This window comes from Carassius gibelio, chromosome A16, assembly GCF_023724105.1.
Source record: "Carassius gibelio isolate Cgi1373 ecotype wild population from Czech Republic chromosome A16, carGib1.2-hapl.c, whole genome shotgun sequence".
Classification (NCBI taxonomy): Eukaryota; Metazoa; Chordata; class Actinopteri; order Cypriniformes; family Cyprinidae; genus Carassius; species Carassius gibelio.
This window is the reverse complement of record NC_068386.1, coordinates 29426666-29570844: the sequence shown is the minus strand read 5'-3', so window position 1 is coordinate 29570844 and position 144179 is coordinate 29426666. Positions and strand designations below refer to the sequence as shown.

General features: G+C 39.0%; 2 protein-coding genes and 1 pseudogene across 2 annotated transcripts; all 3 read right to left on the bottom strand.

The window, feature by feature from the left end:
- Positions 1–14827: 14827 nt before the first annotated feature.
- On the bottom strand, positions 14828–21300 carry LOC128030109 (uncharacterized). Its single transcript, XM_052617604.1, has 2 exons — positions 20610–21300; positions 14828–20305 (listed from the first exon to the last, which is right to left on the bottom strand). The coding sequence occupies exon 2, from the start codon at positions 20017–20019 to the stop codon at positions 15253–15255; it is 4767 nt and encodes a 1588-aa protein (XP_052473564.1). The 5' UTR covers positions 20020–20305; positions 20610–21300; the 3' UTR covers positions 14828–15252.
- Positions 21301–36279: 14979 nt separating this feature from the next.
- On the bottom strand, positions 36280–37421 carry LOC128030129 (tumor necrosis factor receptor superfamily member 11B-like; annotated as a pseudogene).
- A 2962-nt stretch (positions 37422–40383) lies between these two features.
- Positions 40384–114247, bottom strand: LOC128030119 (tumor necrosis factor receptor superfamily member 11B-like). The gene is made up of 5 exons (XM_052617618.1): positions 114150–114247; positions 91240–91603; positions 87476–87691; positions 42469–42693; positions 40384–41644 (listed from the first exon to the last, which is right to left on the bottom strand). The coding sequence occupies exons 1-5, from the start codon at positions 114180–114182 to the stop codon at positions 41259–41261; spliced, it is 1224 nt and encodes a 407-aa protein (XP_052473578.1). The 5' UTR covers positions 114183–114247; the 3' UTR covers positions 40384–41258.
- Between the last annotated feature and the right edge of the window lie 29932 nt (positions 114248–144179).

Genomic DNA, 144179 nt, shown 5'->3' with positions numbered 1-144179 from the left:
CGACCTGACAGATTTCGATGTTTCGCCATGAAAAAGGAAGTTGCTGTAACTCATACATACAATGTCCAATCTGCCCCAAACTCCACATGTTAGATAAGACTTCTGTCCTTAACAGATCTACATGCCCATATTCAGTTATAGTCATAGCGCCACCTGCTGGCAACAGGAAGTGACATGTTTTACGCTGCGACAAACTACTCCTAGAAATCTTTTGACATTAATGTATTTTTTGTGGTCAGTCTAATCTTAAGGCCTGAGCAATGTTAAATTGTGGAGATCTTGAGTTTTTGTTAAAGGGCGTGTCCATGGCGCCATGACAAAATTTGATGTCTCGCCACAACAAGAGAAGTTGTTGTAACTGAGGCATAAAATGTTCAGTCTTCCCCAAACTTCACATGTTCGATAAGAGTCCTGCCCTGAACACATCTGAAGGCCAATATTCCATTATAATGATAGCGCCACCTGCTGGCAACAGGAAGATTGGCACATATATGGAATAAACATTGATATATTCTACTTACATTTATGAGTTTAAAAGCATATTTTTCACCGTTCACCTATTTACTAAAGCCACTTGCTGCCGGTGAGCCCGGATGCGAGGGCCCGTTCATCGCTGCTTGCAGCTTTAATTCTTCTTCTTCTTCTTCTTCTTCTCCTCCCGAATGAATCACATTTTTGAGGGCTTTAACATGCTCAAAAAGTCATGAAACTTTGCACACGCGTCAAACCTGGTGAAAATTTTCGTCTGATATAGGATTCAGAAGAGGGTGTGGCAAAATGGCTTGACAGCGCCACCTATACTAAGAAAATCAACAGCCTTCCAGCTATGTTTCACGTACATGCACGAAAATTGGCACACATATGTAACACACCAATACCTACAAAAAAGACTCTTGGACCAAAATTCTAAACCCAACAGGAAGTTGGTTATTTTTAATATTATGAGCAAATTTTGTGTAATTTTGGTCATTTCCATGTGTTGTATTTTAACGAAATCCTCCTAGAGATTTCTTCAAATCAACACCAAATTTGGTATGCCTAATCTAAAGTCCTTTGCGATGTTAAATTGCGAAGATCTTGAGTTTTCGTTGAAGGGCGTGTCCGTGGCGGCCTGGCGAATTTCAATGATTCGCCATGAAAAATGAAGTTGCTATAACTCACACATACAATGTCCAATCTGCCCCAAACTACATATGTTGGATAAGACTCTTGACCTGAACAAGACTACATGTCCATATTCAGTTATAGTCATAGCGCCACCTATTGGCAACAGGAAGTGACATATTTTAGACTGCGACAAACTATTTCTAGAAATGTTATGACATCAATGTCTCTTTTGTGGTCAGTCTAATCTAAAGACCTGTGTGATGTTTAGTTGTGAAGATCTTGAGTTTTTGTTAAAAGGCGTGTCCATGGCGCCGTGACGAAGTTCGATGTCTCGCCATGGGAATAAAAGATGTTATAACTCAGGCATAAAATGTCCGATCTTCCCCAAACTTCACATGTGTGATAAGAGTCCTGGCCTGAACAGATCTGCAGGCCAATATTTTACCGGGTGTGGCAGAACAGCTCTATAGCGCCACCTGTACACTTTCAACGGAGTGCGCCTCGAGCTATGTTTCACGTACATGTACCAAAATTGGTACACACATGTAACACTCCAATACCTACAAAAAAGTCTCTTGGTACAAAATCCGGATCCCAACAGGAAGTCGGTTATTTAGAATTTTCCCTTCAAAATTGGTGTTGTTTTTGCCATTTTCAGGGGTTGTACTTTAACAAACTCCTCCTAGAGATTTATTCAGATCAACACAAAACTTGGTCAGTGTAATCTAAAGCCCTTTGCGATAATAAATTGCGAAGGACTTGAGGTTTCGTTAAAGGGCGGGTCCATGGCGGCCTGACAAATTTCGATGTTTCGCCATGAAAAAGGAAGTTGCTGTAACTCAGACATACAATGTCCAATCTGCCCCAAACTTCACATGTTGGATAAGACTCTTGACCTGAACAGATCTACATGCCAATATTCAGTTATAGTCATAGCGCCACCTATTGGCAACAGGAAGTTACATATTTTACACTGCAACAAACTACTCCTAGAAATTTTATGACATCAATGTCTTTTTTTGTGGTCAGTCTAATCTAAAGACCTGTGTGATGTTTAGTTGTGAAGATCTTGAGTTTTTGTTAAAAGGTGTGTCCATGGCGCCGTGATGAAGTTCGATGTCTCGCCATGTGAATAAAGGATGTTATAACTCAGGCATAAAGTGTCCGATCTTGCCCAAACTTCACATGTGTGATGTGGGTCCTGGCCTGAACAGATCTGCAGGCCAATATTCCATTGGGTGTGGCAAAATGGCTCGATAGCGCCACCTAAACACATTCAACGGAGTGCGCCTCGAGCTATTTTTCACGTACATGTACAAAAATCGTTACACACATGTAACACACCAATACCTACAAAAAAGTCTCTTGGTACGAAATCCGAATCCCATCAGGAAGTCAGTTATTTAGAATTTTCTCTGCAAAATTGGCGTTGTTTTTGCCATTTTCAGGGGTTGTACTTTAACGAACTCCTCCTAGATATTTATTCAGATCAACACCAAACTTGGTCAGTGTAATCTAAAGCCTTTTGCGATCTTAAATTGCGAAGATCTTGAGGTTTCGTTAAAGGGCGTGTCCATGGCGGCCTGACAAATTTCGATGTTTCGCCATGAAATAGGATGTTGTTGTAACTCAGGCATAAAATGTCCAATCCTCCCCAAACCTCACATGTTCGATAAAAGTCCTGCCCTGAACACATCTGAAGGCCAATATTCCATTATAATGATAGCGCCACCTGCTGGCAACAGGAAGATTGGCACATATATGGAATAAACATTGATATATTCTACTTATATTTATGAGTTTAAACGCATATTTCTAACCGTTCACCTATTAACTAAAGCCACTCGCTGCCGGTGAGCCCGGGTGCGAGGGCCCGTTCATCGCTGCTTGCAGCTTTAATTAGGGCCCGAGCACCGATGGTGTGAGGACCCTCTTGGAATTGCTCCGTTTATTATTAGGGCCCGAGCACCGATGGTGTGAGGACCCTCTTGGAATTGCTCCGTTTATTAGGGCCCGAGCACCGATGGTGTGAGGACCCTCTTGGAATTGCTCCGTTTATTATTATTATTATTATTATTATTATTATTATTATTATTATTATTCTTCTTCTCCAAAATGAATCGCATTTTTGAGGGCCTAAACATGCTCGAAAAGTCATGAAACTTTGCACACACCTCAGAACTGGCGAAAATTTACGTCTGATATGGGTTTCAGAAGTGGGTGTGGCAAAATGGCTCAACAGCGCCACCTATACACGTTCAACGGTGTGCGCCTCGAGCTACGTTTCATGTACATGTATGAAAATTGGTATACACATGTAACTCTCCAATACCTACAAAAAAGTCTCTTGGAGCAAAATCCGAAACCCAACAGGAAGTCGGTTATTACTAATATTATGAGCAAATTTTGTGTCATTTTTGTCATTTCCATGCGTTGTATTTTAACGAACTCCTCCTAGAGATTCATTCAGATCAACACCAAATTTGGTATGCCTAATCTGAAGGCCTTTGCGATGTTAAATTGCGAAGCTTTTGAGTTTTCGTTAATGGGCGTGTCCGTGGCGGCCTGGCGAATTTCGATGATTCGCCATGAAACAGGAAGTTGCTATAACTCAGACATACAATGACCAATCTGCCCCAAACTTCACATGTTTGATGAGACTCCTGACCTGAACAGATTGACATGCCCATATTCAGTTATAGTCATAGCGCCACCTATTGGCAACAGGAAGTGACATATTTTACACTGCGATGAACTACTCCTAGAAATTTTATGACATCAATGTATTTTTGTGGTCAGTCTAATCTAAAGGCCTGTGCGATGTTAAGTTGTGAAGATCTTGAGTTTTCGTTAAAAGGCGTGTCCATGGCGCCGTCACGAAGTTCGATGTCTCGCCATGGGAATAAAATATGTTATAACTCAGGCATAAAATGTCCGATCTTCCCCAAACTGCACATGTGTGATAAGAGTCCTGGCCTGAACACATCTGAAGGCCAAAATTCCATCAGGTGTGGCAAAATGGCTCGATAGCGCCACCTATACACTTTCAACAGAGTGCGCCTCGAGCTATGTTTCACGTACATGTACAAAAATCGGTATACACATGTAACACAGCAATACCTACAAAAAAGTCTCTTGGTACGAAATCCGAATCCCAACAGGAAGTCGGTTATTTAGAATTTTCTCTGCAAAATTGGCGTTTTTTTTTGCCATTTTCAGGGGTTGTACTTTAACGAACTCCTCCTAGAGATTTATTCAGATCAACACCAAACCTGGTCAGTGTAATCTTAAACCCTTTGCGATGTTAAATTGCGAAGATCTTTAGATTTCGTTAAAGGGTGTGTCCATGGCGGCCTGACAAATTTCGATGTTTCGCCATGAAAAAGGAAGTTGCTGTAACTCAGACATACAATGTCCAATCTGCCCCAAACTTCACATGTTAGATAAAACTTCTGCCCTTAACAGATCTCCATGCCCACATTCAGTTATAGTCATAGCGCCACCTATTGGCAACAGGAAGTGACATGTTTTACGCTGCGACAAACTACTCATATAATTTTTTTGAGATTAACATATATTTTGTGGTCAGTCTAATCTAAAGGCCTGTGCAATGTTAACTTTTGGAGATGTTGAGTTTTTGTTAAAGGGCGTTTCCATGGCGCCATGACAAAATTTGATGTCTTGCCACAGCAAGAGAAGTTGTTGTAACTCAAGCATAAAATGTTCAATCTTCCCCAAACTTCACATGTTTGATAAGAGTCCTGGCCTGAATACATCTGAAGGCCAATATTCCATTATAATGATAGCGCCACCTGCTGGCAACGGTAAGATTGGCACATATATGGGATATACTTTGATATATTCCACTTATATTTAGGACATTAAATGCATATTTCTCAACGTTCACCTTTTTACTAAAGCCACACGATGGCGGTGAGCCCGGGTGCGAGGGCCCGTTCATCGCTGCTTGCAGCTTTAATTATTATTATTATTATTATTATTATTCTTCTTCTCTAAGATGAATCGCATTTTTGAGGGCCTAAACATGCTCGAAAAGTCATGAAACTTTGCACACACCTCAGAACTGGCGAAAATTTACGTCTGATATGGGTTTCAGAAGTGGGTGTGGCAAAATGGCTCAACAGCGCCACCTATACACGTTCAACGGTGTGCGCCTCGAGCTACGTTTCATGTACATGTATGAAAATCGGTATACACATGTAACTCTCCAATACCTACAAAAAAGTCTCTTGGAGCAAAATCCGAAACCCAACAGGAAGTCGGTTATTTCTAATATTATGAGCAAATTTTGTGTCATTTTTGTCATTTCCATGCGTTGTATTTTAACGAACTCCTCCTAGAGATTAATTCAGATCAACACCAAATTTGGTATGCCTAATCTAAAGGCCTTTGCGATGTTAAATTGCGAAGCTTTTGAGTTTTCGTTGAAGGGCCTGTGTGTGGCGGCCTGGCGAATTTCGATGATTCGCCATGAAACAGGAAGTTGCTATAACTCAGACATACAATGACCAATCTGCCCCAAACTTCACATGTTTGATGAGACTCCTGTCCTGAACAGTTTGACATGACCATATTCAGTTATAGTCATAGCGCCACCTATTGGCAACAGGAAGTGACATATTTTACGCTGCGACAAACTACTTCTAGAAATTTTTGACATCAATGTATTTTTTGTCGTCAGTCTAATCTAAAGGCCTGTACGATGTTAAATTGAGAAGATCTTGAGTTTTCGTTAAAGGGCGTGTCCATGGCGCCATGTCAAAGTTCGATGTCTCGCCATGGGAGTAGAAGTTGTTGTAACTCAGTCATAAAATATCAGATCTTGCCCAAACTTCAAATGTTTGATAAGAGTACTGACCTGAACACATCTGTAGGCTAATATTCCATTGGGTGTGGCAAAATGGCTCGATAGCGCCACCTATAAATTTTGAATGGAGTGCGCCTCGAGCTACATGTCATATACATGTACGAAAATCGGTAAACATATGTAACACACCAATAGCTACAAAAAAGTCTCTTGGTACGAAACCCGAATCCCAACAGGAAGTCGGTTATTTTTAATTTTCCCTGCAAAATTGGTGTTGTTTTTGTCATTTTCAGGGGTTGTATTTTAACGAACTCCTCCTAGAGATTTATTCAGATCAACACCAAACTTGGTCAGTGTAATCTAAAGCCCTTTGCCATGTTAAATTGCGAAGGAATTGAGGTTTCGTTAAAGGGCGTGTCCATGGCGGCCTGACAAATTTCGATGATTCGCCATTAAAAATGATGGTGCTATAACTCACACATACAATGTCCAATCCGCCCCAAACTTCACATTTTTGATAAGACTCTACACCTGAACAGATCTACATGCCAATATTCAGTTATAGTCATAGCGCCACCTATTGGAAACTGGAAGTGACATATTTTACACTGTGACAAACTACTCCTAGAAATTTTATGACATCAATGTCTTTTTTGTGGTCAGTCTAATCTAAAGACCTGTGTGATGTTCAGTTGTGAAGATCTTGAGTTTTTGTTAAAAGGCATGTCCATGTCGCCATGACGAAGTTCGATGTCTCGCCATGGGAATAAAAGATGTTATTACTCAGGCATAAAATGTCCGATCTTGCCCAAACTTCACATGTGTGATAAGGGTCCTGGCTTGAACACATCTGAAGGCCAATATTCCATTATAACGATAGCGCCACCTGCTGGCAACAGGAAGATTGGCACACATATGGAATAAACTTTGATATATTGCACTTATATTTATGAGTTTAAATGCATATTTCTCAATGTTCACCTTTTTACTAAAGCCACACGATGGCGGTGAGCCCGGGTGCGAGGGCCCGTTCATCGCTGCTTGCAGCTTTAATTATTATTATTATTATTCTTCTTCTCTAAGATGAATCGCATTTTTGAGGGCCTAAACATGCTCGAAAAGTCATGAAACTTTGCACACACCTCAGAACTGGCGAAAATTTACGTCTGATATGGGTTTCAGAAGTGGGTGTGGCAAAATGGCTCAACAGCGCCACCTATACACGATCAACGGTGTGCGCCTCGAGCTACGTTTCATGTACATGTATGAAAATCGGTATACACATGTAACTCTCCAATACCTACAAAAAAGTCTCTTGGAGCAAAATCCGAAACCCAACAGGAAGTCGGTTATTTCTAATATTATGAGCAAATTTTTTGTCATTTTTGTCAATTCCATGCGTTGTATTTTAACGAACTCCTCCTAGAGATTAATTCAGATCAACACCAAATTTGGTATGCCTAATCTAAAGGCCTTTGCGATGTTAAATTGCGAAGCTTTTGAGTTTTCGTTGAAGGGCCTGTGTGTGGCGGCCTGGCGAATTTCGATGATTCGCCATGAAACAGGAAGTTGCTATAACTCAGACATACAATGACCAATCTGCCCCAAACTTCAAATGTTTGATGAGACTCCTGTCCTGAACGGTTTGACATGACCATATTCAGTTATAGTCATAGCGCCACCTATTGGCAACAGGAAGTGACATATTTTACGCTGCGACAAACTACTCCTAGAAATTTTTGACATCAATGTCTTTTTTGTCGTCAGTCTAATCTAAAGGCCTGTACGATGTTAAATTGAGAAGATCTTGAGTTTTCGTTAAAGGGCGTGTCCATGGCGCCATGTCAAAGTTCGATGTCTCGCCATGGGAGTAGAAGTTGTTGTAACTCAGTCATAAAATATCAGATCTTGCCCAAACTTCAAATGTTTGATAAGAGTACTGACCTGAACACATCTGGAGGCTAATATTCCATTGGGTGTGGCAAAATGGCTCGATAGCGCCACCTATACATTTTCAATGGAGTGCGCCTCGAGCTACATGTCATATACATGTACGAAAATCGGTAAACATATGTAACACACCAATAGCTACAAAAAAGTCTCTTGGTACGAAACCCGAATCCCAACAGGAAGTCGGTTATTTTTAATTTTCCCTGCAAAATTGGTGTTGTTTTTGTCATTTTCAGGGGTTGTATTTTAACGATCTCCTCCTAGAGATTTATTCAGATCAACACCAAACTTGGTCAGTGTAATCTAAAGCCCTTTGCCATGTTAAATTGCGAAGGAATTGAGGTTTCGTTAAAGGGCGTGTCCATGGCGGCCTGACAAATTTCGATGATTCGCCATGAAAAATGATGGTGCTATAACTCACACATACAATGTCCAATCCGCCCCAAACTTCACATTTTTGATAAGACTCTACACCTGAACAGATCTACATGCCAATATTCAGTTATAGTCATAGCGCCACCTATTGGCAACTGGAAGTGACATATTTTACACTGTGACAAACTACTCCTAGAAATTTTATGACATCAATGTCTTTTTTGTGGTCAGTCTAATCTAAAGACCTGTGTGATGTTTAGTTGTGAAGATCTTGAGTTTTTGTTAAAAGGCATGTCCATGTCGCCATGACGAAGTTCGATGTCTCGCCATGGGAATAAAAGATGTTATAACTCAGGCATAAAATGTCCGATCTTGCCCAAATTTCACATGTGTGATAAGGGTCCTGGCTTGAACACATCTGAAGGCCAATATTCCATTATAAAGATAGCGCCACCTGCTGGCAAAAGGAAGATTGGCACACATATGGAATAAACTGTGATATATTGCACTTATATTTATGAGTTTAAATGCATATTTCTCAACGTTCACCTTTTTACTAAAGCCACACGATGGCGGTGAGCCCGGGTGCGAGGGCCCGTTCATCGCTGCTTGCAGCTTTAATTAGGGCTCAAGCCTGGAGGGCGAGAGCCCTATTGTTTTCCTTAGGATTATTTGTTATTATTATTATTTTTCTTCAAGGTTTCGGGGGCTTTTGGGGCCCTTAACATGCTTAAAAAGTCTTGAAAATTGGCACACACATTGGAACCTGCGGCCATTAGGGCCGGGCAGAGACTGATACACGGGCGTGGCACAGGGGCTCTACAGCGCCCCCTGGAATACTGAGGGCCATATATCATACATACTTGCACGTAGACACACGAAACTCGGTACACATGTAGATCTCATCAAACCAAACAACTTTTGTACTGCATGTCATAGGCTCCGCCCAACAGGAAGTTGGATATTTAGGGTTTAGTATTCATATTTTTCGTCAAAGTTGTGGGGGCTTTTGGGGTCCTTAACATACTCAAAAACTCTTGAACATTTGCGCACACTTTGGAATCTGTGGCCTTTAGGAGCCTGCAGAGGCTGGGACCCGGGCGTGGCACAGGGGCTCTATGGCGCCCCCTGGAACACAGTCATAAATGTTGATGTATAGCTCACACATACTTGCTCGTATTAATATGAAACTCAGTACACATATAGAGCTCATCGTGCTGAACAACTTTCGTACTACATGTCATTCGGCTCCGCCCAACAGGAAGTCAGCTATTTAGAGTTATGTAAAAAGCGCATGCTCTGGAATTTGAAATACTTGTCATAGGTTTTTTTGCCGATTGCCACCAAATTCGGTCAACATGATCTCAAGACATTGGGGATGAAAAATTGCCAGGGGATTTTTGATATCTCGAACGGTTTGCTCGTGGCGAGGTGTTGAAATTATGGCGAGAAATGAGAAACAGGAAGTGTCTAATACCATCCACATACATTTCCTGATTTTAATCAAACTGCATCAGATTATTCGTTGTATGATGTCGATCGCATATATGTGACTATTAGGAGTCAAAGTTATAGCGCCACCAACTGGCAGCAGGAAGTGTGTCATTTTCAAAATGATTTGAATTCAGCATCTTATTTTTACTCTATTTGCTTCAAACTTCATCAGAATAATGTTAAAACACAGCCGATATAAATCTGCTGGGGGGATATTGATATCTAAAAATATTGTTGCCGTGGCAACATGTTAAACTGGAATACTTCTCAGGTGATTTTGAGGCATATAACATGCTTAGAATTTCATCAAACTCAGAACACATATCAGTATTTATGATAACTAGACACTGGCAAAAGTTCATAAGAGGGCGTGGAAGAGGCACTCTATAGCGCCACCTTTTGTCAAAAGTGGCGGGGTTAGTTTTAGCTACAGACACCAAACTCGGTACAAAAATTGTTCTTATCAAGACGGACAACTTTCTAATTCACAGTCATCAGCTACGATCAACAGGAAGTCAGCTATTTTGATTTGAATGTGGATTTTTTTTTACATTTAGCTGTGAATTAATGCATACTGCTCAGAGGAGAGTAACACTATACACACCAAACTTTGTCTACATGATGCCAAAACATTTTAAACAACTTAAATTGCCAATGGATTTTGGATAGCTTAAACGGTTTTGTCGTGGTGATTTTTTTAAATGACAGTAAAAATGGAATTATTAATTTTCCTGCATTTTTAAATTCCAAACACTTCAAAACCTTTTTTCGTACAGAAAAAAAGTCATTCTGAGTAAATATGGATAGTTTCATGACTTTACAACACTGTATGGATAACAGAAAATTAAAAAACTGTCAGACATCTCATCTCACTCTGTCCCTCTGTTTGAGTATATGTGCTTCAGACTTCCATTGTCTGAGAGAAATAGCGCCCCTACAGGTTCAATTCCCGGACTTTTACTTTCACTTTTAAATCGGTTAAAAATACAAATAGATACTTAGATTTAATTCACACTGACAAGCTAAACCAACATATCTGATTATTACCGGTTCAGGGCTCATGGATAAATTATTTCTGGCCAGAGATACGTGAGAAATAGGAGAGATGAATCACCGCTGTGATCACGAGCGTCTGGAGTAAAGAGCTCAGAAAAAACGAATTTATTCCTGTTTTAAAGCTTTTAAAAATAAATTATTACAGCGATATCACACAATCAACCAATTAGAACACACCAAGAGCTAAATTCAGATGTTTTTGAACTGTTTGTGTGAAAATGAATTATTTGCGGCTGCCTATCTGAAATCACCGCCTCCGATCAGCGCGTACAGTGTCCAGCTCAAAACAAACGAATTTATTCTTGTTTAAGAGCTTTTTTAAATAAAATATTACCACAAATGCACACAATAAACCCATTGTAACACGACAAGAGCTAAATGCAGGTGTTTGTGACCCGTTTAAGTGTGCAAGACTATTTGAAAGCGCGACTGGCAGAATAACACATCTCTCGAGCTGCAGGATTCTGCCTTTCGTCGTACGAACGAACACATCACGGACAAGATTATTTCAAAATACATAATAGCTTGGCGACCATAAACAACAACAGCCACGTGAACATAAACTGTTGAGAAATATATCTGAAACGGATCTACTGGATTTTAATATTAAGTGACCGCATATACCAGCTGCTTCTGTCTTCAATTTTAATCTATATAAAAAATGAAATTCATTCATCTTGGGTGCTTTTTTAATGTGTGTACGTATTTATTTATTTATTATTTTGCTCTAACAATAATTAATCTATATTTAATTAAATCAATTACATTTTATTTTACATTTGATTTGTCAATTTCTGCATCTAAACGCCTAAAAACATAAAACATGCTCTATTATACTATTGTTAGCAATTTCTTTATCGTCCAATTTATCTGGTGTACACACTTTTATTTTCATAATAAACTTGTTTGTTAGATTATACACAGTTACAGTGGTCTATAATAAATATTAACAGGTTTTAGTCAAGCTGTTTAGAATGATTGCAGTAGGCTATTTTTTTTTAAATGTAAATCCCAAAAAAATAAATAAATAAAAAACATTGGAAAACAATAACTGTTGTACTTTTTTATACATTTTGTATAATTTCATAGTTTATGCATTATAGTTATAAAAACAAATAAATTTAGCCACTCACATAGAAATCTTAGGCCTTATCCTTTTCTGACAGTTTTAGGGATTTTTAAAAATCCCAAAAAACCTTATTTGTGCTGCAAATAATAATTTCAAACTCAAAAAGTAAATAGTCAGTTCATGCTTTATAAAGCCTTGTCCCAATATTAATAGTCAGTAGTAAGCAGTTTATAAATACAGCTATAAATAGCTTGTTTTTGGTTTATAAGCACATTTATTAAAAAGGAGAGTAAAGGGTCAGTTATCTTCCTATGAAAAATAAAAAAATAAAAATAAACAAACAACAACACAGATTGATACAGAGCTCAGAAATTCTATTGTGGATTTATGATAAAATCAGCCTGTAATTTAATTCATACTCCTCCAAGAAGACACAAGTAGTTCACACCAAACTTTTTTTTAACATGAAGCCAATATACTGAAAAAGTTAAATTGCGAATGGGTTTAGGATACCTTAAATGGTGTGGCCATAGCGATTTATTAAAGTAACATAAAAAAAATACAATAGTTATTTTACTATATCTTTAAATTTTTTCATTCCAAACTCTTCATAATTTTTTATATAGGTAGAAGTCATCATTTGAAGGAAGCACAGTAAGCTTCATAGCTTTATCATTTTCAAGAGCCAGCATAAAATTAAAACTATCATAACTTATAAATCAAGCTTGCAATTCTTAGTACCAATAATGGCCACCAGATGGAGCTATAGGATTACTTTTAAATAATTATTGTAGAAACAAGTATGATTTAAATCATTTATAGAAATCTTTCAAAGAAAAATAATATGAATTTTATGTATTTTACTGATAAAATGACCCTGACTTAATTAGAATAACAAGCTGAAGTATTGTGAACTGTATATTAAGAATAATTCTTTATAGGCTTTATGGATAGACATGTTTTGAGTGACTCTTGAAGGATCAGCACCACATCCTCTTTTACCACTGTTTAAAGAATTTATCTTACAGAACAGATGCAAATGAATTTTGGATAGCTTGAATGGTTTTGTCGTGGTGATTTTTTGAAATAACAGTAAAAAAGTAACCAGTAAATGTCTTATATTTTTTTAAAGTGCAGCTTCTAAACACTTCAAAAAAATGTACACATAAAAGACAAGTCATTCTGAGGAAATATGCATAGTTTCATGACTATACAACACTATATGGATGATAGAAAATTAAAAAACTATCATACATCTGATGTCACTCTGTCCCTCTGTCACTGTGGGTAGTGTGTGTAACAACAATGAGTTTTACATAGTAATTAACTCAAATGATATATAGGGAATTTGAATAATTAATCAAGAATTTGATTAATATATATCTCAGATGACAGTTACATTTAATTTTATTGATTATGAAAAATAGCTCAATTGCCAATACCAATACTAATCACAGGGCACTGTAATTTACTCATTAATATGTCAATATTACATTCTTCATATCAATTATTGTGATATCTCTTACTATAAATTACTGCAGATCAAACCGTGGTATGTCCTGCACACCACTGTAGACTTATCAATTTTCAATAAAGTTATCACGCCTTATAATTCAAGGAAAAGTATTCTCTGGCCATGAAAATATTATCCTATCCTTATGATAAATTTAGTTTCTAAATTTAGAGCTTGTAGCTAAAGACCAAAACATTTCAGTGACTCGTAATGTGAGTGGGGTGGAGTCCAGGCCAATCGTCAGTATATGGTTTTTTAATAATTAAACTAGTAATACATCAAACTACAAATCACACAGAGTAAATATGCGTACGACAATACAAACAGTAAGCTTTATACAATACATAACGAATCCAAATAAAAGAGAGAGAGAGAGAGAGAGAGAGAGAGAGAGAGAAAATAGAATGGGATCACATAAGGAGCTCAGGTATGAAAATCATAGTCAGTAACTTTTAGAAGCCAACAACAAATCAGATCATAACAACACTTTAAAGCAGCATTTAAATCTCCATAGAGAAAGTGATACTTGCAAAAGGTGTCCCATGTGAGTGGCGTGAGATCGGCGTCGAGCTTGTGAGCTTTACGCACTGTTCCCGTTGAAACAGCCATGTGCCATGAAACGGAGGCCATGTGACGCGCGTGCACACTGCGCTTGGCGTGAGCGTGGAGCACGTGGTCCTTTGTTCTGTCCTCGCGCGGTATTTGAAAGGTTCAACAAACATTGTTCCAGAATTCGTCTTCCTTGCGTGGAGAGGCGAATAGTTTAATAAACTTAGTAAAGAAAAGAAAAGAAAACGAACGAAACGAAAGCTTCCAAAGGAGCCATTAAAATGGCTTTTTCTCTCAGCCCCTGTGCTGAGGGGGTTCGCGCTGTGAGCGCGGCCTATGGCCGCGCGGAAACAACGTTGGAGAGCAGCGTATCCGAGAACGGGGAAGAGGAAGAAGCAAAAAGAGGAGGGGTGGACCTTGTTTGGTCAATTCTTATAGCTTGAAATAGTTCACGCCCATTTTCGAGGGAGCATCCAATGAATGTCCGCGATCTGAAGCGGAGGGAAAGTTCCTTTGTCTCGGTTGAGACAAACCCCTGATGATTTAGGGCCTGTCCGATTTCATCAGGAATATTAAAGCAAGTTCATTATTCCAGATTAAATACATTTTTCATTACTTTGCTCTAGATAAATGGGTCTGTCAAAGCATGACGATTAGAACAAGACTAGACATAATATATATATGACCAAAGACCTAATTTTTAGATCGAATTACACATTTAAAGATTTGTTTAACACATGATAACACTGCAGATGTTGGGAAACATCTAAATGTACCAAAAGGGAATACGTAATACATTTATAAAACATGAAAACAGAAAGTTAATGAATACATTCCATAGAATGCATTGTTCAAAAGAAGCCAGTGACTTGGCTTCTCTCCTGTCCTGTGTGGTCGTAAACTTTACGACCTGCAAAAGTGGGGGTTGCAGAAGCATGGCTCTCTTTGAGGAAGTTAAAGTGAGGAAAGACATTTCCTAAAGTATAAGCTTGCAACTTATACTCTTCACATAACAAGGATTAACCATTTTATGCAATCCATAAACATAATTAAAATACATATTAATAATAAAATGAAAGTAAGGAACTTATACGAAAAGTTCCTTTGTCTCCAGTGTTGGAAGAATTTGGGTTGGGGGTTTTCGTTTCTTCTTTGAAGCTCGCATGGGCATCGTAAATAGTTTAAGTCCAGCCAGGCTGGCATTTAGTACCAACAGTCTGAATTTATAAAACAGAATTTAACCCATGAATCGCTGACCTGCATATCTGTTACATCTCCCCCTTTACGTCAGATGAAGTCCCTGTGTGGACATCATCGGACGGCAATCATCCCGGATGGGCAGATGACAGGTGAATCGTGATGGTCATGCAGCAGGTGGGTCATGATGACAGGTGGTTCCTGAAGCTGAGGATTCAGCTTGGTGAGGTTCGGTATTGTCTTTGACTTTGCGTCCCTTTTCCGGGGATTCCATCGGAGACCTCCAGCCACAGTTGTCGTGAGTTTGGCTGTAGAGGTTTGCATCTCGTTGAGTATCCTGTATAGGATGAAGGTCACGCCAAGAGTCAGGGCGGGACCAATGACGGTGGAGATGCACCGTGCAGTGTCGGCAGCAGTCCAGGCTAGGACCGCAGATGACTGGTTCAGAATGGGCTGTCGAGACAGTGCTTGGAGGGCTGTATCGACAGGAGTAATGTCAATGTGTTGGGTGGTACCTTTCAGTACTTGGTCCAGCAGGTTGGCACGGGTGGCGGTGTCATGCTGGTCGTAGGTCAGCATAGCTGAGCGCACAGGAGTGTTGACGAGCCATCTGTTACCCACAATCTCTGCTTGCGTTTCTGTGACTTGTGTACGAGGCTTGGCTTCGGCAGGGCAGCGCGTATCGCTGACCCAGGGTTGCAGCTCGCAGATTCCTTCAGAGTTGTGTCTGAGGAAGGGTTTGCTAAGGCAGAGATAATGAATGTCTTTGGTTAAAGTACACATGTGCATGTTTGGGGCCAGGTACAGCTGTGTGTTGCTGTCGTGGTAGGCCACCACATTTGGAATGTGTGTTTTGGTGTGGGTGTTGCTCTTCCACATCCTGACACTGACAATGTCTTTAGGTCTGTAGACTTGGTTTGACTCGCTGATGAGTTGGTTCAGGAGCACGTTCACTTCTCCCTGTTTGGGGTTTGCGTGCCGTAGGAAGGCGCTATCCAGAGAGTTGGCCAGGTGCATTTGTAGCAGGTCAGCTGGCATGGTGATGGTGTAAGACAGCACAGTTAACACAAGGCTTAAGGGTATCATGTATGGTGGGGTTTTACTCGTGGTTAGGCTGTCTTTGGAGGAGCTAACCTCCCACAGCATGGCTGTTGTTAATGCTGTTAACAGCTGAGTCTGGGTAAAGTCCTTCTGGAAGGCAGTAAACAGTGGTTTCAAGGAGTTTACAGTCTGGTTCGCTGCATTGACACTGGACATAACAATGTTAAACATTCTGGCGGCAGCAGCGGCTCTAAGCAAAGCTCCCGGGAACTGTTTGGAGCGGTGGTGGTGTCCACCTAACTCCATTTGTGTAACCGTCACTTTCTCAGGTTGGCTGAACAGGTGTTTGACATCGGCCTCAGTGTGAGTGAGGGAGTCCTCTCTCCATCGGAACCTTGTACAGCTGTATTCGGTTACAGTGCTGGGGTAGTGTGCCCTGTCATCGGTAGTCAGGAGTCTCAGCGGTTTTCTCGGTGGCAGCTGTCCTCTCTTTGGCTGACAGCACAGCACGGCAAACCACAGCAGCATCCTGGTACAGATAATAGGGAGAGAGAGAGAGAAAGGGGAGAAAGAAACAAACAAGGCCTGTCTTTGGTTGGACAGGACAGTCTCTTTGCTTCGTGGGCGGCGACTGGGTTTAGCTCGCCCTCGCCCATGTTTTGCCACATCTTGCTGCTGGCATGACGCTTGCCTCAGTGTTGTGTCAGTGGCTCTGGTGCTGCGTGGTGCAGCACATGCTGCGTCATGGAAATATATTGGCAGTATCCCCCTTTTGCTCCGTGGCATGACACGCCCTGGCATTGTGATGTCAGACGGTGCACAACCCACAATATTGTTCTGTGCACGCAGCATGGTTTGTGTATCATGCAGTGGTCTGGGGCTTTTGTTGTCAGTGACTGTAGACTGGTTGCCAGGGTGGATGGAGGGGTCTGAGAGGTGGTAAAACAAAGTCATTATCAAGGTTTCAGAAGCCCGCATGTCCGCTATGTTGGTCTGTGTAGACAACGGAGCCTGCGTAAGCGATTCTGAGGTAGGCAGTTTAGCTAGTAAAGTTCTTGTGCTGTGTGTAATCACTTCAACCTTGAATGTGGGTGGGTGGGTTGGGAGTGACCACAGAATGTTGTTTAGTGTGCCAGTTTTGGCAAGGGTGTCAGTGTGATCTTTAAAGTCCTCGTCTAGACTTGGTAACTTCGAGTGTTCTTTTACCTTCTTCCAGTACACGATCACATTGTGTGTTTTTGTGATGTTATCACATTGCTGGAACAGGTGTTGGTGTTTGACATGCTTGTTTGCAAGTGTGAGTCCGAGTTCCACACATTCAGGTGAGGATTGGAAGAAACCCAGCGTGTGGTGTAAGGTTTGACCACCTTGCAGGTTGAGCCGAACAGCGACCCCTTTGGTGTAAGCTGGTACCACCGTACCCTGTTTGTTGACTAAGGTACAGAGGCTTGAACTTGGGCCTGTTGTTAGGGCGTTGTACTCATGGCTGGCTGCTGGGGTTCCCGTGACCTCTGTGACCTGACCGTCTGGCTCTGTGGGAGTTCCCATGACCTCTGCGACCTGACAGTCTGGCTCTAGCAACCTGTGTGGCTGGAGAGAAAGAGGTTCTCGCACTTGAGCAAAGTCTTTTAGCTGTTTGAAGTTCAGAAAAGGGTCAAAGTGTTCTAGCAGGTCTTTGTCGATGAGCAATGTATGAGTGTTCATTGGTGGGACATACATGGGATGTATTAGACTCATCGGAACGAATGTCAGGTGAATGGAAACAACCTGTTCAAACTGGATGTCATCCTGTCTGTACACCTGTACATTCAGTTCATAAGTTTGAGGTGTAAGAGTTCGATCTTGTCTCTTAGCTTCAAATTGGAGTCTTTTGAAAAGGTAAGATGAGATCACCGTCAGGTTTAATCCTGTGTCGATCAGGTCTTCCCTGTTGACTCCTTTTTGACCCACCCCCTTTTTGACAGGGCTGCCCAGGAATGTTGGCATTAGGGCAGGTGGGACGATCGGTGGGTGATGAGTCTTGTGTAGCTCGCTGCGAAGGCAGGTAGTCGAAACAGCATTTTCTGGTACCTTGTGTTTGTGGTACCTGGCGTGAGGACCTGTGCTGTCTCGTTCAGGGTGTGCAGGTGTTGACTGTGGAGCTTGGGTGTTGCTGTCACCTTGTGCTGTGACAGTTAGCTCTGTGGTCTGTAGATGACGGGCAGTGTTCTGGGTGCTTGGCTCATCTTCCTTGTGAGTTTTCATGTGAAGAAGATCTTTCAGCACCCTCAGGATCTCTGCTGTCTCAGACGTGGCTGCACTGTGTTGCCCTCTGCTGGCTTGGAACGGTATTGACTCTCTGTAAAGATGTCTGTGACTGTGGTGTTGTAGAGCGCCATCTAGGGTTAACTCCAAGCAGTGCTCAGAGACAGAGACGTTGGGGTTTTTCACAGTCTTTTCACAAATAGTCTTTTGCTTGGTGCAAGCTTTGTGGGCTAAGTTCTGTAACTCTTGTGTAGTTCTGTTACGGGGACACGCTGGGACTCTGAGATGAAAACTCCAACTGGCATGTAGGTTTGGGAGGAACAGAGTTTTTAAGTTGAGATCCTGTTCCATACCTGGTTCGTTGCATGCTCCGAAGTAGGTGTTTCGTAGCTGACTACAGAAAGTCTGTGGGTTTTCAAATCGGCCCTGTTTGAGGTCCATAGCAATAAGGAGCCCATGATCTGAGTTTGGATCAGAGAATTCAAGAATCAAAGTCTGTAGCAGTTGCTGGTAGTACGCTTTGACAGTCTCTGGTTGACGATCCAGAAAGCAATGCACATCACGGCTGGCCGTGATTTTTAACAGGTACAATGTGTTCACACCTGTCACGTTGGCGACAGTTTGCAAATGAAAGTCAATGGCTTGTAAAGAAGCATGAACATCATGTCCTCCTGCAGGATCTGGAATGAATGTAGAGATGCTTCTGGCTAGCTTGTGAAGTTCTCTGTGAGCAGTGCAGGGTTTGGTGACATGCGTTCTCTGGAAGGGTTCTCTTCCCTCCGTTATTGACAGATGTTCTTGTAAGCTGGCTGGTGATTTCCTTAGACGGGAGACTACACCCCCTTTTCCAGCTCTGGGTTCTTGGCTGAAAGGGTTGGAGTGGCGGCCCGGGAGAAATTTTGTGGTGTGCGTTTCTCCGATCCAGCCACTCTGTAATCTGTGAAATTGTCTCAGTTCTGTGTGAACAGTGTAAAGTTCATCTTGGAGCTTGTCTCTCTGCAGAGTAAGCTTGTTGAATTTAGCTTGGGCCGCTTGCAAGTGTGTTTTGCAGGCCCAGGTTTTATAGTCTTTTTTTTTTTTTTTTTTAAGTTCAGTCTCTGCTCTTTTTAGGAGAGCGTCGCCTTGCTGGAGTTTTTTTTTGTTGAGTTCTTTTCTGGCTTCTCTCTCCAGATGTTCTCTTTGATCTGTGTCGAGGCGAGGATCTTGCAGGGCATGGTGAAGTCTTTCAACTCCTTTCTGTAGCTCTGGATCTGTGTCGTCCTCTTTCTCGCGCTGGTTCTGGGTCTCGAGGAGAAGCTGATCAAGATGACTCTGGGTTGGGGCCTGGTCCTTCCAGGCCTCCTCCGCGATGTTGCTCCGTTCACTGAGCCGTGCCTGGGCGACGAGAATGTGAACTAGGCTTCCGAAGATCCTGGCGAGTTCTCTGTAGTAGTCGCTTTGGTTTGGATCGCGTGCCATCAGTTCATCTAGCTCGGTGTCTAGTTGCTCTGGGTGCTGCAGGTTAATGGCATCCTTGGGCAGGAAGGGGGTCGTCACTGCTTTCAACCATGTCGAGAGGTGGCCCCCGTGGACTGCTGGACTGGATGCCTGGAACATCCTGATTCTCTGTCGGTGAGAGAAGCACAGCACACACACACAAAAAGACCAATGCAAGTTCGTTCTACGTTTAACGAGCTATATTCATACGGGCTGTGCCGTTTATGAGAATTTTGGGGCTGACTGATGCAAACAGTCAGACAGTTAAGTAGCCAATTAACTTGGGTCAACGAAGGACCTGAAATGGAGATTTGACAGGCAGTAGCCTAGCGGGTCGTGTGATGACACCGGCTGCTGGTGGTCGCTCTACTATTTAACTTCGTTGGTGGCTCCCAGGTTACTGTCTCTATGTGAAATGAAAGAAACAAATCACAACAGAACAGGTGGTAGAAAAAGATCAAAGTGAAACAACACTTGAAATGAGATGAAAACAATAGAAACACAACGTGTTAGTGAGAATAAGGAGGCCTAAGCCTACTGCTAGGTTTTAAGATAGGGCCAACAGGTGAGTGGGCTATCTGGGTAGGAAACCTAGAAATATGGTGTGGCTTAAAGAAGCAAAAGGGTCAAACACTTAAAATATATCCGGGGGAATATCTAATATTCTGTGGCTTATAATAAGTGGATGGGTTTTATCACATTGGGTTCACCTGGGTGAATTGAAGTCATTCAGGTGGGAACCAGTGGCTTGGTCAACCTCCCCGGTGCTCCCCAAACACTGAACCGCAGTGTCCCCGGTCCTCCGTTACTCTGGCGTGTCGCAGGACAGCACGGCTTGTGACTTTTAGCACAACCTTTGGAGTGCCAAAATTGCTGATGTCTCTTGAGACAAGAGGGACCGAGTTTCACTCGCAGCCAGTATCGGTAACACCGATCGGGCAGCCTTGCTCACTGGAAACCTGAGATGACTGTCCAATCACCAAGGGAGTTCTACAATCAAATACACAAAGGATGAACAAAGGAAACTTAAAGTTAATTAAGGTTTGGTTTGTTTAACATCAATTGAGTAACTATATGTAGAGAGGAAAGGTAACAGCTTTACCTAATCATGATAAAACAAAACAAAGGAATTTATGATAATAATGGTAATTATCAAAATAACCTAAGTCAAAAGAGAGAAGCAAAATAATAAACATCAAATAAAAAAAACAGTAATGAAACAAGGGAGAAGGAGTAGCTGGTTTTCACCACAAGGGGGGGGGGGAAGTACTGCTTCTCTGTCTTTAACCTGCTGAGCAGAAAACTTAATTCAAATTAAAAATTCAAAACTGGTTTAAATCAAAATTTAAAATAAGCATGTAAGAATTAAAAGGAAAATCGGAATAATATCCTATAATAACTATTGATAGCTTGTAAGTTATCATTAATGATCATGAAATTAATCAAACAGTGTGAGATTAATCAAAGAGGATAAAAAGTGGACATGCAATTTCAAAACAGAATGGAAAAGACAGAGGTCTGTTAGTCGATTTAACAGGAGACTGCCACTAGATGGCTTACCTTCTAAGTGGGTCAATCAGTGGTTGACCTGAAACATCTAGATTTCAACTATTAAACAATTACATTTTAATTCAAATCATGTTTGAACTAAACTCAAAGTAAATGTAAACAGTCAAAGGCAGGGAACATTCTTTTGTTTCCCTGTAATAATATTCGCACGAGCAAAGCTGTAAATGCTAATAATTATCGAGAATTTAGACATCCAATTCAAATATACATCACAGGGGATTATAAATTAGCAATCAGAGCGCATTATCTGAAATGGCCACAGGTTGGCAGCTTTGCACTCATGCAAGCTGGAATCAGAAAGCAGGGTGTACCCTGAAATTTCTAACCCACACGTTCCCTCTAGTGTTTAGATAGAGGAATTACAATTTCAATAGGACTTAGAATTTATCTGATCGTTTGTCAGGCTGATTTTCTGCATCAAAAATCACAAGTAACAAACAGAAAGTTTTAATCTCTGAGGTGCTATATTAACATAGGTTGAAGGAAGGATCCGTTCACTTCCGAAACACAAATGTAATAAAAACAGGAATTTTCCAACTGTTGACTCCAATAGACATTTATCAAAATAGCACTTATGATCTAAATGTTTTAGGTTTAAAAATCGGGTAGCTAAGCCAATTTTAGACCAGGAGTTTTTATCGTTTTATTTTTGAATATTATTGTGGTTTACCACGAATTCAATAACGATATCTAATAAGCAAGGCCTTTTTAACTGAATCAGAGGAACATCGCTCAGGTTCAGATTTACATGTTGCAACTATTAAAAGATTTCTTTATCTTTTAATTATTCATATTAAAATGTTTTCACTGTAAAAAGATTTTGGTCTTTCTTAACAGGATACTTTTAACATTATACTGCAGATTACTTTCATTAAAAATAACAGTGACTATACTGTTAAGTTTCTATGAATACCTAGGTGCTACTGACCAGCTTTTTGCCTCAGTCAGTTAGGAGTGAGTTCGCGTCTTGCGACTTATCTCACAAGTAACGTTACATAATTTCATAGTGCACGTGCAGAAATTATTAAAAACCATATACACAGATTGATTGCTCACAAAACGAAGTTTGAAATGCCTGCATTCTCCACCAAAATGTAACAACAATGAGTTTTACATAGTAATTAACTCAAATGATATATAGGGAATTTGAATAATTAATCAAGAATTTGATTAATATATATCTCAGATGACAGTTACATTTAATTTTATTGATTATGAAAAATAGCTCAATTGCCAATACCAATACTAATCACAGGGCACTGTAATTTACTCATTAATATGTCAATATTACATTCTTCATATCAATTATTGTGATATCTCTTACTATAAATTACTGCAGATCAAACCGTGGTATGTCCTGCACACCACTGTAGACTTATCAATTTTCAATAAAGTTATCACGCCTTATAATTCAAGGAAAAGTATTCTCTGGCCATGAAAATATTATCCTATCCTTATGATAAATTTAGTTTCTAAATTTAGAGCTTGTAGCTAAAGACCAAAACATTTCAGTGACTCGTAATGTGAGTGGGGTGGAGTCCAGGCCAATCGTCAGTATATGGTTTTTTAATAATTAAACTAGTAATACATCAAACTACAAATCACACAGAGTAAATATGCGTACGACAATACAAACAGTAAGCTTTATACAATACATAACGAATCCAAATAAAAGAGAGAGAGAGAGAGAGAGAGAGAGAGAGAGAGAGAGAAAATAGAATGGGATCACATAAGGAGCTCAGGTATGAAAATCATAGTCAGTAACTTTTAGAAGCCAACAACAAATCAGATCATAACAACACTTTAAAGCAGCATTTAAATCTCCATAGAGAAAGTGATACTTGCAAAAGGTGTCCCATGTGAGTGGCGTGAGATCGGCGTCGAGCTTGTGAGCTTTACGCACTGTTCCCGTTGAAACAGCCATGTGCCATGAAACGGAGGCCATGTGACGCGCGTGCACACTGCGCTTGGCGTGAGCGTGGAGCACGTGGTCCTTTGTTCTGTCCTCGCGCGGTATTTGAAAGGTTCAACAAACATTGTTCCAGAATTCGTCTTCCTTGCGTGGAGAGGCGAATAGTTTAATAAACTTAGTAAAGAAAAGAAAAGAAAACGAACGAAACGAAAGCTTCCAAAGGAGCCATTAAAATGGCTTTTTCTCTCAGCCCCTGTGCTGAGGGGGTTCGCGCTGTGAGCGCGGCCTATGGCCGCGCGGAAACAACGTTGGAGAGCAGCGTATCCGAGAACGGGGAAGAGGAAGAAGCAAAAAGAGGAGGGGTGGACCTTGTTTGGTCAATTCTTATAGCTTGAAATAGTTCACGCCCATTTTCGAGGGAGCATCCAATGAATGTCCGCGATCTGAAGCGGAGGGAAAGTTCCTTTGTCTCGGTTGAGACAAACCCCTGATGATTTAGGGCCTGTCCGATTTCATCAGGAATATTAAAGCAAGTTCATTATTCCAGATTAAATACATTTTTCATTACTTTGCTCTAGATAAATGGGTCTGTCAAAGCATGACGATTAGAACAAGACTAGACATAATATATATATGACCAAAGACCTAATTTTTAGATCGAATTACACATTTAAAGATTTGTTTAACACATGATAACACTGCAGATGTTGGGAAACATCTAAATGTACCAAAAGGGAATACGTAATACATTTATAAAACATGAAAACAGAAAGTTAATGAATACATTCCATAGAATGCATTGTTCAAAAGAAGCCAGTGACTTGGCTTCTCTCCTGTCCTGTGTGGTCGTAAACTTTACGACCTGCAAAAGTGGGGGTTGCAGAAGCATGGCTCTCTTTGAGGAAGTTAAAGTGAGGAAAGACATTTCCTAAAGTATAAGCTTGCAACTTATACTCTTCACATAACAAGGATTAACCATTTTATGCAATCCATAAACATAATTAAAATACATATTAATAATAAAATGAAAGTAAGGAACTTATACGAAAAGTTCCTTTGTCTCCAGTGTTGGAAGAATTTGGGTTGGGGGTTTTCGTTTCTTCTTTGAAGCTCGCATGGGCATCGTAAATAGTTTAAGTCCAGCCAGGCTGGCATTTAGTACCAACAGTCTGAATTTATAAAACAGAATTTAACCCATGAATCGCTGACCTGCATATCTGTTACATGTGTCTGTGTGTGTGTGTGTGTGTTTGTGTGTGTGTTAAGTGAATTAGGTGTGAAACTATCAGGGTGCATTTAGTCTCCAGCGCCAACATTTTACAGAACTGCCACTTTCCTGGAGTCTCCAGAATTACTCTGTGTCAGGCTCTGAGAGACTTAAGATTCCAAAAAATTATTTAATTAGAATACCATGAAGTATTGTGAAATACTATATATTAAGGCTTTATATATAGGCTTTATGAACAGATTAGAGTGACTCGTGAAGGACCAGCACCACCTCCTCTTGTCCGATGGTTTGAGGAATATATCTTCCAGAATCCAGGATTAAGATTTAGGAGCTCATTTTTATTCCACCTCCTTTCCTGAAAGTCTGTCTTGCAGAATTGACTAAAAATTTATCTTCACATTAATTCCTTATTATTTTGCAATTCTTTTTGTCAGTTCTTCTTGACCTGTTTTTTTCTTCTTCTTTTCTGACCTCATGACCCAGTCAGCATTTTTTGTATAATGGTCAAGTCTTAACTTATCCATTTCTGTATTGCCTTTGTGTTTGATATTTCTAATGGGTATTTCATAATTTTCGACCTTACAGTTTGAGTTAAAACTCTTTTTTAGCACATTTCATCTGTAAAAGAAAACATGCCTAATAATTCTGCACATATGAATATAAGGAGTTTTTCTCTTCCAGCTTTCCTGGACTATTGTATAGCACTCATAAATGATTAAATAAAAAATAATGGTAGTTATTAAGATTGATATGGTTTGGAATTGGTAAAATGTGCTTGGAAAAAAATCACAATAAAACAATGTTTTAATATTTAAGTTTGGAATATTAACTGACATGAATGAATGCTATATGAATATTGTTCATGATAACATAATGTTCATAAATGGAATCTTATTGTAAAGTGTTACTAAAGTTATATATATATATATATATATATATATATATATATATATATATATATATATATATATATATATATATATATATATTGTTCTGTGAATGTGATTTTAAAGTCTAGATGATTCGGATTAACCCTTTAACTGCCATATCCTTTAAAACCTCACTGCCAGAGGGATATTGTGAATGCATGTGCCCGCTGGGCACAGTTTACCTGATGCCACCGGGGTGGCGATGGCATTGGTGGCTTGAGCCCGCCATCGCTGCTTGCAGCTATATTTATTATTCTTCTTCTTCTTCTCCCGAATGAATCGCATTTTTGAGGGCTTTAACATGCTCAAAAAGTCATGAAACTTTGCACACGCGTCAAACCTGGTGAAAATTTTCGTCTGATATAGGATTTAGAAGAGGGTGTGGCAAAATGGCTCGACAGCGCCACCTATACTAAGAAAATCAACAGCCTTCCATCTATGTTTCACGTACATGCACGAAAATTGGCACACATATGTAACACACCAATACCTACAAAAAAGACTCTTGGACCAAAATTCTAATCCCAACAGGAAGTCGGTTATTTTTAATATTATGAGCAAATTTTGTGTAATTTTGGTCATTTCCATGTGTTGTATTTTAACGAACTCCTCCTAGAGATTTCCTCAAATCAACACCAAATTTGGTATGACTAATCTAAAGGCCTTTGCGATGTTAAATTGCGAAGCTCTTGAGTTTTCGTTGAAGGGCGTGTCCGTGGCGGCCTGGCAAATTTCGATGATTCGCCACGAAAAATGAAGTTGCTATAACTCACACATACAATGTCCAATCTGCCCCAAACTACATATGTTGGATAAGACTCTTGACCTGAACAAGACTACATGTCCATATTCAGTTATAGTCATAGCGCCACCTATTGGCAACAGGAAGTGACATATTTTAGACTGCGACAAACTATTTCTAGAAATGTTATGACATCAATGTCTCTTTTGTGGTCAGTCTAATCTAAAGACCTGTGTGATGTTTAGTTGTGAAGATCTTGAGTTTTTTTTAAAAGGCGTGTCCATGGCGCCGTGACGAAGTTCGATGTCTCGCCATGGGAATAAAAGATATTATAACTCAGGCATAAAATGTCCGATCTTCCCCACACTTCACATGTGTGATAAGGGTCCAGGCCTGAACAGATATGAAGGCAAATATTCCATTGGGTGTGGCAAAATGGCTCAATAGCGCCACCTATACACTTTCAACAGAGTGCATATGCACATTCAACAGAGTGCGCCTCGAGCTATGTTTCACGTACATGTACAAAAATCGGTACACACATGTAACACACCAATACCTACAAAAAAGTCTCTTGGTACGAAATCCGAATCCCAACAGGAAGTCGGTTATTTAGAGTTTTCTCTGCAAAATTGGCATCGTTTTTGCCATTTTCAGGGGTTGTACTTTAACGAACTCCTCCTAGAGATTTATTCAGATAAACACCAAACTTGGTCAGTGTAATCTTAAGCCCTTTGCGATGTTTAATTGCGAAGATCTTGAGGTTTCGTTAAAGGGCGTGTCCATGGCGGCCTGACAAATTGCGATGTTTCGACATGAAAAAGGAAGCAGCTGTAACTCAGACATACAATGTCCAATCTGCCTCAAACTTCACATGTTAGATAAGACTTCTGCCCTTAACAGATCTACATGCCCATATTCAGTCATAGTCATAGCGCCACCTGCTGGCAACAGGCAGTGTCAATGTTTTACACTGAAAATAATTACTCCAAGAAATTTTATGACATCAACATTTTATTTTGGTCAGTCTAATCTAAAGTTCTTTGCAATGTTAAATTGTGGAGATCTTGAGATTTTGTTAAAGGGTGTGTCCATGGCGCCATGACAAAATTTGATGTTTCGCCATAGGAAGAGAAGTTGTTGTAACTCAGGCATTAAATGTTCAGTCTTCCCCAAACTTCACATGTTCGATAAGAGTCCTTGCCTGAACACATCTGAAGGCCAATATTCCATTATAATGATAGCGCCACCTGCTTACAACAGGAAAATTGGCAGATATATGGAATAAACTTTGACATATTCCACTTATGTTTCTGAGTTTAAATGAATATTTCTCACCGTTCACATATCTACTAAAGCCACTTACTGCCGGTGAGCCCGGGTGCGAGGGCCCATTCATCGCTGCTTGCAGCTTCAATTTATTTTGTATTTGCCTACATTATGTATTTTAACAGTGTTATTATTAACCAATCATTATTGTCTAGTTTTTTTTATATATAATTTAATTCAGTTCAATTCAGGTTTATTTGTATACCGCTTTTTACAAAACGTTACAAGGCAACTTTACAGAAATTATGTTTCTACAATATTTAGTAGTAGCTTATAAGTGGTGGCTGTCAGTTTCTGCATGTATGATTTTTCAGAAAGATTAATACAAGCATGGCGTTTTGTGACCTTAGGGAGCGTAATGGATTGTAACGTGGTATAAGGCTAGTTAGGTATGCAGGAGCTAAACCATTAAGGGCCTTATAGGTAAGTAATGATAATTTATAACTGATACGGAACTTAATAGTTAGCCAGTGCAGAGACAGTAAAATTGGGGTAAAATGATCATATTTTCTTGACCTGGTAAGAACTCTAGCCGCTGCATTTTGGACTACCTGTAGTTTGTTTATTGAAGATGCAGGACAACCACCTAGAAGAGCATTGCAATAGTCCAGACTAGAGGTCATGAATGCATGAACTAGCTTTTCTGCATCAGAAACAGATAACATGTTTCGTAGCTTGGCAATGTTTCTAAGATGGAAGAATGCAGTTTTTGTAACATGGGAAATATGATTTTCAAAAGACAAGTTGCTGTCTAATATAACACCCAGATTTTTGACTGTAGAGAAAGAAACAGTCCATCCGTCCTTTCCTGTCTCAAACTATCTTGAGTAACAAAAACCTGATTTGGCATTCCTGATGGCATTGAAGTGATTATAACAATCAAGGCCTGTAGGCCAGCATGTGTTTACATCGGGGGTCTGCTAATTGTCACACCTTTTGCACAGTGGGTGAAGCTGTAGTCTGCTGATTGGTCAGGTTGAATGTCTCGCATTTGTTTCATGGAAATGGTCAAGGAAGGGATAAAAGAAGACTGTGAATGTTACTCTAGGATTTTCTCTCTTCTGGCTTTTCCTTTGCTGGAGCTCTCTTCTCTGGGCCTTGCCCTCTCTCCCTCTATTTCTCCCTCTCTCTCTCTATCTCCCCCTCTCTCTTTCCTTCTCAGGTAATATTTTACATACATATTGGGTACAATTAACTATATGTTTTACCATCCGTCATTTTTTTTGTAACCAATTCAAGTGTAAGCGTAACAAAATATTGTTATTAAACAATTTCAATTATTAATTATGTGCTAACTAGTCTTTACTCAATATTAACTTTGAAGTGCAACTTATTGCAATACAATATAGTCACTTAATAGCAATGCTCTCCCACATATTTAGCTATTGTAACTGCGCTTATTTCCATCGTTGGTATAAGTGGCAGTGGGTGGTAATAGACTAGAAATTTACAGTTTTATAACGTTTCTTTAGTCCTTCTGCAATCCTACAGCCTGAACCTCTGTAGGCAAACCACCCTTACAGATTTTGTAAGGTCCAGGCACTCGGCCCAAGGAAGGTATCCGGTAGAGTTATTCAATTTAGGTTAAACTCAAATCTGACTCCATTTTATTATTTAATCTGACTCCAATTTAGTATGACCTTGAATTTAGGTTGAAATGCAGATTGGTTGTATGCCTTTTTAATTAGTATTCTTCTGACATTTGATTATTCTAGTTAACTCCTACTCTTATTTTAATTCGTTCATTCGGGTGCTCATGTTACTAACAGGGATACAGGAACGTAATCTACTATAGTCAATAATCACAGAGTAAAACAGAATAAAATCAAATGTAACAATTTATTATCAGTCAGGTAAATATGTGTTCTGCCAATTACATATCCAATTGGAACATATCAAATCATAGCATTATAAAACATCAAACTCTCAAAGATTCATCTAAAAGTAAAATATGCATACCTGACCTTAGAAAATACATAGTATGAAGTGAAGAGACACACCACACTACGGGCTTTCTGGCTACAGAATCGCCCCGATCCTTTTGCTGCAATCCTTTAAATACCTGTCACGGTTGGAAAAACGTGATCTCGGGGTGTTTGCACTTTGTGGTGAAATCTGTGTGTTTCGCGTCTGCACTGATTAGCTTGTGGGCATCTCCATTAATTGTCATCAGCAAAAGCTGCCACTCATTACTCATCCACTATATATTGGCTTGTCTCACGTCTTGTGTTTGTGAGATTGTTGTTACTTGTTTGATGTGGTTACCCTGTTCGTCTAGCTTTAGTGTTGTATGCGTTGGATGTCTGTGTTTTCCCTTGAACCTCATCCACTCTCCGCACGTTCACTCAGCCACGGACACTTACCTATGGCTCTATTCACCGCAGTTCCTGTGCCATCCTCTCCTGCTGCCTACACGCCGTCATCATCCGGCCTATTTGTATTCATCTCATCCCATTAAAACTGTTAACTCGCATCTGCTTCCAGACTTTCCTTAATCCACCGTCACAATACCTCAGACCAAGACAAACATCCCCGAGATGAAGACAGAAACAAACAATTGGAATTTGATTAGGCCAGGTCCCAGACCAGGGTAGTTTACACATCAGTGGGAACAGAAGGTAATTTACATGGAAGACCCTGGAAAAGGGCACTCCCATTACAGTAATCAAAATATCTCTTAACTCTTAGGATCTGTATTATCTTTTAATCTACTTTTCTAAGGTTGAGACCATTGTACCTGTCGCCCTGAGACAATTCAAATGACACCAAACATGACTGTAAATATCACTTGCATTAATGCAGAATATTATACTATTGGCAATTCTGAGTGAAACTAAGTGGAGGGAGTGTGATGGTGAGGTGTGAACTACTAGGTGTGGTGTCTCTTTGATGGCACCGTTACTTATGATGGAGGGTGTTCAAGAGAGTGTTCAAATGTTTATTATCAGGAAAGTCCTTTGTTTTCTCAGGGAGAAGTCGTCCCTCAGTCCAGACGGTCCGGCTTCAGTCTTACACTAATAATATTACCAAGGGGCAACATGTATATTGAAAATAGAAGGGGGACCTAGGGCGGATCCTTGTGGCACTCCATATTTTACTGGTGATAAATGAGATGACTCCCCATAGTTTTGTAATCTTTCTATGAGTATGCTCCGGGTGTGTGTTCACAGTGTGTGTGTGTGTGTGTGTTCACTGCTCTGTGTGTGTGCACTTCGGATGGGTTAAATGCAGAGCACAAATTCTGAGTATGGGTCACCATACTTGGCTGAATGTCACATCACACTTGTCACTTGTCACTTGTATGTCATGATCTATGGTGTCAAACGCAGCACTAAGATCAAGTAAAACTAGAAATGAGATGTAGCCTTGATCTGACGCAAGAAGCAAGTCCAGTTCCTGCAGGCCTGAAACCTGACTGAAATTCTTCATACAGATAATTTTTTTGCAGGAAGGAGCTCAATTAAGCAGACACAACTTTTTCTAAAATTTTAAACATAGATAAAATAATGCATTTTATGTCATTTTAAAGGTTATTGATGGCTTAGGTCCGTTTTTATAGAAACAACAAAAACATTACAGTATATTAATGCTTCTTTGTAAATTATTATTTGAAGTAACAAAACCATGATTAATTTGCAGTTACCATGGCTACAAGAATGATGATTTGTGGTGTTATTGTTAAAAACCATAGGTAATTTTTGTAAGGGAACCTGAAAAAAAAGCAAAAAATAAAACCTTCACAGGAATGTGCCTGAAAAGTGATAAATAGGCCTCGTTTTTACCTAAATGATTTATAATTTATTTTAATATTTATTAAAAATGTATAAGGTGTGCATTGTAGCTGAGACCTAAATGAAGACATGAACAGAAAAGACGTGCCCCCCCCCCCCCCCATGTAATCTACACCCCTGCTCCGTCCATGACACTGATTCACTGCAGAGCTGCCAGTTTTAATCTGAACAGCTCTTAACACCGATTGGATGGTTAGATGTTTGATGGGCTAATTTTTACAATATAAAAAAACAAAAACAAAATAAAGGTCTTTCCAGCACTAATGTAATCATTTTACTGCTTTTTTTCACGTTATCTCGACATAACAAAAGTCGTTTTCTCGTCATAACGACTTAATTTTCTCATTATCTCGACATAACGTACAATTCAATTGACTGTACAATTCAATAAAAAAATTTTAATATTTACTTAAAAAAAACTAATATACACTTGATTTTTCATAATACATATTATTTTAAAGACTTAAAAAAACTTTTTAAAGAATAATTTGGTATTGAATTTAGGTTTTTCATGATTGCAGAAACATTTATCCTTATAAAATAAAATAAAATAAAATAAAATCAGAGGATGATCAATTTAAATAAATATGATAATAAAACTAAAGAAACACTTCACAATACTTAAACTTTTATTCTCAGGGGGACATAAAGCAAAACTGGCAGTTGTTTGCACCTTTGGTCTTCTTCTGGCTAAAGAAATTATTACTTCCTATGTAGCAACACATTAACAAGACACTATAACAACAAACTATATCCTGAGAATTTTTCATGGACCACTGGATGGCAGTATTAATCTAAAAATGAATATGAATTCACCAATGCACTGACTAGGTTCAGAATAACAATAATAATAATAATAATAATAATAATAATAATAATAATAATAATAATACTCAAGTCAAGTCAAGTCACGTCACCTTTATTTGTATAGTGCTTTATACAATACTGATTGTGTCACTGTTAAACAGGAAAAGAGTTTGTCAATAATGCAAGAAGACAATATCAAATAGTATTTTTTTTTTCCAGAAAAAAATCAGTTCATTGATGATTCAGTGACGTCATCATCAGTTCAGCTCTCTTCCAATTGTGTCTGTGCAATTAGTTAAGTATGGCTGCTTGGACTCATTATTTTTCAGTTCATTATTATTAATAATTTTGCTAGGCATTATAATGAATGCATAATGCATTATTTAAATATATATATATATATATATATATATATATATATATATATATATATATATATATATATATATATATATATATATATATATATATATACAGTATTGTTCAAAATAATAGCAGTACAATGTGACTAACCAGAATAATCAAGGTTTTTAGTATATTTTTTATTGCTACGTTGCAAACAAGTTACCAGTAGGTTCAGTAGATTGTCAGAAAACAAACAAGACCCAGCATTCATGATATGCACGCTCTTAAGGCTGTGCAATTGGGCAATTAGTTGAAAGGGGTGTGTTAAAAAAAATAGCAGTGTCTACCTTTGACTGTACAAACTCAAAACTATTTTGTACAAACATTTTTTTTCTGGGATTTAGCAATCCTGTGAATCACTAAACTAATATTTAGTTGTATGACCACAGTTTTTTAAAACTGCTTGACATCTGTGTGGCATGGAGTCAACCGACTTGTGGCACCTCTCAGCTGTTATTCCACTCCATGATTCTTTAACAACATTCCACAATTCATTCACATTTCTTGGTTTTGCTTCAGAAACAGCATTTTTGATATCACCCCACAAGTTCTCAATTGGATTAAGGTCTGGAGATTGGGCTGGCCACTCCATAACATTAATTTTGTTGGTTTGGAACCAAGACTTTGCCCGTTTACTAGTGTGTTTTGGGTCATTGTCTTGTTGAAACAACCATTTCAAGGGCATGTCCTCTTCAGCATAGGGCAACATGACCTCTTCAAGTATTTTAACATATGCAAACTGATCCATGATCCCTGGTATGCGATAAATAGGCCCAACACCATAGTAGGAGAAACATGCCCATATCATGATGCTTGCACCTCCATGCTTCACTGTCTTCACTGTGTACTGTGGCTTGAATTCAGAGTTTGGGGGTCGTCTCACAAACTGCCTGTGGCCCTTGGACCCAAAAAGAACAATTTTACTCTCATCAGTCCACACAATGTTCCTCCATTTCTCTTTAGGCCAGTTGATGTGTTCTTTGGCAAATTGTAACCTCTTCTGCACATGCCTTTTTTTTAACAGAGGGACTTTGCGGGGGATTCTTGAAAATAGATTAGCTACACACAGACGTCTTCTAACTGTCACAGTACTTACAGGTAACTCCAGACTGTCTTTGATCATCCTGGAGGTGATCATTGGCTGAGCCTTTGCCATTCTGGTTATTCTTCTATCCATTTTGATGGTTGTCTTCCGTTTTCTTCCACGTCTCTCTGGTTTTGCTCTCCATTTTAAGGCATTGGAGATCATTTTAGCTGAACAGCCTATCATTTTTTGCACCTCTTTATAGGTTTTCCCCTCTCTAATCAACTTTTTAATCAAAGTACGCTGTTCTTCTGAACAATGTCTTAAACGACCCATTTTCCTCAGCTTTCAAATGCATGTTCAACAAGTGTTGGCTTCATCCTTAAATAGGGGCCACCTGATTCACACCTGTTTCTTCACAAAATTGATGACCTCAGTGATATAATGCCACACTGCTATTTTTTTGAACACACCCCTTTCAACTAATTCAACTAATTGCCCAATTGCACAGCCTTAAGAGCGTGCATATCATGAATGCTGGGTCTCATTTGTTTTCTGAGAATCTACTGAACCTACTGGTAACTTGTTTGCCACGTAGCAATAAAAAAATATACGAAAAACCTTGATTATTCTGGTTAGTCACATTGTACTGCTATTATTTTGAACAATACTGTATATATATATATATATATATATATATATATATATATATATATATATATATATATTAAAATGTTGTATCATCTCATGAATATTCATAAGAACAGCTTTAATATATTATAATATTTAAGTATTTGTTGTTATAGCTTTTAAGAGTATGATGATGATTTATAACACAATAAAAACATTGCATCCACTTTTACAATGTATTTTACCTCTCATAGTTATAATGTTGTCTCATATCTTGCATTTTTCTGATTTTCTGACACATTTTCTTTGTGAATATCAGTTTATATCAGATTATTTTGATGGTACCCTTTAGACAATTAAGTTACTCTGCAACTACTGTACATATCAACTAGTTGTCATTAGAGTATTATTATGTCTGCTACTGTAAATACAGGAGCTTCTCAATGAATTAGAATGTCATGAAAAAGTTCCTTTTGTTTCCGTAATTCAACTCAAATTGTGAAACTCGGGTATGAAATAAATTCAATGCACACAGACTGTCTTCTTTTTAATTTAAGTCTTCTTTTAATTATGATGATTTGGCTCACATTTAACATAGACCAACCAATTCTCAACAAATTAGAATATGGTGACATGCCAATCAACTAACCAAAATTGCATTTTTTTACTCAGTTTTTTCAGAAAATTAAGCTGACATCAATAAATTAACATTAGCTCCACAGGAAACACTCAAATAACACTCAACATCTAGCCACTCACAAGCTGTAGTAAGATACTATGCAGATAAACAATGTCAAGATATGACACAGCCCATTACACTGTAAATGAAAGAGATTCAATATGGTGCTCATTGTGTGTTATAAATAATCATACTCTTAAACTTAGTGCATGAACAGCTCTCTCTCCACCTTCAATACCACGACTTAGGTGCCCTTGAGCAAGGCGTTGAACCCCCAACTGCTCCCCGGGCGCCGCAGCATAAATGGCTGCCCACTGCTCCGGGTGTGTGCTCACAGTGTGTGTGTGTGTTCACTGCTCTGTGTGTGTGCATTTCAGATGGGTTAAATGCAGAGCACAAATTCTGAGTATGGGTCACCATACTTGGCTGAATGTCACTTCACTTTCACTTTTTCACTTTCACACTTTTACTTATTATTAGTCAAAAGTGTCTGTCTGCAATCGGAAAGTCTAAAGAACCAAGAACCAAGACTATCCCTGAAAGAACCTTGGCAGAAAGCTGGTCCACATGTAACTGCAACTGAGGTCTGTTTCATGGGGAAAGTCCTGCTGTAAAAATATCGCTTTCACTTTTTTTACATTTTAATTTTAGAAAAGGCCTGAGGCCAAAAAAGAGCACACAAATGAACAGTGTAAACTAAACATGGAGTTCCCCTGCTGGTTTAAAAAATAAGTTAGCTCAATAACACTAGAGAAGAGGACAAAGAGACACACATACAAAAAAGGGAAGAGGAACAAGTCTAATGTGTGACCAAAGGGCAATTTTTAATGGCTTAGTGACCAAAGCCTCATATTACCTACCAGTTGTCATGTGACTTCCAGTTAAAATACTCAGAAACATTCTTGCTTCCAGTTGTGGTAAGCTAGCTGCTTGAACTCCCTGTAATGGTTTCTGCACTTGTTTAGCATGGCGGAAGATAAGTGAAATGTGGTACTCTGAACCACTAGAAGATAATTCAAGCTACACTCTGGAGGAACTCCCAAAATGAACCATGGCATTTATAGTGACTCTTTCATTCTGTCACAACTCCTACTGAACTGGATTTATTAATGCTGCATTTTCAGACAGTGTGGACATATGAGGAGATGAAGCCTTGTATTCTGTATTGGATAAACTTATTCAGTTTTTTGCCTACACCACCTACTTACTGTTTCCATTATAAAAAATAAAAAATAAAAAAAATGCACCAGTGTTTCATTTTGCCAGCTAGTACTGGTTATATATGAAAGCACAACTTTTTTTAAACATTCAAAAAAGTTGTTTATTTGTTGTTCAATGCTTCTCACATCAAGAGAAAAGGGCACAACGTACACTCACAAGCAACACAATCCACATCAACAAAATTTCTGTTTAGTGGCCTTTAGGAAGGAAGCCTGTAATTGACCAAGGTGGGTGCACCAGAGAATCTTAGCAGAATGTATGCTTTTGTAAATGTCTTTTATAAACTCTGCTGTTCTCTGCAGGTCAGAATACCACAAAGTTGTACCAAATACAAAATTTGATTAAACAAAAAATTGATGAGGTAATTTTTTTTAAATGAAATGTGCTTGATGTGTTAAAGATGTATTCAAGTAAGTAGCCTAAGGTTTAATAGCCTTGAATGAACCAGACCCAATTAGTTTAAATCATTAAATCAACCCAATTATCTTAAACCAACAAAAGTAAAATCTCCAGTAACAATTGACTGTTACCACTTTTTACTATATGAATTATGTATGACTTGACAACAATCAATGACAAATTAGAAAATTTACCAGCATTCTGGAGATTTTTGCATGTTGAGCATATGTTATCATGCCAGCTGGTTCCCCTCGGTACCACATCAAGATCGATCGATTTGCAGTCGGTGTGCTTTATGCAAGGCGATGTCGAGGATGTGACAGCAGAAAAGGTGCCTCACACACACCTCTCACATTTTGTATCATGTAAGGTACCTATAGACAAATTAAAAAGCATTTCACGCAACTTAGAAAAAACACACACACACACAAAAAAAATCATAACCCCAGAAACGTCTATAATACCATCATGCTTGACGCCGTATCCATATGGACACTCTGCATGCTTGATGCAGAAGTCAGCTTGCCAAAAATAACCTTCTTTACACTGGCAAATCCTGTTGTTAGTAGTAGATCATTCTATCTCAATGTACTGATTTTCTACACAGAAAGTGCTGCAATACAGTCATTTTGGTAAGTAGTTCCAGAACTGTGTGAAATGGTCCTCTGGACATGGCAAGCAGATGGTGTCCTCAGTTGCAGTGCAGTATTTACTCATGTGGGTTCCAGGGGGGCAGAGTGTGCATGTGAGTATCTGCCTTGTGAGCGGGTCCTCGTGCTGGTAAGTGAGTATTTCTACTGTCGATGTGTCAGTGGGTAATAGTAGCATCAGTAATAGAGCCGGGTGATGTTCAACACTGTAACATTTCTAGAACATTAAATAAATACATTTCAGTATCCAGTAACACTGTACTTTTTCATAACAAATGTGGAAAACCACAAAATGATTTAAAGTTTATCCAAATCAGTCTTTGCAGCATATTGACACATCCTAAAGATTCAAAGCACAGTATTACCCAGACAAAGCACACAAAATCAAGATACTTACATTCAGTAAACTTTAACTATATTACAATATGTTACATAAACAGTGACTTTTTAAATAAAAATATTGTAAAACAAAGAATTACGGAAAGTAATTTTCTTCATAAAGAATAAAATAAAATCTAAATTACATTCAAAATAAAAACATTATTTTACATTTTACAAATATTACCTTGTTAAATACTTTATTACATTTGAAAATTATGAGGCAGTTCATGAACCATTATTTTTAAAGAATTTCACAAACTTACCTTAATCCATTTTAAGTCCAAGTAGTTACCTAATATTACTCAGTACCTTCTTAAAATATACAGTGTAAGTACATTGTATGCAAAGAGAAATTGAGTGTTCACTAGTATAATTAATTACCATAGGGATGTTCAGTTACATTTACAAAAGAAAATAATTACAAATTAATTTGATATTCATTAGTATTACTCTAATGTACTTACATAAATATGACCCATTTTACTTTCTTGTCCTGACAAGATACGAAGAACTAAGGGCGTTCATCCCTTTAAATGTATCCTTACCCACCCACAAAAAGGCTGGACTGCTGTTTCAGTTCATTACACACCCACCACTCAAGTAATACATTATGAGGATATAGAGAACCATACAACCCTTTTACATTATCCAGTGAAACACAAATTAGATTACCATATTGCTTCCAGTAATACATTAGCTTATCAATTAATGAATATTATCTTTATTAATCTGTGATCTATGATTAGGCCTATGATTATTTCACTTTAAACTGTCTATTCTATTTTCCGATATACCGTAGATGAAAAGCTTTTTGATAAAGTTAAATGTCATTTGAATTCTCAGTGGTGAATATCAGTGAAACTGGAATGAATTACAGGCATAACGTGGGTACCATGTGAAAGAAAAGAGAAATCCATTGTAACAATTCTAACTTTAATTAACTTTAAGTCTTATTATTAAATAACGGTTTAAAATGAATTCTTAAAAGGAGAGGAACAGCAGTTAACAGTTAACCTAAAAAACCCAATCATTATGAACACTACCATAATGTACAACAGACCACCAAACTTCCATTTGAAGTTGGAATCAGTATATTGTTGGTATATAAGCATGTTATGTTTATATTATATATATATATATATATATATATATATATATATATATATATATATATATATATATAGTGCCATTTGTAAGTAATGTATCTGACATGAACTTTTTTCATTCATAACTCGTCAGTTATCTTAAAGGAGAACTCCTGGAATCCCCCCACCAACACACTTCTATATTTGATTTCCATTTGGAAAGATGACGTAAGATCTAAAGTAAACAAAACAAAACATTTTAAACAGAAACAAGCCCTTTTATAATATTGTACACCATGCTCATACACTCATGTATGCCAAACTATTCTAAGTTGTTTTATTCAGTAATTTCCTCCACTAATAATTTGGATGTTTAAATATTTATGTTTGTTGGATTCCTCTTTTTCCAGTTGTCACAACTGCTTCCTAATATATTAGAATTCCCCCCGTAGGATACCTCCATATTATCAATATAATACAATACAAGCAGAATAGTGAAGTCAGAAAATGTATGAATGCAAAAAGTTATTTTTTAAAGAAAAATCAAGCAAATTTACACTGACAGTAAAAAAAAAAAAAAAAAAAAAAAAAAAAACACCTGTCATATATTAGAATGAGAAATAGACATCAAACAATAAGCTCATTTTAGAGTGTTTGAAAGTTGAAATTATAATTAAGATTACATTATTAGCTTCCTTGATTACTATGTCCAGCGGAAACAGTTTTAAAGACTTTACAAGCTTGTCATGGTTACAGGGTCAGAATATGGTTCTGCAAAGTCCCTGGGCACTTGTCAGTGGAGGCCCTCACTATCCTTAGTGACAGATGCCTTATCCTATATTAAGTGTCATGGGAAACATACATGTTTTGGTAGGCTAACAAAAGATTACTAAATGATAACTGGGGACCTCATGCCCTAGTGGTCCCTGTATGGACAAAGGATCTTCAGCATACTTTCATTTTGAGAATATGTGGTGGTAAACCTCAATATCTACCCAAAACTGTCACAACCATACTTAAATCCTTAAAACAAATTATATTATATTGATAATATATATATATATATATATATATATATATATATATATATATATATATATATATATATATGCATTTAATATTTTTTAAACAAAACAAAATATGACAACATATAATGACACTTAAATATAACAACTGTTCCCTATTGTATAATAGATTCATGACCAACTTCCATTATTTACAACTTCTTTAAAGGAAAACACCACCGTTTTTCCATATTTCACTGTTCTTCCCACAACTTAGATGAGTTGATACATACTTCACATTCAATCGCTTAGCGCGCAGCGCCACTATGCTAGCATTTAGCTTAGCACCATTCATTCCTTAGGATCCAAACAGGGTTGAATTTAGAAGCCACCAAACACTTCCATGTTTTCCCTATTTAAAGACAGTTACACGACTAAGTGTGGTGGCACAAAATAAAATGTGGCAATTTTCTAAGCGGATAAAAAATTATAACTATAATGTATGACGGAAGAGCACTAACCCTTTAACACTTCATAATTTTTTATCTGCTTAGGAAATTGCCACTGTTTACTTTGTGTCACCATACTTACTTGTTTAACTACTTATGTAGTTTGTGTTTGGTATCTTCTAAATTCATCCCTGTTTGGATCCTAAGGAATGAATGGTGTTAAGCTAAATGCTAGCATAGTGGTACCGCGTGCAACAGAAATTGATTGCATGCACTGAGACGGAATAGGTACATACCAACTCATCTATGTTGAGGCAAGAACATAGTGGAATATGGAAAAATGGTGGCATTTTCCTTTACAGCATATAGGTTCATTTTCCAAGTAATAACAGGTCAAGCAATATCTTGAATTAATGTTGATTTTCCTCTAGAACTTGGCTTATATTTCCATTTTGGAGTCAAACCTTTAGTTTCAGTCCAATATAAAACAGCACCCCAAAAAAAGATATACATCTCCACACAAAAAAAAGTTACTTAACCCATCCCCCTTTTAACCCACAATTTTTAAAAACTATATACTTAAAGCTGCAGTAGGTAACTTTTGTAATTTTTTTTTTTACATATTTGTTAAACCTGTCATTATGTCCTGACAGTAGAATATGAGACAGATAATCTGTGAATAAATCAAGCTCCTCTGGCTCCTCCCAGTGGTCCTTTTGCCATTTGCAGTTACAGAGCGCTCCCAGTAAGAAAACAACCAATCAGAGCTGCGGTCCGTAACTTTGTTTGTGTTCAAAATGTAGAAAAATTTATATAATAAGCAAGTATAACATGAATCCATTTTCCAAACCGTGTTTTTAGCTTGTCCTGAATCACTAGGGTGCACCTATAATAAGTGTTTATATTCAGACTATTTTAGATTGCTTCGGGGGTACCCCAGCGGAGTAACCCAGTACCGTTGTGGTTCTTCATAGACATAAACAGAGAGAAGTAGTTCCGGCTAAGATGTTCTTCCGCGAGACGCAAGCAGTTCTGTTTATTAACCACTAGAGCGTCAAAAGTTACCAACTGCAGCTTTAAACTTAAATAACTTGTTTTAATTGTCCTTCGATAAAGTATAATTAGTCATTGTACAGTTGGGTTTTGAAATGTGTTGTCCTGGATCATGTTAACAATCATCTTCTCATACATACGGTGTATGGATGACGCATTAATAATCCGACTGATCCTCTTCAGAATTTTAAGAAGGTGTCGGTGAGCACCTTTCAAATGTAGTCTGCGGAGACTGTGAGATAAAGCTTTGGCTAGGTCCTGAGCTCCATTCTGAATCTTCCACAGGTGTAGAAGCTGCAGGATGTAACGCTGTGAGGGACAGAAACGGACCAGGGCTCGAATATCCTCCTCGCTCACTTTCTCCCCAGGTAAACTCTCCATCAAGGTCAAAAGGTCTTCCAGAGTAAGGTTTTTTACACTGGCACAGTGAGATACTTTCCTCTCACAGTGGTTTATACCTAGGAGAAAGTAGAATTAGTATCTATTAACCTAAAGTACATTGCACTTGAGTTAATTTTTAATTTCTATTAAAAACAATTCTGCAGACAAATATGTAAATGCTATGTAATGAGGGTAAATGAAGTCAAAACAAACAAATAGTTAATTTTGCTTAAGGAGCAAGCTACATCAAGTCACATTGATTTATAAGCTCTAGTATATATTTAGCAAGCCTTCCAATAATTATTATCTTTCTTCCAAATGTTCATACATCTGTATGTAAAATCCTTTAAAAACGGTTTAATTTCCAAATGCAAATAGTGTCAAAAGTAGGACATTTGTAGATTTCTCTTCATTGCGCTAAAGTCTGGAATCATTTACTGTAAATTAATTAATCCTACTTTGTAATCACATGTATAAACTGAAAGATCAAAGCATTTACAGATTAAAATGTTATATTTGTATAAAAATAAAATATTTATTGTTTCTTTTTCTCAGACATCATAAAGTTTCAGGAGACTACATTTTACCATTCTATTTTACATACAGGCTGACGTCTTGATATCAGGATTTGAACAGAAAACCATGATTTGTATTGATTATGAGTTTGAAAGAGATTTCAATCTAAAATAATAGTTTGACCTTTTATGGACTTTTTTATTAACTGACAGTTTATGGTTTTCCTATCCTCAAATCTGTCGAAACAGGATTATATGTAAGCCACATTCCCACAACATGAGACAAAAATAGCATAAACGATCAATAATGCTTGCACTTTTTAACTTGAATTCACATTTTTTTATCTTTGAAGTTAAAGCTATATAAACCAAATATAGATGATGACCTTGGATGATACTGAGGAGTTTGTCTTGGTGCTTATTTTGTTCTGTCCAGAGACGAAGCAGATGTAGTGCCTGCTGCTGCGGGCTGCAGCTTTTCTTCAGCCTCTCAACACTCTTCCAGTCCACTTTGCGTCCTGGAAGGCTCTCAGAGAGATGCTCCACAGAGACAGAAGCCAAAGGTGGTGATGCAAGGAATTTAAATATTGCTTCCTCACATAATATAATGTCTAGAAGACATTGAAAGAGAGGTGTGGGGATGGTTAAATATATGGAAGTGTGAAAAGTGCACTAAACAAATCAAAAGATTTTGCAGAAACAAAACAAAAACAGATAGAGAAGACAATGAAGCATATTAGTACATCAGAAATGGTGATTTAGTCCATAGGTTTTCATGTCCTAATACAGGAAGTAACATGTTCCCACATGTTTAAAGAAGCTTTGACCTTCCACATCTACTCCACCCTATCTGTGGTTATTCAAAATTTTAGAACTAGACATGGGACATGGCTTTAGGGTATAAGGTGCAAGTTTGTATAGGAATGTCCTTTTCAAGTTTTTTTTTTTTTTTTGTGCTCCCGGTTTTATTTGAGTAATTGTATTTTGAATATCTGGGATCTGCAAACCTGATTCAATACTTGTTTTCTCTAACTGCATGATGCTTCACATCAAGTACATTTAACATCAAAATCAGTCCTATGCATACAAGGATGTGCATAGAGTTTCTCAGGTGTAGGGGCTCAAATAAGGGGCATCTATCACTATTGAGGAATTTACAGTATAACATTATAATATAACAATATAACATTATAGGCCTGTAATAACATTATCTTTCTCTCTCTCTCTTTAAAACAGGAACATGTAAAGACATTTTGAAGGACAGGGGATCAAGTGGAAAAAAGGGTACCTCTCATATTTATTTATATATTTTTTTCCAAACAAGACGTTAAATATATCAGGGATGTGCGTTATTGACAGAAAATCTATATTTTCAGGTAATATATCACTTCCAGGACTCCCCACTTTATGGCCATGGTCTCTTTCTCGACCGCCACATACCTGGTCTTGGCGGGGGAGAGTTTTCTGCTGATGTGCCTCTTGGATCTGGGAAAAAACTGCTACCAACACGGTGCCAGAAGCATCAGTATGCAAAATGAAGGCTCAGCTGAAATCCAGGGCTATAAAACTGGTGGGGACATAAGGGCCATCTTCAGGACCTGGAACGCTTGCTCTGCTTTCTTGGACCACATCACCTTCTCTTGCTTTTTTATTTATTTTTTATTGGTCAGGTCTGATGGGGCTGGCTAAAGAGGATAAGTTAGAGACAAAATACCCATAATAGGACACCAACTCCAGAAAAGCCCATACCTGGGCTTTGCTGGTGGGTCAGGGAATCTTTCTGACTGCCTCAATTTTATTTATATTCCAGATACTTGGCTTCTATCAGTCCATAGTTGACATTTCATGGGGTTGGCTGTGTGAGTTGGCTGGGGGTGCTAAACGCTAAACTTCTGACGGGATGCTGGTTTTGGGTGAAGGCAACAAGCTGTCTTTTTGTCTTTCTGTCAAGCACATTTTAAGGATGCTAAAATAGTAGATATACTGAAATAGTCAGATGATAGATAGATATATAGATAGTTAGATAGTGTTACATGTGTCCCAAGCTCTCGTCAGCGTCGCCCTGGAAACCGAGCAGGCACACCTGCACCTGCTGGTCACAGGCTGAGTGGCCACACCTGCACCCCATCAAGCTCTGGTTACTTAAACCCAGCAAGCGAACACAGAGAAGATAGATGTCTCTGTAAGACTCAGCTAATCCCTTATTTGATTGTGCCCACAGGGAGCAGCGTGTGACCGCCTGCTGACGAGCTTCAACAAGTGGACCTTCGAGCCGCAGCCGCCGGCCTCTCCCGTTTGCCTCAGCACTGGTTACAGGCCGGGGGTCCCACCGTACACCAAGTAGTGGAGTGCGTGGTGGTCGATCGCCTCCTGCGGGCAACTTCCCCACCCACTTTGTCAGGCAGCCAGTATGCGGAACCCGTCCAACGTGGATGAACTGGTCGAGGCCAGTTCCAGCGAGGAGACCACGTCCTGGTTCTGGTTCCCACAGCCGCCAGCCCGGGCGGACCCACGTCCTTGAAGCATGACATCCGCACACCACCGGGGACCATCATCCGGCAGCGGCCCTACCGTGTCCCGGAGGCTTGGCGACACGCCATCGAGGAAGAGGTTAGTTACAGGAGATGCTGAGGTTAGGGGTAATTTAACCACCACCCAGCCCATGGTCCAGCCCCATCATCATGGTTCCAAAGCCCGACGGCACCCTCCGGTTCTGTAACGACTTCCACTGCCTGAACGAAGTCTCCGAATTTGACTGCTACCCAATGCCCCGTGTCGACGAGTTGTTGGACCGCTTGGAAATGGCCTAGTTCATCTCGACCCTCGACCTCATCAAGGGCTACTGGCAGGTCCCCTTAAAGGAACAGGCCAAACCGAAGACGACCTTATCTACGCCAAGTGGCCACTGGTAGTACTGGGTCCTTGGCTCAGCACTGGGTAATGGCTGTGGGTCCCACAGTACACATTTGTGAGCTACCTGGCTGCAAAAAAACCTACAACAGTATTTTTCTATGGAACCTTGCCATTATCTATTCTAATAAAAGGCTAGGCTATGGAACATCTTTAATATAGTTGTCTAGCTGGTTGCAAATAAAGTCAAGCCTTTTATATTTTTCCCTGTGTGGTATTTCAAAGTACGGTCACTGATGTGTTGTGGACAAAGTCACAGAAAGTAACTAAACAATGCCATTTAACTCATGGCAATCATTAGGGGTGCAAGCACAATGGTTTGTGTAGATGATGCAGTTACACAATGGACATTTCACAAGTAAATTTTAAGTCCTTATGTGAGTACTATTATGTGCACAATATGAAAATAGATAACTAATGTTCTTTCTTTACTGTTTTAGTGTATCAGACCTGAACCTGACAAATTAAAGAATCCATCATGTCCATGGTTGAAACATAAGCTGAATTCCTCAGAAAGTCAACAGGATGTTGTAAATCAAATCCTAGTGCCACAAGTCAGAAGCAAGATAACCAAACAACCAACTCTTTCATAGAACAGCTTTCAACATTAACACCATTAGAACAATTATTGACAATTTCAATTCGAAGAAGAGATTGTCACATTTGGGGGAAGTAATCAAGATTGATGGTCAAAGAGATGCCTCACCATCATATGTAAAACCATGAGAGTAAACAAGGTTCCCCACCTAGCAGAACCAGACTGAAATTCCAAAGGGGACCTCTTAACCTCTGGTCTCCAAAGAACATCCTTGTCAAGGAATGGCAGATAGTCTTTTACAAATGTAGATGCACCAAAATGAACTCAAAAGGACATCTAAAAGAATATCAGTCCATTGCTTAAAGGGTTAGTTCACCCAGATAGCAAATTTATGTAATTAGTAACTTACCCTGATGTTGTTTCAAACCCGTAAGACCTCCGTTTATCTTTGGAACACAGTTTAAGATATTTTAGATTTAGTCCGAGAGCTCTCAGTCCCTCCATTGAAGCTGTGTGTACGGTATACTGTCCATGTCCAGAAAGGTAAGAAAAACATCATCAAAGTAGTCCATGTGTCATCATAGGGTCAGTTAGAATTTTTTGAAGCATCGAAAATACATTTTGGTTGAAGCATCGAAAACACATTGTGGCGCTGGGCTGGCGACCATCTTGTGCTGTGGTGCTAGGCTGGCGGCTATCTTGGGCTGTGGCGCTAGGCTGGTGGCCATCTTGGGTTGTGGCACTGGACTGGCAGCCATCTTGTACTGTGGCGCTGGGTTAGCGGCCATCTTGTGCTGTGGCGCTGGGCTGGCGGCCATCTTGGGTTGTGGCGCTGGACTGGCGGCCATCTTGTAGTGTGGCGCTGGGTTAGCGGCCATCTTGTGCTGTGGCGCTGGGCTGGCGGCCATCTTGGGTTGTGGCGCTGGACTGGCGGCCATCTTGTAGTGTGGCGCTGGGTTAGCGGCCATCTTGTGCTGTGATGGCTGGCGGCCATCTTGTGCTGTGGCTCTGAGCTGGCGGCCATCTTGTGCTGTGGCGCTGGGCTGGCGGCCATTTTGTCTGGAGACTCAGGCGTGGTTGCTGCATCTCACTGAGCACGATGGCGCAGGTAATGGGTAAACCCCCAGAAGTCCAGGATCTCCAACCCCTTCAACTCCCATTGAGGCAAAGGGTCATCCAGGCAATCATTAAACAGTGCTTTTAGTGTTGCATTGTTGTATCCCATACCCTCGGCCAGGGACCAGAAGACCTGTGCCAGGGCACCCACTCCATTGCCCTCTTGGCGGAGGGCGGTCAAACGAAGAAACTTGGTTCTCCGCTCCGCCATCTTGGCTGGGGAACGGAAAAACGACATATCGCTGGTTCTCGTGTTGACGGAGTCCTTCTGTCACGATTCGTGATGCAAGGAACGAGGAGAGAGAACCAACAGAACAGTAGACAGGTGGGGAACAATCAATTACACAACAAGGAAGAAGGTGACCAAATAATGGAACAGGAAGTGATAAGGTGACAGACACCGTGAGAAAGTGGGACATCTAGTGGAACCCCAGGGAACACAACCTAGACACAGCTTGCTTGAAATGCTTCTGACCATCAGTTATGTGTCAAATGTATCATATTCTTGTTATAGAAATCATATCCAAAATTATACCCTGCAAGAGCATGGAAATTTGGACCACATGCTTGACAGGATAACATATAATTTATGATACCCTGAGAAAAGACAATATCAAATTGTTCAAGACAACATTCAAGGTGTGGCCAAAAGGCCAGTTTAAATACTCAAGACACCATCAAATTTAGTTTTTAGCATTTGCTTAGCTTTTGCTCTCAGCCATGCTTTTAGTCATCACTTTCAGCGTTCTTTGAGCGTGGTTCCAGCATGCTTCGGCCTGCACGCCTGCTGCTACTTAGCCACGATGAGAAGAAACACCACATAGTCTCGTCAAACGTTACTCCTGTTCTTTTACTTTAGTTTCTTTTCTGTTGAGAGTTTCGTGTTCTGAGTTAAGTTTTGTAACTCCTACATGCCTCCTAGTCTGACCTCGAGTGCCCGTTCGACTTTAACTAGCCCACAACTCCGCATAATCAGAAGACGCCCAACCACAGGTTTTCCCAAGATGACACTTCAATGACTACTGAAGTTCCAGCCAATCAGCAACCTTGTGAAACCCCCTTTACACAGGCAATGCAAGTAACCTCCAGACTCTGATCTTTACTGGTGTATCTAATATGATTTTAACCTCATTGAGGATCTTAGTGCGAGGGTAAATTAAGTGATTGATGGCTTTTAATGTCTATGCAATTTCACGTATTGCTGTAAACTTGGGATTCCACATTTTCACTCTCAAACTCATCCTTTCCTAACTTTCTATCTTCCTGCAACTTGTGTGAATGTGTGAGTGTGTGTTCTTGTTTTAGATTAGTGTATATGTCTTAGATTTATCTAATAAAGCCTTATTCATATTGAAAAGAGAAGTATCTTGTGTTTTCTGCTTACACGTTAATGTCTTAAACTGCCGATTCTTGTTATTGTGCAATTGTTAATAGTGTTTTTACTATATATTGGATATTAATATCCAGTGCAGATTTGATGTTAAATGGCTCGTACAATGAATTGCTGGCCGTTTTAGTGATCAGCCGAGAAACAGTGATTCTGTTCAAATTACCTTTAAAATCTTAAATGATTCCCTTACATATTAACGGTGGAGAATGCAGGCAGTTTAATCAAAATGAGCATAAACCAAGTTATTTAATCTTTTCTTTTGCCCCGGATGATAGATGAGAAGCTGAGTTGAGACGTGTGTGACCCATGACGTAAGCAGCGCGCAACCACTTAAATGACCTCAAATCTGCCACTTCAGTCTTAAACCGCAGTAAGTGAACTAAAAGTTTACATCTGAGATGGTTCAATAATGTAGAATTTGAACATGTTCCTCTTTTTTGTAATGCCTTGTTTATAGCTGAATTGATTTTACTGGTGCCTCTCAAAAGCTATATCTAAATCACCATTCGCTGAATGGAGGTAAACTGCTGTAATTCAAAGAAAAATAAATAGTGAATTAAGAATAGTCCTCAATCGACACTAGTGTAAACAAACTCCATGGTATTGCTAAGCTAATGAAATGGTTGTTTTAACATTGAAGTCTATGCTAAAGCCACTAGCAACAAAGGTTAGCCATTAGCATTAACATCCAGTGGTTGAATGGTGTCTGTTTGGGCAATGTTAAAGTGATTTAACTCTTTAGACATCTCAACTAACACTTGATGGTCTCTTTATTGCTCTTATTTCTCCCTTTTCTCACTATACAACTTATTTTTATTTTATTAGAAAGGGAAATACTGACTCACAATTATTAATTGTGTCAAATTCAAATTTAACTGAAACATTACATTTATTTTGAATCATTCAAATTTCACCTCAGATCATTACATATGATCATTACTTTTAGTATTCTTTTTTGGGTCTCATTATTTTAGGAATGAATAAGCCTTGAACTTTGAAAGTTTAAGTAAACTTATTCTACCTAATTTATTTATTACCCAACTTAATATATTCTATTCAGACTTGTACTTATTGCGTTTTACCCCACTTTCTTCCTTTTTTGGTTATACACCTAACCACTATTGTTTTATTTATTGATTTCCTCTATTTAATTTCATTTTTGCTTATTTTGCCCATTTAATACTTTTTAATTTTACCATTAATAATACCATTAATTCTTACCATTTCTTCCTCTGTGAGTAAAGGCAACTCACTTTCAATTTTAACATTTGTAGGGACATTTAGGAACCATCAATCAATTCTAAGTGAATGAAATACACAGTCGTGTCAAAGAATACGAATCATCCTTATGAATTTGATTGTAATCAACCTCTCCTTTGTTCTTCCTAACCTTCCTACATTTTGAAATGCAATGCAACTTGTTGCATCTCATCCAACGTTGAGATCAATTTAATGGAAATACATGTTGTATCATTTGGACCAATCAGACACACAACTATGTTACATTTAACAAATAATATCTAACACCTCCTCATCTAACCAAAGGGTCTATGGACCCTTCCTATGAGTTCATATTTTCATGATCTAAATGAGAGTGTGTATTATATGTTGATGCCTATGTGACACATTAGTTTTATAAGAATCATAAAGATTCTTCTCTTGAACCCCCCAATCTAATTTCATATGCAAGACACCAGACTAGAAACAAAGAGTTGTAAAACTTCCCTCCAAAAGGTACCATTCCTCATTGGCTCATTCAAATCCTGAGGGTGTGACATCATCCCCCTATATAGATCACTGATCAACAGATCAGGCGATTCTTTTAAGATTCAGGAATTCCAGGAGAAGATGCTGAGCTAAGAGCTCTCAAAACCATGCTAAGCATGTGCCAGGCTTTGGCCTTGACTATTCATTCATCTCTCTGATTCGAACTGGTCTCATCTATTCTCTTCAGCAGAGATCAACTGGAGCCCTAAAGTGCATCAGGACTCTTTATCAAACAGGTGAGACTTGCAAGTATCAAACTTAGTCTTTTTAAATGATATATTAAGTATCATATGCACCTTTTACAAATGTTTGTTTGAACTAAGAAACTGATGTTTCCTTCAGGCTGTAGATCTGATTAATATCAATAATAATATGATAATATGATAGGTAAAAATTGATAGCCTGAATGCACTGTAAGTCACTTTGGATAAAAGTGTCTGCTAAAAGCATAAATTGAATTTAAAATGTTTTTTTTTTTTTTAAATATCAAATTGTACCATAGCTTCATGTATTTATTTCTTTTCTTTTTACTGTTACTATGCTAACTGTATGCATGTGTGTGTGTGTGTATGTTTGACTAGTTTAAGTGTTTATGTAGTTAATAAAGTCTTATTTGTATCACACTTGAGTTGTTCATTGTTTGCTCATATCTGAAGTTCCACAATCATGCAGATTTTAGCTACATGCTCTGAGTAGTATTGTACAGTAAGAAAGTTTTTTTCCTTAACCAGTAAGTTAATGTTCTTAGAATTGACAGACAGTTGACACTTATAGGTCAAGTAAAAACTTACAGTGGATCTAAATATTTATAATTTATCATAACTAGTTATGATTGATTATTCATATTTCCCCCTTGAGCTGATTCGTAACAGTGTTGAACAACTGTCACCTTCACAGCCTCCATGGTGAGCGGTGCAACTGTAAGGTGTACGGTGTCAATCCTGTCAGACTAAGGAAAGAGATATCAGCATTATTATTGTATTCTTTTGTCCAAAACATGAGATTTAATAATAATGTTTACCTTATTGATAACATTTAATTGGGAAAAATGTATTTTCCTCATTTGAAAAACTGACAACTGCTTGGCATTGAATTAGTTTTTCACCTCTTTCTCTCTTTTCCTCCTCCTCATTAGAGTGACAAAGTCTTCACATCTCTAGTCTACTTAGACACCCTGAGACCAACACAGTCATCACCACACTTCACTAGTGGTTCACAATCACTGACACAACACTTAGTTGCCCCACCACACATAGGCTTTTACATCACACAGATCTGTCACTCTCTTCTCTCCAGCTTGCCAACATGCCGCAGACTGCCAAGATTTAAGCCAGAACAACCATGAGGAGCTAATCAAGATCACCTCCCTAAGATATTAGTTAGTAGTACCTTTATTGTTCAGCCTAAGCGGAAAATTGATCTTTGGTCTCGCCATACAATCACAAAACAATTAACAATACACAACATCCAGAGAATACTTCTAGCCATTCAAACATATATGCCTTAACAACACAGTTTAAACTGAGTGACAAGTACATCACCCACCTTCAAGAGGAGATGAAACGTGCTCAACATCGCATAGACAAGCTGGAAGTGAAAGTTCAAGATCAACTCAAAGCACCCAGTGAGAGGGAGCAGGAAACAACGGAACAAGTTGGCAGAAGCTTAGCTCGACCAGCAACATGCAACGGCTGCTCAGAAAGACCTGGTAAACAGAGTCCAGTATGCTGAACAGCTACTAGAGGAAGCCAAGAATGACATCAGAGACAATAATTCTGAAATCAGTGCTTTGAAAGACCACCTCGAAATGTACAGAACTGAAACAGTCAATCTGACCCAACAACTAGACGATACCAACAATGAGCTCTACATGGTCAGAAAAGAACTCCAATATGATTACAAGCAGAAACAAGAGCCAAGGAAAGAAACATCTCTAAAGCCCCATTCACACCAAGAACGATAACTATAAAGATAACTATAAAGATAACGATATTAGCGTCCACACCAGCGAACGATATCGTCTATTTATTCTAAGCGCATGTGCGTCTGCTGCTTTAAAACCTCGAGCTCATTATAGCAGGATGGATTCTGATTGGATGTCAATGTTTGTATCATTCATCAGCTGGAAAAAATCTTCTGAAAGTTATTCCAATGATACAGTTTCTCTATGCCTTTATCGTTAAAGTTGTAGTGTGGACTCTGCTATTCTTTAATATTGAAAAAGATTTTTAGAACTATATGTTTATCGTTATCTTTATAGTTTCGTGCTTGGTGTGAACGAGCCTTTAGCCCCGTCACTGCTGAGCAGAGCAGAGTCCCACGTCCAAGAATTGCCATATGACGAAAGGAGCCTCCGCCACACAACCCTTTCCTGTCAACGAAAGAAAACCTCCCATCCAAGCTGACCTGATCCCAGCAGCACATTGGATGACCATTCGAAGACCTCAACAAGCTGTCTGAAAACACCAGCAGGTTCAACCCAAACTCCAAAGAGGGCCACGACATTCAGGCTTACCTGTGAGATATCGAATATCAAATGGAAATGAGACCTCATATGACTTACAGAGACCGGTTATACCTCCTTAGAGCCACGTCCAGTCCAGAGGTACGAAACTTCCTAGATCGACAGCCCAGTCAAACAAAGTCAAATTACCAGCGGCTTCGTGAGGTCCTGATTAAAGAGTTTACAGACCCTGAGTCTGAACATGGACTGTTAACTGCCTTGGACAAGCCTACTTTGGTGCACACAACCAACCTGACCTTGAAGAGGATGTGAACTTCAAAAGCCTCTTCCTAAGAAATCTGTACCCTGGAGTCAGCCACCATCTATCCGTCGTGGCCATGACCATCCAACAATTCCATGATCTAACACAGAAGGACTACAATAAAGCAGAAGATGACCTAAAAGAAAGGTAACATAACCTCCACACTCTTGAACTCTGTCAACAAAGACACAAGCTTTGCATTGGACGACACCCAGTGGCATCACAACACCAGAGTCTTCCATCAAGAGCTCATGACACCTATATCCATGACCGTTTCAGCCCAACCACTTGAAAAATCCATGGGACCAGCCACACTTATCAAGAAACCAAAAAAATAAGAACAGCTGGAAATCCAACCAGATGTCCAAAGGTAATCACGGGACTCATCCAAGAGCAACTCGGGTGGGTAAGTGACAACAAAACCTGCCTCAACAACACTCAGACATGCACATTGCTGAGTAAGCACAAGAACATGACAGGTTCATGTGCATATATATATATATATTTTATGTTCATTTTATAAATGACTATGGTTGTGGATAAGTTCTATGTTAAGTTGATATTTATTATTTTTATTATTTTTGTATTTTCATTTTCTATTGTTTATCCAATCGTATTCACTTGTCCACGTTGGGTGTCCAATCTACGCTCTAGATTAAGGTGAAAGGGGCGAGAAGAATTGACAGAAAAGTTTAACGAGGAAGAATCGGCGATCATCTGGTGTGATATTGTTTCACTAAAGATATAGTGTAACTAATGCTATAATGTGTTACAGTAGTTTATGTATTTAATGTGTTGTCGAAATGAGAACAGAAAGTTATACTACAGAGACGGGTAAGAATTTTTCTCCACAAAATATTTTTGGTTGTGTTAATTCCAGCCTCAATTTACTAATACAGAGAATGGACTAACTATAGAGACTGAACATCTATCTTGATCGGATGGATTGTGTGTTTAGTTGGAGAAATTCCTATTGCTTATTTAAATAATTATTTTATTTTACATTTAGAAAAAAATCCTTAGAACGTGATCCTTTTACATTTTATCCAGTAAAATTTTTATTTACCGTATACTTGAGTGTTTTAAGTTTATTATAATTTGAGTTAAAAAGGAAATATACATATACATTGAGACTTCTTTGTTGGTAAAACAATTACTTTATTAACTGAAGGTAAATCCTAAAATTCTAATTTATTAATGTTTGTGAATTTATTTTAAAGTTTAAGGGAACCCAGGGAAATAAGTAACAAACACAGTTACACAGAATAAGTTGAAGTGAGTAAATAAGCACACTTAGCTCACAATATTTGATAAAGTTTATTCATACAAACTCAGAGCGCTCCATTATCTATCTATAAAGGAAAGGGTTAAAAGCGCTACACCAGCTTCACACAGCCATGCCAAACAGCCTCTGACTGTCTGCTTATGAACTTCCTGCCTTGCTGGACCGACCCCGATTAGACCATGGACACGCCCTCATTAAAGCCATGGATACAGAGAGCCAGTCTTCAGTGACATACTAGAAAATGGGGGATACAACACAGACCTAAACAGATCTGTCCACACATACACTACACCATTAAAACACACATTACCTACACCCAGAGTTAACCACATCTATCGATAACACATTCAACAAACATATTCTTCCCACAAGTAGAATACCCACCATGAAGAAACATGCAGCCATCCTCACAATATGTAGCACACATGACACTAAGTTAAGGTACATGACACAATAGCTGCACATGACATCCTAGCTCAGACAATGGACGAAAACCAACCTAATAAGTTTAAATAGAATTTCAGTAAGTTGGCTTTCTAAAGCAAAATTAACTAGATAAAAAAGTTTGCCAAGACAAACTTTAAGTTGCCTTGAGAAAGCCGGACCAGAAAGTTAGAAAATATTAAACATTTTAACTTTGCTGGTTTTCAGTGTGCAATAGTTTGAAATTTAAAGTAGTTCTAAAAGATAAAAGGCAATACAGTTTGTCAGAGATAGATATATACTAGAACACAGATGTGGTTGTTAAGGTGTTGCTATTTGCTTGCTAGGGTACTTGGATGGTTGCTAGGTTGTTGCTATGCGGTTGCTAGGGTGCCCGGGATTATAGGTAAGGTGTTGCTATGAGGTTGCTAGGATACCCCGGGTGGTTGCTAGGGTGTTGCTATGCAGTTGCTAGGGTACCTGGGATGGTTGCTAGTCATAGTAATGGTTGCTAGTCACCATGGTGAGCCTCCCCGTTTCCATCCTTGCACATACTTTTCCTGGAAGCTGACCCCTGCAGAGCAAAACTATGACATAGGAAACCAGGAATTGCTGGCAATCAAGTTAACCCTGGAGGAGTGGCATCACTGGCTGGAGGGAGCCTCTTTCCCATCCACTGTCATAACCAGCCACGAGAACCTACAGAACTACGGTACTTTAAGAGATTCAAAACACCTAAACCCATATCAAGCCTGATGGGCCCTGTTCTTTACACACTTACATTTCATCTACATTTTCACCTACTGTCCCAGAAACCAAAACCCCAAGGCAGATGCACTCTCCCATTTACACACTCCAGATCTACCCTCTGACCCTGAATCCATTCTCCATCCAACCCTCCTTATCAGCCTTGTCAGAAGGGAAAACATATGTTCAATCTTTCCAGCGATGAACCCCTCTGGGCTTAGTTTGTGAAGTACTGGGCTCTGGACACCCAGGCAGCCAATGAACCCTCTAGCTCATTCAAGCTCCATTCTGGTGGTGTGGTATGGCCAAGGATGTCATCAGGTATGTCCGCACCTGCTCTGTCTTTGCCCTGTTGAAGTCGCCTCCCAAATTCTCCCAAATTCGGAAGGTCACACATGTGTGCTCGTGGTCATGGATCATTTCTCCAAGGCATACAAGTTGATACCCCTAAAAGGCCTTCCCACTGCAGAGAGTCTTTTTCACCATGTGTTCCAAAATTTAAACAAACTTGAACCTAGGTGAACTCTATATAGACTTACCTGTGTGTTTCCTTACCTCAGACGTTCCAGTTTTTCCACCCTTACGAAAGGAAAATATATTTACCAATATATTTCTTAAAATATATTGATATATATTGTAGTATATTTTTTTTCCCTTTTTATTTTCTAATATTTTATATATTTGAATACATTTAATAATATATTGATGATACATATATTATATAATATATTGCAAAATATACAAATGATTGCCGCTTTCAATATATTGCAATATATTGGGAAAAAAATGAATATGTAACACCAATGAGCGGATGGTATTCAACCATCTGTCCCAGATAAATGAATCCTGACCCCTTTGACACATTCTACACTCAAAGACCAGAACGTGAGTTAAAGAAAAAACAAGGACCTTCTTTTACAACCCTCTTACAACATAACTCACCACCCTGGGCGCCAGCACGACGGCAACGTCCTGGCGTGGATGAGAGTTATAACACCTCGGAGACTATCCAGAGATGCGATATCGAACTTCAAAAGGGAAGACAAACACCCCCGCCTTTCGATCGCACATTCCAGCGCAAAAAGACGCACACACCTTCACAAACAGGCACAAGCAATTTTGCTAGCCCATGGACCTTTTTACTAAAACTACCTCTAAATGTATTTTAATATCTCCCTTTTCATGCTCAAATGTATGTATGAGGCATAGTGGAATATATGAATGTTACTGTGTGTTTAATGCAAACTTTATATGCATTTAGTTAAGAATAACTAAATATCAATGTATACTTGATGGATAAAACTATAGTTCTTGGTGTCTGTATAATCGTAAAAACACGACTGTAACGAATCTTGATAGCAAACTACAAAAAGATGCATTGTTTCAGAGGAACGATCTTGCTTAAGAAAAATGTTTAATTTTGTCATCGCCATAAATTAGACCAGTGGGCGGAGATCAGCAAACAAAGAAGATTTTTCCCGCCTTAGTTTGTTTACACTTCATTGGCTCATACTAAAAAAATAGGTGTAAACCTAGAGTTACTTAAAAGCTCAGGGAAACCTGTATTCTGGGCATTCCGCCAGAGAGAAAAGAGGATTCCCAGCTTTGCAACCGGACTTCAAGAAGTTCTCCGTTATTCTTCTTTACTTTTCGTTTCATTCTAGTTTTTCTTTATTGTCTGCTGATATTTGACTTCGTTCAATTGCCTTCACGAGCCAAACGAACTCAAGTCTAGTCATCTTTTGGCAAAGTTTACCTTCGCGTTAACCATCGAGCTCACGCATCATCTGCTCTGGAAAGAACCACGCTGAGGCCGCACAGACCGGACAATTTGAGCGCAGCTACGCACAAGAGCCAAATCAAAGCAAGTACTTTCTTATATCGCAACTAAAATTGCTGTTTAAGGTTGTCTAGGCTATTCCATGTTTGTGAAATCATTCAATGACTTGGGGTCTCTTGCAAAGTTAACTGTTTGAAATTGCCACGCTGAGATTGCTTTCACTTTCACTTTCCCTCTCTCTCTCTCTCTCTCTCTCTCTCTCTCTCTCTTTATCTCTATCTCTCATTTATCTCATTATTATTCTTGTTCATTTACCTTGTTTAAATTGTATTTTCGTTTTGCTATATACTCATATTTACTCCGTGTGAATTGTAGTTATGTACTCTTTAGTCTGTTTTTATTAAATCCTATAATTTGCTTGAATTGAATTGTTTTATTGCTCATTGAGATCGAAGTCCCTGAATCGTGTGATCTACGCTACGAGCTTTGTTTTATATGAATTAATTTTCAGTAATCTTAGTAGTACAGACACAGAAAATATTGTTTTTTCCTGATCAGAAGATTAATATTTCTTGGAGTTTGTAAGAAGGGTATTTTTATTGAATTTTGATAAGGAAGTCTAGCTTCCAGTTCGCTGGACGAACAGATTGTCTAGAGTAACTTAAATTAATTCTAGTAAAGGTTACCTTTAAATGATTAAATATTCCCTCTTTGGGTAATTTAATATTTGTAAGCAATAAGCACGTTATATTCATAGACTCATGAATATTCACTTCATTTGAGTTAATTATTCCCCAGAAAGTGATTGTTGCTACATTAAATGGTGGAGGATGCGGGCAGCGTTCAAACTTTGTTTTTGTGAGCAATATTCATTTTCATTTTCATGAGCATTTTTGGATGTTAATATTATGTATGCGCATTTTTGAATTGTGAGTTAAGTCGCGCTTCGAGCGAACTCATTTGGCACAAAGGCAACTGTTCAGCACAGCAGCCTAACAGTTTCTAAAAATACCTATAGTCACTGTTATTTTAATAAAAATAAACTGCAGTAAATGTTAAAAGTCTCCTGTCAAGAGAAGACCAACATTTTCATATGAATAATTAAAAGATGAAGAAATCTTTTATTAATTGTAATATGTAAATCTGAACCTGAGCGATGTTCCTCTGATTCAGTTAAAAAGGCCTTGCATATTAAGTATCGTTATTGAATTTCGTGGTGAGCCACAGTGATATTCAAAATTTAAACGATAAAAACTCCTGGTCTAAATTGGCTTAGCTACCCGATTTTAAACCTAAAACATTTAAATCATAAGTGCTGTTTTGTTAAATGTTTATGGGAGGTAAAACAGATGGACAAAATCTGTTATTAACAGTTTTGTGTTGGTTAGAGAAAAGCTCCGGCCTCACGCGCTGTTCAATTTAGCACCTCAAGGGTCATAAAACCTTTGTCTGTTTGTGGGTTGCGATTTTGATGCAGAGAATCAGCGCTGATGAGCGCACAGAGATTAGATCATAGTGTAACTGACTGTCATTCCGCTATTTAAACACCAGAGGGAATTTTAGACGTTTCAAGTTGCCCTGTCTTCTGATTCCAGCTTGCATGAGTGCCATCTCTGGCCGTTTCAGATAAGGCTCTCGAATTACTAACCTCTATTTCTCTCTGTGATTTATTGAATTAGCTGTCTAAATTATCAATAATTATTTGCATTAACAGCTTTGCTCGTGCGAATATTATTTCAGCATTAGACAATTTTTGCCTGTTTTTGTTCACATTTACTTTGAATTTGGTTCAAACATGATTTGAATTAGAATTTAATTGTTTAATAGTGCAAATTAAGTGTCTCAGCCCAACCACTGATTAACCCATTTAGAAGGGAGCAAGCCATCTAGTGGCAGTAACCTGTTAAGTCAGTTCACAGCTTGCATCTCTCTGATCTCTTTCTTTTCGGTTCTGTTTTGAATTGCTTCATCTACTTTTACCCTTTCTGATTAATTTCATAATTATTAATGATACATTACTGTTATCGTTGGGTATTATAGGGCATTCATTCCGATTTTTCCAATTAATTCTTCTCACCTGCTTATTTTAAATTTAGATTTAAACCAGTTTTGAATTTTTAATTTGAATTAAGTTTTCTGCCCACCAGGTTAAGCCACAGAGAGTGAATACGCCCCTTTGTGGTGAAAACCAGCTTCTTCTTCTCCCGTGCTCATTCCTGTCTTTTGTTATTTATTTTATTATTATTATTATTTTTTTTTATTATTATTATTATTATTATTATTTTTTTTTTATTTTTTTTTTTTTTTCCTCTTTAATTTTTTTTTATTATTAATTTTTATTATTATTATTATTATTTTTTTTTTATAGTTTTATTCAACTTTTTATTTTATTTTATTCTATATAGCCCTTTTTGTTTTTTTATCTTTCCTCTCTCTTTTTGCTTAGATTATTTTGATAATTACCATCATTATCATAAGCTTTTGTTTTTGTTTTATCATCATTAGGTAAAGCTGTTTACCTCTCATTTCTACATATATATTTACTCAGTTGATGATTAAACAAACCAAACCTTAATTCACTTTAAGTTTCCTTTGTTCATCCTTTGTGTATTTGATTGTAGAACTCCTTTGGTGATAGGACAGTCATCTCAGGTTTCCAGTGAGCAAGGGGGCCAACCGGCGTTGCCAACACTGGCCGTGAGTGAAACTCGGTCCCTCTTATCTCTGTTCGTTTGCGCCACGCAGTGGAAGACATCAGCAATTTGGCACTCCAACGGTGATCAATCAGTCCAGCTGACACACGACGCAATCTCTGGGACCAGTACCTAAACCGGGGGCTAAATCGGGGCCCACTTTCTTTTCTAAAGAGAGGGTTCTGGGGAACAGCCCAATTTTGTAGTGCTGTCTGGCGGTTGACATCTTGGTGTTGCCGGTTGTGTTAAAAGTCACAAGCTGTTTGAGAGGGCGCAACGTCAGAGTAACGGAGGGCCAGGGACACTGCGGTTGAGTGTTTGGGAGCGCCAGGGAGGCTGACCGTGCCGCTGGATTCCACCAGGTGAACCAAAAGTGATAAAACCTATCCACTTATTATAAGGCGCAGAATATTAGATATTCCCCCTGATATTTATGTTAAGTGTTTGGTCCATTTTCCTCTGTAAGCCACACCCTTTTCCTAGGTCTCTTACTCCCCTAGCCGCACGTGCTGTAGGCCCCTAGCAGAAACTCTTGTGAAAAATAGCAGGCTTAATTTTTTTTTTATTCTCTACCTAACACTTCTAGCGTTCTTATTCATTCCATTTCATTGCAGACCAATTTATTTGGTGTTTTGTTTTCACGGTGCTCTTTCCTATCTTCACCTTTTTGCATGCTGTTGTGATTCTGTTTCTTGCAGTTCACCGAGAGACCCCAAGGAGAGCTAAGTAGTAGAGCGACAACCGAGCAGCCGGTGTCACCAGGTGACCCACGAGGCTATCCCCTGTCAAGTCTCTATTTTGGGCCGACCCTAATTGGACCCGCCTCCCTGTCTAACTGTCTGCATCAGTTAGCCAAAATTCTTAGAGACGGCATAGCCGTACGATAGCTCGTTAACCAGAGAACGAACTTGCATTGGCCTCTTTGTGTGTGTGTTGTGCTTCTCTTGTCCGCAGTGAGCCAAGATGTCGCGTGCATCCAGTCCCGCAGTCCCTTGGGATCAGCTAGCGACATGGCTGGAGACGATGACGACCTCCTTCCTGCCAAAGGACACCAGTGACCTGCAGCACTTGAGCCAGGGACAACTGGATACTGAGATGGACCAGCTGATGGCGAACGATCCGACGCAGAGTTACACCCACAAAGAACTTGCCAGGATCACAGGGACCCTAGCTCACCTCCTCATCGCCCAGGCAAGGATCAGCGAAAGGAGCAACCACGACTTGGAGCAGGACGCCGCGGCTCTGAGACTTCGAGTGGAGGAAGCCCTACAGCATCAGGCCCACACCCAGAGTCGTCTAGATAAGCTACTTCTCGAGACTCAAGAGCAGCACGAGAAAGAGAACGCTACAGATCCAGAACTACAGAAAGAAGTGGAAAGACTTCAAAATGCCCTGGAAAATCTTCGTCTGGACACAGACCAAAGAGAACATTTGGAGAGAGAAATCCGAGAGAGACTCGAGGCAAAGCTCCGACAAGGTGACGCTCTCCTTGAGAGGGCTGAAATCGAACTGAAAGAAAGAGATGCTAAAGTGAAGGCCTATGAAAATCACCTGGAAATGGCCCGAGCTGAAATCCACGACCTTACACAGCGTAAAGACTCTCTAATAGATGAACTTGACATGGTTCACAGAGAACTGAAACATTCTTATAGCCTGCAACGTGAACAGAAAGAGGAAACACACTCCACAGAGTTTCCCCTGGCCAGTGAACCCCAGCGTGTCAGCCAAGAACTTCGAGCTGGAAAAGGGGGTGAAAGCCTGCTTTTCAAAATGTCACCAGCCAGCCTCCACGAACCCCTGTCAGCAGTGGGGGAAGGAAAACCCTTCCAGAAAGTCCGGGTCACCAGCCACGGACACATAACTCCAAAAGAACTGGACAAGCTGGCTAGAAACATCCCTACGTTCAACCCAGATCCTGCAGGAGGCCACGACATTCACGCTTATTTACAAGATATAGACTTTCACTTGCAAACTGTCACCAACGTAACCACTTGGGACAAATTGTACCTGCTCAGAATTACGTCCAGTCGTGAGGTACGCAGTTTCTTAGACCGTCAACCAGAGACTGTCAAAATGGACTACCAGCAACTGCGAAAAGCTTTGGTGCGTGAATTCTCTGATCCAGAATCAGACCAAGGGCTAGTAACCGCAATGGACCTCAAGCAAGGTCGACTTGAAACCCCACCAAATTTCTACAACCGACTGCGACGTGCCTACTTCGGAGCAAGGAATGAACCAGGCATGGAGGAAGACGTCAACTTCCGAACTTTGTTTCTGCGAAACCTCCATCCTACTGTCAGCCACCATTTGGGAGTGTTAGCGTGCCCGCGTAGCATGTCAACGCAACAGTTACGTGATTTAGCACATAAGGCCTACACCAAACAAAAGACTGTGTCAGAAAAGACTGTAAAACACCCAACTATTTGCTCTGTCTCTGAGTCCCATTCAGAGTTGACCCTAGAGGGCGCCCAACAGCACCCCAGTTATACACCCATCAACCGAGAGTCAAGACCGTTCCAAGCCAGCAGAGGGCAGCGCGGTCGCGGTGGTGGTGCCCGTCCGAAGCACCAGAACGACCGCTCTGGAATATCCTGGGACCGGCCTCGCCCCTCCCATAACCAAAAGGGGGGGGCCACCTGGGAAGCCGGCCGGCGACCCAGAACTAGCCAACCTCCAGCCTCCAGAACACCAAGCCCAGGGAGGCGGGAGGGGGAACACTCTCGACGTGATACTTGGAAACTCAAGGCTGAGCCCACATCTAAAAAGGAAAGTGCAGCCACATCCGAAGCTGCAGAACTTCTGAGAATACTGAGAGAGTTCCTTCAACAGAAACCTCACAAGGAGGACAAGAAGGATAAACCAGACACCGCATGACTAAACCTTGTGCCTGAAACCAGCACCACTCCCAACGTCTCCACAACTGAACCAAGCACACAGAACACTGTTTGTCAACCACGAACTATTGAACTAGCTGTTGCCTCATCAAACAATAGCAACACCCACTCAGTCCAGCTGACGTCTGCACCTCCTGACCAAGAAAGCATCATCCCACACACTGAGGTGCCAGAAAGTGCTGTTTTGGTTATCTGTACCCACAACGAAACACACAAAACATACCCTAACTGCTTATCGATCAACACACAAGCCCCAACACCAAAACTCCTGGGGAACCTGATCGAGAAGGGAGTGGCTCGGAAACTCTACCTAACCATCACTTTAGAAAAGGAAATGAGACTCGAAGCCCTTGTGGACACAGGGTCAGACCTCACGTTGATTTCGGCTCAACTATTTGATAAGCTCAAATTTGAAGCTCAGAGACAGAATCGAACTCTAAATTTTCACACTTGCAAGCTGAATGTGCAGTCATACAGCCAAAATGACATCCAGCTCAGAAATGTAGCTCCCATCCACCTGACGATCGGACCTATGAGCCTAGTACATCCTATTTATGTCTCACCAATGAACAATTATTCATTTCTCATCGGGAAAGACCTGCTTGATCGCTTTGAGCCTTTACTAGATTTCAAACAGCTGAAAGTCTGGGCTCAAGTGCGAGAACCTCTTCCCCTCCAACCACACAGGTCGCCGGTGCCAGACGGTCAGGTCACAGAGGTCACGAGAATTCCCACGGTGCCAGACGGTCAGGTCACAGAGGTCACGAGAATTCTCACAGAGCCAGACTGTCGGGTCACAGAGGTCACGGGAACCCCAGCAGCCAGCCATAGGTATCCAGCCTCAACAACAAACCAAGGCTCAAGTTCGATCCTCTGTACCTTCAAGGCCACTAAAGACTCTGATACCTACTGCCCCAAGGTCAAAACCGAACTGCAGCTGCATGATATAACAACAACGGACAGTATTCTGGCCATATGGGCAGACAACTCAGCCATTAGTCTGTCACTGTACAATGCAATCACTGAGAAGACACCTGACCTCCCTTATGCCAGCAAGCGCACTCGTTTCCCTTTGAACTCACACCCATCCTCAATGGTTTCTGCTAGAGGAATCTGCGCTTTGCATGTGAAATGGAATTATCGGTGCCTGACTCATTATTTCCTGGTCCTTCCGGACCTGCCACACGATGTTTACATTGGAGCAGACCTCTTGATTCGCCTCAAGGCTCATGTGGACACTTTTAATGAAGTTGTATGGGCCCCATTGACTTTGCAGCCACACGTTTCCATCAACCATGACAACCTCATATCAGGGCAGACCATCCCAGAAGTCTGCACTTTAGTCAACGAACAGGAAACGGTGGTACCAGCTTACACCAAAGGGGTCGCTATTCGGCTCAACATGCGATGGGGTCAAACCTTAAACCACACGCTGGGTTTCTTCCAACCCTCACCTGAATGTGTGGAACTCGGACTCACACTGGAAGCCACACCCCTCACTGAAGTGTCATCTCGTGTAGTCTACATCCTGTTCAACAACTGCACGGCAACTGACATCAACATTCCCAAGGCCTACCGGCTGGGATGGCTAGTAAGCCATGACTTTCATGATTTTGAACTTGTACTACCTGTCATTGGTCCCATTCCACCCGCATTGATACCCGAAGGGAGTACAGACAGTACATTGTTCACTGCACCCTTCAAACTCATTGCCATCACATCTGTTATGTCGGTGCCTAAAGACCAAGTGTGCAGAACGGAGCTGACCGAGGATGAACACCTCACAATATACACAGTCTCCCACAAGAACGTCGGTGAGGCTCATGAACCTACTACACCTCTCAATGCCAACCCGACTGATGACACACCGGTGGAGGAGCCTTACCCAGGTTTTGAATCTCAAGTGCAGCAAATTCTACAAGACGCTAATGCACTTCAAAGCGATACAGATCGTCAAGGACTCAGACAAGTTCTGTATAAGTTCAAAGAATCCTTTGCCAAAGACTCTCTAGACTGTGGTCTCACCAACCTCCACACGGTGCGCATCCCTACGCACCCTGATGCTCCTCCCACTTTTGTCAGACAGTACAAGATTCCCATCGCCTCACACGAACCAGTGCAGGAGATCATCGAATCTATGCTTGAAAAGGGGGTCATCCGTCCATGCAACAGCACCTACTCAGCCCCCATCTGGCCCGTCCTCAAACCTAACGGCAAATGGCGACCCACCATTGACTACAGGAAACTGAATCAACAGGTGCCGCTGTCACGATGGCCCATGACCCAGCTAGAACAAGAACTACCCCGAATCAGAGGAGCCACAATCTTCTCTACACTTGATGTGGCCTCTGGATTCTGGACCATTCCGGTGCACCCGGAAGACCAACACAAGTTGGCATTCACATTTGGCAACAGACAGTTCACCTTCAACAGGTGTCCGTTCGGCTACGCCAACTCACCAGCTGAATTCAACATCTTTCTGAACAAAGCCTGCCCAGACGCTAGAATGAGAGGCAACCTGATCTATGTAGACGATGTTCTCATGAAGAGCACAACGGTGGCCGACCACCTGAAAGAAATAGACTATGTTTTGAACCAACTATCCACCGCCGGAGCCAAGATCGCCCTCCACAAAGGACAGTGGTGCCGAACTAAGGTTAACTACGTGGGCCTGCTCATCGGATCCCAAGGCATTGAACCTCAGTCAAACCGCATTCATGCCATTCAAAACATCAAGCCTCCCACCAACGTCTCTGAGCTGCGGAGTTTTCTAGGGGTATGCAATTACTCTCGACAGTTCATCGAAAACTACTCGGACATTGCCAGACCTCTGACAGCTCTGCTAAAAAAGGACTGCCCTTTCGTCTGGTCAGAGGCTCAAGAACACGCCATGAAAGAACTAAAAAGACATTTATGCACAGCTCCGTGTCTTGCTTACCCCGATCCACAAAAGGAATTCTACCTGGAAGCTGGGTTCTCCAACCAATGTCTCAGTGCTGGCCTGTACCAACGGCATGATCAAGACAAGAAAGTAGTTGCCTATGCCAGCAAGACACTGCTTCCACCAGAGTGTAAGTTCTCAGACTGTGAAAAGCTCTGCTCTGCACTGTATGGGCCATTCAGCGATTCTCCAATTACATTGGGGCACAGAAAGTTATCATAGAGACTTGCCACCAGCCAGTAATGTTCCTCAACAGCCAGCGAATCCGAGATGGCGTGGTCACCAATTCACGCATAGCCACATGGTTAATGGCTCTCCAAGGACGCAATGTTGAGGCACGGTATGCACAGAATCACAAGTCTGCCCTGGGCAATGGCCTGGCCGCATGCCAAAACTGTTCTGATAACATATCTGCAGAAGAAATGGGCGTGCAAGAACCCCAACAGCAACAACCGACCTGTCACAGGTACTTTGAAGAGAATGCGTGTCAGGGCATGCTCACAGCCTACGTCGATGGATGCTCCTACAACCACGATGGCATCCTCAAGGCAGGTGCAGGAGTGCTGTGGGTCAACGACCAGCCATGTTCCCCACAACACTTCAAGTTAGGTCCCCAGTCATCACAATATGCAGAAATAGCAGCCATTCTCATAACTCTGCAGATCGCATCAGCCCATGACATCAGAGAAATCCTCATCTGTACAGACTCTAACTATGCCAGACTCGGTTTTGTGTGCCACCTTACCGGCTGGAAACAGAATGGTTTCAAAACGGCAAACAACAAGCCAGTCAAACACCAACACCTGTTCCAAGAATGTGATAACATCACCGAAATGCACAATATGACTGTGTACTGGAAGAAGGTAAAAGGACACTCTAAGCTACCAGGGCTGGACAAAGACTTAAATGATAAAACCGACGCCCTCGCCAAAACAGGCGCACTACACGGGGAGGTGTGGTCACCCCCAGAACCCACACCCAGCCCCGATGTTGCAGTATTAACCCGCAGCAAACGACCTTCACCTGTGGCAGTGCCCGCCTCACAGTCGCTATCGCTAACTCCGCAGATCTCCAACAACGACATTGCGGATATGCAAGCCTCTGACACTGCCATAAAGACAATTCTTAACCACCTCTCTGACCCCTCCAACCACCCTATCACTGAAGCTGAGCTCAATGATGACTCGTGCCTCCGACACCTGTATAACACCAGACACATGCTACGTGTACAAGACGACATTCTGTGGTTTGCACCTGATGACAGCACATCGGCACGGCTCGTGGTGCCACGATGCCAAAAGGGGGTAATGCTAATGTACGCCCACGACACACCATGTGCTGGACACCACGGTGCCAGAGCCACGTATGACACACTGAGACAGGTGGCATTCTGGCCCGGCATGCAACAAGATGTGGCAGAGTACGTCAGAGAATGTCTTGTGTGCTGCCAGTTCACACCAGCAAACCCAAACCACAGAGCCCCACTGCAACGCAGAGGGATCACGTTCCCGTGGTCAGACCTCCAAATCGACTGGGTAGGGCCCCTGCCCAGATCAACAAGAGGCAACAAGTACTTCCTCACGGTGGTGTGCCAGTTTACCAAGTGGGTAGAGTGTCTGCCAGCACCCAATGACACTGCCCAAACCACTGCATACCTCCTGATGAACCATATCTTCTCCCGGTTCGGATTGCCACTGAGAGTCAACTCAGACAGAGGTACCCACTTCACGGCCGAGATCATGCAACAGATCTGGAAATGCCTAGGGGTACAAGCTAAACTACACATCAGCCACCATCCAATTGCATCCGGCCAGGTAGAGAGATCGAACAGAGCGGTGGTCGCCATGCTGAAAAAGTATGTGTCTGCTAATCAGAAAGACTGGGATGTGAAACTACCCCTTGTGTTGATGGCCATCAGAGCCACCCCACAGGAATCAACACGGGTGTCCCCTTTTGAACTCATGACTGGGCGGCAGATGACCCTGCCACTACACTTGCTGTATCAACCAGGAGACTCCAACCTTGTCACTGCTTACACCACATTCCAGTACCTTGACGAGCTCCATAGACACTTGAAAACAACGTTTGCTTTTGCCCAGCAACACCTGCAAAAAAGCGCTGAAGGCCAGAAAGCATACTATGATCGGAAAGCGTCACACCAGGAACTGAATGTGGGCGACAGGGTCTTGTATTACCGCTTCACCCCGCCAACTCAGACAGGCCCCCAGCGGCTGTCAAAGAAATTCCTGCCACACTGGACGGGACCTCATGAGATTATGAACAAACTCTCCCCAGTTGCGTACCAAATCCAGCTAAGTCGGGGATCGAGAGAACCAGTTCTCAAATGGGTCCACCGTAACCAGATTAAGAGACATGTGGCCACTAGCAGAGAAAGACAGGGAGGGGCCAATGCAAGCTAAACACCAACCGCCGCCATCGAAGCGAAAAGACTGTCCCATCCAACCCGGGACAAACCTCACTGACCTGTTCCCTCTCTCTCTTTTCCCTTTTCCTCCCCATCTCTCTCTCTCTCTCTGGCCTGTAACAGGATGCTGCTGTGGATTCTCATCCTGTGCCTCCAGTCAACCAGAGGCCAGCCGTCATCAGACATTATCACACCGGGTCCTGCCTCGGGCATTGTATTGAGAGAGCAACCGGGACTCCTGATCACGAATTGTCGGACGTACACCCAGAAAGTATACGTTCGACTCGACCCCCGCAACGTCTACAGAGCACACTACCCCCGCGCAGTAGCCCAGTACAGCTGGGCCGGTGCCCGTTGGACAGAGGATTCCCTCCAGCACGCCGAGGCCGATGTCAAGCACATGCTCAACCAACTTGAGAAGATGACTGTTACCCAGGTGGAACTAGGTGGACACAACCGCCGCCCCAAACGTTTCCTGGGAGCGCTGCTCGGAGCCGCCGCTGCTGTTGGAACTCTGTTCAACATCGGTATGTCCAGTGTCAATGCAGTAAATATAGCCACTGTGAGACGGCATGTGGCTGAAATTCAGACTGAACTTCCACAGCTAAAAGAGCAACTCACTACACAGAGTGCATCCTTGCAAACCATTGGAAAGACTTTGAAAGGAACGGTGGTCATTCTCAACACCCACAGCGTGCTTTTGAACCAGACCATGAACTCCATGAAACAGCTGTTCACTGTGTTCCAGAATGACTTTGCCCAAACGCAGCTGGTCACAGCATTAATGACTGACATGCTACGGGAAGTGAGTTCTTCCATCGACAGTCTAGCCATGGGAAGAATTCCACCATACCTGATACCCCTAAGCTTGGTGCAAAATGTGCTGGCTTCCGCCATCACCACACCCACTGATCCTATGCAAATCCACCTTGCCTACTCTCTAGGTAGTGCTATTCCCCTTTACGTGGATCCTGAGCAGAAGGAGATGAGTTTCCTCCTGAACTTACCCATCATAGAGTCAAGCCGAATCTACAGACTCAAAGACATTGTTAATGTGGGGTTCTGGAAGGATAACACTCATATCAAGATACGTACCCCTGAGGTGGTGGCGTACCATGACAGCAACACCCAGCTGTACTTAGCCCCAAACCTGCACATGTGCACCCTAACTAAAGACATTCACTACCTCTGCCCCAGCAAGCCATTTCTCAGAGACAATACTGATGGAATCTGCGGGTTGCAACCCATGATCAGCGACACGCGTTGCCCTGCCGATGCCCAGCCTCGCAGCCACGTCACCGAGACGCAAGCTGAGATTGTAGGTGATAGATGGCTCGTTAACACTCCAGTACGTACCGCTACACTGACCTACGACCAGCATGACACAGCCACCCGTGTCAATCTGCTCGACCAGAGCATGTGGATTCAAGTCCCACGAGGGGCCATCCTCCACCTCGACGATCTGGCCTTATACCATCTTCCGAGTGAAGAGTACCAATCAGAACTAGAAATCCCATCCTTCTTCAAGAACTACAACTTCACCCTAGGTCCGGAGTTGGAACTGTGGATTGAAAAAGGCGGGCCTCAACTCATTGACATTGCTCCCGTCGACGCAGCCCTTCAAGCCTTGTCTCGATTGCCCATCCTGAACACCTCACCTGTTGTCCAAGCCTGGACTGCAGCTGACACAGCACTGTGCATCTCCATGGTCGTCGGCCACACCCTGACCCTTGGCGTGGCCTTAGTCCTATACAGGAAACTCAACGAGATGCGAATCTCTGCAGCTAAATTCAAGACAACTAGGATTGGAGGTCTCCGATGGAAACCCCGGAGGGAAGGTACCACACCAGAGACGGATAAGGACCTCATCGAGTTGAGTCCTCAGCCCTAACAAACACCTGCTATCCGACTGTCAGGATTCACCTGCCATCCGACCATGGTGGTGGGTGTTGTCCGATAATGACCACAGGGCATCATCCGACCACAAAGGGGGGATGTAACACCAATGAGCGGATGGTATTCAACCATCTGTCCCAGATAAATGAATCCTGACCCCTTTGACACATTCTACACTCAAAGACCAGAACGTGAGTTAAAGAAAAAACAAGGACCTTCTTTTACAACCCTCTTACAACATAACTCACCACCCTGGGCGCCAGCACGACGGCAACGTCCTGGCGTGGATGAGAGTTATAACACCTCGGAGACTATCCAGAGATGCGATATCGAACTTCAAAAGGGAAGACAAACACCCCCGCCTTTCGATCGCACATTCCAGCGCAAAAAGACGCACACACCTTCACAAACAGGCACAAGCAATTTTGCTAGCCCATGGACCTTTTTACTAAAACTACCTCTAAATGTATTTTAATATCTCCCTTTTCATGCTCAAATGTATGTATGAGGCATAGTGGAATATATGAATGTTACTGTGTGTTTAATGCAAACTTTATATGCATTTAGTTAAGAATAACTAAATATCAATGTATACTTGATGGATAAAACTATAGTTCTTGGTGTCTGTATAATCGTAAAAACACGACTGTAACGAATCTTGATAGCAAACTACAAAAAGATGCATTGTTTCAGAGGAACGATCTTGCTTAAGAAAAATGTTTAATTTTGTCATCGCCATAAATTAGACCAGTGGGCGGAGATCAGCAAACAAAGAAGATTTTTCCCGCCTTAGTTTGTTTACACTTCATTGGCTCATACTAAAAAAATAGGTGTAAACCTAGAGTTACTTAAAAGCTCAGGGAAACCTGTATTCTGGGCATTCCGCCAGAGAGAAAAGAGGATTCCCAGCTTTGCAACCGGACTTCAAGAAGTTCTCCGTTATTCTTCTTTACTTTTCGTTTCATTCTAGTTTTTCTTTATTGTCTGCTGATATTTGACTTCGTTCAATTGCCTTCACGAGCCAAACGAACTCAAGTCTAGTCATCTTTTGGCAAAGTTTACCTTCGCGTTAACCATCGAGCTCACGCATCATCTGCTCTGGAAAGAACCACGCTGAGGCCGCACAGACCGGACAATTTGAGCGCAGCTACGCACAAGAGCCAAATCAAAGCAAGTACTTTCTTATATCGCAACTAAAATTGCTGTTTAAGGTTGTCTAGGCTATTCCATGTTTGTGAAATCATTCAATGACTTGGGGTCTCTTGCAAAGTTAACTGTTTGAAATTGCCACGCTGAGATTGCTTTCACTTTCACTTTCCCTCTCTCTCTCTCTCTCTCTCTCTCTCTCTCTCTTTATCTCTATCTCTCATTTATCTCATTATTATTCTTGTTCATTTACCTTGTTTAAATTGTATTTTCGTTTTGCTATATACTCATATTTACTCCGTGTGAATTGTAGTTATGTACTCTTTAGTCTGTTTTTATTAAATCCTATAATTTGCTTGAATTGAATTGTTTTATTGCTCATTGAGATCGAAGTCCCTGAATCGTGTGATCTACGCTACGAGCTTTGTTTTATATGAATTAATTTTCAGTAATCTTAGTAGTACAGACACAGAAAATATTGTTTTTTCCTGATCAGAAGATTAATATTTCTTGGAGTTTGTAAGAAGGGTATTTTTATTGAATTTTGATAAGGAAGTCTAGCTTCCAGTTCGCTGGACGAACAGATTGTCTAGAGTAACTTAAATTAATTCTAGTAAAGGTTACCTTTAAATGATTAAATATTCCCTCTTTGGGTAATTTAATATTTGTAAGCAATAAGCACGTTATATTCATAGACTCATGAATATTCACTTCATTTGAGTTAATTATTCCCCAGAAAGTGATTGTTGCTACAATATATATAAGAATATATGCCTAATATATTACATGATATTTTCCAATATACTGCAATATATTTTTGTTTCATAAGGGCACTGCATGAAAGCAAAGAACTGTCACAGCAATCTAAGGCTGGGTTCACACCGCAAGCTGCAGTACATTGGAAGCAGCGCGTTAGCAGCAGGTAGGCAGAGCGGAAGCAGCGCACGACTATTTTGCTTTCACACCGGCATTGAGTTGGGGAGGTCATTCCACCAGGAGGGAACATTTAATTAAAAAGTCCGTAAAAGTGACTTTGTGCTTCTTTGGGATGGCACAATCAAGCGACGTTCACTTGCAGAGCGCAAGCTTCTAGAGGGCACATAAATCTGAAGTAACAAATTTAGGTAAATGGGTGCAGAACCAGTGGTAGTTTTGTAGGCAAACATCAATGCTTTGAATTTTATGCGAGCAGCTATTGGAAGCCAGTGCAAATTGATAAACAGAGGTGTGACGTGTATTCTTTTTGGCTCATTAAAAGTTAATCTTGCTGCCGCGTTCTGAACTAATTGTAAAGGTTCGATAGAATTGGCTGGAAGACCTGCCAAGAGAGCATTGCAATAATCCAGCCTGGACAGAACAAGAGCTTGAACAAGGAGTTGTGCAGCATGTTCCGAAAGAAAGGGCTTCTTCTTGATGTTGAATAAAGCAAATCTGCAGGATCGGACAGTTTTAGCAATGTGGTCTGAGAAAGTCAGCTGATCCATGAAAAGCCATGTTTCTGAATGACAGAACCTAATGATGCCATGTAGACAGAGAGGAGAATTGGTCCAAGAACTGAGCTCTGAGGCACCCCAGTAGTTAGATGTTGAGACTTGGACACCTCACCTCTCCAAGATACTTTGAAGGACCTATCTGATAGATAAGATTCAAACCATTGAAGTGTGGTTCCTGAGATGCCATTTGCCAGTAGGGTTGATAGGAGGATCTGGTGGTTAACCATGTCAAAAGCAGCGGACAGATCAAGCAGGATAAGTACCAAAGATTTGGATTCTACATTTAATTATCAATTATTTAAATTTTCTGCACAGAATAAGGTAGAAAATATACTTTATAGTTTCTGTACTGTAATAAATTCAGTTTAGCTGCAGATAAATCCTGGCAAGTCTTTTCTTTCAGTGTGAAAACTTCTTTATCTAATTTTCAGAAAATAAAATGCTATAGTAGCTATTTAACTTCTCCTCTCCATCAGCGAATGATGATTCTGAGAGAAAACGAGCCAGATGTCTGTTTGCTAAATCTACAAACAATTCTTTCAGATTAACCTTGCACTCTTATTTCAAGGTCGTTGTTCATGCTGTGGTTATTTTAACAGTTTCCTTCATACATTCGGTTCATCCGCATTGTTTAAACACATTTATCATTCAATAGAACTGTGCGTATGATTTAGACACTTACATTTCTGCTCTGACCGTGAAATAAAAACGCAGCTTTCGACTGCTCAGGTAACGCCGTTGGTAAGATGCAGAGAGCCATTTACAAAATACAGAAAAAACGACTTCATTTTACTACTACAGCCCACGAGTTTTGATGACAGATTGCACGTCATCAGCTGCACAGAGCGCGAGCGCAATCCTGTGACAGTCTCAGGCGGTGGAGCACGTGAATGACAGATAAGAAGCACGAACACTGTTCAAGGTCTCGATTAATTTGTGCGTGTAGTAATTTAATGTGTATATATTTTGAAAGCATTGAATCGCTATGGAAATCGCGATTCATTCGATTCTTAGCGTTTTGAATCGATTACTGTCCGAGATTGGCGATTCACGATTCAGAAATCATGTTTCAAGATCCATGCATATGAATCGTCAGGGTTTGTAATCAATGCATCGAGAAAAGGAGTGATTTGTTACACCCCTATTATATATATATATATTAGTGCTGTCAAAATTAGCGCGTTAACGCATTCGATTAATTTGAAATATTTAACGCGTTAAAAAAAAAAATAACGCAATTAACGCGGTTGCAGTTTTTTTTATTTCCAGTTGTGGCCTATGTGTGTTCAACGTGCAAAGAAATATGGATAAGACCAAGGAAGGACTTTTAGACGGAAAGTTTCAGTATAAAACTCTGCCGGATTACTCTTCAGTCTGCCACAAGAAACATTACTCTTCATTCAGTCTGCCACAAGAAACAGCAACATTAAAATCATGAACTCAAATGTCATTGTTTAAAAAAAAAAAAAAACAATGACTGTAACAGTGCGTAAATCAGACCTTTCTGTAACGCTAACGTTAATAAGCTTAAATGAAAATAACGAAATAATTGTGTAGCGGAGTATTTTTTGTACACAGTGCCGCGAACTGTCAATCACTCCTGTACGCGTGCATCACTGTCCTCCTCGCAGCTGCAGCAACTTGCGCTCTCTCTCTTCATCAAGCTTTAAAACAAAAAGGGGACAAAAAGATCGAATTGTCTTTGTGCATAGGCTATAGATTAATTAGATGAATCTCTAAATTTGTGGCTTGCCGTCTACGGTATTTTTTTAGAACTTAGAAAAAAGATGCTGCAGCCAATGAACCGCCAGCGGGGGCTGCAGGACGACTCAACCTCCGCAGACAGTTTTTAATGTTTATCAGACAATAAATACTCAAGATTTTGCTTTAGTATAACTCACAACGAGTTTCACACACCTTCTCCGGCCACGTTGAGTTGTTGACACTTAACAGTGGGAAAAGCGACACATGCGCTATTCACTTGTATAACTTAAGGGTGAATGGGTAATGTAGTTTCTGCTCTGGGTGGGATGAATTAGGAAGCTTGCATTGTGAAGGGTGCTCTGAAAATCGGCAGTGCAGGTAAAAGATTAAAACCTCTATTAAAACAGATGTCCAAATGAGCGTACCGGTACGCTACAAGCACGTTCTGGGCGCACGGAGAGGTGGCGGTATGCTCAAGAGCTATATTTGGAAGTGGCGTACTGAGTACTGGTGCATACCGGCCCACTTAAAGCACTGGCAATGACTATTCTTTGGAATTTTTTTGCAGTCCACTTAGAATTCAACATGGAAATCATTTTTGTTTTTTATTGGCATTGATTGTTTTGAAATTCACATGGTACTTACATGCCTGTGTTTTTATTTCTGTAATAAATATGGCTTTCAAGCCAACAGTTAATTTGGAGGATATTGATGGTTTATTGCAGGTATGTTGTTTACATGAGAAAATCTGTGTTACAAGTTAAAAAAATTCCAATAAACAATCATATTTTGAATTTAAATAGTTTCTTTGTCTTGAGTTTACATTAATTATTTACATTTTACATTTACATATCCAAAAAGTTTCAGTCTTTTAATTGCGATTAATCGCGATTAATCGCGATTAATTTTAAAAAATTGTGCGATTAATTAGTTAATTTTTTTTAATCGATTGACAGCACTAATATATATATATATATATATATATATATATATATATATATATATATAAATCGAAAAATATGTGAATTTAAATATCATAAATGTTTTATGTAATTTGCTAAAAACAAAGTAGATATCATTAATGCAAAATTACTTTTTCGTTTCAGTACATGTGTATTTTGGCCATGATCATTGTCACTTTATCTTCTTTCTTTTCTTTATCTTTATCTTCTATACATATTTTTTTGATTAATTTTCTTTCCTAACATACTCCAGTTCTTGTTAAAACACCCTAGATGTGCTTATTTTGTGCATTTAGAGCACTTTTTGTGTCAAATCATATTTATTTTGTCCATCAAAGGTGTACTTTCACTCTAACTGAGCGTCAGCAGCGCAGCAAAAATAGCCGAAACGATCACGGCACTGCTGCTTCTGCTCTGCTTCTGCTACACTCTGCCGTGCAGCCTCTGCGTGAAGTGTGAACGCTCTCATCTGTTAACATAGGCACCGGAAAAAATACGCACTGCTTCTGCTCTACTGCAGCTTGTGGTGTGAACCCGGCCTAAGTCTTCAGAACCTTCTCATTTTTCACTATTAGTCTCATTATAAAACCCTTGTTTGACCTCTACCGCTGTGTCTCCTACGCTGTGTTAGTGACAACAGAATTTTTTTTTTTTCCTTTTAAGCTTTTAATGCTCTGGAATCAACAAATGCAGATATGCGTTTTGTGGCATGCTAACACTGAAAAGAATTTAAATTACACTTTCAGTTTTGATTGTACACATAAGATCAATACATCAATCGGACCTGTAAAGGGTCTAGAGCCTTGCACAAGCCTTAAATTTAGTGTGTATGTGTATATGTGTATATATATATATATATATATATATATATATATATATATATATATATATATATATACATATATATATATATATATATATTAGTACAGACCAAAAGTTTGGAAACATGACTATTTTTAATGTTTTTTAAAGAAGTTTCTTCTGCTCATCAAGCCTGCATTTATTTGATCAAAAATACAGAAAAAATGTAATATTGTGATATATTATTACAATGTAATTTTTTTTAAAATTTATTATACTTTAAATTATCATTTATTTCTGTGATGCAAAGCTGAATTTTTTAGGATCATTGTCACATGATACTTTAAAAATTATTCTAATATGATGATTCATTATCAAAGTTGGAAACTGTTCTGCTGCTTAATATTTTTTCAGAACATGTGATATTTTTTTAGGATACTTTGATGAATAAAAAGAAAGAAAAAAGAAAAAAAAAGAAGCTATGTTTTTAAAATATAAATATTTTGTAATAACAATATACACTACTGGTCAGTAATTTTTTTCTTTCTTTTTTTAATAAAATCAATACTTTTATTCAGCAAGTATGTGTTAAATTGATAAAAAGTGATAGTAAAGAAAATATATTATATAGAATATATATTATTAGATTTTTTTTTTTTTTTTGAATAAATGCAGTTCTTTTTAACCTTTTATTCATCAAATATATTAGACAGCAGAACTGTTTCCAATACTCATAATAAATCAGAATATTAAAATGATTTCTAAATGATCATGTTATAGACTGGATCACTGCACTGGCTTCCTATCAAACATCGTATAGATTTTAAAATATTGCTTATTACTTATAAATCCCTGAATGGTTTAGCAGCTCAGTATTTGAATGAGCTCCTTTTACATTATAATCCTCTACGTCCGCTACGTTCTCAAAACTCAGGCAATTTGATAATACCTAGAATATCAAAATCAACTGCGGGCGGCAGATCCTTTTCCTATTTGGCGCCTAAACTCTGGAATAATCTACCTAACATTGTTCGGGAGGCAGACACACTCTTGCAGTTTAAATCTGGATTAAAGACCCATCTCTTTAACCTGGCTTACACATAACGTACTAATATGCTTTTAATATCCAAATCCGTTAAAGGATTTTTAGGCTGCATTAATTAGGTAAACCGGAACCGGAAACACTTCCCATAACACCCTATGTACTTGCTACATCATTAGAAGAATGGCATCTACGCTAATATTTGTCTGTTTCTCTCTTATTCCGAGGTCACCGTATCCACCAGATCCAGTCTGTATCCAGATCAGAGGGTCACTGCAGTCACCCGGATCCAGTACGTATCCAGACCAGATGGTGGATCAGCACCTAGAAAGGACCTCTACTGCCCTGAAAGACAGCGGAGACCAGGACAACTAGAGTCCCAGATACAGATCCCCTGTAAAGACCTTGTCTCAGATGACCACCAGGACAAGACCACAGGAAACAGATGATTCTTCTGCACAATCTGACTTTGCTGCAGCCTGGAATTGAACTACTGGTTTCGTCTGGTCAGAGGAAAACTGCCCCCCCAACTGAGCCTGGTTTCTGCCAAGGTTTTTTTCTCCATTCTGTCACCGATGGAGTTTCGGTTCCTTACCGCTGTCGCCTCTGGCTTGCTTAGTTGGGGTCACTTCATCTATAGCGATATAGTTGACTTGATTGCAAATAAATGCACAGACACTATTTAACTGAACAGAGATGACATCACTGAATTCAATGATGAGCTGCCTTTAAAGGGACAATAAGTAACTTTTTAGGTATTTTATTATCTAAAATCAATATTTTTATTCATAAATATGCCCTCAATGGTGTACAAATACCTATGCCAATGTTTAAACTAATCCTTGTAAATGAAGAATTTATTATCTTTATATACATGGGACGGGTAGGTCGACGGAGGCTTCCATGTAGTTCCGCCATCTTGCAAAACTATAATAGCAGAGAGGGACAAAAAGTACTAAGCCAACGCATTTCCACAGCGCGTTTTCGGTCAGAGCTAGAAACGCAGGTGCAGAGCAGTGAGAGGCGCTTGAAACTGCACCGGCAAGTTTAAAAGTCTGGATTGCATTCTTATTATGGACCATACATATGCCGCGCCACAGGAGAAGAAAAAATTGTCGCCAAAACAGTAAAAAATAGAACGTAAAAGGAAACGTGACCGTAGATTACAGAAAACAAGAGTTAATGTCGGGGAAGCTTTTTCTAGGTGGAAAGAGCTAATGCTTGATAAAGATTTCAAAAGAGACGCTGAAGTGGCCAGTTTTCTTCTCGACAGGTAAGTCAGTGTTACAATCTATATTATAATATTTTTTTTATATCTAACAATGCATATAATTCAGAAAATATAACGAATAAATTAGACATATCTACTAATTACAATATTTCATGTTTTCCACAGTGAGTAATTCATACTGTAACATTCGTTTGTTAGTTGTCATGTTGCAGTTTGTTTGAAATAACACACCTGTTGACCTGAAGGAAAACTCGACGAAGTGCTATTAGAAGACATCCTGTCAAAGCTTTTTGGTACATATCGCCTACCGTAGATGCAACGCGCATTTGAAAAAGCGAGGCGCTGGAGAGCAAAATTAGTTTGAATGCAAAATACAATTTCACCACTAGATGGGAGTAATTCCTACTTAGTGTCCCTTTAACTATCATTTAGCATTATTGACACACTGTTTTCCTATTGAATGTTGTTCAGTTGCTTTGACGCAATGTATTTTGTTTAAAGCGCTATATAAATAAAGGTGACTTTGACTGGATGTTACATGTGACACTGAAGGCTGGAGTAATGATGCTGAAAATTCAGCTTTGCATCACAGGAATATATTTTTTTTAAAGTATATTCAAATAGAAAACTATTATTTTAAGTTGTGATAATATTTCACAATATTACTGTTTTTTTCTGTATTTTTGATCAAATAAATGCAGGCTTGATGAGCAGAAGAAACTTCTTTCAAAAACATTAAAAATATATAGAAAGCTTTAAATTACTACTTAACGGAAAAATAAATATTATAATCATAATCCGTAAAGATACACCTCTTTTTAAAGACACTTCGAATGAAGAGGTGGCAAGTGAGTTCGGCAACTTCATCCTTGCGACAGACTCAGAATTTTTTTTTTTGTAAATAATTAAAATATCACCCTCCTCTTTTCCCTCGACACATTTACGGTAATAACTTTTTCTGATGCTTTGCGGCAAGCTTAAGCCTATTGCATGCATTTTAACAGAGAACACTTCGGCTGCGATGACGACACGCATGTTGCTGGACACCAAACACCATAGAGAGCGCTCTTGACAGTCGCGGAAGCATAGTCTCATATTGTTTCCACCAGCAGGTTATTTTTTCATCACTAATTGATGGATGTCTAAAATATAAAACTAGTTTGAATTTTTGATAAATAGCTTGGTCTATATAGCTTGGTCTGCGTGATCTTCATTTATAAATTATTATTATCATTAAAATGAATTGTAACTCAGCAAGTACTCAACAAAGAGACAAGACAAAGCTTGGCATGTCTACTTTTAAAATATTCTGTGTCTAAACAAATATTCTGAGATAAAGTAATCCATATGAAACCAAAGTGATGTCCAGTCTTTCAATCTCCCTTCATTACATCTAATGCGACCACACCCACACGCTGAGCATGCTTTAGATATAATCATATAATCATCCACATGAAGCACCCGGCGTGTAAACAACCCACATCACAGCAAAGCAGCAAGACTGTACCAAATAAGACAGAATTCACCTCAAATAAGAAGAATGTGGCAGCTTGATTCAGCAGAGATCATAAACATGAGTAAGTCTTTTTTTATTAACCTACTTCTATTAGTTTCCACATAACTAACACATTTTATGAGTTAGACATTTTCCAAAATATGAAGTTTCATTCACAGCATCTAAATGTCTCACAATGCCAGGATATTTTTGTTGTTGTTGTTGTTGTTTTTATGTTCTATGACAGGGGTTGGCAAGTTCAGTCCTAGAGAGTCGCAGTCCTGCAGAGTTCAACTTCAACCCTAATCAAACACACCTGAACAAGCTCATCAAGATATTAGGGCCGGCAGCCATATCACCCTGGAGCCCAAGACCGGTTTCCCACTGAAGCTAAGCAGTTAAACCGAGGTCCTGACTCTCTGTGGTCATTAAAAATCCCATATAAATATATTTTAAAATGTAATTTATTCCTGTGATCAAAGCTTCATTTTCAGCATCATTGCTCCAGTCTTACTCCAAGAGTAACAATATACAGTACACTATACTACTCAAAAGGTTGGAGTCAGTATATATAGAAACTAAAACATTTATTTAGCACACAAGTGATGATAAAGACATTTATCATGAAACAAATGATGCTGTTCTTCTGAACTTTGTATTCATAATAATAATAATAATAATAATAATAATAATAATAATAATAATTGTATTATTTACATGATGTGGTGATTAATATAATTAATCGCACATCAAATTTGGAGAAATTACTCTGAAAAGATCATTAAAAGTCATTGTTGTGCAAAGCATCAAACAGAGATTACAAAAAGTATTTTGTTTGATCAAATTTATTGCAAATACTCTTTTGGACCATGTGAGTAAATTATGACAGAATTGTCATTTTTGGTTGGCTAAACTATAATTAAATTTATTTGTCTTAATTTTATTATACTTACTATGACAATATTAAATTATTTATTTAATAAAATGATACTCTAAATAATAAATTAAAACTGCCAGTAGGTAGTGGTAAATGTCTTAATGATTAAGTAATTGAGTCATATATTAATCAGTTTGATTCGTTCAAATGGCGATTTATTAAGGAGTGAAGTAAATGGTTCTTTATGAATGGTTCATTGAATCATTAGGCTTTAGGCTTGTTCGACTTGAAGCGGGTCATCACCATCAGACTGATCGATGTGTGACATCAAAGAACCACAAGAGCTTTAGAGAGCAGATGACTCTTTGTGCTTTTGAATCGCTCTCGCGTTACTTTGATGTCATACATTGATGACATGCAGTGCCACTTCAAAGCCAACACGACTATGGCCAATGGTTCAACGTGGCAAATGGTTCACAAAATTCGTTCAAAACGTGGATTAAGTATTTAAATGCTGTTGTGGGTTGCTCCTTGATGAACACTTCTGATTTGTCTTTATATTTTGGTTGTCAAAATTTAACAAAACAGAAGACATCATGTCTAAAATGACACAATATTAAATTCTTAATATATATATAGAATTGGACTGGAGGGATTAAAAAAATTAAAACTTGTATAATGTTGTGTAACCTACGAATTAGCGCCCTATATATATAAAATATATACTGTATACAGAGGCTTTTGGATTCCCATAGTTTTTTAGACATCTCTTCATTTTTTTTTAGGTTTTGCATTTAGATCTATATCTAGACATTCTAAAAGATAACTTTTTGTCTAGGTTTAGATATTTTTGGTTAGATAAGTATCAGGTTTTACATTATGACAGTCAAACATTAAAATCTTATTAGAAAGGGAACACATAGAAAGCATTTTTGTTACTCAGTATTTGATCATTAAAAGTGATCATTCAAAACACTATATACACATTTTGTAATTAATATTTTATTCAAAGTACTTCAATAAATGTTAGAGAGAGAGAGAGAGAATCTCTTTTGGATTATTTGATTTATAATTTATTGATTTTATTTCAATAACTCTGATGTAGTCTTAGGAGTTCATTTGTGTGTGTGTGTGTGTGTGTGTGTGAGAGAGAGAAAGAGAGAGCTAGAGAAAGCAAGCCTTTTTTTTTTTTTTCATTTATTGATTTCACATATTCTCACAATGTGCTATCTTGCAGTCTCACCAGTTAATTTATGTGTGTGTGTGTGTGTGTGTGAGAGAGAGATAGAAAGGAAACAAGCGTTTTGTTTTTTCGTTTTCATTTATTGATTTCACATATTCTCACAATGTGCTCTCTTGCAGTCTTACTGGTTCATTTCTGTATGTGTGTGTGTGTGTGAGAGAGAGAGAGAGAGAGACCGTTTTGTATTTTTTCCATTTATTGATTGGTGTGTATTTTTCACTCCTGATATTCTAGAGAGTCACCCCTTGATTGCTGCACACTTTTTTCCTGACCAGTGGCTGATATGTAGTTTGTATCACCAAAAGATTCACTGAGTTTTAAATTTTTTCGTATTTCCCATTCATTTCCTATGTCGGTCATTTTTGACCACGAAGAAGGTAAGTCTGACTTATTTATTTTTTTGGACTCTTTAACATATCCAAATTATGTCCATGATTTTTTGTGTGTGTTCATATTGGTAACGTGACAAAAGTCACCAAGTGTTATCCCATTCCGATGAAGCTACGATTTTTTTAAATTTCAAAATATAAAATATTTCGGTCAAAAATGGCCGTAGAGTGCCAGAGTGTATAAGATTAGTATCACATTTGCACCCCTGTGATATTGCACTTCCTTAAAGAGCCAGTAAGATGAAAATTCTAAGCTACCTATCACTGTTTATAAGTCCTGTACACAAGGTTTAAATCCATCCAAGGTTAAAAAACATTGTCATTTTGTCAAAATATCATTTTAAAATTACCTCAATTCTCAGAGATCCCCAAACGGTTCGCGCGAAGCTGTTCAAAAGATTCAGTTTCATTAAACCCCACCTTTCGGTAGCATACTGTGTTCTGATTGGTCAACTGACATATTCAGTTTTGATTGGTTGTTCCGCACACAACTTCACGGTAAACAATGCGTTAGCATCTTTTTGGGGTGAATTATGTCTTATTCCTCTCACCGCGAAGCAAACAGTAAAATAAAAAACTTGAACAGTCTCGCTGCTTTTTCTTCTGTGTGGGTGTATTCAAGCTGCGCACTTCAGTTTGAATCTGAATAAGCGCGTTCAGCGCTGGGGCGTGGTCACATTAAATATAATGACGGGAGACGTGAAAAACGGACATCGCGTTGTTTCCATATGGATTACTTTAACAGAATATCTGTTAGCAGCACTTGTTTTAAAGAAGACATGTCAAGCTTTCTATAGATATCTCTCTCATGTCTCTTCGTTGAGTATTCACAGAGTTACACTTCATTTTAATGACGTGTTTGTAAATGAAGATCAGCGCAGACAAAGGCAATAAAACAAACTTGCCTTTATAATTAAAAACACACTGTCTCCTCGACATGATGCTATCACATCAACCAGAGCGTCTGTGTGGGAGGTGGGGCAGGTAAGAGATTTGTTTCTCCCAAGACGGTAGGCGGAGATTATTATGCAAAGTGTTCTATTGACGTACATAGAGATGGGCAAAAGATTTGAGATCTATAACGACTCGTTTCAGCGATTCAGAGTCGACTCCTTACTTTAGAAGCCAATAACTTTATAAATTGTGTACTTTTTGGTTTAATTACTTTGCACATTGTTTACACTGATGGACAGCTACATCATACACTGTAATATAACATACAAGGTAATATCTGATTTCCCATCTGTGTGGCTCTTTAACAATGTGATGTAAATGAGACAAAATTTCAAACAGGGGCATTTTGCCCTATAACTTGAATTTAAGGGATATTCTCTAGGCTGTAACAAGCAGGTAGTTGTTGCTCTGCCTCATATTAGTCATCAGTTGACTGTATGAAATGGCAGTTGATCCACACAGGTCTGGGGCGGGGCAGGTCATTAAATGCTTTAATACTTTTAACAAGTTATTTTTCTTAATAATTAATTAATCTAATCAACGTGTTAAGTCAAGTCAGGCCAAGTCTGCTTTGTCAATTCTTCCACGTGTACAGTACATACATACAGAGAATCAAAATTGCGTAACTCTCAGACCCCAGTGCATACAGATAACATTATTCATAGTTCAGGGGTTCCTGGGGCAGAAGAGGCAAGGGGGCAAGTTCGGGAGCGAGTTCAGCTTCCTGACAGCCTGGTGGATGAAGCTGTCCTTCAGTCTGCTGGTCCTGGCCTGGAGACTCCGCAGTCTCCTCCCTGATGGCAGCATACTGAAGAAGCTGTGTGATGGGTGTGTGGGATCACATGTGAAGCAGAGGGCTTTTGCGGGTGAGACGAGTTCCATAAATATCCTGCAGTGAGGGGAGAGAGACACACCAATTCTTCTCATCTGCTCTCACTATGCGTTGCAGAGTCTTTCGGCAGGACGCATTGCAGGCGCCATACCACACAGTGATGCAGCTTGTCAGGATGCTCTTGATGGTGCCTCTTTAGAAGATATACATAATGGGGGGTGGGGCTCTGGCTCTCCTAAATTTGCAGAGGAAGTAAAGATGCTGCTGTTATTTCTTTGCCAGTGCTGCTGTGTTTTCAGTCCAGGAGAGGTCCTCTGTGATGTGCACACCCAGGAACTTGGAGCTGCTCACTCTCTCCACAGTCGCACTGTTGATGGTCAGAGGAACGTGTGTGTGCTCTCCTGAAGTCTACAACAATCTCCTTCGTCTTCTCCACGTTCAGAGAGAGATTGTTGTCACTGCACCATCCGGCCGGGCGGCTCACCTCGCTCCTGTAGTTTGTCTCATCTTTGTTGCTAATAAGACCCACCACAGTCGTGTCGTCCGCAAACGTAATGAAGAGGTTGGAGTTATGTGTCGGTGTGCAGTCATGGGTCAACAGAGTGAAGAGGAGGGGGCTCAACATACATCCTTGGGGGGCCCCAGTGTTCAGTGTGATGGTGCTGGATGTGTTGCTGCCGACCTGTACTGCCTGAGGTCTTCCAGTCAGAAAATCCAACAGCCAGTTGCACAGCAAAGTGTTGAGCCCCAGCTGGATCAGTTTTTGAATTAGCTGTTGAGGGATGATTGTGTTGAATGCTGAACTGTCTATGAAGTCTATTAACAGCATTCTGACGTATGAATCCTTTTTGTCCAGATGTGTGAGTGCTGAGTGAACAGCTGTGGCGATGGCATCATTGGTAGACCAGTTGGACTGATATGCAAAACGGAAGGATTCCAGGGAGGGGGGAAGGGCAGATTTGATGTGGAGCATGACTAGCCGTTCAAAGCACTTCATGAGGATGGGAGTAAGTGCAACAGGACAGTAGTCATTGAAGCAGCATGGAGATCGCTTCTTCAGAACTGGAATGATGGTGGTAGTTTTGAAACATGTGGGAACAACAGCCTGATTAAGTGAGATGTTGAAAATTGCTGTGAAGATATCAGTGAGTTCTTCTGCATAGTCTTTCAGTACACGCCGAGGGATGTTGTCAGGACCCGGAGCTTTGCGTGCATTGATCCTGCTGAAGGATCTCCTTACGTTGTCTGGGGTCAGCGTCATCACCTGGTGGACTGGAGGAGTTGAAGTCTTCAGTGCAGTGGTGCTGTTTTGTTGCTCAAAGCATGCAAAGAAGGTGTTCAGCTCGTTCAGCAGAGATAAGTTGTTGTTACAGATCCGTGGTGGGGGCTTATAGTCCGTAATGGTCTGTATTACCAGGTCTAAATTACCAGCCCTACAAATTTCTTTTGTCCACACATTCTTTCTTGTAACTCTTTTCTCTCTCAGTCAGAAACCAGACTGAAAAGCTCAAAATGCAGCTCATTATGCAGGCCTTTGTTTTCTCAGGTGGGAATCACAGCATTATGATGCCTTCTCGCATAGACTTTTTCTACTCAAAAAGTGTCTTAGAAGATTTTAATCAATATATCGTTTTCTGTGAGCAAGTTAACAAGATGATTTCCACATTGTTTTGAAGCAAAAACTCTAAGCTACAAGATCCAGTTATTTTGAACAAATGCTCTGTATGTTTATTATGGCCTTATTTCGATGACTTCAAAATTGTAGTTTTTAACTAACCACGAATAAATGTTGTTTTATCAAAAGCACAATCATATACATACTAGGGGTGTGCACGGATAGTCGAACATTCGAATATTCGCTCTGCTCTAATTATTCGATTAATAAAAATTATATTCAAATTTTCTATATTTTTGCTTGCCATAAAAAAAGATTAAAAAAAGTCCACAATAAAACTTTCTTTGATTCTCCACGGCATATTTGAAGATGTATGCAAGCAAAAAAAAAATGATTGAATAAGAACTGTGGTCTTCTACAGTACTTCAAATATGCTGTGGAGAATCACAGAATGTGACCGAATTCAAGAACACTGTTGCGGCATCTCTCAAGCAACGAATAAACACTTCTAAATTGGAGAATGCAGTGAAAACTCCTCTTCTCACGTCCACCCTAGACCCTCGGCACAAACATCTCAGGTTTCTCGATGAAAACATTTTCCTGATGCAAATGGTGCGGATGCAGCCGCCGCCACCAATGATGAAGAGGATGCAATGCCCACTCGTCGGAAACGCAGGCTGCAGGCCTTAATCTTTACTTTTGTTTGTTTGCACGCATTGTTAAAGGTTTTCAGCTACAAAACACGATGTGTAATGTTCAAGCTTATTGTGTGTAAGATTGTTCAAAAATGACGGAAACGATAAATGTTGCTGAAAAATAACATCTGTCTCATTAAACTTAATTTAAATAAACGAATATTCGTTTTTTGTGAGCTCAAATATTCGAATGTGATATTTGCGGAAAACGCCCATCCCTAATACATACATGCTGCTCACCTATTATTGTAGTCCAGTTTGCGCTGATTAAAGTGTTTTTAGACTTTAGCCATTGATATGTTAAAAAGCACAAATGTCAAGGCATGTTAAAACTTCTCCAGGCCCCCAAAACATCATCAGGCCCCAGAGGGTTAATAATAAAAAATTTATAATGTATATCTAAGGGCATTTGAATGAGGGTATATTAATAGCATGGGCAATCTTGGTTTTAGTTTCTGACTTGACTATGCGACCTCTTAAATTTTACGAAAAAAAAAAAAAAACACAAATCATGCAACTGCTAAATTATGTTGACTATACTGCTCATGTTTTTTTTCTCTGCAGTTTCTATCAGAAAAGCAGTCGGCCAAGGTAAGGGGATTGTTCTAATATGGGCCCAGAACAAACAAAGAGTCCTACAGTGTGTTGGAGAACACCAGTCATCTTCAACACCCTTGCAATACACAGTCACAGAGCCCAAGAGGGCAATTCCTAGCAGTGTATCTCAACTTTTCCCAGGAGATAGGGACTTTGGGTTGGAACTCGTGTGTTTTCACCACAGGAACCAGGATTGAAATAAAGTACCAGGTAAAAAAAACGCCGTCAGAAAGTCCCTGCTGGCAAAGTAGTACTTTTTCAAAGTTCCGGAACTTTCAGGGACTGAATATGATGATTGGTTGAGTTCATGTAGCATTGTGATTTCAACCACTATTTATTCAGATAATTTTCTAAATATTACTGTTATTGTGTCATGAAATGTAGTTTTAAAAGTATTTTAGATGAGAATGTAGTTGTTTAAAACTCAAATTCGCGGTTTATATATAAAGACAGGGCCTATTTAAAAATTTGTTGCGCCGATTTTGGAGACGATCAGGTCCACGCGATCAGTGGGAACTCCGTGTTCATGTATCTGCCTAGAGTAGTCTCAACTCGGCTAGTCCTTCTGACATCTGACAGTTCCTGTGGAAAAAGTTCCTGGTACAACTGTTCTGGGTGATTTAGGTGGAAATGCGGCATCAGGTATTTGTTAAAAATTTTGTCCATTATCTACCAAAATTGGCAGTAATTTTCTTCAAATCAAACAATGTTTTTAATTAATCAAACAAGGACTAGAATGTTGCTTACCATTGTGACACTCTGTGTGTTGATTGGAGCAGTCAAAAGTGAACTCTTTATTCTCAGAATCACACAGAGTATCATGGGTGGCTGTACCTGGTCTTACAGTCTTCAGGCCTAGTTGAGTGCAGTTCCTGTGGGGTATGCATGGTTCAGTGGTTGAAGATGTGCTGGAGAAATAACCCTGGGGACATTTCTCACACAAGGTGTTCCTCTCTGGTGTCCCTGCAGGACATAAACATACACTCTCAATACACAACTGATGTTATTTTAGAATATAGAAAACTTTGAATAGCAAAATCTAAGTCTACTATGCAAAGCAGGCATATTCATGGCATTCTTCTGAATAAATAACATACTACTGAAATAAACCTGTCCTGTTATATTACATTGTTCAAGTTCTGTTTTATACTGCTTTGTCTTAAATTATATTAAAAGGGTATATTTAATATATACTGTAGTGGAATTTAGGAATGTTAGTATGTTAGAACATGACTCAGGATCTATTCAATGAAACATAACTTCTGGTCCATACTGCCAATGCAATAATGCAGGTCTAATGCAATATTGAAAGCATGAGCATGAAGAGTACAGAACAAACAGTTAAGAACATCTTTACTTTTTAAGAAAAAAAAAAAAAAAAAAAAAAAAAAAAAAATATATATATATATATATATATATATATATATATATATATATATATATATATATATATATATATAATAAAAATATATATATATATATATATATATATATATATATATATATATATATATATATATATATATATGCTGATTTATTTTTATTTTTATCATACTAAAACTCCTACATTCAGTTTTTTGAGAACACAAAATGTTAAGGATGTACCCTCTATGGAAATACTGTAATATCTGAAATGAATCTCGTTTAATTCAAGCTGAACACCCATGTGTATGAAATATAGGAAGTGAGAGTTTTCTAACAAGAATTAGAGATGACTATTTAAGGAATACCAGACATTTGTCATTCACACATGACTAACAGAAACCAGCCACTCTTGTTTAGGTCAAAAATGAGTCAGATCTATAAATGACTAAACAGAATTTGACCTATCAATGGAGTTTGAATATGACCTATTGGTGGAGTTTAATTATGTAAATGAATTTAGAAATTTAATGAGGAACTATATGTACTATATTTACTTTTGGGCTCATTCTTTAACTGTGCATAAATTCTATGTCCTAAATGTTTGCACAAAAAAATAAATTAAAAAAACATTATCTAATAGTTTCACACTTTTTATTAAAAACTGCATAAATAAGTGCCGAAAAGCAAACTTACAACATGTTTTACATCATAGTAGCAATCATGTAAAATAATAATAATAATAATAATAATAATAATAATAATAAATACATAGTATACTACGGTGCCCGTAAGATGACTTGTTTGGTTTACTTAGTTTTGTCGTGGCCACAAAATAATAACTCGAGGGAACGTGATAATATGTCGTGGCCACGAGATATTAATTTGTGGGAACGTCATATTATGTCATGGCCATGAGATCATTTTGTCGAGGTAACAACATCCTCATGTCGTGGCCTCGAGATGCTATGTTGAGGGAACAACATTCTCATGGCCACGACTTCTTATGTTGAGGGAACTACATGTTTTTCTCGTGGCCACGAGTTTAATGCGTAAACAAACCTGCGTGACCATAGCAACCAGGGATAATCAGAGATGGATTCATTAATATTTTATTTAGAATTAAGTAATTATTATATTACTATACGCTTTGGCTACCAGGCTGTATTACATGCGATCGTCAGCATTCACATGAAGTTTATCATAAATAAATATTACATAAAGTGCATAATAAAATATAAAAACTTTTTTTATTCTACAGTCTTGCAAGTCCATTAACTGATAGTCTTTCCCCCATAATATGTGAACATTATTATTATTATTAACCTATTATTATTGGTTATATTTTTTTATTTAGTTTATATTCATTTATTTTTTGCTTCAATTTCGATCTCTTAACATTCTGAATACTTTTGTAAATAATAGAGTTCACTCGACATTAACATAAAATGAAATAAATGCATGAAATGTAAATGCATAATAATTTCTTAATTCTACGAGAAATGGATGTTGTTCCCTCAACATAGCATCATGAAGATGTCGTTACCTCGACAAAATGATCTTGTGGCCACGACATAATATGACGTTCCCACAAATTAATATCTCGTGACCACTACATATTATCACGTTCCCACGACTTATTATTTCGTTGCCACGACAAAACTGAGTAAACCGAACAAGCCACTTTACGGGCACCGTAGGAAACATAGAATAGTATGTCTGTTTCAAAGAATTGATTCTGAGAATGTTGCCCTAGCTTCTTTAAGAACTGGCTGTAATGGAGACGTTCTCTGGAAAGCACATTTAAGGAGATGTTTTGGGAATCTATTAAGCTAAATGATACCTTCTGGCATGTGTTTTTTTTTTATTTATAATACATTTACTTTAGAACAAGATTTATCTGTGTACATACCTATTGCAAATTCTGTAAAAATATTCCACAATAACCTTCTGTCCACATAAGTTAGAACACAGTTAAATGACCCTGTAGGAGTCATTGTGATTTCAGTGTCTTATTATTTACAAAGAATATTCAAATGTTTGATTGCTTAGAATAGTAATAATATACCACTCTTTATTAAGTGTCATTATTTGAGATATCATTAATGTCCATAGCACAAATGGTGCAGGACAAGTTATTATAAAAAATGTATAATTGGGGTTAACGGTATGCTAATCTATAAAATATCAGAAATATTAACAAATAATTAAGTCACCATCTAATGTATTAATATATACCCCTTAATGCACCTTTAACAATGAGACAGGCCTACAGAAAATTAATTTATTCATATTTTTCTGAAAATCCCACAAATAATGTAACATAATCCAAACTGCATTTGGAAATAAATAAGAGCCATAATCATGCCATCTTCACTGTTTAATATAATAATACTATAATAATATCGGTACAGTTATGGATTATATACTGTATATATATATATATATATATATATATATATATGTATGTATATGTATATATATATATATATATAGTTTTTTTACATCCTTTTTGAGATCATTTCTATTAGACTCAAGCTAGAGTATTATAACAACCAGTAATGTCATTCCGTTTAATGAAAACCTACGTCAGTCACACTCTATGTCAGTCACTCTCTTATTTCCAACAGGGACTGTTCACTTACACTTCTTTTGCTGGAATTCAGCCACTGTGAATATTTCTTAATGTCTCATCATACAGTACAGAATGATTATCAAGCACCCTGACAACATGTTCAGGGTGCCAAATGTTAAACCAGCTGCCATTGAAAGCTTAAGGGAGGTAGTGGCTGACTGTTAATGTACTGAATTCTAATTCCTTATAAATGTGATTTATTAACCTTGAAACGGGTTACACAGTACATGACGAATACTGCAACGATAAAACGATGAAGAAAACTGTAATGATAAAAAATAAACAAATAACGAAAAAAAAGAAAAAACTGGCTGAATCTCAAGTTTATTATTTATTATGATTATTTTTATCATTAAGTATGATTATAAGCTCCATAATAATAATTACATCTAAAATGGACTGAGATGATCTAAGAAAGTAAAGTGTTTCAGTATATCAGTGTAAATTATTTCAGCATTAAAGTTTTTCAGTGTAATCTGCTAGCACATTGGTGACAGATAATAAGTGTACTTACCCTGCACAATGACACCAAAGCCAGGTGAACAGGCAGTGTGTCGGACACAAAATTCCACCAATAGGTAATATCCATGTATACACTCACAGAGCCTGTCATGAGTGCTGTTACATTCCCTTCGTACAATCTGTCTTTCCTTGCAGACAGATGTACAATGTTGACAGCTGTCTCCCCAGTGCCACTGCTCCGCAAAGCATTTTTCTGGGCAGAGGGCACAAACAGTGGGTTCCTTTGTGCTGCAGTGGTGTTTCACAGCTGTTCCGGGTGGACACTGGTCACAAAGCAGCACCTTAGATGTCACAGGGTCTCTGTGCTGGTATTGAGGTATTTCTTGGTAGGCCCGTGCAAAACACATGGCAAACAACTGAGAAAAAGCAAATAGGAATACAGTTTAAAGATGCATCATGCAATTTGGGGTGTATGTAAAATGTTTGCTGAAAACTGTCTGCAATGATGAATGAATGTGATGTGTGTTTATCATGGTATGCTTATTAATGCACATAGCCATTTTACGCACAGAGCCAGTAAGAGGCAAAGACTGCATATGGCTTAGATATCCTCCACAAAGCATCAGTAGAGAGTTATTTTCTCTGGGGACTTCCCCTTCACACTGCTGTCATGATAAACAATATGCTTTGGATATCGCACAGGCCATGGTGTGACTGCTCTTGGCTCATGTCAGATGAATGGTTATTGAAGTACTGTAGATGGGTGAGGTGGGGTGGGGGTTAGAGAGATGTCATGTCCTTAAAATACTCACTTTACACTAAAAGATGACTAAATAATTCCTGAGTTCCAATAATCACTCCATGATGACAAATGACAAATTAAGAATATTACTTGGTGAAAGACCTACTTCCTCTTTAGTAGCACATCATATTTATAAATGCCACAAAATAAGGAGGTAATGAGTGAACACATCTGCATTAGTAATACCTTTAATGTTTACATATGTTAAATATTGGATGTATTTTATATATTATTATTATTATTATTATTTTTTTTTTTTAGTTTTTATTCTGTCATGTACAATGCTTTGGTAATATGTACCTACAGTAAGAATGTCATGCCAATAAAGCAATATGAATTGAAAAAAAAATTGACAGAGGGGAGAGAGAGAGAGAGAGAGAGGATGCCAAGTTACACATAATTTCTGCTTCCGGCTTTGCTACCATTCGGACTGCTCTGCCCTTTGCTTCTTATATCTGTACTTTTCGCAGATTTTACTTAGATTTTTACTTCAGCAGATCAGCACAGTGCTCAAACAACACATTTTTGGCACGAACAATAAAAATAAAAACTTTGGGACTGGAATAATGCTACAAAAAGAAGACTTTGCTTCCCACTGCCAGCAGCTTATATTCCCGAGATGGGAGAACAACTGCCTATATTCAAACAGAAGAGAGAGAAAATGCCTCCTATTGAATATACTTGTTGCATGAATTGCTGAAAACTTCTAAAGAGGATTGTGGTTTTTTAAACAAAGTTATTTGCTGGACTTCCAAAACAGGCGTAAAACTCTGCAGGCCATCGTCATGGACCCTCTCAACATACAACCGTGGAGTTCCATGAATCTTCTGAGTTTATACCCAGTTTAGTGGAACAAGCCAAAACTGTTATTCTTCCACCCCGTTAATTTCGTTAACAATTTTTTTTTTTTTTTTCTGTGATGAAGATGAGACGTTGACGAGCTAAAACTAGCTTAGATTCCCAATAAAATGCTCTCAGACAGCAAATGCAAGGAGTTCGCTTCCTTCATTTTTGAGAAGATCATCAATATCAGGAAGGCGATTAGCACATCCTCAAGTAATGCAGAGGTCAGACAGATTTGCCCACAATATCAAAAAGATACTGGGCCTTATCATACACCTGGCGCAATGCAATGCAAGGAGCTAGTTTCAGTCTGGATTTCCCCATCCAGCGCCACGTCATTTAATTAGAAAATGCATTTTGTGGTTCTTTAAACAAAGTTATTTGCTAGACTTTCAAAACAGGCGGAACACTTGGCAGGCCAACGTCATGGATCCTCTCAACATACAGCCGTGGAGTTCCATGAATCTTCTGAGTTTATACCCAGTTTAGAGAAACAAGCCAAAACTGATCACCACACTAATTGATGGCACAAACAGGGAGCGGGACCCAAAGGAACACGAGACATCAGATTGTCACAAGTTTCTCATATTGCTGCCGTAGCATCCTCTATCCCAGATTCGACTATGACAAGGCTTGTGAATACAGGTATTCTACCACCCCGTTAATTTTGTTAACACATTTTTTTTCTGTGATGAAGATGAGACGTTGACGAGCTAAAATTAATATTTAATGATAAAAACTATGACAAAATATATGCCGTCTTCGTTAACAAGACGAGATGGGACCGGACATTCAAAATACATCCAATAGGGTACCGTCTTGTCCTAAAAAAATGTGTGTCGCTGTCATTGGATTGCAAACAGATAAGGGGCATCCCATATCTATTCTCAATATGGCAGCTGCAGTGGATGGATAGACTAACAAAACGCGAACTAGCGATCTGAAACAATTGCCTTAGCACCCGAAAGGGTAGGGATGAGGTGACCAGATGTATAGTTCCCCAGGAGTCACATATTGTTGTCGATTAATTTATAGTTAGTGAAGGCAGGATAGGCAGAATCGAGCTGATAGCGGTGCTCTCTTGTGCACACTCCACTTTTCAGTTCTCATATAAAGCATGCGATCAATTCTCAGCGTTCAAACACACACATAGCAGTCTAAATGTCTTTCGTGTAAAATTTGTCTTATTATCGTGTTCTGCTTCTGCAGTGCAACAGTCCTAAATAAAGCAGCCCCTCATAACTTTATTTTCATGAGTGTATGTAGGACACTGTTAGGAGAGGTTGAGGTGAAGCCACTTTATTTAAAGATGTCTATCAATGCAAGCAAGTGTCAACTAGTCAATACTTGTCTTTTGAATATCTAGGGATTTTTCTGAAAGGTGCTCCACGCATTCTTTTTATTATTTACAGGCCTCCAAAATACTCTCCAGCCTTTGTTAAATAGGTCACAGAAATGTTATCAATGATTTCTTCAGAGTTTGACTGTTTTGCTATTGCAGGGGATTTTAATATTCCTATGAATAACACAGAAAACAAAACTACGAAATAAATGATAATGGTTCTAAAAACTTGTGACCTGATTCAGCATGTGCATGGACCCATACACAAAGGTGGACACACTCTAGATTTAATCATCAAAAGGGGTCTAAACATTTCATCCAATGTTATTAAGGACATAGCTCTATCTGATCACTTCTGTATTTTCTTTGATATATTGATCTCTGCTACCACTGAATCTACACTGTAATGAATTGCTGTAAAAATTACAGCATTATTTTAAAGCCGCAGACTGTTTTTTAATAATACAGCATATTGCTGTAAACTACAATGCATTCTGGGGTCACGTGTAGGTCTGACTCAAATTACCGAATTTTGCTGTAAATTTCAAATGTTCAGAGCCGCATCAACGGTCGAGGAGATTAATGTTAAAGGCAAGAGGAGTGATCCACAACTGTTGTAAGTGACTTCAGTTTTTTATATTTTTTGTTTGGTAGTATATGAATGTGTCTACATTCACGGATTATATTGGTAACCCCAGATTCAAGCATCATCCGTCCGCGGGGCGCATTGCAGAATTGCACAGGGTTTCAGTAGCGCGGTCGCGGTAGGATTTCACACATCCCAAGTTATTCACGGTAACTTCGTGTTTATCAGCACACTTCGTCGTGATTATTTTATGATGTAAAACAACTTTGCACAGGCAGTCATCTGTTAACACGGGCGGTGAAATAAAACGCGTTTCTAAAGCCTTGCGGTCAGTCAGGGCCACTCACGGAGGATGTGTGTGTCATATAAATTCTCAGTGGTGCTCTTCCAAGAGGTAAACGTAACCAGGGAGATGCTGGTTAGATTGCTAACTTCAGGTAACGTTAATGTGAAAACTTTAACATATCTGTTTGATATAAAGTCTGCTTTGTATAGTTAGCCTAATTTATTACCTTAGGGCGACCAAATAATTTTTCCTTGAAATTATTAAATATGCTATTTATAGATATGTGTCTATATTTATGTCGGCAGGCAAATCTTGTGTGTATTTTTGCACAGGGTGCACAAAGGCACCTTATCAGTGCGGTGACACTTGAACAAATGAACTGATCATGCGCGACACTGACCAATAAACAAACGAGTTGACTTATTGTAGTTGTAGAATATTTCTCTTATTTTTTTCTTAAGTTTTATTGCGCCTATGACTTGAATCTTATCATCAGTTGTAGTGATGGGAAGTTCGGATCATTTTACCGAATCGGACTTTTGAGTCTCGTTCAGCAAAATGAACGAATCTTTTTTCAAGTCGTTTCAAATGAACGAACAACCCGAAGGTTCAGGAAGAAAAAAACAAAGTGCTTTCAGTCTGTTTCACATTAGGAGGCATTTTGCTGCATAATCGATCCACCACTGACCATCTGCAACTATGGAAGCTAAACTTCCATTAAATGGACTGAAAACGCTCAAGTATAGGTCTCAAAACGCTTGCTCTGCACCAGTGGATACACACAGTTATGTGCATGTCACAGACTGTCGGGGCATGCACTTCCGCATTTCAGAGATCCGCCTTTTACTTTCCGTCAACATTACATTAATTAACGTTTAGAAAATTGATTTTTGACATTTGTGAATCAATTCAGAATAGTCTGCTTATGCATTGCGATACATTTAAGAATCAAATTTTTATCCCACCCCTACTAAATATAATGTAAATGTAAAAATCTGAAATACAAAAAAAAAAAAATGGTATAGGTATTAATTACTATTGTGATATTGATTGTTTTAGGAGACACTTTGACAAGTGGGCACTGGATGCTGAGTATTGAAGGCAAGGTGGTGTGTGAGGGCACTCAGCCCAGTTTCCTGTCCAGCCTTGCCACTCTGTTTGCTGCTTATTACTAGTTTAATCTTGAGTATTAGTAGAAAGCAGTGTGTACTTTGGAGTTCATTCAAAGGTAATGATTGAATTCTAACAACTTCAGAACCAGCATTTTATAGATAAGTTATATCAGGACATTCTTTTTAATAATGTTATGTTATGTTATAAGTGTTATTTCTGTTGAGGCCTCTAAAACAATGTGTCTTAACTCGAGGAGAGAATATATTTGTCTCCCTATTTAACACCAGCAAACTATTGAGTTAAATATGTTTTTTTTATTATTATTAGTGGACATCTCCAACTTTCTGGGAGGTCCTAAAACCGATCTTAATTACATATTGTCTGTTTCATGACCCTTTAGGTGCTTTGTTGGCATAAATCCGGAGAAAGGATCCAAAGCCAAGGGAAAAGTGCCATCGAAATAAAAACAGGACAAGTGATACAGAAGAAAATGTGTGGCAGTCAACCCACATGTTGCCACTCTTCTGTGCAAATTCCAATTTCTGAAATGTAAGGATACGTCTTCCTTTTATTGTTCTCTATCTGCCTTTGACTCTACCTCTCATCCCTCTGTATCTCTGACTGTACCTCTCATCCCTGTTTCTGTCACTAACTGTATCTGTCCTCCCCCTATTTGTTTCTGAAAGTATTATTATATTTTGTAATAAAACTAATGTATTGTCCTCTTTGCTCTTTTCAATATTTTTAGTCACACTTTGAATCCTGGGATGGAACTTCATCTGGAGCATAATTGTTATTTGGTTGATTTTTATCTGTTTGATGGAAAGTTTGTATGACTTGTTTGGCCATATTGGTCTATTCTTTAAGTGATGAAAGCTATCTGAAAGCATCTTTGTGGTTTTTAAAGGATTAGTTCACCCAAAAATGAAAATTAAGTCAATAATTACTTATGTCGTTCCACACCCGTAAGATCTTTGTTCATCTTCACAACACACATTAAGATATTTTTGATGAAATCCAATGGTTCAGTGAAGCCTGCATTTCTAGCAAGATCATTTCTTTTTTCAATGCCCAGAAAGTAATAAATATATAATAAATATATAATATTTATATAATAAATATTATAAAGCGACGAGAATACTTTTTTTGCCAAAAAAAATATTTTTTTAAATATAAGCACAATGTAAAAACATGTATGTACACAATAAGTACATTGTACTAAATCATTAATTAAAATGTAAGTACATAGTAGTTAAGGCCACTTAATATAAAGTGGGTCCCAAATCATTTGCTCAGAACGTGTATCAAACTGCAAAAGTCACATGAAAATGTGAAATTTGAAATGTCAAAACACTTACGAAGCCTCATTTACTGAAATCATGTGACTTTGGCAGTTTGATATGCTCAGATTTTTAACTGAAAGATTCATAAAGCTTCGAAGCTTCATGAAGCAGTGTTTAAAAAAAAAAAAAAAAAAAAACATCCCTCACTAGATATTGTTGAATAGTCATTATTTTGTTTTTGGCATACAAAAAGTATTTTCATAGCTTCATTACACTAAGGTTGAACCACTGTGGTCACATAAACTGTTTTAAATATGTTTTTAGTACCTTTCTGGGCATTGGAAAAGGAAATTATCTTGCTAGCAATGTAGGCATCACTGGGCCATCAGGTTTTATAAAAAATATCTTAATGTGTGTTGTGAAGATGAACAAGGTCTTAAGGGTGTGGAATGACATGAGGGTGAGAAATGACAGAATTGTAACTTTTGGGTGAACTGTTTTAACATGACCATGTTGGTCATGTTTCGGTTATAACGCAGTTTGAATATTTCTTTGTGTCTAGGTCCATGATGGCCAATATGTTCCAAGTAATAAAAAAGAAAACATGCCAAAATTTCATATCCATTAAAAAAATGAAATAATTTTAAAATAAATAAAAATGAGTTCAAAATAATATACTTTTTATGTCATTTTTTCATGTAAATTTGAAAGTGATATATAACATTTTTACAGTTTTTTTTTTTTTTTTTTTTTATGTTTTTTTTTATGTTTTTTTTTTTTTTTTTTTTTTTTGGTGAATTAAGTTATGCATTATACAACACTTTATGCAGTTAAAGTTAAGTCAGCAATAGGGAAAATATACTGTATGCTATCATTTTACATACTTTAAATATAGCAAATACACATGCTTTTTTCAAAGAATTGCTTTTCACAGTAAACTACTTGATGGGCATCTCTGAAACATTTGCTATTTAAATAATTGTGTAAAATTCCATATACAAAATATTTAAAATGCAGTTTATAATATATTTTTTGTAAAAATGCAGTATACAAAATATAAAAAAATGTAAATTTTACAGTAAAATACTGGCAGCAGGGTTGCCAGACAGTTACTGTAAATTTTACAGTAGTACAGAATTTTACTGTAATTGAGAATACAGTAAAAAAATCTGTACATTAAATTACAGTAAAACAACTGTAAAATTTACAGTAATTTTTTAACAGTGTAGCTATGTCTCTGTCAGAAAGAGATGCATTAAAGGTGCTGTAGGGAACTTTTGTAAAAAAAATATTTTTTACATATTTATTAAACCTGTCATTATATCCTGACAGTAGAATATGAGACAGATAATCTGTGAAAAAAATCAAGCTCCTCTGACTCTTCCCAGTGGTCCTATTGCCATTTGCAGAAACTCCATCGCTCCCGGTAAAAAATAACCAATCAAAGCTGCGGTCCGTAACTTTGTTTGTGTTCAAAATGTAGAAAAATTTATATAATAAGCGAGTACACCATGAATCCATTTTCCAAACCGTGTTTTTGGCTTGTCCTGAATCACTAGGGTGCATCTATAATAAGTGTTTATATTCGGACTATTTTAGATTGCTTCGGGGATACCGCGGCGGAGTAACCCAGTACCTTTGTGATTCTTCATAGACATAAACAGAGAGAAGTAGTTCCGGCTATGATGTTCTTCTGCAAGACGCAAGCAGTTCTGTTTATTAACCGCTAGAGCATCAAAAGTTCCCTACCGCAGCTTTAACGAGAACATGGAGGCTATATCTCTAACACCAAGCTTTTCTGCAGACTCTATTGATATTCTCCTTGATTCCTTTAACTCTAAAGTTAAGAATGTTATTTATGATATTGCTCCTGTAATAGTCAATAAGAAAATTAGCAGATAGAAATCAGTTCGGAGAAGATCAGCAGCAGTTCAGACTATGAAAAGACAATGCAGAAAAGCCTGATTTGAAATTCACTATAGCATCTATAAAGACAGCCTTCATGCTTTTAATGTGAAACTAGCCACAGCTATATAGAATTTCTTCTCAAACCTTATAAAACAGTAACTTAAAAAACACTCGTACTCTTTTTGCCACTGTTGGGAGACTGACAAACCCCCTAAGTCAGATTCCCAGTAAAATGCTCTCAGACAGCAAATGCAAGGAGTTTGCTTCCTTCATTTCTGAGAAGATCATCAATATCAGGAAGGTGATTAGCACATCCTCAAGTAATGCAGAGGTCAGACAGATTTGGCCACAATATCAAAAACATATTGTGCCCTATCATACACCTGGCACAATGCAACGCAAGGAGCTAATTTCAGTCCGGATTTCCCCATCCAGCGCCACGTCGTTTAATTAGAAAATACATTTGCGCCCATGGGCGTGCTGGTCTAAAAAAGAGGTGTTGCTATTTTAAGGAGCTGAAAATAGCCTGCGCCAGAGACCAACGCAAGCCTGGTCTAAAGTCTATGGCACAATATTTATTTTATTATTTAAAGGGTTAGTTCAACCAAAAATGAAAATTTTGACTCACCCTCATGTCTTTCCAAACCCGTAAAACCTCAGTTCATCTTTGGAACACAGTTTCATATATATATATATATATATATATATATATATATATATATATATATATATATATATATATATATATATATATATATTAGCATTGTGAGTCTTTTATCACAGAACAGTAACAATCTTTCATAGTTATAGACATTAGTTTAAACTCAATAAATATAAACAACGCATTATTCATGAATTTTACTTCTAGGTTTGTATAATAAGTTGCTCAAGCAAGAAGCAAAACATTTAAACACAATAATTAGCCTATGACTTTTCTTGTTAAAATATTTCAAATTAAAACACCACAGACAGAAACAGTCTCGTACATTTTGCATTTATATCTTTATCATAGGCAATCCCACAGGTCTTAATGAACTTTGTTTTTCTGCTTCCATAAAAGTGAACATATATATTGTTTTCCTTGTTTATCTAAAAGTGCAACTTTTCTCGTTTTAATAGCCTAAAACCTGTGTTGCGTGTGAAACACAGTAGGCTTTAATAAGTATACATTTATTGTGAAATTACTGCGTTTCCATGTAAATCCATGTTAATTTTTCCCTGCGAACAACATGCTATCGCTTTAATTCAGTGCCTGCAGCACAGCAAAAATAGACTCAGTAGCCAATCGCTGCACTGCTGCATATGCACTTCTCCTGGAACGCACTGACAAACCGCAACCTCGTGCAGCTGGAATCCATTAATACGCACTGCAGATCGACTATGTGTGAAACAGGCGTTATAACATAAAACCAGAGCACTGCTGAGTTTACCCTCACCACGCCTCGCAGTCACTGCTTAGAAGTGCAATATTGTAAAGGGTCCGTCTGAAACAATGTCGCGTGGCCGCGGAGCAGCATAACATTCATTCCGAACGTTGTGTAATGAAATACACCGGTATGGCGGTATATTAAAAATTTATGTCATAAACGAAAATATACACCGGTTTTCGGTATGAACCGGTATACCGCTCAGCACTACTGTCCAGAAAGGTAATAAAAACATCATCAAAGTAGTCCATGTGACATCAGAGGGTCAGTTAGAATTTGTTGAAGCATCGAAAATACATTTTGGTCCAAGAAAAAAAAAAAAAAAAGACTTTATTCAGCATTGTCTTCTCTTCCTGGCCTGTTGTGAGTGCGTTCACAACACTGCAGTGTAGTAATGCCCGGTTCACGAATGAATCATTCGATTTAACTGGTTCTTCTTGAACCAGTTCACCAAAGAGAACTGAATCGTTTGAAATGGTTCACATCTCCAATAAGCATTAATCCACAAATTACTTAAGCTGTTAACTTTTTTAACATTGCTGACACTCCCTCTGAGTTAAAATAAACCAATATTGCGGAGTAATTAATTTACTTAAACAGTACACTGACTGAACTGCTGTGAAGAGAGAACTGAAGATGAACACCAGGCCAAGCCAGATAACGAACGAAAGATTGACTCGTTCTCGAGTCAAGAACCGGTTGTATCTGTTTTCGGATCACCAGTACACTGAACAGAGAACCGTTTCTGTCAGACGCGTCTGACTCGAGAACAGTATGTGCATGCGTGATTCAGAGTGAAGCAGACAGACACACAGCGCATCTGAACCGAACTGGTTCTGTTGGTGATTGATTCTGAACTGATTCTGTGCTAATGTTATGAGCCCGGGTAAACCGTAGGCTTGAATAAAGGGCAATCATTGCAAATTACGTCATTACGTAGAGCGTAAAAGAACCGGTGTACCATTTTTTTTTTCAACTGGATTATTGAATCGAACTGTCCTAAAGAACCAGTTAGCAGATAAGAACTGAACTTCCCATCACTACTGGTGGCCAGAGGAGTGGAGTCCCGAGGCGGTGGATGGACGACGACTGACCAAGGCAGAGCCGGAAGGAAGAGGGAGCAGGTGGGATGACGGGCCACAGTAAAGACGAGGGAGCCTGGAAGCGGAGATGGGATTCTCATGCCAAGGCAGAGCCTGAAAGTCCCAAGGTGGATCAGAGCACCCAGATGGCACTGACTGAGGGTGAGCTTTGGGACTGACAGGCGGAGATGGAGCTAAGGAACTTGCTGGTTAAAGAGGAGATGTGAGAGGGAGGCTGGGAGGGAACAAAGGAGGACTTGAGCTGGGCAGAACCAGTGAAGACACAGGAGATTCAGGGCTGGATGGAACCAGTGCAGATGCAGGAGGATGTCTCAGGTTACAAATGTAACCATAGTTCCCTGAGGGGGAACACCAACGAGTTGGCCGGCGACAGCCCCTGACGTCACTACCGGCGACTATAGATACACCGTTAATCACCAGATTCTTCTGTCCACCCTCAGAAAGATGGGCATCTCTGAAACCGCACTCCTGTGGTTTAAGTCCTACCTCTCAGATAGATCCTTCAGCGTGTCTTGGAGGGGTGATGTTTCTAAGTCACAACATCTTGCTCCTGGGGTTCCTCAAGGTGTCATTAGGATCTGTCTTTCAGAAGCATGGCTTTTCTTATCACTGCTATGCTGATGACACCCAATTCTACTTTTCATTCCAACCTGATGACCTGACATTAGCTGCTCGCATTTTAGCCTGTCTGAATGACATTTCTAGCTGGATAAATGACCATCACCTTCATCTCAACCTTACCAAGACATGACTCCTGGTGGTTCCAGCAAACCATTGTTTCATCACAACTTCTCTATACAGCTGTGTTCGACAACCATAACTCCTCCCAAGACAGCCAGAAACCTAGGAGTTGTGATGGATAACCAGTTAAGCTTCACAGACCATATTGCTACAATGACCTGGTCCTACAGATTTGCCTTATACAACATTAGGAAGATTAGACCCTTCCTGTCAGAGCAAGCCAACCAAATTATTGTCCTAGCTCTTGTTCTCTCAAGACTGGACTATTGTAATGCTCTACTGGCGGGCCTTCCTGCATGTACTATCAAGCCTCTGCAACTGATCCAGAATGTAGCAGCGAGGGTTGTCTTCAATGAGCCAAAAAAAAGCTTATGTTACTCCTCTCCTCATCAGGTTACACAGGCTACCAGTAGCCGTTTGCATCAAATTCAAGGTACTGATGGTTGCCTACAAGATGACCACTGGCACGGCACCAACATACCTAAACTCACTAGTTCAATCTTATTTGCCCTTCAGAAGTTTGCGCTCTGCAACTGTACGACACCTTGTGGTGCCATCCCAAAGAAGTTCAAACTCACGGACCTTTTTCTGGACTGTGCCCAGCTGGTGGAATGACCTCCCAATCTCAATTCGTACAGATGAGTCTTTACTCATTTTCAGGGAACATCTAAAGACTCTTTTTTTCTTGCACTTAACTAACTAATACTAGCAGTTTTCTTTCTTTTCTTGTCTTTCATAAATATATTTATATAAAATAACTCTGGCTATGCGTTCTCTACTAGACGAACTGAGACTTGTCATGGCACTTGTATACTGTTGTTGTTCTCTTGTTGATCTGATTGCTTCCATTGTTCTCATTTGTAAGTTGCTCATTTGTAAGTCTGCTAAATGATTAAATATAAATATAGGATTTTAGAAAAAATGAAGAGCACTAGCATGTGAACTTACCACAGTGTGGATTTCAGAAAGTGCGCAAAGACTTCACATGCACACTTACCATAACATTGATTTTAAATACTGTTCTAAGGAGGGGGCTCTCGTGGTACTCTCATAGAGCAGCTCACAGTCAAGTCAAGTCACCTTTATTTATATAGCCCTTAAAACAAATTAATTGAACAACTGAACTGATTAACTAACAAAAAATTAACAAATTAACTGAACAACATTCGTTAGCAAAACAGTGTGTCAATAATGCAAAATGACAGTTAAAGGCAGTTCATCATTGAATTCAGTGATGTCATCTCTAAGTTTAATTTGTGTCTGTGCATTTATTTGTAATCAAGTCAATGATATTGCTGTAGATGAAGTGACCCCAATTAAGCAAGCCAGAGGCGACAGCGGCAAGGAACCAAAACTCCATTGGTGACAGAATGGAGAAAAAAAACCTTGGGAGAAACCAGGCTCCATTGGGGGGCCAGTTCTGCTCTGACCAGACGAAACCAGTAGTTCAATTCCAGGCTGCAGCAAAGTCAGATTGTGCAGGAGAATCATCTGTTTCCTGTGGTCTTGTCCTGATGGTCATCTGAAACAAGTTCTTTACAGGGGATCTGTATCAGGGGCTCTAGCCATTGAGAAGATAGGCCATCATTTAGATATATTTTTGAGATGGAAAAATGCAGTTTTACAAAAGCTAGAAACGTGGACTTCTAAGGAAAGATTGCGATCAAATAGCACACCTAGGTTCCTAATTGATGACGAAGACTTGACAGAGCAGCCATCAAGTCTTAGACAGTGTTCTAGGTTATTACATGCAGAGTTTTTAGGTCCTATAATTAACGCCTCTGAATTTCAGAATTTAGCAGTAAGAAATTACTCATCATCCAGTTTTTTATATCGACTATGCATTCCATTAGTTTTTCAAATTGGTGTGTTTCACCGGGCCGCGAAGAAATATAGAGCTGAGTATCATCAGAATAACAGTGAAAGCTTACACCATGTTTCCTGATGATATCTCCCAAGGTTACCATATAAAGCATGAAGAGTACTAGTATTCAGCCTTGAGGTACTCCATACTGCACTTGTGATCGATATGATACATCTTCATTCACTGCTACGAACTGATGGCGGTCATATAAGTACGATTTAAACCATGATAATGCACTTCCATTAATGCCAACAAAGTCTATGCAAAATAATGTTGTGGTCAACTGTGTCAAACGCAGCACTAACATCCAATAAAACTAATAGAGAGATACAACCACGATCAGATGATAAGAGCAGGTTATTTGTAACTCTAAGGACAGCACTCAGTACTATGATACGGTCTAAATCCTGACTGGAAATCCTCACATATACCATTTTTCTCTAAGAAGGAATATAATTGTGTGGATACCACCTTTTCTAGTATCTTGGACAGAAAATGGAGATTCGAGATTGGTCTATGATTAACTAGTTCTTTGGGGTCAAGTTGTGGTTTTTTGATGAGAGGCTTAATAACAGCCAGTTTGAAGGTTTTGGGGACATATCCTAATGACAATGAGGAATTAATAATAGTCAGAAGAGGATCTATGACTTCTGGAAGCACCTATTTTAGGAGCTTAGATGGTATAGGGTCTAACATACATGTTGTTGGTTTAGATGATTTAACAAGTTTATACAATTCTTTCTCTCCTATAGTAGAGAATGAGTGGAACTGTTCCTCAGGGGGTCTATAGTGCACTGTCTGATGCGATACTGTAGCTGACGGCGGAATGGTTACAATTTTATCTCTAATTGTATCAATTTTAGAAGTAAAGTAGTTCATAAAGTCATTACTGCTGTGATGTTGTCAACACTTTTTGAGGCTTTATTTTTCGTTAATTTAGCCACTGTGTTGAATAAATACCTGGGGTTATGTTTGTTTTCTTCTAAAAGAGAAGAAAAGTAAACGGATCTAGCAGTTTTTAATGCTTTTCTGTAGGATAGGTTACTTTCCCGCTAGGGAATACGAAATACTAAATACTAAATTCCTCCAGCTGCACTCCATTTTTCGGGCTGATCTTTTTAGGGTGCAAGTATGCTCATTATAGCATGTTGTCATACTGGTTTCCTTAATCTCCCTTAAGCGTAAAGGAGCAACTGTATTTAAATGCTAGAAAAGATGGAGTCCATAGTTTCTGTTACATCATCAAGTTGTTCTGAGGTTTTGGTTATGCTAAGGAAATTTGGATACATCAGGAAGATAACTTAAAAAGCAGTCTTTTGTGGTAGAAGTGATGGTTCTTCCATACTTGTAACAAGAAGTAGAATTTATAATTTTGGCTATATGAAGTGTGCACAAAACTAAATAATGATCTGAGATATCATCACTTGGCTGCATAATTTCAACACTATCAACATCAAATCCATGTGACAGTATTAAATCTAGATTATGATTTCGACAATGAGTAGGTCCTGAAACGTGTTGTCTAACCCCAATAGAGTTCAGAATGTCTATAAATGCTGATCTTAATGCATCTTTTTCAACATGGATATTAAAATCACCAACTATTAAAACTTTATCTGCAGCCAGAACTAACTCGGATGTAAAATCACCAAACTCTTTAATAAAGTCTGTATTGGTGCCCTGGTGGCCTGTATACAGTAGCCAGCACAAACATAACAGGGGATTTATCATTAACATTTCTTTCTCTGGATAAGGTTATATGAAGCACCATTACTTCAAATGAGTTATACTTGAAGCCTGCCCTCTAAGAAATCCTGAAAACGTTGTTATAAATTGAAGCAACACCTCCCCCTTTGCCTTTAACACACGGCTCATGTTTATAACAGTAATCTTGGGGGATGGACTCATTTAAAATAACGTAATCATCAGATTTTGGCCAGGTTTCTGTCAAACAGAGCACATCTAGATTATGATCAGTGATCATATTTTTTACAAAAAGTGTTTTCATAGAAAGGGATCTGATATTCAATAAGCCAAGCTTTATCATTTGTTTATCCGTATTGCATCTGTTTTTTATTGGTCGAACCTCAATTAAATTGTTAATCTTAACTTGGTTTGGATGTTTTTTTGTATTTTCTAGTTCGGGAACAGACACAGTCTCTATAGTGTGATATCTAGGTGAAAGAGTCTCTATGTGCTGAGAATTAGCTGACCTCTGTGATGTGAGACAGCTACCAGATGGTCAGTTTAGCCAGTCTGTCTGCTTCCTGACCTGGGCCCAAGTTATTCAGGTATAAACACTAAGACTATTTGCCATATTTCTAGAGAGAAAAGTGGTGCCACCCCAGGAGGGATGAAGACCATCTCTTTTCAACAGGTCAGGTCTGCCCCAAAAGCTCGTCCAATTGTCTATGAAACCTATGTTATTCTGTGTGCACCACTCAGACATCCAGCCACTGAGTGATGACAATCTTCCATGCATCTGGTCACCACGGTAAGCAGGGAGGGGACCAGAGCATATTACAGTGTCTGACATCGTGCTTGCAAAAGTTCACACACCTCTTTAATGTTATTTTTAGTGATCTGTGACTGGCGAAGTCGAACATCATTAGCACCGGCATGAATAACAATCTTACTGTATTTGCATTTAGCATTAGCCAGCACTTTTAAATTTGCCAAGATGTCAGGCGCTCTGGCTCCCGGTAAACATTTGACTATGGTGGCTGGTGTCTCTATATTCACGTTCCGTACAATAGAATCAACAATAACAAGAGCACTTTCATCAGGTTTCTCAGTGGATGCGTCACTGAGTGAGGAGAACCTGTTTAATGTTTTGATCGGAACAGAAGAGCAGTGTTTTGACCCACGACTAGGCTGCCTCACTGTCACCCAGTTGCCCTGCTGCAGGGGCTCTGTCGCCAGAATCAAACAATGTACAGGAATCCCTGAGCTAGACTCATCCAAAGCCGTATCTAGAGCCCTAACATTCTTACTGTCCTCAATAAAAGTTTTGATGCGTGTCTCTAATTCTGAAATCTTCTCTGTCAGCCTAACACTTTCCCTCCTTATCACATGTGAATCCCTCATCTGCGACAGAGATAGATAAACTAAAATGTGACAAGAGGTGCAAATAACAGTAGCAGGAGAAGCCATTCACCGTACTTGATGAAATATTCTTACCACAGTTGTTTGATGAACTTGTGAAAAACTGGAGCGAGAGAGAGGAGAGGAGAAAAGAAAACAGCGATAGGTTCGAATGAAAATGCTAATGACAAACTAACAAGTGCAACATAGATGGAATGGTGCATCCCAAAACAATATGTTTGAGAGTCATCAACTTGATCTGTGGAAATAATGCTGGAGCGCTCTGGGGAAAGAACAGATAACTCAATCTACATGAGAGGAGAACTCAGAATTCAGAAAGAGAGTAGCGCACTCACAGGCGACCCTTCTTAGTAAAGGGGAGTGCTGCTAAACTACCACGAGAACCACCAAAATAGCCCCTCATGCTTTAGGGAAGTAATGTTTGAAGTGTATAATAAAATACACATTGGCTGAGTGGAGCCCAATGAACCAAGATCTAACCATCTCAAGAAAGGGAATGAAGCGGAGCATGTAACCCTTACCGTACAGGATTTCAGAAAGTGTGCAGAGTCTTGCGTGAACACTTACCACTTATGTGGATTTTAGAAAGTGTGCAAAATGTTCAATGTGCACACTCACCACTAAGCATCGCAGAGGTGCCGAACCGCATGGGAGAGGCAAGCTCAAATTTACAAACCTCTGGCGAGGGGAGCAGAACCTGAGGCAGCATATACAAGAAGACTTCTGTAACTGCCACCTCCACTTCCCGCTTGATGCGTCAGCAACAACTAAGCAACCAGGAAATCCCTCAGGGTGACCTGGCTGGACATACATGAAATTCCTTGCAGTGCTGTGCCGGGCCTGATGATCAAAAAAGGCTCCCACAGAAACCTGTTATTTGGCCGCCTAAAACCAGAAACATGAAGCCGGAATCAGGGCTATCATATCGTCAGGACATAATGCCGACGAGTGTTTAGCAAGCACTGTAGTCGAGCATTGCAAAAAAACTCACAGAAGATTAGTACACACATAACCACCAGCAATTTGCAAGAAGTTCCCACCTAACCTCGGTCAGGTGGAGAGCTGGTGGTTACAGGGGAATTAGGAAGGAGAGGATCAGGGCAGATTTAAAAACCCCCAAAGAAAACAAGTAGATACAAAGTAGCCTTCTGTGCCCGTCTCATACCCTCGGATCGAGATGGACCAGGAACCCAATGTTGTTCGGGCTCAGACCTGGACCTTCGTGGAACGAAGGATCTGAAAGCAGCGGAGTGCACCTTCGTCTCCCTGAACTTCTCGATTACCATCTCAATGGAAATACCAAAATGTTCAGAAGTCGAAACCTGAGGATCGAGAAGAAAGCTTTTTCTTCCTGATGTCTGCCAGGTTCATCTACAAATGTCCTTCAGTTACCACCATGGTCGCCATAGTCATGCCCATGGTGGAGGTGGCCTGCTTGGTAGCATGAAGAGAGATCTGTGGTGGCAAGGAGGGAGATTAAGAGAGGACATCTCCCCCACAGAAAGAAAGCTCTTTCTACAGAGGGCATCCTCTCATAGCCGCTTTTGCACAACGCCTCGATGTCTGCATGACTCTTGTGCTGAAACCGATGAATGCAAGAAAAAAATGGCCTCTTCCATTTCTTTTCAATCTCTGCATGGATACAGTCAGAAATGGAAGGCTCACCTGACCTGGAGGGCTATGGTCAGAAAGATAAAGCTCGTCGAGGCGGCCTCATGGTGTCACCTTGTTAGCACATTTCCATGGCAAGTCAAACTTTGCCATGGCACGGTCCATGAACTCCAACAGGTCAACATACGCAGGGCAGGAGGAATGAGAAGGCTCAGTCTAAGCCTAACCTCTTCACCCTCCTTAAAATATCTTCTGCTTTTCCTGTCTAAACGCTTGCTAGTAGTCTCCATGATAGACAGAGAAAAATCGCTCTTACCAGTTCTTTCAGATGTATGTCATAGAATATCAGTCAGTGAAGATGAAGAAGAGAATGATGTGTTTCCTGGTGCCTGTTTATCCATAGTCATGCCGGTAGTGATGTCAGGGGCTGTCGCCGGCAAACTCATTGGTGTTTTTCCAATGTATGCTTCAGACACGGGTCACTATGAGGAACACCTAGAGGATATGCAGTACGAAGATCCCTTCCCTCTAATTGACGTGATTGTCAGTGGTGGGGAAAGAGTTAAGTGCTGCTTTTACACCTTGGTCAGTTTTTGTTGTATTTATTTTGGAATTGAGAGGAAAGCGGGTCAAACCATATTATTGCAGGCACTTACATTAGGTCATATGAGATGAAATGACTACTTGACAACAAATATATTTAAATATATTTTTTTATTGTTGACATTGTTGATAATGTCGACTAATCGTTTTAGCCCTACTTGACTAAGATGTGTACAGTACTATAACTCAAATTGCATTCTACTATGGAGTCTCTGACAGTTGTAATTACATCGTTCAAATTATCTAACGGAAATTCAGAAAGAAACCACTGACCTTGAGTTAGCACTGAATACAAATGCTTGAATTCAACGCTACATTTATCTAAGGAAGACAGAAGGCTCTCAGATAAATCTCTTTGTTCTAAGACAGTAAGAGTGGAATTCTAAAACAAGACACTGAAAATAAAAATTTTATCCAAAAGATCCAAGTGTAATACAAAATTTGGCGAAATAGAAAGTGTACAAACAATACACAATGACTAGGCTAATTCTTAAATTATCATACTTTATTTTTGATTAACAAGCTTTTTAAAAGTTAACTGTTGAAAGTGGGATGATTCAGGATCTGCAGATGGTCTATTAAGATACTGCAAATCTTTATAACTGAGTTACAGTTACAACATTCAAATATAACATTTCCTTTTTGGAGGCAGGCACAATTTCTCTCCTTCTCCTCCCCTTGCCTTCCCTGCTTGCTCTCTCGTCTCATCTATTTTCTGAGAGACTCTCTCTGCACTGCTCTCCAAACTGAAAATCAACTGAAAATCATGGATTTGATCAACTGGTCTCTCAACGCAATTGACACCATCTTCTCAACGATAAGCTGATTGCCCTCCCATGTTGTTTGCAGCTGGCAACAAGATAGATGCGTGGGATAGTTGGCAGGGCGTGTGTCTGGCGGCTCTTTCAGTGGAGGACATTGAAGATATCTACCTATTCGGAACATTGATAAAAGGTCTTCTGCTGACTTGATTAGGCTTTGCCCTGTGTAATCGAAAAAATGTGAAAACTGGAACAGCTGTCCAAAGCCTCACAAGCCTTCATGATTGAAGCAGTGGGCAGAGCGGTCAGCACTGAGACTGAGACTATTAACCGCAATATGGATACCATCACGAAGAAGCTCACGGCTTTGGAGATGAAAATGGATGGATTTGGAGACCAGAATGGACAAAGAGAGTGACTGGAATGTAGTAATTGTAATGCAGCTACTCGACCAAACAATCACAATCTTATCTTCTTTCAGCTCCCTCTACCAGCACTGGCCTCGGCCAATGTTGGAAATAACAAATGCCCCTGAGGAGCACTGTAGCGAGATGCTCTTGCGTTCCTCCCCCATCTTCACAGATAGATATCGATATCTGCTGATTGTTGACTCTGTCTGGAACCTGACTAAGGCTGTCTCCATGGCAACTTGCTGTGACGCTATCACAATCTGCGGACTGAGACACCTAGCTCTTCAAGCCTACAAATAATACATACATACATACACACACACACACACATACGTGCATATATACAGATATGCATTCACCCCCCCCCCCCCCCCCACCATCCCTCGCCTTCGCCGCTTTGTACTGCCAGTCTGACAAGTGGGTCTGTGGCCAGCACTGTAATGGCTGTTGGACCAGATGGCCTGTGCTAGATTACCTTGACCACCCCCGCCCCATTTCCGTCCTTAGTTGCAAAGTTGTGTGTTTATGGTGTATTGGTTATGAGCTTTTGTTGCTGAGGTGTTTTTCCTGTTCTCACACTGTGCTCCCAAAGGAGCATAGTTTGGGTGTTTTTTTTTCTTCTCTCTTTCCTAATGTTATGCTGTATCTCTTCTTCCCCTGTACTACTGTATTTCATTGCCTTGTACCCACACGTGCAACGACAATGACAATGACAAGTTAAATCTAATCTAATCTAATCTAATATACACAACATTTGCACTCCTCCTAAAAATCTAACCATCTCTCTCTCTCTGGGCCCTGTGGGCTATTCATTCACTCTCTTGAAAGCCTAACATGAAACAAGGCTGTGTTTCTCCCTACATCCTCATCATTGAGCCATCAGTCTGGCATATAATGCACAGAAGGAAAAGAGAGTTCCCACTGGATTTTACCACCACCAAAGTCAGTCATTTTAAACTTTGTAAAGTTTAAAGGAATAGCCCAGTCATTAATTAATTAGAAAATGAATTGGATTAAATATATATAAATAAATATGATTATTAATACATTCATAAATAATAATAATTAATTAACATACACTAATATTATCTCCATTATAATATTTATCCTGGAAATTGTAAATATATGAATATATAAATTCAAGACAAATACCCTGTAAATGTAGTAATATAATGATGTTGTTGTTGGTTTTATTTGGAAAGGTAAACATTCTATCAATGTATATCAATGGGACATAATTAAATTTTAATCTTAAGTATAAGGTTTAATTGAGTATAATGTTTGTTGGTCTAGCTGACAGTGTTAACAAAATCAAACATGAGAATAAAACACATTTATCAAGCCATTTTAACTTGTTTCTACGGAGCTTTGGGCCTTTCTTTTACTGGGCGTCATAACTTGTGTATCCAAGTTGTCATTGCAAGCACAAAAATAGCCTGAAGCTGGACTGGCACTACTAGCTCTAAAAACAAACAAACAAACAAACAAAAACAAAAAACTACTAACCTCACTTTCTTCTTCCTTTCTCTATTAATATTTGATGACATTGTGTTCATAACTTATTTAATGCAAATGGGTGAAAACAAACTGTGCTTAATTTAAGAACTACCTCTTTATTCTTCCTTAAGGTATTACTGTAGCAACAGCCAAATAGAAAGATAACATTTAGGGAAGTTCAAACTCTTTCAGACTCTCCCAATAACGGAAAGCCTCACTTAGATAACACACCCACTGTTTCCATACTAAACCCCAGCTTAACCACCATTATTCTAGTGCCACCATGTGATTCCACATTATATAGTCATATATAGTTTTCCTTAAAAAAGACACATGGAAAGCCCATTGATGTTTGATAATATTGATAATTATCTCCAAAACATGGATTCATGCAAATAATGTTGCAGAACCACAAAGAGCTACACATGCAAAGCACATCACAGGAAATTACAGATCCTACAAGTCACAATCCATACAAAGCTGTACAAAAACTGAACACAGGAACAACTTGAATGATATAAAACCATACAGACCAAATTTTGTATCATGCATCTAACTATGCACCTACATCAAATATAAAGCATATGATCAATGTACTCATCGTGTTCTCACTTCATGTTTTTCAAATCTAATAGGGGATTTGTATTTGTGCCTATAATGATTAGGGTTCCCATTATGGGTATGGCTAGAGGTACGTTTTGAGTTTAGGGGTAGGCTCATTGCGAGACTGAGTCTCACAGTCTACACATAACACCATGCTCTACCCTCCCATTGTTTCCTACCCTCCCATTGTTTCCTGTCTTCACAAACACTTTATGAATAAAATAAAAATCGCAAAACTCTGTCAATATTATGCTATATATTATATATAATTTTATTTTTATTGCATATAATAATACTTATTATTATTATTATTACACTTACACCACGGTGCAAATTAAGGTGTGTATTTTAAGTAATTTCACCTAATTTATAACACCCTAAGGGGGGGGGGGATCATATTAAGATAATACAAAGAATAAAAATGGCAAGGTTCTTTATGCTGTATATTTAATTAGTATGTCTAAAAATAAGCTTATGTATATTTTATTATTACACTACTTAATGGAGTGTATCATACAAACTGTAACATCAAGTGCAATACAAACAATAGATCTATAGATAACTCTTATTAGTGTTAATATAAACCTAGTGTTGCAACATTTCCTATCAAAGAGATGTTCCACTGAAAGCAGAGCCATGCAAATAGCATACTCAGGGGACACTCAACACACAATAACCTTACTGTGAAGCATATGCTGATCCTGCGTAAATAAATAAATTATATCTCTCTCTTAAAACCAAGTGAGTGACCAGACAGCATTTGGTGCAAATTAAAAAGTATGTTTAATTGTGTCGCGCGTTCTGACTCCGAACAAGTCGGTATGATTCACCAAATGCGAATGTTTTTATACTTAGAGCGAAAATACCAGTTGATCAGCTGTTTCATTCACCTGCGTTCTCGACTGAACACTGCATTACTTTGTTAAAGCATCAGCACACAATGCGCTTTAAATTGGTTTCGTCCTCATTTATAACCATTTCGTACTATGTAAAACAGCATGATAAAATGACAAAAAAGAAAAACTGTGCAAAAGGTCTCGTTAAGTGTCGCAGGCAGACGATAATCATACTCACCATTTGTAATTTCATTGCTGTCAGTGGAGGCATTTTCAGCACACTCACAAGTCACGCAAATCCGCATGGACAAGATCGTGTCTACACTTATAGCTAAGGGAAAGGTCAGAATGTGCACACCCACTTTATGGCACTGCAATCCATCCTCTAAATAAATTCGTATTTTTTTTTAGGGTAACGGGCATCATGAAACAAATTATGACATGAATATTTAATTTATGTCAGTAATGAGACATTTCTTGATAACAACTTTCATTACATACTCTGGAAAGTTTTTCAAGCTTTAAAATTGTTCATTGTTGCTAAGTTTTATACAAACATTTTATGGAGCAATCAATCCAACCCAGCCCAATTTTTTATTAAAATATTTGTATTTAAAAAGAGGATCATTATACTGTAAGGTTCAATTTATTAATATTATTTAATGCAACAAGTATCAAGAAAGAACAACCTATTTTACAGAAACCACTTTTTAAGATTGTTAATATATAAATACACTATATGCATCCACTATATATTAACTGTTTATTTTTGTTAATTTGTAATACATTGGTATATATAAAAAAATATAATTATATATTATAATATTATATATTATTTCATTATTCAATTTTAACAGATTAATAAATTCTGTACAAACATATTGTTCATTGCAATACATAATGTATAAACTAATGTCAACAAATATAAATTTGTTACCAACAAAAATGACAGAGTTTGTATGTAAACAGGTTTATCCTCCACTGTGGGGACCTAATTGTAAAAATGTGGAGTTGGGATGGTAACAGGAGACAGCGTAGGGCAGGCAGGAAGGCAGGCAGATGAAGAGGGCGGCGACGACTGAGGAAGGAGCCATGGAGGAATCAGGAGGAACCGTGAGGGACCAGATGGAGGGAGGTGCCAGGATGGAGACAGGAGGGACTTGGCGCAAGAGGAGCCAGGCGGAACCCAGACCACAACCAACATAATGTCCCATGGTGGAGCCAATGGAAGGAGGAGCTATGGTGGAGGAAGGGCTGACGACTCCAGGGGGCTTACAGACAGCAGCAGAGCAGATAGAAGAAGAGCTGGACAGAGAGTCCAGACAAAGAGCCAATGAGCCAGGGTGATGCCGAGGATCCAGAGGGCCAAGGCAGAGCAGAAATGGCTCAGTTGTCTGATGTGTAGGTGGGGATCTGGAAGGCCATGGTGCAGCCAGAGTGACAGATAACCAAGGAGGAGCCAGAGGAAGGGCCAACGGAGCCAGAGGGACGAGGTGCTACCAGAGGAGTGCAGTCCCGATGTGAGGACAGTTTGACAACTGAGTTTACGATTAGCGGGGGCTTCAAGGAGACAGAGGAGGTGATGTTGAGGATTGATGAGAGGTCGTGGAAGAGGGAGGGATGGTGGTTGGGAGTTCATAACAGTCAGGAGGTTTTTGGATGGTGTATGCTGCCAGAACACACCAAATAGTGACTCCCAGCTATAAATAGGGGAATGAACTCCGTGGTCAAAACAGGACAGCTAGATAATTCAAGGCAGACTGGACAGATGGACAGTTCATAAACGGCCTCCCTGGTTGTAACAGGACAGACAGATAGTTCAGGGTAAACAGGAGGTTCCAAGGATGGCCGAAGACAGGTAATATCCGTCTCTAAATCCAATTCTTACACACCCTTAGAAAGGGCTGCACAATAAATTGAATGTGATTGTCATGCACATTTTGTCAGTAAAGCTGGTTCTGTGATTAGTAGTAAATCCTAATCTCCTGCTTTCAAATGGAGCAGCATTTACTACACAGGGCCATAGATCTCTGACAAGCTACAAAAAAAAAAAAAAAAAAAGCTGACAATATAATCTTACGATTATAAAATTGAAGAAATATTTTGCGATAATGATACCTGTTTGTGTAGCTTCTCAGTTAACTAGACCTAAATGCCACTCCACCTGATAGCATGTGAAAATAGCACATTTAATAATGTTTTTAGTCATTTCATAACATCAGTCAAGTGTTTGAAATAAATCCTTCAGTGAGATGATGTGGCTTCTTACACAGAATAAGGTACACAACATATTTCATAGTTTTCTAAGCAGTGATAAAGACAATGCTGCAGTATCCACACATGTGAGCTCTAATGGTGGCTGGCACACCTGGTCAGACATCATGAGAGGCTCTGGCTCCATAGTGATCCTCAGGACTGTCGCTCCTATCAGCAATGGCTCTGTACTTCTCCAACTCTGGCTCTCTGTCTGTTGTGGGCTCTTGCTGAGGCATCACACAGCGGGTTGGTGATTGGCTGGGTACTGCATCGGAAGTGGGGCTCATCAATGTAAGGAGTCAGTGGCAAGATACAGCTCGCCAGCACCCACCATGAAGATGACTAAATCCCCTCGAGGACCATCTACGGACAACGGCACTCTGTACATGGTGTTGATTTAAAACAAGCAGAACGTATCAACAGGTTAGCTGGTATTGTTGGAAATTTCCAGGAATAGTCTGGTGGGGTCCTCTAGGGCAAGTTCCCCCTGGTGGAGGAGATGGAATTTGGGGCGATGCATGAAAAAAAAAAAAAAAACTTTAAAAAATGAGAAAACAAATGAGGGAAACATGCCGCTCAACTTTTGGTCTGGTATTCTGTCACGCTCATGTAGAGGAAAGGCACATGAAGGCAAAGGTATCCCACACAAGAGTTTAAATAGAGTCCAAGAAGATGATAATCCATAGATGCAAAGGCAGCAAAAAAAAAAAAAAAAAAAAAAACGCAGCAAATCAACAAAATTAACAGAAAAAGACAGGAACTGATAAGGGAACTTAAGTACACAGGCAAATGAGAAATTAGTGACTAATGACATGACACAGGTGAACAGAATAACGACATCAACTCAAAAACGGCAAACAAAAGGTCCAAACTGACAGAAACTGTGACAAAAGTATTTATATCTAGCTTTTTGGCAACTTTAGTCTCTGAAATTTTCTCTCTCTCTCTCTCTCTCTCTCTCTCTCTCTCTCTCTCTCTATATATATATATATATATATATATATATATATATAAATATATAAATATGTTCACCCATAGCTCAAATGGTGAACAGATTTTGTGTACCTGTAATAGCTATTATAATATCATGGAAACAGACCAATATTAGCGTAGATGCCATTCTTCTAATGACGTAGCAAGTACACTTGTAGCAAGGTGTTATTGGAAGTGTCCCCGGTTCCAGTTTACCTAATAAAGGCAGCCTAAAAATCCTTTAACGGATTTGGATATTAGAAGCATATTAGTGTGTTATGTGTAAACCAGATTAAAGAGAAAGGTCTTTAATCTAGATTTAAACTGAAAGAGTGTGTCTGCCTCCTGAACAATGTTAGTTAGGTTATTACAGAGTTTAGGCAGTAAATAGGAAAAGGATCTGCTGCCAGCAGTTGATTATGATATTCTAGGTATTATCAAATTGCTAGAGTTTTGGCCATGACTTCCCCACAATCTTCAGGGCTTTATAAGTAATAAGCAAGATTTTAAAATCTATACGATGTTTGATTAAGGAACCAGTGTAGTATTGACAGAACCAGGCTGATATGGTCATACTTCCTGGTTCTAGTAAGAACTCTAGTTGCTGCATTTTGGACTTGCTGGAGTTTGTTTATTAAGCATGCAGGACAACCACCTGGTTGCTGACTCGAAAAAGAAGAAACAAGATGGCGCCAGTGAACCCAGCTTGCCATCTCTCTGTCTTATGTTTGTCTCAGTTTGGTGTACCTGTGGTACCTGTTCGCCCCACATCTGGGCTGTTCGTTTTATGCATGATTTTGCACTGATTCCATGCATTCTCAGTGCTCACCTACGATCACCAAGCTTTATTTAATATTAAAAGACGTATGTGAGATTACCCTGGATTGTGTCCCGTTCTGCATTCTCACTCTCAATCCTCATTCAACCAACCCGTGCTGGAGTGCGCTCACTTAAGGAAGCGCAGCAGGAAGAGAGGTAATTGTGGAGTTGTTCGTGTGAGAATCAGAAGGGCAATTGCGTATTCCATACTGTCTTTGATGGAGTTTTCTGTGGATAATATGAGCTTGGATGGTCTTCACCTGTTGCGACGTTCACGGGATTATACTTTACATCTCCCGGTTTTTCACTCATCTACTTTTTCTGCTCCTGTGTGTTTACGGATTTGTCAAAGAGGAGTGAACTGTTCAAATCTTTGCCAAATGAACTTGGTTCAACATCTGGATCTGAACTTGACAACAGAGCCTCCTTTGAATAAGGCCTTAGTGAACGCTAGGTCTGTTTGCAATTAAACTTTCATTTTCCGCGACTTTTTTTATCCGTTGGGATCTGGACATTTTGTGCTTGACTGAAACCTGGGTTTGTGCTGGTGAGTTGTCACCTTTTGAAGAAATTTGTCCACCAATCTGCTGTTTTATTAGTACCCCAAGATCTACTGGTAGAGGTGGTGGGGTTGCAATGGTTTTTAAACAATCACTTAATATTCAATCAGTTTTTGTTCAAACTTTTTTATCGTTTGAAGTACAGTGTGTGGCATAACAGTGTAATAAATCTCTGCTGTTCTGTGCTCTCATCTATAGGCCACCTAATGTTGGAAGTAATTTTACCAGTGAGTTTTCTGAATTTTTAACTTCTGTTGCCCCGTTGTATGATCGTACGGTGATTTTAATATACATCTTTACTGCCCGGGGTGTCTTTTGGTTGCTGAGTTTTGTAATATCTTGGACTTGTTCGGTTTTTCTCAACATATAAATCAAGCAACTCATGTTCTTGGTCACACACTTGACCTTATAATGTCACATGGTTCCTCTGTAGATGATGTTGTCATTGATGATGCTTCCTTCTCTGATAACAAACCCATTATTTTTAAGGTTCCTGCTGTAACCTATGCCACTGTGAATAAGCCTGATGGTTTTTATTCTCGTGTAACAGATATGCAGATCATCGATTCATGGGTTAAATTCAGGCATAAAAAAATGAAACCCATTTTGCACTAATTGCCTTGCCTGGCGCCAGCCTGGCTGGACTTAAATTAGTTTACGATACCCGTGCAAGCCTCAAAGGAGACACTAAACCAACCACATTCCAACATACACAAAGGAAACCTTTCGTAAAGTTCCTTACTTTTGTAAGTCCTTATTAATATGTATTTTTAATGTTTGTGTATTGCATAAAAATGGTTAATCCTGGGTAAATGGTTAAAGTGCTGACTTATAAGTGGAAATGTTCTCCTCAGCCTAACTCTTTCTCAAATAGTCATGTGTATGTAACCCCCACTTTTGCAGGTCGTAAAACTTTATGACCACCCTGGACAACAGGAGAGGAGAGAAGCCAAATCACTGGTTTCTTTTCCCCAATGCATTCTATGGAATGTATTCATTAACTTTCTGTTTTTATGTTTTATACATGTATTACGTATTCCCTTTTTGGTACATTAGATGTTTCCCATATAAATTGGGACTATCTGCAGTGTTATCATGTGTTAATCAAATCTTTAAATGTGTGTAATTCTGCATTTGCTCTCCTGTGCGACCAACGTTGCTTCCGCGCAGCCTTAGGCCGCGCTCATAGCGCAAGCCCCCCTCAGCACAGGGGCTGAGAGAAAAAGCCATTTTAATGGCTCCTTTGGAAGCTTTCGTTTTTGTTGTTTCTTTTCTTTTCTTTACTAAGTTTATTCAACTATTCGCCTCTCCACGCAAGGAAGACGAATTCTGGAACATTGTTTGTTGAACCTTTCAAATACCGTGCGAGGACAGAACAAAAGACCACGTGCTCCAGCGTGCGCCGGTCTCCAGCACGCGCACGCCGGTTTCAAAAGATCCAGCGCGCCCCGATGTCCAGCTCACGCACATTGGACACTTTGCAAGTATCACTTTCTCTATGGAGATTTAAATGCTGCTTTAAATTGTTGCGGTGATCTGACCGTTGTTTGCTTCCAAAAGTTACTGACTATGATTTCCATACCTGAGCTCCTTATGTGATCTCATTCTATTCTCTCTCTCTCTCTCTCTCTTTCTCACTCTCTTATTTGGATTCCGTTATGTCTTGTATAAAGCTTACTGTTTGTATTGTCGTACGCATATTTACTCTGTGTGATTTGTAGTTTGATGTATTACTAGTTTAATTATTAAAAACCCATATACTGACGATTGGCTTGGACTCCACCCCACTCACATTATGAGTCACTGAGATGTCTGATCTATAGCTACAAGCTCTAAATTTAGAAACTAAATTTATCATAAGGATAGGATAATGTTTTCATGGCCAGAGATTATTTTTCCTTGAATTATAAGGCGTGATAACTTTATTGAAAATTGATAGGTCAGTCTGGTTTGCTGGTCAAACCACTGTTTGATTTGCAGTAATTTACAGTAAGGCATATCACAATAATTGATATGGAGAATGGAATATTGACATATTAATGAGTAAATTACAGTGCCCTGTGATTATTTATTGGTATAGGCAATTGAGCTATTTTTCATAATCAATCAAATTTAATCTAACTGTCATCTGAGATATAAATTAATCATATTCCTGATTAATTATTCAAATTCCCTATATATCATTTGAGTTAATTATTCTGTAAGACTCAATGTTGTTACACTCGTTTTATAAACTCAGTGACTGTTTCTAAGTTAAATGATGACTGTCTAGCTAATGCTGTTGAAAAATCTATCTTACATGCTGCAAAGGCATCCTGTGGGCCTGATTCTTTGATTTCTCTGTTTTACACAGTTTGTTCTAATATCTTAGATTATATTGCTCCTTTTAAAGTTAAACAACCTAAGATTAAATCTTATTATTGGTTGGATGACAATGCTCGCACTCTTAGACAGGTGTGCCATAAAGCAGAGAAGAGATGGAAGCACGATCATCTTACTGTTTCTCTTGAGATTTTTAAAGATTGTCTGGTTAAGTTTCAGAGCGCTGCTAAGTCAGCAAGATCGAAATATTTTTCAGAACTGATTAGAGCACATTGTAATAGACCTAGGATATTATTCTCCACAATAAATTCAGGTATTAATCCAAAATCTAGGGAGCCATCAGCAGGGCTCTGTGAGAAATTTTTGGCATTTTTTATTGACAAAGTGAGTGCCATTCGCTTACCTTTTACTTCACCGCTCTCAGTCCTGTCTTTAAACTCGCCTGGTAGTCCATTTTTATTTTGTCATTTTTAATAGAACTTTCTGATCTCATTAACAAAATGAAGTGTACTAATTCCTCACTGGATGTTGTTCCTTCTGTGATCATAAAAGCAGCTTTTCCAGTAATTGGCCCCAGAGTCCAAGTGTTGATTAATTCATCTTTGGACACTGGTGTGGTTCCAAACTGCTTTAAGCATGCGTTTTTTCAGCCTTTGCTTAAAGGGGGGGGGGGGGGGATGCTCGTTTTCACTCAATATCCTGTTAATATTGAGTACCTATAGAGTAGTACTGCATCCTTCATAACTCCAAAAAGTCTTTAGTTTTATTATATTCATAAGAGAAAGATAGTCTGTACCGATTTTTCCCGGAAAAACACGACCAGCTGTAGGCGTGACCATTTATTTATGATCCAGAATCAGATCCCGAGGCTGAAACTGAACGAGAGCAGCAGCAGCAACGACTCGCTTCGAGCGGGGCTCGAACCCGGGTCTCCGGCATGGGAGGCGGACGCACTAACAAGGAGGCAGAGATATTTGAAGCAGTTTTACTCACCGCCTGCGGTTCCAACACACGATCGTGACCCTTTTTCGTTGGGATTGCATCATCCTTAAGAAATAAACGAAACGCAAATCCGTTGTCAAACTGGGCCTTGTTTGTAAAACAAGCATCTTCGAAATGCAGGGAACAAACAAAAACACTTGCACAACTCCGTTGATGCTCTGTAAAAATAAAATCCATCCACTGGTCCCTTAATGCTGTTTTTTTTTTTTGGTAATCTGTGCAGGGTTGTCTTGCCCTTGCAACCAAAAACACACTTCTTTTGTGACTTTTCGTGACGCTCTCGCTCTGATCAGTGAATGAATGTCTGTGCTCAGCCTCTCAGTGCTCTGCTATACAGGAGCGCGCGCTTTTCCGGCAGACGTGCCCTTAGGACCCATATAAGGAAATTCCGCTCCATCTAACATCACACAGAGCCATACTCGAGAAAAACTTTCCTAAACTTGTGACAAACCGGAAGGAGTATTTTGGGAACAAAAAAAACTCCTTCAAACGTACAACTTAATTTTTTAAACTTTGTCCATGTTAAGCATGGGAATCCAACTCTTTAACAATGTAAAAAACTCAGTATGCATGAAATAGCATTTCACCCCCCCTTTAAGAAACAAGGTTTGGATAAAAGTTGCTTTAACTATTTTCGGCCTGTCTCAAAGTTATCTTTTTAGTCAAAGCTTTTGGAAAAAGTTGTGCAGTTATAGCTGATCACATTCTTAAATACAGCTAATGTTTTAGAACATTTTCTGGGTTCACTACTTAACACAGTACGGACTCTGCTTTACTAAGTGTTCAATGATATTGTGGTGGCAGTTGATGCTGGTAAAAATGCAGTATTGATTCTACTGGATCTTACAGCTGCCTTTGATACCGTGGATCATAATGTTCTTATTTGCCGTTTAGAACATCTGATTGGTATCAGGGGCACAGCCTTACAATGGTTTAGCTCATATCTCAAAGAAAGGTCTTTTTCTGTAGAGCTAGGCAAGTTTTCCTCATCATTTAATAAAAAAAAAAAAAAAAAAAAAAGTTATATACACCTGGCTATGCGTTCTATACTAGACTAACTGAGACTTGTCATGGCACTTTTATTATTAGTGGAGTACCTCAAGGCTCTTTGCTGGGGCCTTGCAGTTGGTACAAAATGCAGCTACAAGGCTGCTGACTGGGGCAAAGAAAATGACCATGTCACTCCAATTTTAGCTTGTCTTCACTGGCTGCCAGTCCATTTTAGGGTTCAGTTTAAGATTCTGTTGTTTGTTTTTATAGCTCTTAACAATCAAGCTCCATCTTATCTTAAAAGATCTTCTCATCCCTTGTCCATCTACCAGACTTTTAAGATCTGCTGACAGGGATCTTTTACCTGTCCCTCGTTAACGGTGACAGAGCCTTTTCCGTCGGCCCCCGTCTGTGGAACCAGCTGCCTCTAGACTGCCACCTTGCACCTTCAATTACCATTTTTAAATCGAGGTTTAAAACGTATCTTTTCTCCTTAGCATTTTAATTTCACATTTCACTTTAATTTCCTTTCACTTCATTGCTGTTTTATTGTATTATATGTCTTGTTTGTTCTTTTCTGTGTTTCCTCTTACTTTTTATTTTACATTGTTCAGCACTTTGGATAGCTTTGCTATGTTTAATGTGCTATATAAATAAAATTTACTAACTTACTTACATCCAGTAAAGCAGTAAAATAATCTTGGAAAGATGCAGTTTTACAAATGCTAGAAATGTGCCTTTCTTAGGAAAGATTGCTATCAAATAGAACACATTGGTTCCTAACTGATGACGAAGAATTGACAGAGCAGCCATCAAGTCTTATACAGCGTTCTAGGTTATTACATGCAGAATTTTTAGGTCCTATAAATTAACACCTCTGTTTTTTTTTCAGAATTTAGCAGTCACAATTTACTCGTCATCCAGTTTTTTATATCGACTATGCATTCTGTTAGTTTTTCAAATTGATATTTTTCGCCGGACCGCAAAGAAATATAGAGCTGAGTATCATCAGCATAACAGTGAAAGCTAACACTGTGTTTCCTGATTATATCTCCCAAGGGTAACATTTAAAGCGTGAAGAGTAACGGCCCTAGTACTGAGCCTTGTGGTACTCCATACTGCACTAAGAAATGTTTTTTTTTTTACATATTGTTCATAAATACCTCTGAATTTTAAATCTGTTAAATCTTTTACATCATGTTATTAACAGTAAACTACTTTGGTGGTTTGGCTGAGTAAAATAAGCCAGTTGTAAATTTATTTTGACAAGTACTTTTTAATTATATGTGACCAATCACGGAAAGTAGGGACACAAGTCGGTTCTGGGGCATTTTGAGTTATTCACAGATTCTGAAAGTGTAGCTTTCCAACAATGTGTAACACATGGAAATCTGATAATATTTGGAGAAGTTGTGGCCATTTGAAGGTAGGCACTCAAAAAAGCTCAAAAAGCAGAAAATAGCCTCTGAAGAATGTGCAGTTCTCACTGCTGCAAGTGACAATGTGGCTCATTTACATCTCATTTAGATAAGCCATACCCCCTGCATAGCAACGACAGACACAACCGGAAAAATCGGACGTCATACTATTAATAATTAAGGAGAATGTGCATTGTAAATGTCAGTAATTTATCTTTTTTGACTTTTATAAAAATGATTTAGAGGCTGAAATATGTGAGTTTTATCTTTTTATAAAAAATCTTTAATCTTTCAAATGTGGCCATCATTTTAAATGTTATTATTTTAATGTTTATGTAAACAAAAATTACATATTGATGCTAATTTTATTTGTTATTTACTGTTTTTTTACATAAAACTTGGTGAATTGATTTCATTGTATAGCATTGGGACTTTTTTAACAGGATTCTGTGATAACCGATGAGCTAGCTAATAACAATAGGTAGATATGGGAAGGTCTAAACATGGACTAAACATGAGATAATGTGTACGTGTTCTTAGAATGAACACAAAACGACAAACTTTGATGTTTATGGAAACTCACCCCATAAGAAACAAAAGTATTCTTGCAGATCTCGATGCCTCCAATGAAAAGTCGTTCGGGCACACTTTCTCTTTGTCGGGGTCTTCTTTGTGGTTGTAACCATCTCTGAAGTTTGCACTGTGCGTCTGTTTGCCTCTAAATGTTACGGATTTTCCCCATTTCTCTGTCTTTATCCCCATCAAATGTTACTATCGATATAGCCTCTGATATCTTACGGTCCAACTCGTCTGACGCCAGTCCAATACATTCTTCCTCATCATCATCTTCGCTCAGTTGTAGATTAGGGATATTACAGTCTTATTATGCCGCTTTCATCGTCGCTCAGATCTTCTTCAGAATCAGTGAGCGCTTGTTTATAAGCATCCGGCTTGTCGAAGAAGTACTTCGAAACATTTTCGGTGTAACGGCCACAGTTCAGCTCGTCTGCGTTCATCTTTGCGGCGTCCATCTTCATTGAATTTTGATATCAGCTAGAGCCAGCCAGAGCGCTGCATACTAAGTAGCCACGCTTCCCTCGGAGGGCGGGGGCAATAACAAAAGAAACAAAAGCCGGCTTATCCAGTATGGAAATACAGACAGACAATGAAACGCCCCTACTGCGTGCTAGAATCTCCGATAAACAAGCTGATTTCAACCTCAAAATGTACGCTTTTAAATATACCAATACTGCTATCTCAAACACGGAGAGGCTTCTTTGTGATATCAACTAACAGATTCTGCAAACGAAAATCACCAATTTTGAAAAAAAAAACGTTTCTTTCTCATTTTGCTCGAAAGTTGTGCTGCCGAATTGTGTCACTGGTTTCCGTGACGGGTCACATATGTTTTCCAATTATATTAAGTTACTATTGCCATGTCTTTGGCTAAGGAGAGCCAAACTGCACCCTCAATATAAGGCAGCTCAAGATTCCTGTCAAGTGATGTGCATCAGGTCACAGGGGACAACAGGGACACCAGCTGCATGAAAAATTATTTAAAAGTCCTGCATTTATGAGAAACCCACAAAGTATGTTTACTATTTTGTGTGGTCATGCAATCAGTACAGATTGTGCCCTGGGAGATTTTACCCATTTATAGCACACTCATGATGTCTTCACTGCAAAATCCCCTTACCAGTTTTTGCCTTAACTTTTTGCAAAATCAGCTTTTTTATTTCACCATAATATATGTGAGTTCATATTTTATTTTGTTTTATCATTGGACTTTATCTTATGACAGACATTGTTTTATGCAACACACTTTGGCTCACATAAAACCTTAGGAAATTTTGGTCATCTTTTTGCATATTTTACTGACGTACTGGGTGATTCATTACTTCAAAAGTGGAAGCAATACAGGCCACACCTCGTAAGACTGTGGGATAATACACACCACAACATGTAAGCAGCCTAAAACAGACGTAGATCTCAACGCCATCAATGACGCGTGGATTGGCTTCCCGACCTGTGGTGAGGCATTGTGGATTTTTTCACCAATATATACGCATACATGATGTGGGTGTTAAGAGTTCAACCATCAGTGCTTTTATGTGGCCAGTATACAAACCATTTCAAAGCCCTTACCCACACGCTCATCATAAAATGACAATGCTTTGAAATCATTCAAGGCTACTGTATTTTCCCTTTTTATACTTCTTACCACACAAGCTATAGTAAAAGGTCAGTAAAACAAAGGTCTTGAGGCTGTACTGCAGAATCATCCTAACTAATGATCATATTCTTTATTCAAAACATTACACATCTCTTGCTAAAGCAAAACTATTTCAAAACTATGTAATATTCAAAACAATTTTAGTTCTTATAAAAACTGTGTTTTTGCATACTCTATGTTTTGTAACTCTTTACACAAACATCAAACGATAAATTCCATACACGACACACTACACACTGTTATGACAAATGCAAAACACTATCTTGTGTATATTTCTTGTGTGCAATGGAGTGTGCAAGATTTTGTCATAGTACTCACATGTACAAATAAGTGCAAAACTAACAGGTAAACACAGTGTGTATGCACAGTTGCTGAACTTTACAGTTATTGAACTAAACTGAATCAACACTGAACTGACGTGAGCTGTATAAAGACATTACTGGCTTGTTAAAGCTGCTTTACAGCAGAATGTGAAATTGTTACTACTGGTTTTAAACAATATGTACTGTATTAAGTGTTATAGAAACAAAGATGATTTGTTAGCATATTGTCTGCATATTCATACAACATTGACTAGTATGCATATTTACTGTAAAATTACAAAGTACTGTAAACAGAATGGGAAAGGTAAAAAAAAGTTTTTCAGCTTCAAAACTGAATGTAAGGAAGATAATGTGTTTGCTGTTTTGCAGACTTGTTCTGAAGATTCAGTACAGTTATAGTTTCACTGAGTGTAAGCAATTTAAAACATCATAATCATCATCAAGATCATAAAGTTTTTTTGGAATAACATGCATTAATTAATTGTTTGCAATAAGCCTAGGAAAATATACTAAGAAAGTTCTGCAGAGACCTATATCAACAATGTTTGTAGAAATTTTATACATCTCTTTTTGGAGAACAACATCTAGTAGGACTAATGTGTTACTTGTGAAGGGGTAAAAAACATTAAATTGTGTTCTGTCAATCACATGCAAAACTCTTGATTTTTCCGTTGTCATCCCTCTAACTAATTACTAAAGGATCTCCATTTTGCAAATATTTAGCAAGAAAACCTATTTACCAGGGGAAGCTGTGAGTCCATAAAGCCTGTTTATTTACATACACTGCATTGATATAAATATCTTCTACTACTGAATGAATCAAAAGTGAAATGAAAATATATATATATATATATATATATCGGATACGATGATGTGCTGGAATAAAACAACAGATTCCTATGGATGTGTGCGAAATGTGTTTTTTTTTTATTTTATTTTATTGAACCAGTCTGACAAATCTTTTCAGTTTCACAAAGTGAAAAAATTGGTCGTCCAATAAGATTTGAGCATTACATCATGTGGCCAGAGCAACTGCTGTTATCCAAAAGGTCAATGCGTTGGTGCTAAAAGCTTAGAAGACTCTATTGAGGATGGGCAATACCACATATTTTGTTTTCAATACAATATGATACTTTTAATGGACAGTATCGTCGATACCGATACGATACTTCTAAAGTGAACTTTTAGATTATTAAATTAATTTAATTATTATGTGTACAATAGGTAATATTACCTACTTATCCTTATATTTGAAATGCATTTTAACACTCAATAAGGCTTAATTGCAACTTATTAGGCTATATTTTTGTTTACACAATGTTAAAATATATTTACTGTAGTGGTAACCAAGCAAATCTACAAATACTATAGTTAAACTATGTTCACTTTACCATGGTTCAATGTCATAAGGTACTGCCAGTAATAGGCTGTTGCATGCATAAAATGCAACCTTTTTATTTGGAGAGTATATGATTTATGTTAACAATGCAGAAAAGAACATGAGCAATATGAACTTTTAACATACAAATTTTAATAAATGTACTGCACAAACTAGGGTACAATTTCAATAGGTTTATTGTGAAATAATAACTCAAACATATAGCCTATGTTTTTTTTTTTTTTTCATTGTTTCTTACGAAGAACCAAAAGTTATTTATTTATTTACATTATCAATCAATCACCTTTATTTATATAGTGCTTTAAACAAAATACATTGCGCCAAAGCACTGAACAACATTCATTTGGAAAACAGTGTCTCAATAATGCAAAATGATAGTTAAAGGCAGTTCATCATTGAATTCAGTTATGTCATCTCTGTTCAGTTGAAATAGTGTCTGTTTTAATTTGCAATCAAGTCAATGATATCGCTGTAGATGAAGTGAAGTACATTATGCCTCCTAGCAGGCAAGGCGTGGATTATCAGAAGGTAAATTAGCCTCTAATTTGTCTTTTTATAATTTCCTGGCACATTTGAGTATAAATCAGGGGATCACGCTCTGTTACCTCAGAACAACTTGATGATGTAACAGAAACTATGGACTCTCTCTTTTCTAGCACTTTAAATACAGTTGCTCCTTTACGCTTAAGGAAGGTTAAGGAAAACAGTTTGACACCATGGTATAATGAGCATACTCGCACCCTAAAGAGAGCAGCCCGAAAAATGGAGCGCAGCTGGAGGAAAACAAAACTAGAGGTATTTCGTATTGCTTGGCGGGAAAGTAGCATATCCTATAGAAAAGCATTAAAAACTGCTAGATCTGATTACTTTTCTTCTCTTTTAGAAGAAAACAAACATAACCCCAGGTATTTATTCAATACAGTGGCTAAATTAACAAAAAATAAAGCCTCAACAAGTGTTGACATTTCCCAACACCACAACAGTAATGACTTTATGAACTACTTTACTTCTAAAATCGATACTATTAGAGATAAAATTGCAACCATTCAGCCGTCAGCTACCGTATCATATCAGACAGTGCACTATAGACCCCCTGAGGAACAGTTCCACTCATTCTCTACTATAGGAGAGGAAGAATTGTATAAACTTGTTAAATCATCTAAACCAACAACATGTATGTTAGACCCTATACCATCTAAGCTCCTAAAAGAGGTGCTTCCAGAAGTCATAGGTCCTCTTCTGACTATTATTAATTCCTCATTGTCATTAGGATATGTCCCCAAAACCTTCAAACTGGCTGTTATTAAGCCTCTCATAAAAAAGCCACAACTTGACCCCAGAGAACTTGTTAATTATAGACCAATCTCGAATCTCCCTTTTCTGTCCAAGATACTAGAAAAGTTGGTATCCTCACAATTATATTCCTTCTTAGAGAATAATGGTATATGTGAGAATTTCCAGTCAGGATTTAGACCGTATCATAGTACTGAGACTGCTCTCCTTAGAGTTACAAATGATCTGCTCTTATCATCTGATCGTGGGTGTATCTCTCTATTAGTTTTATTGGATCTTAGTGCTGCGTTTGACACAATTGACCACAACATTCTTTTGCATAGACTTGAACACTTTGTTGGCATCAGTGGAAGTGCATTAGCATGGTTTAAATCGTACTTATATGACCGCCATCAGTTCGTAGCAGTGAATGAAGATGTATCATATCGATCACAAGTGCAGTATGGAGTACCTCAAGGCTCAGTACTAGGGCCGCTACTCTTCACGCTTTATATGTTACCCTTGGGAGATATCATCAGGAAACATGGTGTTAGTTTTCACTGTTATGCTGATGATACGCAGCTCTATATTTCCTCGCAGCCTGGTGAAACACACCAATTTGAAAAACTAATGGAATGCATAGACGATATAAAAAATTGGATGACGAGTAATTTCTTACTCCTAAATTCAGAAAAAACAGAGGTGTTAATCATAGGGCCTAAAACTCTGCTTATAATAAACTAGAACACTGTCTAAGACTTGATGGTTGCTCTGTCAATTCTTCGTCATCAGTTAGGAACCTAGGTGTGCTACTTGATCGCAATCTTTCCTTAGAAAGCCACGTTTCTAGCATTTGTAAAACTGCATTATTCCATCTCAAAAATATATCTAAATTACGGCCTATGCTCTCAATGTCAAATGCAGAAATGTTAATCCATGCATTTATGACTTCAAGGTTAGACTATTGTAATGCTTTATTGGGTGGTTGTTCTGCACGCTTGGTAAACAAACTACAGCTAGTCCAAAATGCAGCAGCAATAGTTCTTACTAGAACCAGGAAGTATGACCATATTAGCCCGGTCCTGTCCACACTGCACTGGCTCCCTATCAAACATCGTATAGATTTTAAAATATTGCTTATTACTTATAAAGCCCTGAATGGTTTAGCACCTCAGTATTTGAATGAGCTCCTTTTACATTATACTCCTCTACGTCCGCTACGTTCTCAAAACTCAGGCAATTTGATAATACCTAGAATATCAAAATCAACTGCGGGCGGCAGATCCTTTTCCTATTTGGCGCCTAAACTCTGGAATAACCTACCTAACATTGTTCGGGAGGCAGACACACTCTTGCAGTTTAAATCTAGATTAAAGACCCATCTCTTTAACCTGGCATACACATAACATACTAATATGCTTTTAATATCCAAATCCGTTAAAGGATTTTTAGGCTGCATTAATTAGGTAAACCGAAACCGGAAACACTTCACATAACACCGTACTTTCTACATCATTAGAAGAATGGCATCTACGCTAATATTTGTCTGTTTCTCTCTTGTTCCGAGGTCACCGTGGCCACGAGATCCAGTCTGTGTCCAGATCAGAGGGTCACTGCAGTCACCCGGATCCAGTACGTATCCAGACCAGATGGTGGATCAGCACCTAGAAAGGACCTCTACTGCCCTAAAAGACAGCGGAGACCAGGACAACTAGAGCCCCAGATACAGATCCCCTGTAAAGACCTTGTCTCAGAGGAGCACCAGGACAAGACCACAGGAAACAGATGATTCTTCTGCACAATCTGACTTTGCTGCAGCCTGGAATTGAACTACTGGTTTTCGTCTGGTCAGAGGAGAACTGCCCCCCCAACTGAGCCTGGTTTCTCCCAAGGTTTTTTTCTCCATTCTGTCACCGATGGAGTTTCGGTTCCTTGCCGCTGTCGCCTCTGGCTTGCTTAGTTGGGGTCACTTCATCTACAGCGATATCATTGACTTGATTGCAAATAAAAACAGACACTATTTCAACTGAACAGAGATGACATAACTGAATTCAATGATGAACTGCCTTTAACTATCATTTTGCATTATTGAGACACTGTTTTCCAAATGAATGTTGTTCAGTGCTTTGACGCAATGTATTTTGTTTAAAGCACTATATAAATAAAGGTGATTGATTGATTGATTGCTCACATTGAATGTAAAGAACATTACTGAGAGTTACCTGAATATTAACTTAAAACCATCTCTCTGTGCAGTATAGCAGTTCTGTAGTACTCAAATCTGTAGTACTGTCTTGAGCCTGAGTCCAAGACCATATTTTCATGGTGCCATGGAGCATTTAGAGGAACATCTTGTCCAAAACTCTGCAGATATTTTTATGTTCTGTGTCGACTTGTGCATATGATCTGCTCTGTATTGTGTCTCTGGACTGGAGCACACTGTGGACATTCAGAGAATAATGTGACACTGGCATGAAACCAGGTTTTATTCACTCTAAAGAAAGCCATTTTTATGTTTTGTGAATCATTCAGACTAAATCTCAACCCTGTCCTGATCTCAGCCTTGACTTGGAGTCAAACAATCCATTTCTTTTACTGGACTTGAATTAGTTATTAATCTTAGTTAGATCATTAGATGTGATCATGATGGCTTGGACATATGTCTAAAAGCATTTATTTATTTATAAAATAAATAAATAAATAAAATCCTTCATAAGGGCAGGGAGGTAAGCAAGGCAGCCTTTTATTTCGCACTCAGCCCATGTCTAACTGATCTTATGCTTTATTCCAATAATAGTTATTTTTAAACTGTAATGTGATAGCACAGCCTACAGTCCATGGCACCTACCTAATGGCTTCCAGGTGATTATTGCCAAGAATTCACCATTACGTATTTCAAAAAAACATCACAGCAGTCATTTATGTGTTTGACACCTCACAGCCAAGAGTAATAACTCATGCTTGATGAAAGGTAACAAATGAGGGGGAAGTTCTATTTTCTGTTCATTTTATTCGATTTCATGGACATCTACATGCATGTACGTCTTGTGCCTAGTGTTTGCAGTCCAAAGTGAGACTGTGGTCAAGCAGTTCTCTCTCTGTAGTAACCAATCTACAAGTGGAGACCTACAAAAATAAGCCTCTTATACTTCCTTCCTCTGTAACCATTCATGCCCCCTTAGTAAGCAATGCATTCTGAAAGAAATTACTTCATGAAGGTTTCTTGCATAATCAGATGTCAGTGTAGTTGTTATACTGGTTTGACATAAAAAGACTGTTTAAGCTAAAAAAAAAAAAGCCTGTTTTTGTCTTCTTGCATCATTGACGAACTATTTTCCTGTTTCACTATGTAAATCTGCTTCAAAACAAGAAGTATTATGTAAAGCACTATGAATAAAGGAATTAATTTTATTCTAACATCCTTCCAAAGGAAATGCAGAATCATCACAATTTGGGTTGGATACCCTCTGTTAAACACCTCTCAACAAACAGAGAATTAGTTAATTAAGACTTGTTTTCACACAGACTTCTCTCATTTCTGTCACTTTTTAAAAAAATTTTTCCTTAAAACTTTAATTTTCCACAGAGTATCTCTCTGTTAAAAAAGACAAAAAAGCTTCCGACACTGCATCAGCATTCCCATGACAGATTCATCTAGCTTGACATGAGTTCATAAGGATTTGTTTTCATCCATGTAAATTTCCATTATTCAAGACATTGTTGGATATCTTTCTGATATAATTCCTCCATGTAGTCCAATTATTGACATGAAAAAAATAAAATAAAAATAATATACATTAAATTTACATTTATTCATTTAGCACACGCTTTTATCCAAAGCGACTTACAAATGAGGGCAGTGGAAGCAATTAAAAACAACAAAAAGAGCAATGAAATATAAGTGCTATAACAAGTCTCAGTCAGGTTTACACAGTACACGTAGCATGGGCTTTTAAATAATATAACAAATTAAAAATAAAACTATAAAAAAAGAACAGAGCAAGCTAGTGTTAGAGGTCTTTACACACACACACACGTCTGGTCAGCTATACTTGTGGGGACTCTCCATAGGTGTAATGGTTTTTATTATGTACAGACTGTATTTTCTATCGCCCTACACCAACTCTACCCCTAAACCTAACCCTCACAGGAAACTTTCTGCATTTTTAGATTTTCAAGAAACTTCATTCTGTGTAATTTATTAGCTTGTTTACCCGTGGGGACCTCAATTTAGGTCCCCACCGTGACACGAGTCCCCATGAGTCTGTGTGTATTCAGGTTTAAGTCCCCACCAGAATAGAAAAACAAGTACACACACACACATATATATGCGTGTGTACTGTGCACTGTTTCTACCTCCAGCTCAATAATATATTTATTTAGATTAATATTAATTCACCTAAACAGTGAACAATAATGTCATTTTCATTTTTAAGGAAATTGAGTTTAATGTTGGAGATCCAAACGCAGCTTTATTAAGATGAACCAGAGATATGAGCACCCTCCAAAGACCACCACAGTAGAGCGAATGGGACCAGAGATCCCCACAGTAGAGCAGACGTCCAGCACAACAAACAGGACTGGAAATCCCCACGGTGGAGCAGATGGAGTCAAGAGGGTCTGGCTGCAGACTTGCACTTGCACTCTCAGACTTGCACTCTCAGACACTTGCACTTCCGCTAGTGACGTCACTTGCAGTCTTTATTTTTTATTGTGGCGAAGACAAGAAAAAAATAAACTAAATTACAATGTCACTTGCAATCGCTACTTGCACTCGACTCAAATCGTGCTTTTTGCCAATGGAGACAAGAAGCTGTGGTGGTAAATAAACGCAACGAGGAAAGTTTAGCGTTAAGCATTTTTCCATATAGAATAAACTGTCTACAACTCGTTTATATCACTGTCTTTGTCCATTAAGCTACATTATGTGTTTTATTTATAATGATTTTCTATAGGAGGAAAACGTTTAATGTACAATTTAACACACTGCGTTCGGTACTCGTCTGCTTGCCTGTACGGAGCTGATCCTTTTAAAATCACTTAATGCATTTCACAATGCACGTTCATATTTGCTGGTCTGTATATTTGTTGAGTCAACAACAAGACATATAGGCTATGCCTACTGAATTGTCTTTATCATCTTTAATTGTCTGTTATTAGGCCACATTAAGCGTTCGCATTTTGTTCATAGCCATCTGCTTGCCTTGTTGTACATTAAATAATAACTATATATCAAATTTGGTCTTTTAATTGAACAACGTATCCTAATACATTATGCCATATTAAGTGTTTGTTTTTTTCTACAGAAGGAAAACGCTTAACGAAATACTTTGTGTATAGTAGTAGGCCTACTAATGTAGTTTTAATTGTTTAATCACCACCACAGCGTCTTGTCTCCATTGGCAACATGCACGATTTGTGTTGATTCCAAGTGACGTCACAGGTAGCGGAGAGTGCAAGTAGCGATTGCAAGTGACATTGTAATTTAGTTTCTTTTTTCTTGTCTTCACCACCTGGCTACTGTTGTAAGATGTTGAGAGATTCAAACAAAAACTTATAAATTAATAGAACAAAAAAAATAAATAAATAAATAAAGACTGCAAGTGATGTCACTAGCGGAAGCAAGTGTCTGAGAGTGCAAGTCTGAGAATGCAAGTAGCGATTGCAAGTGACATTGTAATTTCTTGTCTTCACCACCTGGCTACAGTTGTAAAATGTTGAAAGATTCATACAAAAAGTTATCAATAAATAGAAAAAAATAAAAAAAAATAATAAAGACTGCAAGTGACTTCGCTAGCGGAAGCACAAGTGTCTGAGAGTGCAAGTCTGAGAATGCAAGTCTGAAAGTGCAAGTGCAAGTCTGCAGCCAGACCCTTCTCGATGGAGTTGAAGACCACCAGACAAGAGCTGAAGACCAGGATGGAGCTGATTACCACCAGGGTGGAACTGATAGGGAACCACCATAGTGGATCAGGCAAGACTGGAATAGAGAGCTCAGAAAGGTTAACAACGGTCTCTACAGCCATAACAAGGCAGGCAGAGAGTTCACAGATGTCCTAATTGGCCGTGACAAGAAAGTCAGAGAGTTCACAGACAACCTCCTTGGCCGGCACAGGGCAAACAGAGAGTTCAGAAACAGCCTCCTTGGCCGGCACAGGGCAAACAGAAAGTTCAGAAATAGCCTCCTTGGCCATGACAGGGCAAACAGAGAGTTCAGGAATGGCCTCCTTGGCCATGACAGGACAGTCAGAGGGTTTAAAGACAGCCCCCTTGGCTGTGACAGGGCAATCAGAGAATTCAGGAACAGCCTCCTTGGTTGTGACAGGGCAAAGAGAGAGTTCAGCAATGGCCCCCTTGGCCAAGACCAAGCAAACAGAGAATGGAAACTGCCCCCTAGGGAGGAACAGGGTAAGAATAGAGTTGAGAAGTGGCTGCCAGTGCCTTGAGAGGAGATGATGTGGACAATGCCAACTCAGAAGGTTCTGCAGTAGAAGCTGCCACCTCTAAAGGTTGACATCAATGGAGGTTATGCATTGGGTGTCACCACCTCTGGAGGTTCTGCAGCAGATTCAGGGAGTAAAGTAGGCTCAGGAGCAGATTCAGGGAATGGAGTGGATTTGGGAATGGACTCAGGGACTGAAGCAGACTCTGGAATGGAATAAGGGAGTGGAGCATGGCCCTGGATCTGACTCAGGGATAGAAGCAGGCTCTGGAGTGGATTCAGGGACTGGTGTGGGCTCTGGAGCAGATTTAGAGACTAGAGCAGGTGCCACCACCTAGGGAGGTTCTGCAGCAAAAGCTGCCAGCTCTGGAAAAGCTATGGCGGTGTTTGCTGCTTAAATGCATAGAATGGCCAAAGCCATCACAGGTAGGACAGAGAGCACAGCGTCTGTCTCTGAGACAGATGGCACTGTGACTGGTAAATGTTTGCAAGCCTATGAGTGCTGAGACCAGTGATCTTGAGTGTATCGCAACTGGCAGGCTAGATTGTGTAGTGGCTGGCAGGCTAGAGCGTGTAGCAGCCAGTAGGCTAGAGTACATAGTGGCCGGGGGGCTGAGGTCACTGGGATGCCTGCCCCTCGCACCGACATCAGCGGTAGGTCAGTCAGACTGGAAAACAGCCTCAAACACCAGTGGAATACCTGGGTGTCTTCAAATGTGACATCTTTAATGACCAGGAAAACTGGAGTGGCATCTGTGACAGATAAAGACTCTGGCTTGACATCCACGATAGCTGGAGGATCTGGTGTGATGGCCATGACATGATGGGCCATGACATGATGAGGTTCAGACATTGCAGACTTGACTGGAGCAGGCTCTGGCTTGGAAGGCTTGATGTGAGGAGGCCCTTGAATGCTGGCCTTGACGGGACGAGACTCAGAAGTAGCAGCCATCTTGTGAAAAGACTCTGTGCTGGCAGCTGGAAAGAGTCTCTTGGCTAGTCAACATGATGGGAAGAGACTCAGTAATGGTGGCCATCTGGAAGGGTTGCCATTTTGTGAACAGTCTCTGGGCTGGCAGCCATCTTATGAAAAGTCTCTGTGTTGGCAGTCATTTTGAGATGAGGTTCAGGTACAGGGATGCATTCCTCCTCCGAGAAACCCACAGTGAAGGATGAACCATGAAGAATTAAAGCATAGTCCATGAAGTCTTTAAATGATGAAATAAATAAGTCTTTAAAAACTCCTATGACATGAATTTTTCACTTTCTGAGGTTTTTTAACATTAATATGAGTTCCCCTAGCCTGTATATGCTCCCCAAGTTTATAGAAATTTGAATCGGTGTAAATTGAGATTTTTCTATCTTTCTCTGCCTTTGAGAAAATGGAAGCTCAAACGGGCTGATCTTGAATCTCTTCGTTGTGACGTTGTAACGAGAATTGTTACCTCCCCTTTCTCTGCTTTGCCCAACCAAATATTTACATATAATTCAGTCGCAATGTCAGCACAGGCGTTTCAAACAGACTTTTATGATATGGATTTGACGGCACAGGCACAAACAGTGAGTAACAGTGTTCATTAATCCCTGATCTGTGATCAGTGATTTCTGATGGGTAGCTAATCATTCAAGTTCACACAGACTTTCTTTCTAAATCGTTTAATACTGTTTATGCATCAGTGAATCAAGCCAGTGACTAAACAATTAACTTCACGTTGTTTCTCTTAGTAGCATGAAACAAATCTGTTATTTAAATTGTGATTTAACTACAGAGAGCGATCAAAAAATGCTCGCTTTTTTCCGGAGCTGTTACACTTCGCGAGTATATCTGCACACTTGCCCAGACTGCCGTTACAATGAATGACGCTGTTATGCTGCACAACGGAGCTCTTACTGTATTCATGTGTTTGCTGTTAGCTGTGGTGAAAGCATTTTGTGAGATAACGTGTTGCAATAATGACGAGATCACTGCATCCACGCGATAAACTGACTCTGTCTACTCAATGCTCATCACTGCAGCCTTTCATGTGATTACATAAATTATTACATAAAAGATCATGGTAAGAGCTTGTATCTGACAATAAACAATAATAATGCGATAAAACAGTAAATAAAAAAAATTATGTGTTCATCATAGTATGAGATACTATAAAAGAAAAACGTTTTTCACGTAAAATTATTTAAAAAAATATTAAAGAGATAACGATTTTGGGTTTTCTAATTAAAAACAAATGCTTTAAGGATAACACTTGATCACATTAGTGGAGTTAAAAATATAAAAAAATTAAATAAAAAGTATTGGCTATACTACAATCACAAAATAAAAAGGCAGCCGTTTCTGCAACATGTTCTTCATTATCAAGATAATTACAAATACAATAATTAAACCTGTCACTTATGTCTTTTACGTTTTTGTGCTTGTTTTTACTTTGTAGGTCACATGATCAACATAGCGGATGATGATATACAATTTGGATTCATACTTCATACATATGCATTTAGGCTGTAGAGTATAAACTCTTTTAGCGCTCCTTAAGTTAGTACTTATTGAAATTAAGTGCCTAATTAAAGGGTATGCGGTTTCGAACGCATCCCGACAAAATCTCGTTTTGAGGTCTCACGTGGTTGTGTGTGATTTGAACAACTTCAAGTTACGCCCCCGTCTTGCAGTCAGACCCTTCTCGCTATCCATGCCATTCGTCTCCTTTTTGTCACCTCTGAAACATGGCTTGTACTATTATTTTTCCACGCTGGAAAACGATAAAATGATATTCCATTCTTAACCTTTATGCCACTTCTATCGTGAGAACGACTATTGCAGTTTATAGGTAGACAGCATCTTGAACACTGTGTTCTTCCCTCATGCAAAGAAGTCTAGCGCCTAATGCTTGTGCTGCGGATTCCCAAAATGCTTTGCGTTCACCACTGGGAAAACGTCATGATGACGACACATTAGCGATCTCTTATGTTTTGCAGTTATCTTAACTCAGTAATTTGCCATCTAACTAAATGTTAACCATTCTAATTAAAACACTCTTACTTCTGTAAAGCCGTCACAATTAATTATATGATCATCTAACGCATTCTCATCCCACAACTCCTTGCCATCAACTGGGAAATACCGGGAAATACACATAAATACATACAGCCAGACGGAGGTACCGTGACCTAAGCCTAAAACGCCTTCTGCTGACGTTTTATCGTAGGCTACACAGACATGCTTTTCCAAAATGTGAAACACTTCCATAATTAATGAACCAGTCTGCACACTACTATAGGCTATCTTAAAATCAGAATCAGAAATACTTTGATCTTTATTGATATTGATAACCCGGGGGACAATTCTTGTGTCACAGTTGATGTGCACATCAAGACATTTAAATGAATATAAATAATAATAGAAGTTGGTAAATAAACTAGTAGCCTATATACATGTAAAAAGTATAAAAATATGCTATAAAATATGAAGAAGAATTATAAAGGACTATGGAAATGCAGCTTACAAGATTTACATTACTGTATTAACAGAATTGAATAAATTGTGATGAACAGTACTAGTAAATAAATAGAAACAGAACTGCAGCAAATTCTATTACACTGAATATTAAAACAGATAATATTGCACATAATGTGAAGTATTACATTGCACTACACTACAGGGTCCAGTTTAATAACAAAGGGTCCATGTGTCGGACACTTCACTATCTTGAGGCCACGAGTTAACTTATCTTGAGGCCACGAGTTAACTTATCTTGAGGCCACGAGTTAGCTTATCTTGAGGCCACGAGTTAGCTTATCTTGAGGCCACGAGTTAACTTGAGGCCACGAGTTAGCTTATCTTGAGGCCACGAGTTAGCTTATCTTGAGGCCACGAGTTTGCTTATCTTGAGGCCACAAGTTAGTTATATATATATATTTCTTTTTGACAAAGTGTGACCAGAGGGGCTCCGTACACTTCAGTTTGGCAACCAATTCTCACTATTAACAATGGGGTAATATTAAGGCATCTACAATTTGGTCAAGCAATAAAATGTTCTTTATTAGTACTTACTAATTACTTATTAGTAAGCTAATAAATATACTAATATCTATATACTAATATCTATATCTATATCATATTAGTAAGCTGTTTATTAGTACTTACTAATAAACAGCTAATAAGTTAGTAATATGCATGCTAATTTTACCCAAATATTTATTATATATTTATTTATGCAATGTGATGTTTGTTTTTTTGCAAAACACTGAAACCTATGTAACTAAACACAATATACAGTTGAAAAAAAGTATCTCTCTTACCCTGTTCATTATTTTGTCCATCAGTCAGCATATTAATCATTAGATCTTTCCACCCATCCAGAGGAACTACTGGAATTGACAAAAGCTCTGTCTAAAAACAGAACATATATTTAGAAAACAAGAAACAAGCATTGCAGGCACCAGTGATGCAGAGGACAATCTGTTAGTCTGAGTTATGGCAAATGGAAAAAGTTTTTTGGGTTAATAATAATAATGTTAATAATGCTAATAATTATTTTTGTAACACATAATTGTAGCTGTAAATTGTTGCTGTAATTTTGGCTGCTTTCATAATGGCATAATGGTTGAAATAGAGCATGGTTCACATGAAAAAAAATGGAATGTTGTCACTCGAACAACTATGGAACAGTTCACAAAATAAAAAATAAAAAAGTTAATAAATCAGCTCTATAGAGTATTAGGGGCTTAGGGCATTCAACTTAAATCAATCCCAAGTTTTGCCATTAGTGTGCACTTGTGCAATGTTAGCAATGTTGGACATCCCAGTCCATAAGATGGAGGAAAGTTTGCAATTAAAAAGGCATAAACAATGGAACTGGAATTCATTCTCAGACTAGGATCCAGACTAGCACACACACTTTAGCTGAGGTTAATGAAATACTTGTAGGGCATGACAGTGGTGATAGCTTACCCTAGATATGAGCAAGTACATAGGAGTAAAACTGGGTGTGTAGTGTAATTGTGCACAGTGATTGTAATCAGAACAGTACATTAATAGCTTGCTACCAGCTTCTTCCTCAAAAGAAATTGTTTGTTAATAGGAGAAAGCACATAAATGTAAATGTCTTGCAGCAAAATAAAAAAAAAACTGACCCATGTTGTGTTCTCTATCATGCATGCTCTCGTGTTTGTGACAATGCAAGATAAATGCATATTGGACTAGGGTTGGGTAGAGTCAAGTCACCAATGCTGTGGGGATAACGGGCTCCCAGGAACAACTGGAATCTTAGATCCTGAATGGAGAAAATATACCCAGCGTGAAAGCCCCATTATTTCCATTTATGCTGCTAGGCTAACTACTAACTACTAGCATTTAAGCACTGGTGGTGAAAGGACTTTATGCATTAGGATGTCATGCTCTAGAATATTTTCATTTAATTAGAATTGTCATTTATTGGTTTGAAGTGGAAAAAATATAGAAACACTAGATAATTTAATGGGCTCAACCATAGAATAAAGAAAATAAAGATTACACTATGCATAGACAAATGATAGACTAGCAGATGCTTTAAACACACTTCCATCCCAGACACAAAAAAAATGAATTAATTGCCAGTAAAAGGGCATCGAGAACTATATTTGTCTGCTGAGGTATTGTAACTGGAAGAAGAACAGAGAAAACTGTTTAATCCTTCAGTCGAAATTGATAGGTGCAGAATGGAAATAAGTCTCTTATTCAAAAAGACATCCAGTTTCGATAGGGTGGGGGTAAAAATAAATATCAGTGTATGTGTACCATGGTTTTTGCCCTACTGTATTTGTTTAAGGGGCTGTCAAAATAATTTCCTTAAAACTCTTCTTTCCTGAATCTCTCACAGTCAGATCTCCCAACCACAGTAGTGGTGCACTGACTGTCACTCTGTGGCCACATTACGGTCCAGTTCATCTTTCTTGGAAGTTACAGCCAACCACATGAAGAGTTTTGGGTGGAGCAAAGTTTCTGCAGCCATCTGAGAAAGCCTATGATGTCTGGTGGAGAACCTGGGTATTGGCTAATTATAATTTTTGGGTAAACTAACCCTTTAATATATTACTATGTTAAATAACACATTAGGAATTTCAGACGATATATTTACTTAAATACTGTAATGTATGTAATTTTGCTAAGTAATGGTATATAATTTTGTACCAATTCTCACTATAAACTAGTTGCTTATTAGCATGCATATTACTAACGTACTGGCTATTTATTAGTTCTTATAAAGCATATATTCTGCATGACTATATTCTACATTCATAATCCTATACAGTACCTAAACTTAAAAAGAATTTTATTGAGGCAAAAGTTGTAGTAAATAGTTAATTCATAGCAAGAATTGGACCTTAAAATAAAATGTGACCATACATTTGTTCAACAATATCCTTTATAATTTACGGTATAAATGTACATGTGATAAAAAAAAAAACACAACATAACCTAATTAACATAATTTTTTAATCAGTGTTTTTGCTATTTTTACAGCTGACTCTGCTTTACTATTGCGTTGGCTGTGATTTGTCATGATGTGACATGGTTAAAGTCCCATTCCTCTGCGAATTCCTGAAAGTCTATGCCACTGAATGACGGTCCGTTGTCTGTGGATACCTCAAGGGGAATGCTATGTCTGCAAATACTGGTCAAATTTATCACATGCAAAGACAATGGCAAGGCATTCTTTCTCAATCTCAGCATGTCATTGTCCTGGACGCAATGCTACAAGTTGTCCATTCTGCAGGAGGGCTGCCCCTAAACCTTTCTCGCTTGGCATCATATTGCAGTGTGACCTTCTCTTTGATGTCATAGTATTTCAGTACAGGGTAGTGAGTGACTAAATCTGTGATCTTCTCCAGAGCAGCATCATGCATTTGTAGCCCCGTCCATTCAACATCCTTGTCTGTCAGTCATCTGCTTTGATAAGTTTTTATTTGATGGGAATAGGAATCTGTCTTGGTAACTGCTGCACAGGCTGGACTGTGGAATCAATCTCAAGGTGTAGCTCCCCTGGGAGACATTCTAATCCATCAAACACATCATCATACATGGAGATGATTTCATCCATTGTGTTGGGTGCGCCTGACACCTCTTTTGTGTCAATATTGTGTATTACATGGTTGGTGTTTATTTGAAGTAAATTGAGTTTCTGGCAGGTTTCAGCTGAAAGCAGTGGCATGCAGTATGTGATGTCTCATTACTTGGAATCATGTATTTGCGCCCTTCATGGACTGATTTGAGGTCACATTCACTCTTAGGCTTGATTAGCATGCCGTCATACAGCTTGAGTGTGGCTTTGCTGGGCATTAAAGATGGATTGCCATCTTGCAGTAAGCGTTGGAGGTCACAAAAATCGGTTACATTGACTGTGGAGCCTGTGTCTAGCTAGCACTTCATGGTATGATGGGAATCGTCATTGAATGATTTTGCATTATGTGGGGTCAGCTTCAGATTTATAAACCATTTACTTTGGTTGGCTTGCATGCAATTTTACATGTGAGAAGTACCACATTGCATCTGCTTGTTCTTCAGACTGGATGTCTTCCTCTAATAAATTCAGCTTTGGCTTGTTTTGTTTTTGTTTGCAAATGCATGCGTAATGATTTCGGTTGCCACATGTTTTACAGGTTACACCAAAAGCGGGGCATTTAGCTTTTGCACGTGTAGCAGGATGCAGTTATCTGGCTCATGCCTCCCTAAGTGACGCTTAATTTGCTGCAGCTGTGAGTGGTTCTGGGAAGTTAACTTTGAGCCAATCGCGAGGACTACTTCCCTTTATAAACCGGGACTTTTCTTTTGACAAATGATGCCACCGGTACGCGACTTGTCTTGTTTACCTGCCCAGCGACCTGATGTCTGCCTGGTTACCGGTCTACGGTAGCGCCGCAGGTATGGTTAGCTTAGTTTCTCTTTCCACTCGTTAACTTTATAATGTGAGCTTACAGGGAATGTTTTATGCTATAGAATCCCCGGTCTGGCAGCAGCCCTTTTACCAGCTGAGTGTGCGCCCTGTGATCAGCAATCAGAGCTCAGGGCCTGTGACGCAATGTTGTTAATCATAAGGAATGCTATTTAACCGGGGGTGCGGCCGCCAGTTGGGTATATTGATGCTGAACAACTGCTGTTTTGCTTATGTTTTACTGTTATGTCTTGTGTATGAACTTTCGTCGTACCTGGTGGCTTTGTTCACCCGGGATCTATGATTATTGGACCTGTGGTTAGCTCGAGTTTACAGACGGCTGGCTGGCGTGT

Bases quoted from the DNA above. Each gene is read 5' to 3' on its own strand.
- LOC128030119 (XM_052617618.1), bottom strand. From the start codon at position 114,182: ATGCCTCCACTGACAGCAATGAAATTACAAATG. The intron at 91,604-114,149 runs GTGAGTATGATT...GCTTTTTCTCAG, and splicing joins CAGCAATGAAATTACAAATG to TTGTTTGCCATGTGTTTTGC. The intron at 41,645-42,468 runs GTCATCATCTAT...ACTTTCTCCTAG, and splicing joins ACTCCTCAGTATCATCCAAG to GTATAAACCACTGTGAGAGG.
- LOC128030109 (XM_052617604.1), bottom strand. From the start codon at position 20,019: ATGTTCCAGGCATCCAGTCCAGCAGTCCACGGGGGCCACCTCTCGACA.